General features: G+C 34.5%; 4 protein-coding genes, 1 long non-coding RNA gene and 1 pseudogene across 10 annotated transcripts; 3 read left to right on the top strand and 3 right to left on the bottom strand.

Annotated features, from left to right (window-relative positions):
* Nucleotides 1-637: 637 nt before the first annotated feature.
* LOC138332331 (A-kinase anchor protein 1, mitochondrial-like) lies at nucleotides 638-25,545 on the bottom strand. Of its 2 annotated transcripts, none has more exons than XM_069280386.1 (9): nucleotides 25,401-25,545; nucleotides 20,529-21,603; nucleotides 20,022-20,247; nucleotides 17,349-17,494; nucleotides 10,163-10,361; nucleotides 9,400-9,547; nucleotides 8,859-8,926; nucleotides 8,402-8,538; nucleotides 638-7,846 (listed from the first exon to the last, which is right to left on the bottom strand). In XM_069280386.1, exons 2-9 carry the CDS (start codon nucleotides 21,573-21,575, stop codon nucleotides 7,781-7,783), a joined length of 2,037 nt encoding a protein of 678 aa, XP_069136487.1. In that variant the 5' UTR covers nucleotides 21,576-21,603; nucleotides 25,401-25,545; the 3' UTR covers nucleotides 638-7,780. The 2 variants fall into 2 exon arrangements, with proteins under 2 accessions (XP_069136487.1, XP_069136488.1); XM_069280387.1 differs by having other exon boundaries at nucleotides 10,163-10,343.
* A 282-nt stretch (nucleotides 25,546-25,827) lies between these two features.
* Nucleotides 25,828-59,995, top strand: LOC138332328 (serine/threonine-protein kinase unc-51-like). Of its 4 annotated transcripts, none has more exons than XM_069280381.1 (27): nucleotides 25,828-26,240; nucleotides 29,741-29,833; nucleotides 30,385-30,435; nucleotides 40,031-40,063; nucleotides 40,383-40,419; nucleotides 40,738-40,788; nucleotides 41,188-41,313; nucleotides 41,607-41,680; nucleotides 42,286-42,446; nucleotides 42,849-42,931; nucleotides 43,644-43,694; nucleotides 44,096-44,424; nucleotides 44,887-44,932; nucleotides 45,372-45,429; nucleotides 46,846-47,122; nucleotides 47,604-47,697; nucleotides 48,290-48,412; nucleotides 49,968-50,168; nucleotides 50,375-50,512; nucleotides 50,827-51,080; nucleotides 51,493-51,618; nucleotides 51,923-51,972; nucleotides 52,243-52,361; nucleotides 52,966-53,117; nucleotides 53,523-53,567; nucleotides 53,850-53,940; nucleotides 54,198-59,995. In XM_069280381.1, exons 1-27 carry the CDS (start codon nucleotides 26,151-26,153, stop codon nucleotides 54,278-54,280), a joined length of 3,036 nt encoding a protein of 1,011 aa, XP_069136482.1. In that variant the 5' UTR covers nucleotides 25,828-26,150; the 3' UTR covers nucleotides 54,281-59,995. The 4 variants fall into 4 exon arrangements, with proteins under 4 accessions (XP_069136482.1, XP_069136483.1, XP_069136481.1 ...); XM_069280380.1 differs by having other exon boundaries at nucleotides 25,829-26,240; nucleotides 50,369-50,512; XM_069280382.1 differs by lacking the exons at nucleotides 52,243-52,361; nucleotides 53,523-53,567; nucleotides 53,850-53,940; nucleotides 54,198-59,995 and having other exon boundaries at nucleotides 50,369-50,512; nucleotides 52,966-53,111.
* Nucleotides 59,996-62,205: 2,210 nt separating this feature from the next.
* LOC138332330 (beta-1,3-glucosyltransferase-like) lies at nucleotides 62,206-90,138 on the bottom strand. Its single transcript, XM_069280384.1, has 14 exons — nucleotides 90,041-90,138; nucleotides 89,033-89,095; nucleotides 86,349-86,464; nucleotides 85,597-85,679; nucleotides 83,269-83,377; nucleotides 82,177-82,313; nucleotides 80,742-80,805; nucleotides 79,770-79,889; nucleotides 73,033-73,102; nucleotides 72,265-72,378; nucleotides 67,573-67,675; nucleotides 67,031-67,156; nucleotides 65,778-65,925; nucleotides 62,206-63,317 (listed from the first exon to the last, which is right to left on the bottom strand). Exons 1-14 carry the CDS (start codon nucleotides 90,090-90,092, stop codon nucleotides 63,078-63,080), a joined length of 1,545 nt encoding a protein of 514 aa, XP_069136485.1. The 5' UTR covers nucleotides 90,093-90,138; the 3' UTR covers nucleotides 62,206-63,077.
* Nucleotides 90,139-90,181: 43 nt separating this feature from the next.
* On the top strand, nucleotides 90,182-113,689 carry LOC138332326 (uncharacterized). 2 transcript variants are annotated; one of them, XM_069280378.1, is made up of 20 exons: nucleotides 90,182-90,276; nucleotides 92,157-92,295; nucleotides 92,768-93,028; nucleotides 93,347-93,481; nucleotides 94,072-94,201; nucleotides 94,476-94,575; nucleotides 101,089-101,197; nucleotides 101,478-101,570; nucleotides 101,893-102,038; nucleotides 102,446-102,514; nucleotides 102,865-102,949; nucleotides 103,391-103,496; nucleotides 104,062-104,124; nucleotides 105,154-105,189; nucleotides 105,903-105,993; nucleotides 107,366-107,458; nucleotides 107,838-107,878; nucleotides 110,010-110,173; nucleotides 110,455-110,546; nucleotides 111,161-113,689. In XM_069280378.1, exons 1-20 carry the CDS (start codon nucleotides 90,211-90,213, stop codon nucleotides 111,329-111,331), a joined length of 2,190 nt encoding a protein of 729 aa, XP_069136479.1. In that variant the 5' UTR covers nucleotides 90,182-90,210; the 3' UTR covers nucleotides 111,332-113,689. The 2 variants fall into 2 exon arrangements, with proteins under 2 accessions (XP_069136479.1, XP_069136480.1); XM_069280379.1 differs by lacking the exon at nucleotides 105,154-105,189.
* LOC138332327 (uncharacterized) lies at nucleotides 106,000-106,684 on the top strand. Its single transcript, XR_011209808.1, has 3 exons — nucleotides 106,000-106,107; nucleotides 106,323-106,392; nucleotides 106,471-106,684. It is a non-coding gene; the product is annotated as an uncharacterized lncRNA (long non-coding RNA).
* LOC138331064 (uncharacterized) lies at nucleotides 108,348-109,983 on the bottom strand (annotated as a pseudogene).
* Nucleotides 113,690-121,896: the final 8,207 nt, after the last annotated feature.

The raw sequence follows: 121,896 nt of genomic DNA, 5'->3' as shown, positions 1-121,896 counted from the left end.
AGGTAACTTCCCAGAGATTTCATTGGCTGTCGTAACAAAATGTTACTACATTTGAGGGAGTAGTCTAACCAGGACGCTTGAACGCAGTTCACTGTATCAACTGTTGACTGTACGACTTTGAAGTTGGGCGGCGCTTTGTGTAATCTTCAAAGGTATTCTCTCTGCTTGCCTATGATTGGTCAGTTTTCTCTCTCTCCTGAACTGCCTTCAGTTTTGCTGCGACATATTCCAGGGGTGGGTATAACGATAATGATTATGGTGATTGTAACCCCATTGTCGTTTATCCAGTTATCAGTCTACACTACATTGTGTTCTGAGGAGCATAAATGGAGTTTAGACAACTGTGGTTTCCAGGAAACCAACATTTTGCAAAAGATAAATGTGATATCAAACACATCTAACCCTGTAACTTTGCTAACAAAAAGACAAATATTACATTCATCCTTAACCATGTTGATGAATAAATGGACAGACCTAAAATATTTCGGAAGTTTCTATCTTCCAAAATGAGTTAAAGTACATGTTAATAGCACTACTGGTACCTCACACCTCATTGTTGTCCCCCACTTAGTAAATGTACAGATGTATGTAAAGTCATCTGCAACTTCAGTTAACACAAACAAGAAAACCAAGTTGGTAAGAGACATTCAAACAAAATTTATTTAAACTGAGATTTTAAAATCTCTAATCTATGAACTTGACATGTGATATAAAGAACCCAAAGACATATACAATGTATGTGATTCCGTTATATATATGTACCTCTGAAAAAATATATATTAAAAAGGTTTTCTCTGGTTTTGTACAGCACTACCGATTCTACTGGTATGGCCCGATATAAATGTTTATCACAGGGACTTGACACAAATGTTACACCTATGCACTTTTACATTGTTGGTTGATTATATTGATATCCAATTAACAGCCAAGGTCATTTAAGAACAGCCTCCTGTGTAAGCTAGAGGTCATCATTAAATGAACTTATCCGTTAATATATACATGAACATACATGTATGAATATGGATTAAGGGTTTGAAATTTGTGCCAAGGACCTGTGATTTAACAGCACTGGTTTTCCTGAGACACAACACAATAGCTATATACTTTAAATAATTCTGTAAATGTTGCATTAAAATATAGTCAAACCATGATAACTGACAAACTCAACTTGAAGACCCTGTATAAAATAAAATGTTTTGTTTGACTAGGACAAACTTTAATATTTTGATACTGTATAGTGCTTTAAATATTTTTAAATTTCAACAGAACATTTACATTGTTTTTTTTTTTAATTCACCAACATACAGAACCCTCTATAAGCATTATAGTTGTGAAATTCAAAATATTTTGCTGGTGTTTTGAATTTGCCAATTTAGGAAAACAGTGAATCCCCTACAAAATTTACCCCCCACTATACAGTACAGTACCTCAAAGTGTTAACAAACTTTGACTATATTTCCTATAATTATGAATCCCGTAAAATCTCTGTTTAAGAACTGGGGACTTGCATGAAAATGTATCTAATTCACAATTCTTTCCATATAAATGTGGACTTACCAGGGGTATTAATATTTACCATATCTGTTCACACATACAGATTAATCATGTGTAACTAATTCAAATAGGAGCACAACCATAGAAGCATCAAATCAGAATATTAAGTCAGCATATATAATAGAGAAATACAGTATGGCAACATCAATTATAAAGTAAGGCTGATTTTTTTTTTACTGATCAAGAAGAACGTTTTGACAAATAGATGTCCTATCCATCAAATTGTTTAACACTTGATGTGAGGATCGGTGAATGTTAGATAGACCATATCAAAGACATGTTTCTCCCGTTGTTTCAATATCATTGTATATTTTCCTAGCAACATTTAAAGTTTCCAATATCTATTTGACCCTGTAATGTACAAATTCCCACAATCATTAAAATCAATATATTTCAGTGTTTTGGCAAATGCTATGCTGCCCAAACATACACCATTTATTTATTCACAGATTTAAATTCTATGGCGACATAAAAACATCCCCTCTTTATAGAAGACAAATACAAATGAACGAACGACAGATAAAAATGACCATCTCGTGTACTGGTATTCTGTTTCCATATACTAGAGTTATCTACTCTTGAGCTTCCTATCAATTGATACCAGTAGGCCATCAGTGAGGGCCAATTTTGTCATTTTTGCTGAAAAAAATATGATGTTCTACTCACAAATGCAAAACACCATGATCAATATCTACTCAACGAACAGATAATTCTGCAATATGGATATGGAGTTGTTCTCAAATCAGGGATGCAAAGGGAGGAAATTTAGTGTTTAAAAAAGGTCATCTTATGATGTTTCAGATCGCATAGGGACATGAGTTGCTGTCCATTAATATTGTTCAATCAGAAGAAATCCCATGAACAAAGGAAGAAATTTTGGTCTAGTACACAAATTTTGTTTTTAAATTTAAAGCTTTGTTCAATACAACAGATCCTAGCAAAGTATTGGAAGTATTAACATATATTTTATTTTTTAAACCAACATAATTCGTAAATGATTGTTCTTAAAGAAAAATACTATGTAATTATCATGATTACTTTCAAAACAAACAAATAACATTACATAAAACCAAAACTTTATGTATCTCAATGCCTCTAACGTAAATTCATTTATGGAAAAATAGATACAATATCTACCAACACTCAACCGCAAACATTCAGAAAATCTACTCCTACATTCAGAAAACTCATTCATAACATAAATGCACCACCACTTGACCAACTTCAGTAAAATCTCTTGATAACACAAAATCAATCGGTTATATTCTCCGACAGCAATAAAACATATTTTTCAGATATAACTTGAAACACTGTTATTTATGCTCCAGACTTAGAGGATACCTTCAAAAACAATATTAATAATCTATGAGATCTTTATTTTCTATTTTTGTTAATATAAAGTAACACTGCAATTCTTGATAAAATTATCCCAAAACATCATCAGTTCAAAACATACTAATCCTAGTCGTACTGAAATACACCTCTACTATTGGACAACACTGAAACTGCTTTATTCTTTCATTTAAATTTCATTTATGAACTACAAGTACATACATTGTAGGGTAATTTAAGGATATTTCAAGTTTCAGAAATCTAAGCTTGAGTACCCTTGAAATACAGTGAACTACAGTGTACTAGGCTACTGTGGTAACCTTATATACATGACAGAATATCATAAACCCTCAAGTTCATAACTAGTGTCATTTTTTACACCGAGTATATAACGTGAACTACCATTGTAGTTAATAATGTTTGTTCTCAGAAGACACTTTACTTTATTAAATCAACACACTCTAAAGTGACTAAGAAAAGCGCAGATAATCATAATAGAAATTGGTGAGCTTAAGTCTTTAATGTTCTGCATATAACAGACAGTAAAATAAATTGTTAATTTGATAAATTTTTCCCTCCACTATAGTGAAAGTTACACATCAAAGTTTCAAAACCAATAAATATGATTAACTCATTCATCCCTGAATAGACACATGTGAACTCTTCAAGACTGGATCAGTTCATAATCAACTTTCAGAGATTGTACAACAATCATGATTTTGTAAACCACATAAACTCCCTCATACATTTGGAAAATACTTTCGACCAATTGAATGAAAATAGACAGCAAACAAAGATGGATAACTCTGCAAACAAAATGAAAGATGGTGCATTCTATGTACTACAGCAAAAATCAATGTAATACAAATCAAATTCTAAGATTTTGGTCTCTAGCTATCAATATAAACATTGATTGAAATAACTGCTGGACATTTATCAATAAACATAATCTTTCACTAATAATAATTTTTGTTATACTGTAATACACAGTCCTGGAAATATATGGATTTTATGAGTTTATTCTATGACATTTATTTTGCTCACATTCAATACCCAAGGTAACTACCAGCAAGGGAAGTAACTCTGTAACAGGCAAGACAGAATAATGGTGGTCTGCAATATTATAGCAGTGAAATATATACGTGTACAGGTTTTCTTTAACGGAACGACTGCAAATTTCTGGCATATGTACCAAAATGCCAAACATAAATCATGAATTAAAAATATTATCTACTAAGGTATCTACTTAGAAGATTTAAAATACTGTAATGCTTTTTTCGGAATATTAATTTTTTTTTACACAAAATTAATCATCTTCTTAAAGGGGCAAATCAAACAAGCATGGCCTCGTGTGTCAATTAAATTGAGATCAGCAATAAAAACATCTCACTAATACTGAATTTTCAATAAACTTTGGATGTGATATAAGGTTGCGTGAAACAATCTATAGCGTGAAAACATACATTTAGACGTTAATCTACGTGTTATGTAAGCATATAATATGAATGGCAGATATTAACTAATTTTAAAAATTGAAGGAATTCTGTACAGCTGATTGAGTTGATTAGGCAGGTAGAGATATATGTTGTACATTGGAAGTTATTATATGGCAGTCAGGATATATATGTACCATTGTGGGCAGACTAAACTAATAATATCTGAAACAATAAGCATTTCCCTGGTGTTAATGTATGGAATTATTTTATGTACACACCAACCATGAAAAAACTTGATGGGTGATTTTTAGCACCAAAGTTATCTATGGTATGTGGACAAAAATTTTCCAATTAAATTTTCTGGATTTAAAGTTGCTGATTTGTTATTAAGCCTTGGAGAATGTTGACGAAAAGATGCCAAAAACATTGCAAAGGGACATAATCTATGGAAGGTCTAAGTAATCGTCTCCATTCATTGGGGATTTTGTATAGCAAATATACTAATAGTAAAATATCAAACACATAGAAATACTTGTTTTCTCCATTCGGTAACTTTTCATAAAAACAACTCTGCACCTACTCATCACAAGTATGCCTTAACAGATTAGAATTCTTCAATTTTTCCATTGATCTTGTCCCATAGGTTTTCTTAAAGTACAGTGTATTCGTAAATATCTTAGTTCAAAACGGGTATTGCGATGTTATAACCTCTAAACGTTGAAAATGATATCTCTCAAGATCTAAGTTAGATTCTATAATATCAATTAAATATTATCATTAGTTGATTTTGAGAGCAAATCATGATATAATAAATATTGATTTATATGGAATGAGAGTGTTATATTTGAGATCAGAAATATGGGCAATTTTATTGACTAGTTCTTTCACTGATGGCAGGCTATATTCTACATGGTAGATGATTCCCGTTTGGATATACCAGCATAGAGAATATCATAAAAGATACTTCTGTTATTTATTTCTAATCAACATCTAGGACGGCTTGTCCTACACAGAGATGTCTTGATGCATGTTGGTAAATGTATTGATAAAGATACAGTGGCAGTTTATAGAGAACTATATTGGCTTTTTTCTTCTTCAAATTCCCTAAAGGAAGCTTCCACAAGTTTAAAAATTGAGAAAATGGTGAAATTTATTATTTAAAACACTGGCAAAATGTTGTCATATCAATTAATTTTTTTCCAAAGAAACTGACCTGAAATTTAATTACCTGACCATATTTTGCCTAGGAATATGAAATAAATATGAAAGTTTTCAAATTAATGATTTGCCATGCACAATAAGACCTCAAATTGTTCTTTTTTCTTTCAATATAATTTATTTTAAACTTATAATATGTATTAAAGTTGATTGTTCAAAAGTGAAATGTTAAATAAGCTAGATTTTAATACTTTACTGTAAAAAGCTGATCACATGAGAACATAAATGTGGCAGATACAGAAGGCAGTTTTTTGGGATAAAATGTCAAGTTGAAGTTCATAATATATTTAGTGTACAACTTTTACAACTTAAATACATGAGTAAAACTATTATACACTTGTCTTTGAGATAATAAATAACTATACAAATTTAGAAGTCACAACTAAAAAGAGGAAATATAAGTATCAAAACCATACAACACTAACTTGCCTATGAAAGTATTATGCACTTAAAGATTCATGTATTCGAGATTTCATAGCTTGATCACTATCTTTTGTTCAGAATTTGTCCACAGCTTTTTTCAATGTTACATTTTTTAATGAAAACAAAATTACATAGTATATTATTTTCAATCAAACACAAAGAGAATGTTGGTTATTCAAATAAAACTTAAAATTAAGAAATAACTGTCCAGAAAAGGCTTAATACAGTATGATAATTATTAATTACGTGTCCCCAACAATACCAGTATTGTTATACCTTTATATCGAACTGATAAACATGTAACTCGTTATCAACAAATTAATATTGCATGACGAATAATACATAAACAAGCCACATAAAAATCACCAAGGTAACTTCTAATGATCATTATTACCACCATTTGTAATACAGGATCCTTCAAATTCAATAATCATGAATATATTAAAATCACAACAGCTCAAGGAGACAAGTATCTGTTGAGACAGTAATCTTCATCAGATATCATAGCAGAAGTATTGTACGTATATAAACCGGTACTGAAATCTCAGATTCAAATTTCTGATATAATATCTAGAGCAACAAGCAAAGTTTCATATGCGCCTAATATCCTCATACTTTTACACCCCAGGACCCTACTATGTTATAGTTCTATTAACAGTCAGTAATGGACATGCCCTGGACATCGAGACATCTTAACAACTTGACTACCATGATCCCATCATTAGAGCTAAATGGTGATCGACAAATCAAGTAATAACCAAATAAGTCAATACTGAAGTAGAGAACTGAAAGGATATGTTTTTATCCAGTTATAACATTATACACATAAACCAGTCTAAATCAAACGACCATCCATGGGACACAATCAGGTCAAGTTGTAGTAAACTTGCATTATATTATAATTGGCTATTTGTGAAGACGTCTCAAAACCAGGTGGTCTTCATGCAGAGGTGGTCGCTAAGGCTGGTTTTCCCGTGTACTATAACACAAATAAGAAATATCGATAACTTCTTATTCCTAATTTATCAAAAACAGCACTTATTCAATATCTAAGCATATCATCATAAAATTAAAAGATTAAATGTGTTTTTTTGTAATTCCTTCTTGCTTCAACATTGAAAACTATGCTGAAGCATACTGATTTGGCATTCGGGCAGAATGAGGATTTATTGAGGTTATTTTAAAGGCAGAATGTGTAGCACTTGGGTTATACAAACTTTAGACCTTCAAGTTACAAAATCAACAGACATTTGTCAGGGTATCAAGCCTGCTGATACCTGTATTCCCATATACACCAGCCTACATAGGCAGACAAAAACGGCATATTAAATACATTGACTTAGATGTGGAGACAGGGTATTTTACATTAAGCTGGATACAATGAACCAACATTTGGTGTTACGATGAGAAAGTCTACATCATTAATACTTAAATATGAAGCATGGCAGACTCCCACAACAGTAAAATGGTGTGTATAATCATCCAGCAGTGCCGCTTTTCATTGGTTATTCTATGGTACATCAAGGAAAACTCCACATTATCATTCTGTATCCATGGATCTCTACACCAAACAGTACATAAAATCCGCAAAAACTTGCACAAAGTCCAGTTTGTAATTCCGTCCAAGGGCTTAAAAGCGCATGTCCACAACATCAGCAGACATTTTGAAGAACAGCCACGAAGAATTCACGCAACATCGGTCTGGAATAACCGTCAGTAGGGAGCGGTAAGCGCAATTAACTTGCCTTTCAGTGACTTGAGATGTTAGCAAGGTTCATTTGAGGAGAAGCAAAAGTGTTTTACAGTCACTTTGATCTTCACGACATCAATTCTACCCAGCGAGTAACACCTCTGTTCACTAGCTCTCTGTTCACAAATAATACCTGAAACAATAATCATTGGTGTAAAACGGTATACAATTTCTAAATTCTGTTGTGTTTCCAAATAAAATCAAGCTTAGATTGGACATAGTTCAACAGATACTTCAATCACAGGCGTTTGGCTCTAAAGACATTTTTCTCCCTCTAAGTAATACTGTATCAAGGTCTATAACTCGGCCTGCCATATAACAATACCCAATTTCAGAAAAGGTATGATTTTTAACAAACTGTATCAGATGTGACAATGGGAATATTCTCTATCGACAGCCAGATAATTTATCTTTAATTTGGTATAAGATACAATATTCATCATATCTTATAAATGTCACTAGGTAATCAGAAAACAGACAGGTTTCAACTGGTCGGACACTATGGTGTCGACCTTGACACAGTATTACATATACATAGAGAGAAAAATGTCTTTAAAGCCAAGTGCCTATGCTTCAATTTTCTATACCCAAGTGATTATTTAAGAATTACCGGTTTTTCATGAAAAGTTGGCCTGGAAAATAACTTGCAAGCTAACATAGTCATACAATTATTCCAGCTACAACAAACCTTTTCTCCTGCGATTTGATAAATATGGATATAAGGAGTTCCATCTTCACTACGACCAACAATCTGTGCCTGGAGTAGCTTCCCTTGTGTGAGCTCTTCAAGTGTGGCTGCGGCCTCTGAACTGAAGTATTCCTCATCTACACCAACAAAACACATTATCACACACAACTTGGAGTGAATTGGCCATCTCTACATCAAACATTTGTCTAATGTGTCACCTCTGGTCACCCAACCCTTTTTCTTGACCTTCAGGACACCCTGAATCTACATATTGTAATGTCAAAGGGTAAAAGAGAAGCAAATATGAGCAAAATTCATGGTAAATGATGATGTCACTCACTGGTGATAAAATCGTAATATATTCATTCTAAAGGCAGTTATTTTTCATTCTTAAGGCATTTATTTTCTTTATCTCTCATGATGTAATAGAATTTGGAAGAATTGGTTGACAACATACCTTGGATAGGGGTAATGTTTGCCATGTAACATTCAACAGCTTGGAAGGGCAAGGTCATAAAGTCACTCCTACAACATAACATGTTTGTTCAATTAACATAGAATCACTGTGGTCTTACAGTTAAAACATAAGAGTGATGAAGTCATGAGTCTTTGAGACTAAGTATGCTTTTTCACATCTGTCAATGTTTTCATTTCAACAACAATTGTGGCATATAAAAATTATCCAAATAACAGTTTTACTTAACATATTCATGTATTCACACAAAATTTCATTTCCTCGCAACAAAGATCTTAAAATTATGCCCATCTTGCTTTGTTTTTACCTGCTGTAGAGACTCTAAATACTGAAGAAGATTGCTAAAGACAAGCAATTCCTTCAAAAGACAGTTATCTGCCCTGCTGGTAGGTATTGATCATTTCCTATTTTTCACAGAAAGTGTTGTAAAAGGCCACTGATGCATCAATCAACACCTGTACACAAGAGCAGATAACTATGCAAAGTTGGAATATATCTAATGTAAATATATCCTGACGTTCACCTGATCTGTCTGAGAGTACAGCCTGGAACACGAGAGAATCCTCCGTAATCGACATATTTTATATCACATTCATCTGTATCATCATACACAGCCGTGATCTGGGCTCTGTACCAGCCATTTAACATCGGGGCAGAACATATCACTCCAACTGGAACAGACAGACAGGCAATTTTTGTTTGGTGATTCAATGAAATAAATACATATAAAAGTGTTTTCATGGTCATTGTGAACTTTGGAATGTTTTGGTAGTATGTGTATTTCAAGAGCAAAACAAATAACTGTTGAAAATGTAAAATCATAACAGTTAAACTGAAAGGTTCAACTAGTACCCTGAACATATCAAATGTTCAATTCCAATGGAATGAATAAATGAGCTCTATTGCACTGTCTTTACTCTTTGATGAGTTGACAATCATGTATGAAATTTGATAGAAGGACGATTCTCTGGAACTACTGTAATACGGGGGTTTCAAGAGCCCAAAATGACGCAAGTTAAGTACAATTTACCGTCCATTAGTCTCACCTTCCGGTGATTAACCTTCCGGTGATCATTATGTCGTGATGATGTCATTATCACCGGACAGTGGGACCAATCGACAGTAAAATGTACTTTTATCGAATCGTTTTGGGATCTCGAAACCCCGTATTTGCTTAAGTCACACACACAAGAGTTGCTTTTTACCTATCAAATTGTTAACAGTGATCAGACTGATTGTTTTGAAAATGTGAGAAAAGAGGTGGCTCTGTATGTGTTAGTACTCACCCTCAAGTGGCCGTGGGAGTTGAGGTACGATGCCATCCTGCGTATAACATGCTATCATAAACTGGTTTAGTCGCTCCAAGGAGGGGAAAGATGGATGTGTGTGTTGTTGAACAAACACATGGCCTGCGTCGACAATACTGGACACCACCACGTCGATGGAAACACCCTCGGGCAGGTTGAGCTGAAAGGAGACGCACACCTGTTTTCTTTTCAGTATAAAATGTCAAAAATGCAATAAAATCCCTGTAAGTCCACAGCACATCTCCTTCAGACCTTCACCGCCCCTCGTAGCTCAGTGATACAGATTTCATAACTAACTTCAAGTGGATATGAAAACTGTTGTACTCGATGATGGTATAAGTAAAGTTAGAAACTATTTTTTTCTTCTTCTTGCATATATTCACTTATTGGCAGTCGTTTGCTAATGGATATATTTTACATGTGACATTCCAGACAAACCCAAGAGACAAGTTCGAAGAATTTTTTGAAATAAGCTCTGCTATGCAATATGACTGAAAATTTGTTTTATATCAACATATGTGTAACAGGTATATTTATTTACATATTTATTTATACATTTACAAAGTTTTTCATCATTGTTTTCAAACCAAGATTAAAATAGATAGATTATATTAACCATCATCTCGTATCATTATCATATCCACAATAGAATCAGTTTTGAAGGCTGTAACCATTAAGTTGCTTTTGGTGCAAGTGAAGATTTGATTGAAGTTAGTAAAGAAAGAAGGTAATTATGTGAAGTGAGAGTGGTTTGACCTCATGCTAAATAAGTTTTAAAAGGCCAAAGGGTAAAAATATCTGTTTCCAGTCAGAGTTCCAAAATCACATGATGGATTGTTGTAAGAATATAAAAAATGATTTAAATTTTTTAATTTTGGGAACAAATATTTTCGTATTAGCACTTTGATTTTTCTTAAATTTGTTTTGATTTGCCAAATTCTTGTAATTTTTGTTTTGTTTTTATTTTAAAAAATCATTACATCTGAATTAAATTTTATTTTCTTTCTTTTTTTTTCGTTGAGCATATATACTTAAAATTTAATAATTATTATACATATAATTAAGATATTGGCAAAAAAAATAAATTTTGAGAAAAACTTCATTCAGACATGAAATATTTTTTATTTTATTGAAAATTTAAAGAAAGAGTGAAACTGAAAGCAAGAAATATGTGAGTATTTCATGAGCATGACATGCAAAGTGAAAAGTTGGTGTAAAATTTAAACTTTAACGTAGACCGTCCCTTCTGTGACGTCATACGTTTGTTACGTCGCTATCCGAATCCCGGCAAACGTATTTTATTTCTCCGTACCCATCTATTACAACTCGCTTCTGAAAACGGCATTCGAGCAAGTATTTCGTCTAGAACCTTTTCGAGTGTTTACTTGAAGTGTATCAATCTAAAGGTGTGCCAATCGGTAAAAACTAACAAGGGTAAATGAATAACATAAAACGTTGAAAAGTGCTACGGATTCTCCTATTTTTTAACATTTTCAGGCCAAAATTGAAGGGGTATTAGGAAGCAAATCGGTCATAATTTGAAAAATAATGCGGTGAGGTATACTTTTTATTGGCTTTTCGTATTTCAAATAAGCCAATCTTCATGGAAATTCTAAAAAATCGATTTTTCTTGAGATCATTTTTTCAGAACAAGAGATCCCAGAGGGATCTTGGCGCCCACCAAAGATTGATCTATGTCTGACAAATGAAAGAGGGATCTTTTCTCTGCTTTTCAAACTTACACTTCTTTTTTCTGCTTTTCAAACTTTAAACTATCAAAATCCAAGATGGTGGTCACAAAATGCTATAGGCACAACTAGGGTCCTAGGGGAACCTACATATGAAATTTGAGAACAATCCCTTCAATACTTTCTGAGAAATAGCGGTAACAAACTTTAACTATCAAAATCCAAGATGACTGCTGGTCGGCCATCTTGTTGACCGATCAGTCCCAAAATGTAATATGCAGAACTAGGGTCATAAAGGAACCTACATATGAAATTTGAGAACAATCCCTTCAATACTTCCTGAGAAATAGCGGTAACAAACTTTATCTATCAAAATCCAAGATGGCCACTGGTCAACCATCTTGTTGACCGATCAGTCCAAAAATGCAATATGCACAACTGGGGTCCTAGGGGAACCTACATATGAAATTTGAGAAAGATCCCTTCAGTGCTTTCTGAGAAATAGCGGTAACAAACTTTAACTATCAAAATCCAAGATGGCTACCTGGCGGCCATCTTGTTGACCGATCAGTCCCAAAATGCAATATGCACAACTGGGGTCCTAGGGGAACCTACATATGAAATTTGAGAAAGATCCCTTCAGTGCTTTCTGAGAAATAGCGGTAACAAACTTTAACTATCAAAATCCAAGATGGCTACCTGGAGGCCATCTTGTTGACCGATCAGTCCCAAAATGCAATATGCACTACTAAGGGTCCTAGGGGAACCTACATATGAAATTTGAGAACAATCCCTTCAGTACTTTCTGAGAAATAGCGGTAACAAACTTTAACTATCAAAATCCAAGATGGCGGCTGGTCGGCCATCTTGTTGACCGATCAGTTCCAAAATGCAATATGCACAACTAGGGTCCTAGGGGAACCTACATATGAAATTTGAGAAAGATCCCTTCGGTACTTTCTGAGAAATAGCGGTAACAAACTTTAACTATCAAAATCCAAGATGGCTGCCTGGCGGCCATCTTGTTGACCGATCAGTCCCAAAATACAATATGCACAACTAGGGTCCTAGGGGAACCTACATATGAAATTTGAGAAAGATCCCTTCAGTGCTTTCTGAGAAATAGCGGTAACAAACTTTAACTATCAAAATCCAAGATGGCGGCTGGTCGGCCATCTTGTTGACCGATCAGTCCCAAAATGCAATATGCACAACTAGGGTCCTAGGGGAACCTACATATGAAATTTGAGAAAGATCCCTTCAGTACTTTCTGAGAAATAGCGGTAACAAACTTTAACTATCAAAATCCAAGATGGCTGCCTGGCGGCCATCTTGTTGACCGATCAGTCCCAAAATACAATATGCACAACTAGGGTCCTAGGGGAATCTACATATGAAATTTGAGAAAGATCCCTTCAGTACTTTTAGAGAAATAGCGGTAACAAGAATTGTTAACGGACGGACGGACGGACGGACGGACGGAAGGACGGACGGACGGACGACGGACCACGGACGAAAGGCGATTTGAATAGCCCACCATCTGATGATGGTGGGCTAAAAAAAGAAAACATGGCTATTTTGATGCAATTTTTCACTAAAATTGGGTCCGGACTTAATTTTAAAATAACGATATTTCGTTTTATTGTGGAAGACCCAGCTTATTTGATATAGTTATGAATTCTATAACACCTACTGAAGGTATGAACATGTTACAGGCATATTATTTATATGTTAAGGGATGCTACAGGGAGGAAATATTACTTATTTAAAAATCCTTAAAATCCGGATTGTTAAGTCATTTGTACATATCTTTAAGCAACCCTGGAAGAAAAATTAACCCGGTGACATATGATTTTTATGCGGTTTTTGTGATCAGGGTATACTTAAAATCAAAATATCAAAAAATGAACGAAATTCATGAGAGGAAACCAGAAGGGACGGTCTACCTTAATCATACCATCATATTTCCTGCATGCAGTTTCAGCAATAAGGATATTGAACACTAGGTTCAGATTTCTCGACAATGCAATAAGGAATTAATCCTGCTATGTTATATCAAACTAAACTATTACTACGGTTATATGATGTTAATTACTGAACATATGATCATGTCTCTGTCTTAATGATTAACAAAATAAACCTAGATTTGGCAAACGTCCCAGTCTCCAATAAAGAATTTGGTAGGGATTCAAGAGCAACATAAATATACATTCTTATTCTATAACACGACTTTATATCAATATGCCGTTCCAGTGAACAAGTTCATGTTAGTGCTTAAGAATGCATTTTACTGGGATTCATAGAGATCCTGACCAATATATTTCGACTTTGTATATTACAGACTTAGCTCCCTTTCGCGTAGGTATCTATTGTAACATCATTATTTTGCGAGCGCAGTTCAAGTCGTTTTCTCCGAAAAGTATGATGTTACGCTCACAAACACATGACGACACAATCAATACCTACCTGCCAGGACAGATAACTCTATAATATGCAAATACAGAATAGACAACAGGAAGAATTCTATGTTAAAGATGCTCCACCGCCGACAGAGCATAAATGATACTCATCATTTGAACAATAATTGGTATGTAATTGTGTATTTGTATGTCTAATTAGCACAAAAAAACTATATAAAATAATATGTTTTGCTTTTGGTGCATACACAATCAGTACTTCATTCAATATAGGATATAGTGCCAGGGAATTTTTTCAGGATGCAATTAATGATTTTTTTATATTTTAAACTTGATGTAAAATTGGAAGCTCAAACTTTTCAATGGTGGTAATAGTGTAGAGTAAGTAACTTTTGTAACTGAAGAAAAATACTAAATCGTCTGCTGCTGTTTTTAATAGTGAAAAAATACCATTTGTCAGCGGTGGAGCATCTTTAAGGAACTTATCATTAAGTTGTTATTATTTTTACTGGAAATCCCTTAGATTAAGTCTATAATGCATACAGACTACATGTTACATGTAAATTACAGTATAATACAAGCAAATAATATACATAAACTACAGGTGCTTTACTGTGCCTGATAATCTACCTAATTTTCTACTGGTTATTGACCCAGTTATAACACAGGGACTATCACATAATATTTAAATGTAAGTTGGAGATTCTACTCTATACATTCACATGGTGTCTACTACTAGTAAGTTTCTATAAAGCTAAGCATGCATTTCTAGTTCTACAAATCCAGACTTAAACAGAAATATTGCATTGATAACATAGATGCTGATAAAATAAATTTCTGTTTATACCCAATATTTGTCACTAATAGAAGAAACTACTTTATTACAATAAGTCTTCATGGAGGATAACAAGAAAATAGAAGAAAGGGTGAACAATATATATTAAAGATAAACATTATATATTATATATGTATATTTCTGGATGATATATATTCTCGACAGGTACTTTTAGCTAACACTATTGCAAGCGAATAGCTAAAGCTAGTAAAACTAACAACTTTATCAAAGTTAGATCAAAGTACGATCAACAGCCTATATTTCGATCTACAAAATGCACATGCTTAGGTGTCTGGATTTTCAAAGTAACAGTGCCATGCAGAACAGGAAAGGCAGTGCAGTAGAAGTCTAAGCCAGGAAAGTGTAGAGAACATTCTATGGACTAACAAGGAAACAAAGCCTTGCCTTGATTGACATTTTATCAACTGATAAAAGAGGGACAACAAATTAAATCAAATTCAGGATTTTTTATTAAATGACAAAAAGGGGACAACAAATTAAATCAAACTCAGGAATTTTAATTATGACAAAAGGGGCAATAAATTAAATCAAATTCAGGAATGTAAGAATATTTTATGTTTGTGTCTTTCCTTGTAAATCTAATTTTTGATATTAAAAGTAAACATCATTTAATATGAGATTTGTATTTTGATAAAATATAGTTTAACATTCTCTTTACTTCTATCACTATTAATACAAAAGCCTCAAAGGGATATATAATAGAAAAACTTTTTTTTTGTCAAATACTAATTGAATAATAACAAAGAATTTTGTTTTGATGCTAAATCTATGAAAGCTAACAAAACATTATTGTAGTTATTGGAAGGTGTAATAATTTTATTTTTTATCTGTCCTTTCACAATTTGTTTTTAACCAAATGGAAATAACTAAGGCCAAACAAAATTAATTTCTTGTTTCTCAGGCACATTTTTCCAAAAAAGGATGAGGGAGGGAGGCTATTTTTTTTTTTTACTACCTAAAAAAATGTGATGTTCGAGGTTTTTTTTTTTTTTTCTCAGTCACATAATAATATACATGAATCATGTGATTTGAAATTGTGTCAATTGTTAAATGCATAAAATGAATAAAGAAATCTTAATTTTAAACTATTGTCTTTATTTTCTGGTATTAAACTTACAATTTAAATTGAAAAACAATTGAAATACAACTTTATGTTCAATGTTAGCCAGATGTACATAAGCAAGTGATCAGGACTCCCTATGTTTTAAGATTTGGTCTTTTTGCTCCCCTTTCGTTCCTCCCACACATTTCTTTTTCTTTTAAGAGATAGTTTGTCTATTTCAAAATTCACATAGGGCAATATATAAAGTTTACTGATAAGAAACCCCAGCTGGGCTTTCTGAAGTGTTGACACAAACTTGTTGAATTGGAGATGTTTACTATTTCGGATTTTGTTGTCTGTGTTGTACATATTCGGCAATGTGAGCTTTCTACCAGCATCTATGAGAACTTGGAAAGCATTCCTTTTTTTCTCACCTGTTTTATTCCGACATTCATTTTCATGATCAGTTTTGACATTGTTTTCAGATGTAGATGCCGATGACCGTTGCACCTCGTGCAACGTTATTCTGACATAATGTCCAAACAGTTTCGTTGCTTCATTTACCTTTGAAGACATCATAACTTTGTCAAAAACGTCAGTTTTCCGTTTGCCGATAGCAGCCGACACATGATGATCCGCGAATTTTGGCGGAAATGACCAGTCGTCGGGACCAAGCGATCCATCGCACAGACCTTTGTAGAGTTCGCCAAACGAACAAGTATCACTATAATTCGAAATGATTGTCCAGGGTAAAAGAACACTCCCAGAAAAAAGATATTTGAAGCGAAATCATTATTGCTGCCGTGTACCATGTGCAATCACAAGCTTCTAAAGGATAAACAAACGTTTCAATGATCTGATTTGGGAGATTCTAAAACACGGATAGGTCAAGTTCCGGATAATGCGGGAACCAACGTCGGATTTTTTTCCGGAATTTATTTTTCGGCGCGGACGTTTTTATTTTTTTGATTTCAATAAAAAGTGAGTGGTGCGGGGGGTTCATATTGGATGCGGGCGGGCCTGAGAAACAAGAAATTAATTTTGTTTGGCCTAATGATCTGGTATTTTAGGAACACCTGCCACTTTCTTTCTGAACTATGGTCAACATCTGGATGGAAACTAAACTTAACAGGCTTGCAGTAAAAAAAGCATTGATAGGTACCTGCATTATGTCCGGCATCAGCATGGGTTTGCCGTTTGTGCTGGGCTCCGATTCATTCTCTACTTCTGATCCAATAGCTGTCATATCTACCTCTGGAAACTTTCTGCCAATGATTTTCAGTGCTTCATCTATCTGCTTTTGTGTACCTGAAATAAACCGCTTCTTTGTCTAAATCATTAATTACAAAATATGGTAAGTAACTTCGTTAAATTTCATTCTAGTATTTGACACCTTTTCACAAATGTACATCATACACAAGTTTAAACATAAAGAGGTGTTCATTCTAACCATTCACACGGTTCAAATGCTATCATGTAGAAAACTTACTGTGATAAATTGAGTCTGGAATGTGATCAGAAACAAATGTTCTTGATTAAGATAAAGTAAAACAAATTTTCTTCCATGTTTTGGGAGGCATACAGGGCAAGAAACTTATTTTGAAAACCACTTGCCCGAATTTAAGATTTCAGTCAAATTTTACCCAAAACAGGGTAATTTACATTGAAATTGGACAAGTTTACACCAATTTTCACTTGTCCGGGACCATATTTTACTGGTCTTGGGCAATCGGACCTGGGATATTTCTTGCCCTGGCATATTGTCAAGCCTGCTATAAAGGACACCTGTGTGTAAAGGACAGATTCATCAACCTCATTTTGTGTAATTTGCTATATAATTGATGTGTGTATAAATTTAAAGGACACCTGCCTTTATTGAGGTGTAATTTGTTATATAATTAACCTCTGTATAAAGGACACCTGCCTTTATAAGACATTTTTGCTTGGTCCCTTTAGTGTCCTTTATAGACAGGTTTGTCTGTACCTAGAGTAAAAATGTCTGCAAGACATACAAAATAATGTATATATACCCTCACCTTTCTGATCAAAACAAGACGACATGAGACAAAAGCAGAGCAAGGAGATGAGGATAATGCCCCCTCCCTTCATGAAAGTACAACTAAATATACAGAGGATTCCGCTTATTTGAATAAGTCATTTACCAGAAGAAAATATGCAAATAACTGTAGTATTCGAATAGACGGAGATGACATTTTGGACCTTCGTTTGACCTCACACATATGTACAGAGGATTCTGCTTATTTGAATAAGTCATTTTCCAGAAGAAAATATGCAAATAACCGTAGTATTTGAATAGACGGAGATGACATTTTGTACCTTCGTTTGACCTCACACATATGTACAGAGGATTCTGCTTATTTGAATAAGTCATTTTCCAGAAGAAAATATGCAAATAACCGTAGTATTTGAATAGACGGAGATGACATTATGTACCTTCGTTTGACCTCACACATATGTATGTGAACAGGCAAATAGATATCGTTTCGTTTACTTGATAAATACGTAAATTATTTACACTTAAAACGAACAACAAGTAATTATTTTCGAAGTTGTAAATCGATTTTAATTGTTTAATAACAAAAAATATTCCAATATTAGATTCTTGTTAACGTTAGATCGACACGTGAATATTTGAGAAACAGCTAAACGATCGATATCAAATGCAATAACTAAACAGGATTGAATTTGTGTCTACAATTCTGAACCTAAATAATAAACAAATATACATACATTTGCCTGGCAAAATGAACTTACGATCGTGAATAAACTTCAAAGTGCCGATCAACTAGTAGTGTTGTTTTTTACACATGTGTATGAATTCGAAAATGGCGGCAGGTGAAGCCATGCGTTCACTGGACCTAAATGTGTTTTGAGAATTCTCCCTGTATTGTTGATCTATAGGGCGAATAGCTTGTTAACATTTCAGAAATTAATGCATATTCAAGTAGCAATAAAACAACGTAGCAAGTATCTTTTGTATCCTACATACTGTACGAAACTTGCGGTAGTCATTGCACGCCGACTTTGCATGCTTTTATGTCTCGTTCAACGAGACGCTTGATACGCACATGTCTGTCGTAGTCAACAAGACTCTGGTTGAACGAGACTACTCATGAGTGGCGATTGTTGTAAGGAAGCATGGTTTCTCCAACCGATCGCGAACTAAGGTACGTTAATAAATAACATATTTGAAAGTGCAAATGCTTTAATTAGATGTTTGAGTCAGTGATTATACTAAAGCTATGATCAACCGCTGCTGATGTAAATCGTAACAGCGTCGAATACCTTTGCAGATTCGTGCATAAAACAACAAGCCATATGATAACTTTAATCTGTCACCATGATGATTTCTAGTAAAAGCGAAGTATCTTGAAACATATATCGGCGAATTTTGCTAAAAATATTTTGCAAAATTGAAAACTATTCAATTTTATTTTTAGAATTTCCCAAATATTTTATTCAAATAACCGGAGGTCATGTAGAAGTCTATGCAAATACACGGAGTTGAAAAACAAAGATAAAGAAGGAAAAAATCGGGACTGCAGAATTTTATGCAAATAACCGAAATATTCAAATAACCGTTATTCGATTATGTGAAGTCCTCTGTACTCTCATGAGCCTATCATTCTGACCTATCAGTTACTTCCCAGTGTGTGGAGTCATGTAAGGGAAGAAAGTACCCTGATAGATCCAAATTTAGTCTACTGGATGACTTTAATATTCAGTAGAACCAATCTACAATAATTTTAATAAAGGATTTTACAACCAAATTATGTTTTCACTAAGTAATTTCAAGACAGTGAATTTGACAAACCTTCAACGAGACAGACTTGGAAATCTGGTGTATATGGATGGTTACTGAGAGAGATGTTTGCTCCAGATCTTTCCTTTAGGTGCTGGATGTTTTTTCCATGTTTACCAATCAAGCGTCCACAAAACACTGTAGGAAATTTAAACTCATACGACTCTTTTTTGGAAATGTTTGACTTGTTGGGGCCGTCTACAATACTGGAGGCTCGACTGCTGCTGTTGCTTGAAATCTACAAAATAATTCTTAATCTGAAGTAACAAATATACAAAACACAAATGGATGACAAAAGAGTATCGGCATAACACTCCTATAATCACCAATGAATTTCAATCAATTAAGAAAATTAAAATCAAGGTTTGCATTTAAAAGTTCAACTACTACTCAAAAATAGTAAAACAAATATTTCTTTACATCAGAGTCGGGAGTGAAATTAAAGGACTTTTGTCAAAAGCCACCCCTTCCCAAACTTTTGAGATCCTAATACTTTACCTGCTTTGACAATCTACTTACACTATCACAGTTTGATGTGTTGGAGTCTGACCCATGCACACTAGTTTCACTTTCACTTTTAGATGGTGTTTGGCCCACAGAGTCTGGCGAGTTGATAGAAATTGAGTTATCTCCCTTACACAGTTCAATGTCTATCTGTTTGTCCATATTATCACAACTCTCCACCTCAGAAGACCAACTATTTGTCATCTGGTTATCATGGTTACTGTTTGTATGATTCTCAAAGCAGTCTGATTCTGATACTTTACTGTTTTTTAATGAATCCTTTAGGTTTTTTCCAATGTCATTGATTTTTTTACCATTTAGATGGTGTTTTTTGTCAAGTGAAACACTCTTTTCTGTAGACAAAGGCACAGAACATTCAATCTTCACGCTTTGTTCATTTTCACAGGATGTCATGTCTAGTTTTGTTGATTCTAGCAGTGGTTCAGCTAAAGTTGAGGTAGACAGAGACACATCATGTGTGGAATCACTTGCTTTATCACAGGTCTTGTCCATGATACTGTCTCCTAAATCTGATGTAATGAAAGCCTCATTCATGGCAGTAGTTTCATGTGGGTTGTCACTTCCAGCTATCCGAGTAGAGCTATACTCTGATGTTAGATTTCCGGTGCTGTCTCCCATGCAGTTTATGTCGTACTCTGAAGTATCTGAAGTCTTGATATCTGAATGTGTCTCTGGAGCAGTAGAAGATGACATGACCTCCTCTTGTATTATCTGATCCTCCAAGCAGACTTGTTGAAAGTCTGAATTCCTGGAGTCAGTACAACTATTGTCTAACTTACAACTCTCTGTTTGTAACACTGTCTCCATCGACATGCTCTCTTCCACAGCTTCCTGTCCAGCAGCTGGAGACTCTGTGCTTTGGTGAACAACATCAGGCAGGTTGTTTTTAGAACCAACATTATTTTGAGGTCTCACTGTTTCTTCACTTTTCTTTTTTGATTCAGAAGGAGGTTTCTCCTTTGGTGATCTCTTCCACAGGAACAGCCATAGTAAGCCGAAGAATGAAACTGAGCATCCAACAATCACCTTTAAATTTGCCATATTTCATCTATTTTCACCACTCACTCTTCTGTAACAGAACATTTGACCAAATTTAATTTAATAAGATATACCTATATTACCAAATGATAATTTTTTTGTTGCAATAAAATTTACATCATCCCGTTGTTACACACTACTGAAAAGCCAGTTGTTTCCATAAGGAATGATTTTTTTTTGTAATTCAAACCTTAGTCACAAAATGTTGACCTGTAATATATTAAGAATCAGTTGAATTATATATACACTTCAAGCCAAATCGCAAAATTTTGCTACATGTAAGTTTCTTATTTTTCATCCAAATTGTGAAAAAATAATGACTTTTGGTTTCATATAATTATTACCATTGCTCCATCGACTTACCATGAATATTTAATAAATTTAATATACCTCCGAAATGATATCAAAACTTCAAACCACGAAAGAAAGAACACAAACATGTTTTGAAAGACTCAGTAAGTTTGGTATTTTAAAATTCTTCAATATCTATAAACATTTTTGCTCTAAATTAGGATTAATTTTAAATCACATTTTACATTCTTTTGTTGTGAGTCTTGATTAAATGACCCTGTGCAAAAGATGTTTTCAATATATTTTGTAAAACTTTATTGCAATAGTGGTTGTACTCATTTCACTGTTCCTGCTGCTATCATGCCAATTGAGCAGTTTTCCAAAGGCTCGTTTGACCATTTCAATGATACACCCATGCCAAATCATCACAGAAAATAATTGAGTGATATAATAAATAATTATTTTATGACAGCTTAAAAAGAAATGTGCATGGCCTATGGCTCATCAACAACCAAATTATCTGGGTTTGTTTATAAAGGTATGCTTTTTACTTTTTGTTGTTTACTGGTGAGTAAACTGCATTTGTTGGACAGATATTTTAAATGACATACGTTAGTGCGTCAAAATATCTGTCCTAACATACACCAGTAAACAACAAATATTTAATTTTCTGAAATGTAATTTAAGACATTAATTACATTCAAATTGTTTAATTTAAGAATTAAAAAATACAGAAACAATATAGGCAAAATCTGATGTGCATTAACACTACTTGCCGAAATCAGCATTCTGGTGTTTGTATGTATATGTGCGATAACCGACTGCGTTTAAACAAGTGTAAACGATTTCTCAGTTGGTAAGGTTACATAGCCAAGAAAAAATTGGAAATGTAGATATATGATCAGACAACATGGCTGATTGGAATAAGATCAGACGAAATTAGTACAAATAGTAGAATTGTAACGGTATCATCAGTGCATGACTAGCTAGGTAGCTCAGTGATAGAGCATTCGGCTAGCTAGTGTTTGGAGGTCCCGGGTTCAAATTCTGGTCTGGCCCCTACATTTTCTCCTCTCCTGTTACAAAATTGGTGGTATAAGGGTCTTGTATGTCTTCGAGGGCAAAGACTTTGAAAAAGGAGTGTTGAGTGCAATAGAATTGGACTGGGTTGATCAATAGTGACCAGGTACGTCAGCGGTAGAACATCATACTTGCCAACTTTCCCAATTCTGTCGGGAAATTCCCGATTTCAGACTCCCTATCCCGTTTCCCGATCGTATTGTTCAAAAAGACAGTAATCTCCCGATTTTGAAAGCCCATCTATCAAAACCCCGTATGGGGCCCCTTTCACCCCGGTAGAGCCAGAGATAACACTTGTCCGGTAAGCTCATGTACAGTTAGTTGTCCGCTAATGACCTGTTCACTGGACCCTAACGATACCTGACACTTCATTGACTGTAGGTATGACACTACCCCGGCTAATAAACACATTAATTTTAATCCAATTAGGCTCTGTTATCGGTAAAGCAAAGCAGTCAGCTGTCGAGGGGAAGGTCAGTCGTGGTTACGTAAACGTTTTTGGCTTCCCATTCAAGTTCATTGAAGTTAACCACACAAACGACAGTGATTTAGACGGGGGAATTTTGGACAGAGAAAACATAAACAATGCCGATTAGAACGGGCTGATTTGACACAGACCTGCTGATCATCTAATGGGGACAGTGGATTGTTTGTAAATTAGATAAAAGTGAACAGTATCTGTTTAATTTATGAAATTTATGTATGGCCTGTGTAACATTTAAACTAACGATCGCAGTCCCAGTGCAATCAAGACAAGCTGTTAGCAGTAAACGTGCCATGCCAATCGTCATACAATCGTGATGGTGGACTGGTTTAAGCATTTTAAATGCATTATTTAAAAGAAACAACTTCAATTTTAAATTGATCAAAGAGATTACGGATATTTTCCAGTTTTTACTCGGAGTTGTTCCATCATTTTCTGTGATGTGAATCGGTTAATTTTGTGTTCAGAAAGTCAGGATTAAACACTAAACATACATTAATTGGTTAATAATAATAGTTACATTGTATAAGCTTACTTTGGAATTTGATCTAAAATTCATGCAATATTTAATTAAATATAATTTTCAAAAAAGATGCACTATCAGCCAGATTAACTCTTCACATGTATATGTATTTTACATTTAATAAAGAAAAAAATATTTTAAAATAAATTGGACCATGGACCATCAATACAACTGTTTCTTTACCGATAATAAAATGATACAATTTTAATCAAGTTATGATATTTTTTATTCTTTTTAAGTTTCTGCCTGCTAAATTTCTAACTTATATTTAGCAGACTACTATTTTTAAAGAAAAAGACAGTACAGAACAACATTCATATTTGCATACACTGCATTAGATAGAAAAAAAAAATTCTTTAATAATTAATATTATCTCCCCTTGATTTATGCTAAATTTGTACCGCGCGCGACACATGTTTTGGTTGGAAAATGTCGTTCACGCACTTTCTCCCCCATGAGAATTTTGACAAGTTGGCAAGTATGGAACATTAGGCTAGTGTTTGGAGGTTTCGGGTTCGAATCTTGGTCTGGCTGTTAAATTTTCTCCTCTCAAGTTATAAAATTGGCACAACTAAAATACCCACGGTGGTTGTATAAGGTTCTTGTATGTTTTCCTGGGCAAAGACTTTTAAAAAGAAAGGAGGAGACTGAGTGTAGCAGGATTGGACTGGGTCTATTAATGTTGACGAGGAAGCTCAGTGGTGGAGCATTTGGCTAGTGTTCGGAAGTCCTAAGTTCAAGTCCTGGTCTGGCCGCTACATAATCTCCCTCCTGTTACAGAATAATATATATATTCAATTATCTATGAAAACTATTGATAGTTGGTAATAATTATCAAGTTATAAACAATTGTTTCCATTTAATTGGCCGAATTTGTCAGGTATTGGTGTAATCCAGAAGCATATAAAGTTATAAACACAATCTTACGATAATGTATTTTTTCAATCCTTCTTTAGAATACATGTATCTCATTTAATATCTAATCTAAATTTATATTAGGCTAATAGGCTTACATAACAATATGCTTTCTATTATCTAAACACACAATATTTTACATCAATAAAAGAGAATATTTTACTAAGATGTTAGATTTTGACAACAGTAGGCTTTTAGATATGCGTAAGGTCCAAAATTATCCTAGACCAGTTCTTTTTCAAGAGCAAATTTTGCACCATGACTAAACATGCCTGCATACGAAAATGCGTCATATGGTATTACCAAGCTTGCGAAGCAATGAGGGATACGTGTCTTTCTAAAAACATTTGAAATGATTGCGCAGTAACGGGATTTCAGTATCAAGAAAAATAAAATCAGTCTGTTTTTCGCCCACGCGTTCCTGCGACCTCGACAAAACGGCATGTTTACCGTTCTGTAGCGCGCAACCACAATAATGTGAACAATATTATACAACATGCATCAACTAGGCTTGTTAAACCCTTTCAAACAATACCTTTATAATTTTCGGTCGATTGTTGCATTAATATTTGTATGATGTTATGAATGTCATATCAATAAATCGCAATGTTTTCGGGATATCTTCTTTACACACGTGCTTCTTGATGTCTCAGTACCGTATCTTCAGTGATTTCAAGGTCACGCATACAACGAGATATGACGAGATTTGGTTATGCACTACTTTCATGGGCACTTCGAGAAAATATCAATACGCATTATAAAAATCGACCCACTTTCGATATAAAATTTTTTTTCTTGGTAAATAATATATATTTTCTTTAAATAAATCATTGTTCTGAAAATATATCAGCATCCGTTACTTATATACTTGAATTCAAAAATAAATTTCCTTCATGTTGATGGTTTCGTATAAACTCTGGATTATTTATGTTAATATGATCGGCGGTAGGAGACGGGTGCTCATTGGCCAAAACCAAAACATAATCAGGTGGTGTTCCCATCGTTGACCTGTCAAAACGTAATAGCTAGTGGATATAGCGGAATATCACAGAAAAGGACTAAGTTTGTTCCAAAAAAATGATGTGAGGTGATTAACGAAAATGACGTTGAACAAAGACTTTCTATTGAAACGTTGAAATTAATTCATGATGATACCAAAACTGCATTCTAATGTGCAGGCTGCCATCGGCCATCAAAATGGCCTCTGAATCTCTCGTGGTTACAGCAGGAGCTGGCCGACCTCGAGATCAAGATTGCTTCACGAAACAATTATCATAGGCCAAGGATGGAGATCATTGGAGAATTCGAGTACAACAAGAAGGATCTGATCGGTCATGGGGCTTTTGCCGTGGTCTTTAAAGGCCGCAGTCGGAAGGTAAACAAAGGCATACAAAGAAACAATGCAAAATATAACTGTTCTTTCCCTGATCTGACTTGGCCCAAATTATAGCGTTATGTTGTCTTTTCTTTCACGATTATGATTTGGTTTTAATTTACTTCGATACTTGATACTGTTAAAATGGAGAAGTACTCGTGTTTCTCTGATTGTCATGACTATTTTTGAATTCACCAAGGGTTAAAAAGTTCTGAAATGTATTGCATCACCAAGGGACAGGATGACAAGTCCAATGTGCTTTTATCATACACGATATATTAACGGATACAGTGTATGTATAGGCCCACAAGTCAAAGAAGATTATTCGATCCAATCCATTTAACGTTTATCGTCTAGATTATTAAGATATTTTATTAAAAGCCAATATAGGCCATGCATATTTTGAATATGTCTTCAACAAGATTTCTTTAGTAATTTACCAATTCATATGTTTTCTTTAAGGTAAATTTTATTTTAGCCGAAGTTCAATATTAGAATAATGTGTCAGCTGAAAATAGAGAATATTAAAAGCAACCAAATGAAATCCTAGGTACATGTATATAAACGTTGCCAGGTCTACATATATTTTTCTTTTAATTTGTCATTCTATGAGGGCCATGTTTCTGCAATATTTCAATTATTAAAGACCTAGATATGGCTTTGGTTTTATATGGCATAGTTGTCAAATTTTGTAACATAATATTTATTTCAAAGAAAGTATGTGGCACAAAACATGTGAAAAAATATATAGAAATGCCTATATAGCTGGACAAAGACCTACAGATCTAACAAAGAAACTAACAAAGTGTGAAAATGACAGATGTCTTTTGCCAGCTGCTTTCATGTGACATTGTTTGTAAAACGTGTGACATTGAATGAAACATACATAAATATATCTATTATGGTTGGGAAATGCATTTACTTGTTATTATTTGCTTTCCTTTTGATTACTGGAGGGTTTTCGCTTTTTATTTTGTTTACGATGGTGCCACTATATATCTAACATGTAAGATAATTTTCTTAAGCTTTTGTAGCTATATATATAGGTCTATAAATGATTGATCGTATATGTGATCATCAACCATGTTTATATACCGATCCGAGATGATCACTTTGACTCCTGAGGATATTGCTGTTTATATGCATATAGTATATGTATTGCCTTTGGGTAATATAAGCAACACATGGTTTGGCCTATGCATCAGTGTCCATATATCAATATGTAAAGTAAGCAGTGACCACTAGCTACAGCATTATAGCTTATGGGCTATATTTAGTAAACATAAAAGTTTTGTTTTCAAAGGGTTGCACTTATGCTGTCCCCTTATGTTTATATCTAGTATATCAGTTTTGAGCACAGAAAATAAAAAGGATCATTCCATACCTTAACTATGTTGCTGAAAGCCGAATATTAAAAGTATGGACTTGTTTAAATTGAATAACTATTTTTTGTAAATTTGATTGATACATACATAAACACTGAGAATATCAAAGATCATACAGTGTATAATCATGCAGATGCCTATCCAAGCCCCCACATATGAGTTCTGTATATTAATTAATTCAATTTTATGACAAAAAAAAAATTAAATAGTGTTAACAATATGTGTAGTTCTATAAAGTCTGGGATAATGTTCCTTATTGCATTTTGAAGGCATTCTTGATCATGAAGTTACCCACATGTAGATGTCGTGATTAACTAGTAAGCCATGGCCAGCTAGGCCATTTTGACCTAAGAGGCGGGAAGCGTTTAGTCGAATTCTTTGTGTTTCTTTTATATGTAAAATAATGTTAGTAGGTCATGTTTATATAACTTTATAAAGTATGTCGGACTGACATATGAAAGAATTTCCCCTGATTTAGTTGTATATTATTTTGCCTAATTGTTGTTCAAAGTATGATGTAATGTTTAAATAACTCTGACATGATCATGATGTAATGAAATATTTTTCATTCATTGTTTGTAAACAAATTTGCACTCTTTGCTCTGGTATGGAGTGGTTGCTAACCACAGCTGGTTCTGGGTCTTTTATACCACATAGGTGTATATAGATATATGACACACTAGTAGACAATCCTACTGCAGGCTATTTATAGACTTATCAACAAGAAATGTGACCTCATTTCTCAACAACATTGATTTTGTATACAGCAGGTCTTATTCCTACATATAGTTGATCATGACCATAACATCAACAAACTTCACTGTTTCATGCAGACGTCACGCTATAGACATAAACAAAATTCTTGTGGATGATGTCAAAATATTTACATTCAATCATGATTTAAGTCTCAGTGCCCACATATTTAACTAAATTCATACTCTTAGTTTTAAGTCCCATCAGAAATTTATATTTCATGATTAGTGTGATTATATAATAGAATATGCATAAAAATGTATAAATATTTTGTATTAAAGGGACAATTCACTCTGGCTAATTCTTTTACATAACAAGAAGCAAAATAAGGCATAAATGTATTGTTCTACGTTTCTTATGAAACATATAATATAAAATATTGACAAATTCCACGTCATTGTTTAGTATTTTAATTAATATCGTTGAAATATCAAATCGTTGATCAATACGATTAAGCAGGTACAATATGGACGCCTCACCCATACCTGAGCCAAAATCACGCACGTTAAACAAATAAACTACATAACCACTGAGAAGGTGATAAAATGACTTTTAGGCAAGACAATTCAACTAATGAGGTAAACACACTACTGTCAGAGCGATTTGAGCAGTTCTAGACAAAAGTTGCATTACTCTACGAGCAAGGGACAGGGTGCGGCATACAAGAAGTTCGACCACAATGTGTAATGGCGGACAGCGAGCGAGTTTGAACATCTACACACATGTCACAACCATGGGCTTTTTAGGCATATCACAGTAAAACCGACTGATCTAATTTCCATTAGAACTGGGTTTTTCCGATATATATACACATTTTAATGTTCTCTTAGACTGAATTGTCCCTTTAATTTCAATCATGATCTATGAAATAGAAAAATTAAAAATAGCTTAAAAATTTTAAGTTTAGTTTCAAAGCTTGGTTTAGATGAATTGCAAATTAAGATAAAACTGATTCTGACAAAGAACAAAATATAGTAGTTCTTTGAATTTATATACCAGAATGGAAAAGCTAAATTACGTATACATATTATATAGAAAAATATCAAATACAGACCGACTGTTTGACATTCATCTGCATCATTTCTCCTCTGATAATATTTCACATTGGATTTTAATCATAATTATAAGTGAATTAAAAACCAACCTAACCTTGATCAAGTTCTTGTTATATTAGATACAAGATATATATTGTTAGTTATAAAGCTGCTGAGAGGGGGGAAATAAACAAAACAAACTGTCTTCTATATAATTGTATACAAATATATATGACTTATGTATTTCTCAGCATATTGATTGCCATAGTTTTTAGAAATATAATATTGCATCAAATTAGAAGATAAACACAATGAAATTACCTTACAGAAACCACCAACGACTGTAGCCATTAAAAGCATCACCAAGAAGAACCTGGCCAAATCTCAGAACCTTCTCAGCAAAGAAATCAAGATACTCAAGGTAGGCTATTTTCCATATTTCACTGTCAAGATGTTAATCTTATATCATATATACTACCGTACATGTGTGTCGTATGATTAAGATTGATTTTGATAAAAAATTATGTAAATCAATTGTAATATCTTATCTCGAGTTTAATTTGACAAAAGTGATAAAATGGGTAGTATACTCAATCTTCTTCAAAGATTTTGATTCAATTTGTACCCATGCCAGACCAAGACATGGTGAACAGAAGTGAAATATTATTTGCTGTACTACATTGTTCAATGTAAAATCAATATAATTTTTAGGATGAGAAATCTGATTCAAGATTTAAGAATTGGCCCCAGCTCAGCAACATCGGTGACCTGATCAGATCAAGTCAGCTTCAGTCCTTCAGAAGTCCATCAACCTACAATTCATATTAGCATCTTAATTACACATTGAAAAAAATACCTGGAAACTTACCTTTAAGTTGATTAATCTCTTAAGCTTGTATGCTTTCTTAAAGAGCGTAATGTACAATACAAATGAAACCATCTTTTAATATTGATGAATATTTATATTTACAGGAGCTATCAGACCTTCACCATGACAATGTTGTGGCTCTTTTGGATTGTAAGGTGAGTCATGTTGATCATTATACTAATTTGCACTAAACGCATCAACTCTAATAAAATTTAATGATCCATTATGTAAGTTATGAAAAGATTATTCATCACAGATCTCCCAATATGTATACATATATATGCAATTGGTTCACAACCCAAAAAGTTTTCTTTTCCCCTGAATATTATCCAGTCTTTCTGCTAATAAAATAATAATTTCGTATCCATATGATACATGTTGTGTGCATAATATCATATGACTGGTGGTCACTTGTACATATGGACAGATCATGGTGATGATTTGTAAATGAATTAGAATTTCGAATTGACTATAATGATCTACATCCACATGTTTGTAACGAGTTGGCTGTTGGCCTCCTAATTACATAATCATCATAGTTTGTTTCATAATGACACACTCAATACATGATGATGACTAATTATGTACTGGTATAACATTGGAATTGTTTGCAACTGAAGTAGCTATATAGCTACGTATACATATACAATGTACCTGTAGGCTGTACAACACAATTATAACTTAAAAATCTGATGTTAGAATGTTCAGATTATAACTTGCTGTTGTTAAAATTAATAGTTTTAAACCTATTTTGTCCAATGATATATTTAAATTAAGAAAACTTTGTCAAGTTAAAGCCCACACGTCTATCAATGAACATTTCTTTACTGCATGACATGTGTTATTGTGGTATTTTAGGTGGTGTGACTTGTACATACTTGTACCTGCATACTTGCTGTTTTCTGTTCTATCATGCTATTATGTTAAATGTTGATCACGAGATAAGGCTGTAGCTGGAATGTGGACTAGTTACACATGCATTGAAAAGATTTAGATAAAGTAGTTCAGAAGATAGATCATTTATCAATTCTTTCTATTTCATTCCTGTTTTCTCAAGTAATTAATACATCATTATGACTATATAGACTAGTACTGCACCTGATATTTATGTATTATACTTTGGACTGCCACCCAGAGAGTGCTAACATTTTAATTGAAGCAATATATATATATGTATATATACCTGAATGAGACATATGCATAAATACTAAATTTACTGAAAGAATTTAAGAATTATAATTGATAGTATACATGTACCAACCATGGTATATGAAAATATAAAATTACCATGAATAACAGGTAATCAAATATAAGATTATCATGTCCCCATCCCTTTATTCTTTCTAACTATATTAAACAAATGATTACATGGCTATGAACATCTGATATAGAATTGTAATTCTTATGACCAGTTGTGAAAAACCACCATTATTGTATGAATTGTACAACTATTTGATGTTATTCGTTGAGAATATTTAATGATCCTGATTACCTTATATTTGCTGTCATTTTCCTGTTGAATTAAGACTTGTACTATAATAACATGTATAAATAATATCAAAGTTTTTATAATTTTATTTAACACTCCTTTTCTGACAAATGATACTTCACTCTATTGATTGAACAAGACATTGTCTAATTTAGGGTCCATATTTTCCACGTTGCTCTCCGGGTTGTATGGCCTAAAAATGGAAATCTTTGTTAATTTTTCATGATGCTTTTCCAGTCATGTCACTAATTGCGTTGATACTGCAGTAGAGTTTTAAGACTATCCTTCCCAAGGGACGACTCACTGCAAACAGAGTTGTCAGAATTTCTCATATCTCTGGTCCCACTGCAGTACAAATGTCTGGCAGAGCGTTATCAAAGAGGAGTTTTATTGTATTAACTTACAAAATTAAAAAGGCTTTTTACAATAAATGTCAAATGGCAAGGCCTATTAAGCCATGACCTTAGCACAGAAACTTTAAAAAAAATCATAGAATGAAATTGAATGGTTTACAAAAATCATCTTGTGCCATATTAGAAACATTAACCCAAAGTAAGAATGGACTTATTATAATAAATTATTGACTAATAAACGATTTTATGTGTGAAGATCAGTTCCACAATACTATTACTAAAATATAGCATGAGTCATGAGATAAAGTGCTTTTGTCTTGATGCAAATTAAATGACTTAATTGACTTTAAATTGATGTTGACTTTTAGTCTGAACTTAATGAGCAACTGCCAAAATATCTGAGTCTGTGTGAGAATTCAACTCTCATAATAAACATATAGTGACTTAATTACAGGTAATGCTATTATTTATACTGAAAATATTTCATACAATTTTGGTGTTGAGTTTTAAGTTGTATTATTAATTAATGACAGATATATATTATAATGGTACTTTAGCCAGGTCATCTCTCAATGCAGGACTAGTATGTTCTTTGGACTAAATAGGAAATTCATGTACATAAACAAAATTACAAACTAGACTCCTTGATCGTTTGCTGGGTTAACATTTACATGCATATTTGTCCTTAGTGCATATATCAAGCTACCAATTTGACCGACCATTATGTGGTTACAGTGTCTGACTTTTTGTGTCCAACTCCAATTAATGCAATGTGTACATTCTAGTATACATACATAAGAACTTATACTTATAGCCCCATTATGATTGGGTTAGGTCGTAGTTTTACAGATTGATATAAAAATAAAAGTTTTTGTATAAAGCTATACTCCAAAACCCAGTCATTAGCCATTAAGTAGGACACATTTATGTGTGTGTATTGATCTACAGCTGTAATTACAGTCTCCATCTCTGTCCATATAGGCATGTTAATTTCAACTGTTTATTACAGTATAATGTTAAAAGCTTTACAATGGCACAGCAGCAGCTATTTTGAGAACAGCATTAACAATTTAAAGACCCATTGTCTAATTTTTCAAACTTTTTTTTCTGGTCTGTACAATTTGGACACTCAAAGATTTATGTTAAGTGGAACTGTTAATGAGGCACTTAAAAGTATCTTTTTACCGTTAATAATATCATCAATTACTTTCAAATTGATTACCAGCTTTTTCAGTTGCTGTCGCAAGTTAAGGATAAAATAGAAGGACTGTAGTGTTCGAATATGCCTTACCCTTGAGCCCTGTTCTCGGTCATTGTCAGTTATTGGTTGGGATATTTTTTCCCTGATGCTTCAATTTTCTTCTACTATTCCACTATTGAAGCATAAAACACTTCATCGAAGGGTCGACGTCATCATATGAGCTTAGCAACGTACATATGATGGAGCAATATAATCTTGGCAGCTGATGGAACAGTTTATATATCAATGATATATATATATCTATTTATTCTGTAATCTATATATATGGAATGGTTAAATACAATTATCCATATATTCAATATGAATGTGGGCTAACTGTTAGTGTATAGAAATCAGACTTTTGCATTCATGTGGATGGTATTAGTGAAAGCCGTATTGATCATGTATTAGTGAAGGTTTTGTTTACCCAGTTGCTGACGAAAGTAAGCTGTGAGTGGTTAGGTTTGCTGTAATTGATATAATTATCACTAATACCATCAATACACGTACACTTCTACATCCCCTGTATAAAGTAACAGCCGGGCAGCTAGTCCATATTGTCGATGTTTGGTAGCATAGTCAATTACAGTTTGTATGTCAAATGTATTTACCACAATCAAAATAGTTGTGTTGAATGTAATTTTTAGGGGGCAGCATATTTGAGATGGGAGAACCTTAAAGTACCTTATTTTCAGAGTATAAGATTATGTCGCATAAGAGTGAAAGTCAGGAGTCCAATTTCCAGCTAGGAAAGTTGCGACTTTACACTGGAAATCACTTGGTGGGTCTATCTGTCCTTTACTCTGGTTTCCAGAGGTTATTCTAATAATCAATGGGCGAATATTAATATATAAAAAAAACCTTGGTATTTGAAATTTTAATGGTGATTATAACTGCAAATGGTATGTAGATGTGTATGTGAAAAAGGCGTTGGAATTTTCTTAAGACAGCCATCGATTGTTTGTTGAGGTGTGGCTGTAGAAAAGGGTTAACATTCCAAAAATCATCCAATTTCAATTGGTACTGTACTTGGTACTGGGTTCAAGGAGATATTAAATGTTCTAAATCAGGATAAATTTTCTAGTCATTTTAAAGTTCTTCCATAATGAGTCACTTTCATTTGAAGCCATATATCAATGAATACATTTATTTAACTGTATATCATACCTGTAAACATGCAGCAGACTGAACAGGTGTGGTTCTTGGTACATGCAGGTCATCCTGATCATGTCATGCAGTAGAAATAAATCTGGTCATGATCACATACATTTATTTATCAGCCTTTCTCTACATGCCAATATAATAACACAATGTACACTGTACCTGGGGCCATAGAAACATTACTTGGCTTTAAAAGCTAGTTGTCTAGAGCTAGCATATCCAGTTAAGTTTAACGAGTGAATTCATAAAGACTTTCAGGAACAAATGTAGACATAAATACATGAAGATTGGCGATCTATCATGTCTTCTAGATCTTTTTTGGGAATCTGTACATTTCTTCCTGAAAGTCTTTTTCAGTTGTTGCAGGATCTAACAATATATTGAATAATAACTATTCTAAATTTCATATACGATAAGTATAGTTGATACATTATCTATGTTTGGGTCATTTTAATCCATAATTTAACTGGAATCAAATATTGTTCTTGTCAACGAATTAGGCTATAACAGAAACATATCAGTGAACATAGTGGGATTAGAAACTAGAATGGGTCATTCATCGTAGTGTCGGTGACCTGCAGGTAGCTCAGCAATGGGGCATTTGGCTAGTGTTTTGAGGTCCCGGGTTGGAATCCCTGCTACATTTTCTCCTCTCCTGTTACACCAGTATACATATTGTTACAGGTTTATCTGCATCAGCTGGGAATACAGTAATATTATGGGTAGTTATAACCAACACAGATAAAGCAGGGTTATCCTTATCACTACCCCTAGGTACATTTTGACACGACAGTGTTTACGACCTACACCATCTATACAAAGCCTCATACTGATTACTGCAGCTGTCCAGGGTTCCACTGATAAACAACACATATACTATCTGTATCCCTGGAGGTTACACTGACTAGATCCCCAATCACATATATAACATTTCATAGGTGAATCCTTCTATAGTGGAGAAGATCAAACTGGGTTTTATTGTGTTAATGCTGTTCCCTATGTAATTAAAGCATTGTTAATCAACGGTACCTTTAAAAAGCTACTTTTTTCAGGAAGATCCATTCTAATTTGTATAAGGAAGATCCCATTTTATCTGAGAAGAGGCCTATTAATGATGTTTATAATCAGATTTTGCACTGGGTGTTCAAAACTAAAACATAATAAGTATTATATTTACCATATATATCAGTACCAATTGCAACCATTAAAACATGTTATGTCAATTAAATTTAATGTAAGTTCTCTAAATTAAAGACATCCTTTCTGTCTTTTATCATGGGGGGGCCGCGGTGGCCGCGGTGGCCGAGTGGCTAAGACATCCCAACATTACCACCAGCCCTCAACCTCTGGGTCGCAAGTTCGAATCCCATGTCGGGCAGTAGCCAGGTACTGACCACTGGTAGATGTTTTTTCTCTGGGTACTCCGTCTTTCCTCCACCAACAAACCTGGCACGTTGTTAAATGACCCTGGATGTTAATAGGACTATAAACTAATGAAAAAAAACCCTCTCTATTACTCTATCTAGATATAGAAAAAATGCTATCAGACCATGTGGTGTAATTATATAATTTCATTTACAGTCTTATGGTATTAATAGAGACAAGTTCATTAGAACTATTTTAAAGATAAATGCACCATAGTTCATCTGTATGCTCACCTATATGTGATTATATGATACTAAAAAGTGAAAAGATTTGTGATAATTGAAATAGGTCTAACTTCACTTTGTATGGAATCATCCAAACAAGTTTTGTAAGGCAATAATTCGTTTCTACCTTGTATGTTTTGTAGGCCAATCATTACACAATAATTTGGGGTGTATTTATCTATAGACTAAAAATTTAAGCTGATTTGTCCTAAGAGGGCTGTCTTATGATGTAACATATCCTGTGCCATTCAACTTGAACCTGTCCATTAAAATGTCAGAGGTGACATTTCATGTCATTGTCCACCTGGAGCATTAACAGGTACAAATGCCTCAGGTGTATTGACTGATAAACTGTGAAACAACTGATAAAGTATGGCCGGGAAAACAGTACAAAGTTCATTTTAACATCTTTATTATACACCTGGTGTGTTAAAGTCACCGTCCCGAATAGCACAGATTGTCAAGGAACTTATACCATGTAATATAGATTGATACATTTTTGTTTACTGGACAAGAAAATTTAATAATGTTTCATTATTGAATAAGGTGACAGCCTGTCTTGATATGGCAGCTGACATTATATTTCAGAGAAAAATAAAGATCAATAGTGTTTATATAAACATAATGTAAAATATGGCATTAGGTGACATGTGGATGAGTTTATCTTAAAATTTTACCCATATCAATGCCATGTCAATATATGTTTGATAAAGTGGCATTATAAAATTATTGTTTGCATGCTATATGGTACCTGGTGCATGAACATAGAGAGGAATTTGGCCGATCACTTGTTGTCTATACATGTAATTGTATACAAATGAAATAAAAAAAATATCATAAGTTATCAAACTTATTTGGTATACTCTAGGGAACTATTTAATATTACAATCAATTTCATGCATTGCTCAATCATAAACGTTATCAAACTTATTGGATATAATATAATTTAACAAATAATTTCACTCATTACTCAATTATAAGCATTCCAAAAGACACATTACAACATTTAAATAATAATTGTTTTGTTGATTCCTAACCTGTGTATGGTGACTACTTTTATTCTTATTCTTAATAGCCAGGTTTGTGATGGTCACTTGAGTCTTAGTCCTGGGCCCCATGGCCAGTAATAATAAATAATCAGATCATGAGTGAAGTCTGTGGTGCCGAGCTGATCTCCTACAGGTCTAACAGGTTTTATTAAGTGTTAGGTCATCTGTTACATCATTGGTTACAATTGGTGTGTGCTGTTAGGCTTTTGGTTATATGTATATATAAATCCACTAAGGTTTGACTAAAAAGACCACTGCTGAAGTTATGAAAGCAAATCTACTTAGTTAAAAGACAGTCCTGAAAAAAAATTGATGATAAGTTAAAAAGCAGTTGTGAATAAAATTGATAATAAAAACTGTCTAAAAATGCAAAAAAACTTGCAAAATACAGAAATTGCCAAACAACTTTTGAATACCATAGTTACAGTAATTCTGGGAAACAAACTTTTAATTTTTGACTTATTTCAGTAAGACCAAGAAGCTAAGCTAAAGATAGAAACAAACTTTTAATTTTTGACTTATTTCAGTAAGACCAAGAAGCTAAGCTAAAGATAGAAATAAACTTTGTATTTATAATTCATTAAGGTTTGAATTAAGGTTTATTATTTGTTTGTCATGTCTTTCATGCATTGATGACTTTGCTTATTAATCATAGATCTTCTATGGTGGACTCTGATCTTCATTGTGTATACAATGTATATATATGTATAATATGAACAAGTCACGACAGATGACAACTACTGTATTCAACCCAACAAGCGCCCAGTGTGCTTAAAAAATTGATAAAAATAAAAAGGTGCTAATAAGTCAAAATTATTGCAAATTTATACCGTTTTATGTAGTTTTGGTCCTTATTTATGATGGGCAATTGAAATTGAAGCCTCAAAAAGGGTGAGGGGCACTTATAGGGACATGGGCGCTTATTTGGTCGAATGTAAACGGTATATATATTTGTATATGTTGACATTTATTAATATCTTATTGAAACACACATATGTACACACCTTATATGCAGTCAGACTTGGTTAATGTTCAGATAAAAGTTGTATTGTTAGCTTCTGTGTTCTGGAGAATAGATTTCTAGTAACTTTCTGATCATTAATTTGCATTCCCCCTGTTACAAAATTTGTATTTAACTAGTACAGAGATTTCATTGTGGCTACATATAATAGGAAGTTTTACATATCTATAAGCTTTGGTTAAAGTTACATGATCGATGAGTTAATAAGGGACAAATGCACATGTGATATGGATTTATTGTGTTTGTAGATCCTTACTGCTTTTAGTTGTTTTTATTGTCAGTTGTTACTATTTTTCCTCAGATACATGCACATATAGATTAGTCGTGCTTTTCCATATCATCTGACATTTATAATTATGAGATATGTAATTGAATCATGTATGCCACATCCTACAACCCAGGGTTTAGATCTGTTAACTGTGGGTCCCCATGTGCATGCCAGTGATAGAAGGGATATCTGATCAACCCTGTATGATTTTGGCTTCTCAACACAAGGCTTGCCGAGTGCTGAATAGCACCAAATCCTATGTAATGATCCAGATATCCCTGTCCACTTGCATTGACAGGTCCAAGTTTGATTTTTTTTCATCAACAATAATAAGCATTATCATTTATTATATGTGTCAAAAATTGATTATGTCATCAGCACGGTATGTCTCGGCTTTGCTACATGCATTGATGATGTCATTTTATTTTATTGTCAAGCACTTGTGAGCTGTTTCATAATCCTGTGTAAGATATAGGGTTATAAACATTATCTCCAGTAATCACAGGAAGGTTCATATGCAGTCTGACCTGGAGAAAAGATGTTTACCTTTCTGTGGCCTTAGCTAAGGTTACATTGATCATGAGGACATCACCATGTAAACAAACTTACAAGCTTGATCAGCCATGTGTGATGTTATAAACTGTTTGTTAGATGAAGTAGTTAATCAGGTTCTTATGTCCGATATATTGTCACTGTAGTGTTAGCTAGGACAACTTTAGTACTGACTCAGGTGTCTATTGTCCAGCTAAGCCTTAAGTAACGTGGTATATATACCTATACAGCTGATATAGATGGTAGAATCAGCTGATTGTTACAAACAAATCAGGTGTGTTGATTGACCTGTCCACTCAGGCATGGAAATGTAAACCAGGTAAATGATTTACCTGTGTATACTATATACTTAAGTTGGCCAGGTGAACTCATCAGTGACATTCACGGCATGTTCTGCCTAGTAACAGGACAAGACAATGTCATGTAGATGTAAAAGATCTGATTTACATATTAAACAATGCAATACACAGCTGACACACTAACCTAGCAACGGCTTATGCAATATAAAAGTTATATATAGAACTTACTACATGTCTCTTACCATATTAACATCCGTGACCTTGATACACTTGAAAGTGAAGTCATAAATGTTCTGAGCATGATATGATGAAGTCATTTGTTTGTAGAATCCATGAATAAATTATATTTGCCCAAATAGAAAGTACTGTTAAGAGGTCTTATTGGTCCAGTGTCAATATTTACAATAAACTTCTCAACAAAAGTATCAATTCTGATTTAGAAACTCCTAAAGAAAAAATCCCCTTTTCTCATTTGTGTTTTTTTATGTAGGTGAAAAAATGAATTAAAAAAAAAAAAACATTAAAAAAAAGTGGGAAAAAAACCCCATGGTGCCTGCATGTTTACTTGTGATTTTGCAAATATTTATTATAAAAATGTCATTTACATTTTATAAAGATGAAGTAGGATGTTTGAATAAAAAGTAATAACTTGTGTTTTATTTTTTACAGGAAACCACTAATCATGTTTACCTGGTTATGGAGGTAAGTTTATCAAATATATAGAAAAAGTAATGTTTAAAAATAGACAGAAATGGAAATCATAGCTATATATAGAAATTATATAAACACGAAAGAAATGATAAACTTTGGATTAGTTTTGAAGTAAAATAATGGAAATGTTTTTAATGACAAGTATGCATATATTCAATGAATTAGATCAATATGAATATTGATTTCAATACAATACAGAAACACACAATTTGAACATTAGATCAATTTTGTGTAGTCATGATCATTTAGCTATAAAACTTAATACAAACTGATCTAGTTGTGCCTTTTAATTATAAAATTTGTTTTCTAGTACTGCAATGGAGGGGATCTTGCTGATTTTTTGCAAGGTGAATATTGAATTTCAAATAAAAATTCAGGAAAAATACATAATAAGACTAATTTTGACAGTAGTATTTTACCACTTAAGAACTTATTCATGATTCATAATTGAAGGTTGAATTAACACAGCCAATTGATAAAGTTCTATTTGTCTGTACGGGATATATATTAACTGATGGATTAGATTATTACAGATGCAAAATAAAGGTTTATATAATGATAAAAAAAAAATTTACCAACAAGTATAACATCTTTTATCTTGAAACTCTCCTTTTTTTTCTTGAAAATTTACATATTTAAATATGCATTCTTTTTCATCATTTCAGCAAAGGGGACATTGAGTGAAAACACAATATCCCAATTCCTGAGGCAAATAGGTAGGTCATCCAAAGGTCATCCAAAGGTCAAGCAATGTGTAATTAGGTCAATTATGTAAATCCAATAAAGGTCAATAATGCATTTATATCTGTTTTTTAACATATGACATAACATATGAACCATATAAATTACATCAGCGTTGTTAAATGTCAATACAAAATATCTATAATAGAATAAATACAATTACTTAACAAATGAAAATACTTACATGGAATCTCTTGTATCATAATTCTTGTTTTATGATCTTAAAATCAAATTTTCTACTCGCAAAGTTCTTAAACCTGACCAAATTAAAAAGGTATGCATATGAGAATAATTCATATCATAATATATGGTAGTTGTAGGTCAAGGTGAAGTACGTGCATGTGTTATTAATTTCCGATTTCTTTTGTCCACAGCTGCTGCTATGAGAGCCTTGCATGGCAAAGGAATTGTACATCGAGATTTGAAACCACAGAACATCTTACTCCAAAATCCTCCAGGCAAAACAAACCCCTCACCTTGTGAGATGATACTTAAGATTGGTGAGTATAATAGAAATTCTTTTGAAGGTTAATCTCATTTATTTACTGGAAAACTGGAAGAATCTGAACTAATCTCATTTTCGTCACTATAAATGTTTCTGTCCAAAAACACATATCAAATATTTGAGGTAGCAAACTTGTTTTTCATATTTTATATGCAATGATCATGATTGAGAGGTCATTTCAAGACTTGATTATTTAATTGAATAACTCCAGTTTATGACATTTTAGATATAATTAATTGTGTTTAGTTAATGTTATTGCAATTCAATGCCGGTTTTCATCACTTTCAGCTGACTTTGGATTCGCAAGATTCCTGCATGATGGTGTTATGGCAGCAACGCTTTGTGGTTCCCCAATGTATATGGTAGGTTCCCCAATGTATATGGTAGGTTCCCAAATGTATATGGTAGGTTCCCCAATGTATATGGTAGGTTCCTAAATGTATATGGTAGGTTCCCCAATGTATATGGTAGGTTCCCCAATGTATATGGTAGGTTTCCCAATGTATATGGTAGGTTCCCCAATGTATATAGTAGGTTCCCCAATGTATATGGTAGGTTACCCAAAGTATATGGTAGGTTCCCCAATGTATATGGTAGGTTTCCCAATGTATATGGTAGGTTTCCCAATGAATATGGTAGGTTCTTCAAAGAATATGGTACAGAGAAGAAAATTCTGAGAATCAGTTTGTTCAATTACATATGCACTTTCTTTCATAATTCATAGTCCTCATATGTGTTAGGTTGTATCATCTTTCTAATGGCCCCTGCTGAAGATAATTCAGCTTATAAAATTTAAATCTTCTTACTTTGTTGTATTTTGCATTAAGTTTCCGATATGACATATTTTTGAATGATATGTTTAATTTTTAATGCAGTTATTGTACATGAATCGTGTGGTTGGTGCACAATAAATTTCGCGACCAAGTAGTCATCAAATAATAACATTGTTTCTGTATTTACCCACCAGGCTCCTGAGGTGATAATGTCGATGCAGTATGATGCTAAGGCAGACCTGTGGAGTATCGGTACCATTGTGTTCCAGTGTCTGACGGGTAAGGCACCCTTCCAGGCACAAACTCCACAGCAACTCAAACACTTTTACGAAAAACACGCCGAACTCAAACCCAAGTAAGTACTCAAGAAAGATCATCAATTTATATTGTTAGTTTCCGTAAATTATTTTCCAAAAGGGGTGATAATGCTCATTCAAAGAAATTATGCTCTCACAAGATGTTTTACTGGATTTTTATGATAAATGAAAAATATTAAATGGATGGAGGCAATGAAACTATTAAGTCCTTATCTTAAGGCATTTTCAAACAGAAGCACATATTGTGACCGTCAAAAAGTCAATATTATACAAATCTACTATAATTCATAATATTGTATAGTTATGGTGATTCAAATCCCTGGTTGAGATATGTTTGACCTTTATTAAAATCAGCTATCTTTAAATCTGGCTTGATGTTAAGTGATTCGTAAATGAAGATTTTTGATCATTATATATAATGTTGTATTGTCTCTGTGCAGTGTCCCTAAAGATACATCATCTGGGTTGAGAGATCTCTTACTACGAATGCTCAAAAGGAATGCTCGAGACAGGATTGCTTTTGGTGGGTACTGGTGTGGGATTTTGTTGTGAAAGTAGCACAGACATTGTGCTATTTATCAGGGATACTGTAAATTAACTTGATTTCGGGCTCCGCTACTAGATTTTGTGATTTCATTTTTTTCAAGAATAATGGGGATTCCTATCAACAGAAAAATGATGAAGATGTTAATTTGTGGAGATCATCTTTAACAAATTTACATGGATCATGAAATTAGTAAAAGTAAATAGCACACAAAAGAAAGTTGGTTTACGGTATATAGCCTCAAGGGAAGAGGGAAATATATGATGGTGTAGGACATGTTTACAAATAAATTTATAAAAAGTTTGATTTCCCATGCATGTTGAGTGTTGAAAGTAATTAAATCTCAAAACACACTTTTTGTGTAGATACACTGTACTTGATATACCTTGTGAGACAGTAGTGGAAAGATCAAGGAAATTGATAACTTCCTGTCCGTTATATATGGTAGTGATCTGGTACAAATAAATGGAATTGGCTGAATGTGTATAAACTAGTTTAGTACCTTATATAGAGCAAATACCAGCAGTAGTTATATGTATATATGGATTGTTCTCCCGACATACCATTGATGTTTTCATTTGTGTATAATTCACAATTATGAATGGATGAATCATCCTTGAGTCGTTCAGAATGACTTTCCCTGTTTGTGTGTACTTCCTGTTTTAATGTGTATTGTTTCTTTACATTGTAGAGGATTTCTTCATTCATCCTTTCCTGAACCCACCACCTGCAATAAAAGCCTGTAAGTATATTATCAGTGGTGGACAAAGGTGGAACTTATTCAGCTTTACTTTGTGATGTTAATAAATAAATCATTAAAACACTCTTAATCAGCATATACATAATTCAGCAAACGATAATGCTACTGATAACATTGTGTCAAAGAGAATGTAAAAATAAAGAAAAAAGTAATACCAATATTGTCAATTAGTTATAAAAAAATTGAAAAACTGAAAATATCTGATTTATTAAATAATGTTATGAATACTCCTCAAAATATTTCATGATTATGCCAAAAATGTATTTATTACTGAAAATTTGCTACTTATCTTTAAAGATGTGTCTTTACTAGTTAGATTGAATTATAAGAGTGAATGAAATTAATAGAAGATCAATGATGACTTAAAACTATTGTTGTTACAGCTTCCCCAGTCCCGGTACCCAGTCGATCTAGTCATGGATTCTCATCAGCAAGCTCCACACCTCCTAGTCATGTGTCTGCCTCTCCCTTGTCAGGACGGGCAGAGTTTTCCCCACCCCCTCGCCGACCTCCACCCCCTCCTCCCCCACAATCGGCACCACTGCCTGCACCCCCTCCGGTCCCTTCACCTGTCAAGATCACGCCCCCAAAACCTCTCCAAGTCATCAAGCGTGAAGAGGCGGAGGCTATCCATGGCTCTACACAAGAAGTCGGTGGATTTCTCAAGGTGGAGAAAGGTGGACAAACGCCCAGAAGTAATAGCCCCACTGAGGTTGGTCAATTTACAATAGCTAGATTTCTTATTGTAATGCCAAGTTGGTATTTGAATAGTTATAAATAAGTGTGAGAGAAGCATTGATCCTTTCTGTTAAACAGATTATTTTACAGATTATCATTAAACATCAAGTTTTAAAAGGATCAATCATTGATGTATTCCTAATGCTCCTGATGATGTTTCTTAGTTGAAATTCACTTGCTAATTTTGCTAGTGTTGTAACTATTGTATCATACTACCTTTTGGCATATTTGAAATAGGGAAATGATACCAGAGGTCTCACTTCAAAAATTTCTAAATGCATCATAATTGTTTTCTAAATTGATCTAAACATATCTAAAATGATCATTGAAACTAATTTATTTGAGGGCTTTCTTAAAGAATTTGCTGTGATATAGATTAATTTGGTTTGATAGTAAAAATCTGATACAGCATATTAAAAGGCTGCTTTCTTTCCAGGACTTCGTGATGGTACCAGTGAGTTTACCATGTGAAAACTTACAAGGTATGATTTTCATCACGGTGTAAACAGCACTGAAACCTTGTTCATTCTAGACACTCTTTGGTGCTTCGGCGATCAATTGAAGATCCTATTAATTTCAGAAGATTTGTCTCCCTATGTTATTCCTTGTGCTTCCTCAAACTGCCAATTAATGACTTTATTGAACTTGAAGAATAAAATCCCTCTACTCCATGTTTTTTATGACAAGTATATTTACTAATAGTTAGTATATCCATGTTGCTCTGATCAGTTTTGGACTCTGTTCCTTTCCTATTCCACTTAGAGTAAGCTATGGTAACCAAAGTGTCTGGGGTATAAACAAGGTTCCACTGTTAGTTGTTGTAACGTTGGTGTATAATTTCATACGTGTCTATTATATGTTGATGTACATGGTATGATTGTGGAATTATCATATTCTGATATTAGCATTATCTTGTTATAGGTAGTGGAGAAAAAACAGCGAAGGCTCCAACACCAGAGGAAATGTCCGTAAAAGCTGCGTAAGTATAGGTTTCAATTACAATTATCTAGCAAAAACATTCTGGATGTCAGTCATTCATGATATTAAATCATCTAATGGCGCCACGATAAACCAGACCCCATTAGTTTTGAAAGCCTACAATCCAGATAGAATTATCAGGGAATGGATTTGATCATTGAATAAGTTAATGGAACCGTCATTCTGGAAAATTGATAATTTGGATGGTTTAGGCTTGGGAAACAAATGTTTAGATTATCAAGGGCCCACTCTATACAATGCCTGCATCAGAAGTATTGAACAGAAATTAGCTATTTGTATAATGTTGTCTTCTCACCAGAATTTTCTATATATTCAGTATTTTTCACCTTTGACCCATTCAGCACCTGTTCTTCTTCAAGAAAACTTGATCATGAGATGTTTTAAATAAATGTCACTTTGGTTTGTTGTAGAGAGAGCCATAACTTTAACATTGATTTCTTTTGTTGTCCCTGTATATTAAACGTTGATCTATTGTGCTGTCCCAGTCATTTTAACATGGATATAATGTGTTGTTACCCCTGCTGGTCGTCCACTTGATCTATTAACCTTCCCTCTGTCTTACAAAACATAATACATATTAATTATTAGTTAGCCAGCCTAGATGACTGGTAGGTAAAACTATATTGTTTAAAGGTTAAAGTCAAACATTTTTCTGCAGATAATTCACCCATAAATTGTCAGAGCACATTTTTGAGGAAAGAATAAACCAAATGGATAGTTGGATTCTACAGATAGAAGTGAAATCAATTGTTCTGTCGATAGACGTATATGGGATGTTGTTTAGAATGATATTTTCAGTCACATTTAGATACTTATAATACCCAGTGTAAACTGTTGCTTAACTGTTCACATCACCTTACTGTAAAATCAGTTGAACATTTCATATAAACAATTGATAATACCCAGTGTAAACTGTTGCTTAACTGTTCACATCACCGTACTGTAAAGTCAGTTGAACATTTTATATAAACAATTGATAATACCCAGTGTAAACTGTTGCTTAACTGTTCACATCACCGTACTGTAAAGTCAGTTGAACATTTTATATAAACAATTGATAATACCCAGTGTAAACTGTTGCTTAACTGTTCACATCACCTTACTGTAAAGTCAGTATAAACAATTGATACATACTTATAAACCTTAATATGTCATGAAATGACATTGATAATGTAACAAACATGGGTGTTGTTGAGAGGTCTTTCTTTTGTATCTTAACTTTGTATTTTGAAGGATTTTAATTAATTATTGATTTATTGATACCAGATAACCCTAAAATAGAATACCACTCAAAAATAAGTATATTACAGTATCTTATTGTTCTTTAGTGTTTTAATTAATATATACTAAGATTACTGAGGTTCCCTTGCCCTAATGTTTGTTTTCTGTTTTACAGAGAACCCCCATCCCTACCCCTGGGGGCAGTGAAGGTGAGCCCCACCTCTGGGGCAGCAGCCTTTAGTAAGAAGTCCCCCGAGGAGGCTACCAGTCCTAGTCGCCCGTCCACCCTCCCTATGCAGACTGACCCTCCTACCAAACCCCACTCCTCGGAACCTATCCCTGTACCGGGCCAGGTACAAGCCTACCACAGAATGTCCGCTGGCTCGCCATCAAGTCCTCATAAAAACAGCATGGACATTTCTCCTACTGGCTCAAGTTCAGGATCAAATAAGGTAGGTATTAGACTATCTGAATTGTGTTAAAAATTCATTTGATAACATGCTGATAGATATAGACTTCCTGAATTGTGTTAGAAGTTAATTTGATAAGATGCTAGTGAAATTACATGTGATAAATGATATCTATATTACCATAAATTATAGCATAATAGTGGCAATTTTATTCATGTGTAATTATGGAAAATTTATGTGTTTATAATAAATTTCAATAGACATATTTTGTAAATGGTATTCAGTCAGTAGTGTGGTCGTTCATGCAATTTGTTTTAAGTGTTTGTGTTATTATTGTGCTCAATAAGCAAAATGATGTATAGAACTCAACTGAAATTTTCTTATAAGACATTAATATCCTAAAAATATTTTAAAAAAATATAACTGTTAAAACTGCTTATTTAAGGTTTGTTAGGATATGAATATTTGTATTAGCATAGTTATAATTTGATTGAGTTTCACTCTTTAATTTATTGTATTGTAGGACTCAACTGAGAAGAAAGACATAAAGACATCTCCCGCGGCAGTAGATGCCAAGCTCTGTGGACCTGATATCGGGTCTCTCTCTCCTCCAGCTGGTATATATCCTCTCTATACATTCAAATCTGATTTACTGTATGGCGTTAAAGTTTCATTGTGTAGAAATTTTAATCGTTTTCATGGTTGCTTTAGATCAGAACCACAAGGATAAAAACAATAAATGTTGATACATTAATGAATTCATGTTCCAAAGACTGAACTACAAATATTTTTTACAATGCACACGTCATGATATACAGTATTTGTTGAAGAGCATGTAAAAATCATTCATTGGTGTTAGGAATTCTACTACAATGACTTAATAAAGTATCATTTTGAGAAAATTTACAGTTTTAATTGCATTTCATGAAGAACATTTCTGTAGGTACTTGATATGTTGGAATTTGAGATACCAAAATGATATTGGTAAAGTATGATTTATCATTGATATGTCCTACCTTCAGATGAATGTAATATCACAAAAATCACATAAAAATACGATGTCACAATCACCGGAAGGTGGGACATTGCATCTAATTTATGGTAAATCGTACATTACCCATGGCTCTGGTATTTTGCGAAATGATGATTTTTTAATAAGGGAAAAGTGTTTGGTAGGCCCTGTTTGAATTGTAATGCTTTGTTTTGTAGTGAAATTTTCCATTGGTACTCCTCCCAGCACTGGGCAGTGGAAGAGAGGTAGCATTGGTCCTACTCCCGCACGTTATAGTACTACCCCACCTAGTCTGGCCAACTCACCTCATCGAAGATCAGGTAGGGTAAACAAACATGTCCCTCTTGGGACTTCAACTCTGTGTTTGCATATTACAGAGGTATCTGCCCTTGTGTGTAGGTAATAATGTGTCATGTCATGTGTTGCAAGCATAACATCATATTTTTGGGAGAAAAAGATGTGAATTGCACCCACAAAATAGTGACGTCGTAATGGATATCTACCTGTAAGGGAGCTAACTCTGTAATATGCAAAGAGGAAATTGACAGCTTGATGGTAGAAAGCAGTAATATTAATCATTATTTCCGATTATTATCCCCCGCCCAGCAACAAATGGGTTCCGTCCGTCCGTCTGTACAAATGGTTTCCGGAGCATAACTCTAAAACCAGTAGAGATATTTCCACGAAACTTCATACACACATTGTTCTTATGGTCTAGTAGTGCCTTTTGCTATTTTTAGGTTTTCATTTTTTCTGTAACCATGGAAACATTGCTAAAAATATCATATTTTTGTACCAGGTTCGTTTCCGGAGCATAACTCTAAAACCAGAAGAGATATTTCCACGAAACTTCATAGACACATTGGTCTTATGGTCTAGTAGTGCCTTTTGCTATTTTAAGGTTTTCACTTTTTGTACTTTTTTCTGTAACTATGGAAACATTGCTGAAAATGGCAGATTTTTGTGTAAGAATCGTTTCCGGAGCACAACTCTAAAACCAGCAGAGATATTTCCATGAAACTTCATAGACATTGTTCATGGTCTAGTAGTGCCTTTTGCTATTTTTAGGTTTTCATTTTTGCACTTTTTCCGTAACCATGGAAACATTGCTGAAAATATCATTTTTTTGTACCAGGTTTTTTCCGCAGCATAACTGGAAAACCGGTTGAGATTAGTCTTATGGTCTAGTAGTACCTTTTGCTATTTTTAGGTTTTCATTTTTTGCACTTTTTCCGTTACAATGGAAACATTGCTGAAAATATCATGGTAAATGGTAAATGTTACTTTGCAAAACTCCACCCATCTTTGTGTATATAGTCTAATATAAATGTCAAGGCTGTATACCTGATTCAACAATTGCAGCCCCGCTCTACTTGAATTATACTCCATGTTTCTTCAGCTCAACTTCCTTTTTCCTGTTTTTTTTTCATACACAGAAGTCTCCACAATCAAACTTACTTCAGCTTTGATATCTCCATTGGCGGGGGATCTGAATGACTATGTCCTTGTAATTTATTCAAAATAGACAGCTTTAAGCGTATTTTAATAGTTTGACTACGTAAATTGGGTGAGAATGCACCGAGTCAAGAAACATTTGTTACAAGATCGGTCAAATATGAATGTCAAAGAAACTAAAAATCATTTCAACATTGAAAATAATGAAGAGTTCTGAAAACAAAGCTGTTCTGATAAAAGTAACAAAGCTGCTCTTACAAATTCTGCTTGTGCTTTAATTTGATCTTTATAAAGAATTTCCATCAGTACTATATAATATTTTTGTTTTTATTGAGTTTTACAATTCATGATAAACATATTAAGTCTAAAGAAATCTCTGATAGCTATTTTAAGGGGTTTCAATGTGTTTTATAATGACAGGAAGCAGTTCCCCTCAGTTTCCTGTAGTGGCCCCCACTTCACTTCCTGCTATCATTGGGTCACCACCAAAGTTAGGGAAGGTGGATTTGAGAAGTCCAGAGGGACTTGACTCTCAGCCGGTCAATGCACCCTTCGGAACACCCCGACCTAAAACTGTACCTGATGATATGGCCACCATGCCATACAAGGGACCAGCTCAAGGTAAAACGATTTACATAAAGTTTTAGCTATGTCGATTATAATTTTACATAAATTTTTATCTATGTCAACATAATTTTACGAAAACTTAGTGTTGAAAAAATGTCTTGTTTTTCTGCTGTAAAAACTTTCTAGTTATGTAATTGGTCTGGAAAAATATTTTAATGTATTAGATTATATGATATATTTTTTATTAACATCAGTTACAGCGGGGAACCCTACAGTCCGACGTAACCTGCTGGAACAGGGACGTTCTGCCACAGAGCCTACTGTCTTCAATAACTTGGAGGGAGGTAGCCTGTTATCAGAACAGCTTGTCAGAGCCGCTTTTGGGACACCTCCTCAACGTATGTCATACATGACAGTTTTATGATATATTATGATATATTACAAAACGTTGACATAACATTTTTGATTTTGCTAAAATTTATAAGGAAATTAATATTTTGAGACATTTGAAGAATTATTTTTTTAGGTGTAGTCATTTTCGTCAGCTGTACCCGCTTCAAAAAAATTACGAAAGTATTTTGTAGTTCAAAACTCATTTATACATGCTTGTGTATATTGAATTTTCAATCTTCTTTTAAGGCTGTTTGACAAAATATGAACTAAAGTAAGTTTATAAATTCTGGACTTTCTAAATAGATGTTTTTGTTTTCAGCCTTTAATAACCAGGGTTCAGTGGTGCCCTTCAGTAGTGCTGGCTGGCGGGGTAGTAAGGAGAAAGTTGGCTCCCTAGGGTCTCCTGGTAGTGATAAATCTCTCCCCTCGGACACGGACAAATCGACAACATACGTCAGACGCAGCACCGAACCCTCCCCTCCCCCCTCGGCTATATTTGCACAGTCTCCTTCCAACATGGAGGGACCTGTGACATTTGTGGCACCAGGCTTAGCAGAGGAGACACTTATGGATGTAAGAATACTGCTATAGTCACAGTCAGAAACACATGAATTATAACTAAAATATAATAAGTAATTCCGTGATGTTTAGTCGTCCAAAGTATAAGTAATCGTAATAGATATTGAAAATTCTGTGAGGTGGTGAAATAAAAAATTCTGTGAAGTGTTGAATTTTTGTACTCTAATGGAAAGCTTCTAGAGAGAAAATTATTGTACACACACTATGAAGTATTTCAGACATGGGTACCATAAGATTGGTCTTTTAAGATTATGATAGTTTTAAGACTGCAACTATTAAACTGAAAGAGAATGTCTGACCATAGATTTATATTATCTTGGCTCTGACAAACGTTTTAATCTGATTGTAAAATTCAATGCAATATAGGGCTTGGTTCTACAGATGATAGACATACATGATTTTACAGGACAACCACAACGAGACGATGGCCAAGCTGAGCTTTGTACTAGACCTTGTAGACTGTATCATAGAACTGGCACAGACTAGAGGCGCACCACTTCAGGGTTTCACCGAGTCAGTCAACCTTAAACAGGTAAGAAACACAAACATTTCTAATCTATAATGTAAAACTTGAAACTTTTAAGTACTGGCTGAACGCTTCATCCATTAGGAGGTAGGAATTTAAAAAAAAAAAAATTTGCAATCAATTTTGGGTATAGCCAAAAGAGAGTGGTGCCATTTTGGATAGGGTACACATTAAACAAATTAACAAAGCCCAGAAAATGGTATGATAATGTAGCAATTATTTCGCTAATGTTTTGAATTTACTGGCAAAGTTTACCCATTATACAGTATGTTGAATGCTTTTAAAAACAAAATATATTTTTGTTCTGCAGGGAGAAGCGCTGCCATCAGAACAGTTACCAAAGTTTACAGATACACAAAGGTAAGCATAAACTGATATACTAATTTGGATATTACAGAGTTAATGCCCTTGTGGATAGGTACTGTTTGTTATGTCATGTGTTTTTTTTAGAGGAAACGACACATTTTTTCCACTGTTAGTACCTGCTTTCATGTGAGATAACTGTGATATAAAAAGATAGAATGCTAACTCTATATGTATGGATGATAAACTAATATTTCAAATTGGATTATGATTCCAATACTGGCCGTTTTGTCAGCTAAGATTATACAAAGTCTCTGATTTCTCCAGACGACTGGAACAGTTGGTGCTGTATGTACGGTCACTACATCTCCTCTCATCCTCGCTTCAATTAGCACGAAAAGAAATCAAGGAGGAGCGACTTCAGATCTCCACCTCTCTCAGAAACGGTAAGGCTGAGGTCACTACAGCTTACTCTTTCAGGTATCTTTTACAAATGTATGTTTACTCAATATACATATGTATGACCTTGATGAAAAAAGGACTATGCTCTGAAGGAGGAGATATCTGCCGTGGCAGTATGTTGCAGCTATATTACCATTATCAAGTTATAATGGTGTGGTATGTCATTTCTTATGTGAGATGATAGAGAAGTTATTAGGGAAGAGAAAAAGTACTCTTTCACTGGGGTATCTAATAGTTAAAAGTTTTGAGAATACATTATTGCAGATAAATGCTTCATCATGGTTAGATTTACATTATGTTTATAATCAGAATATTTAAATCACTTTCTTTTTAATAAAAGAGTGTTGTCACAGAAAGAAAATGGCACCAAATTGCTTTTTCTGCTTGCATGATAAATTTATATAAAACTGAATCAGCATTGCTTGAATGCTCAATTTTCACAAGTTCGTTAATTTGGTAGCTTGGATTATTATATTTGTATTCAATTTTCCATTTAAATTTGTTACAGCAATTTTGTATTAGATTTTCCAATGAAATTTTCATTATTACAACAATTTTTGTATGAAATTTATTGCAATCAATTTCCAGTGTTGCGACAGATGAATGAATCGTACCATCGGTGTGTGAACATGTGTAAACAGATCCAGCATCGACTGGGGACAGGGATCCAGAATACTCTCACACCTCAATTAGCTGTAGCTACTGCTGATAAACTCATCTACAACTATGCTATAGAAATGGTAGGTAGCACTATATCTCTGTGTTTCATAAATAGTAATGAAAAAATCTGTATCAAATAACTTGGCATGTTGTGCGAAATATCATCAGGAAGAATGAGTGGTCACCAATTACACTCCTTCATTGTTCAGCTTTTGTCTGTAACCAATGATTGATTTGATATTGACCATTTCAGTTTCTGTAAATGTTTAGTTATATTCATAGAAGTTTAGAGATATTATCAGGAGTTTTTTTTGATGACAATAATTATCATCATCATATAATTATTTCATTTTTACAATACATAAAAAGTGTTTTACATAGTGTATGTTGATGCACTATGAGATGATGAGTTATGCTGTCTCTATTATGATACAGCATCACATATGGTACTAACAAGCCTAAAAATGTTTTATTCTTTGTTCCAGTGTCAGAATGCTGCATTAGACGAGCTTTTTGGCAATCCACACGAGGTATGTTGATATTCAGTTTTGGCCAGGCAATTTTGCACTGTTACTATATAAATTTTTAATTAAATTGAATAACTGTTTTCAAATTGCAATCTTAAAATGTCTGAAATTGCTAGTTGTACTCATTGCTTTGTCTATTATCCATTCCATGATCACATTTTAGAAAGCTGATATATGAATTTTCTAGCCGTGTCGTTTGAACTTTGTATGAGTGACTTAATAATGCCGTGACATTATATATAACTCATCAGTCTATATAATCCAGGTGATACTTTTGTGTTGCAGTGTTTCAGGCGATACCAGACAGCCCATCTCCTACTTCATAGTCTGTCACAGCAGGCTCGTAATGCTCGTGACAAACAACTTCTCAACAAATGTAAGTTTTACCCATCCAACACTCTACTCCAATTTGTTATGTCCCGGAAAAGAAATATATTATCAAGAAGAATCACTTAATTCATAGATAAATTTTAGTAAGTTTGAATTCTTTTGTCAAAATAATTTTAAAATCTTGATTTATCTAGATGAATAAGTGTTTGAATGAAACCATATTCTCAAATTTTGTTTCTTATTTACTTTGAAATTAATTAATTTTTATCTTTAAGTTGGTAAATGGATAAAATATCATTTCAGACAAAGAAGCTGTGGAAAGGAGACTAGCTAACGTGCACACCGCGCCCCAAGCGTTTATACCACCCTTCGAGGCTGTCAGCTGATAAATGGTGTCTGCACATTTTACAGCTGTACCCAGCAAAGTCTTGTGCTTCACGCGACTGACATGTTCTGCAGAGGTCTTCTAGGATTTGTGTTCAGTTTATTTATTTATTTGAGTTGCTGTTTCTGACCCCAGTTGATAATGTGAAGATGGTTGTAGAATCGACGGAGAAACAGAATTTGCATCATTCTCAAAGAAGTACATGGAATATTTTCAAAACATTGGTATTTATATTGGAAAGAAGATGACTGACGGATGTATAGTTTTAATTTTATGTTGGACAATATCTATGCACCCCTTTCAACAAACTGACACAATAAACAAATCCTCCAGCTGCCTATAGTTTTATGAATGATATAGGCTCAAACTTTAATCTACAAGGAACAAATTGTCTGAAAGTTTCTTTATGAAGTTAAGTGCTAAAATGCAAAGCATAATTTGCTTTTTGTGTTCAGATAGTTATCTTGAACAAAGGACAATTAAGAAACTTTCATTTTTATACAACCTCAAAAACTACCAAAGACATTACAGATTGACTGTAATATCATATAAAGAAAATAAGAGGAACTTTCTTGGTGAAAAAATCCATTTTTTTTTTCAGCAGTGAGTTACTGAGTTTTTGTCTAAAGAATTTCACAGCTTCCTTTTATATATCATGTTGTAGGACCTTTCTGTGGCAGGTTTTCCTTCAATGTGGACTTGAATTTATGGAACAAAAATTTCTTCTGTATTTTCATTGACATATTTTTTAATAGTGAAGTGCCAACTGAAGATTATGAATATCACTGGCTTACACAAGTGATTTGGAAGCTTGAAATTTTGGATTCTGTTTATGTTATGCAGCTTGTATCATTTGATTCAGAGCCCTGATATAGCATTATTCATTTCCCACATGTAAACAGAATCATAAAAAAGCTATGTAAATATCTGTAAATAATAATATTCTAATATTTATTAGATACTTATTTGTTTTAGCTCATAATTATCGAAGAAGCTATGAGAATTTATTATCTCTGTCTCGATTCATCTCCATCAACAGTATTAAGAGTCGATGGAGACATTTTGTGATATATCCATGTTACACAACACATTGATAAGGGAGATAACTGGCATGTGATATCAACATATGTGTAGCTTGGCTTTTAAGATATATGTAAATAATCTATGTATAGTATTCTTATTTTACTATTTTATTCATCTTGAAATATTTTATTTTTTCCCTCTATTATTAGCTATTCCAGTTGAAGTTCCAGGTATAGAATATGTTTTTACCTCAGAATTTCACATTTTGTCTTACAAATAATCTGCACAATCTTTAAATGTGTTGACTAGTACAAATTTTATGTGAAAGAGAATGACGAATCTCTAGAATGGTATTTTATTTAATTTTTCTTGCAATGTGAAAGGCTTGCATCGGTTATTACTGATGGGGTATTTTTTGAAAGACAAGAAATATGACTTGTTTTTGTCAATGATATTAAGATTTCTACATATTAATGACGAAGAGAGATTTGTGTGTCCTACTGTATGTTGTATATTTAGTAAAGTGTATTGTATTTCAGGTTGTGGTACATGGTAGAAGAATGTGTTCAGTTAATTATACACACTTACTAGTGCACAACATAGAACGTCACTACCTAAACATTGAACATGTAGCGTGCAAAAGCTTATAAAGGAAAATTGGGTTCAGATAAGTAAATGATCTTGACCTTTTAACCCCTTCAGAAATTATTGGAATAGACTATTTATTTTGGATATGAATTAAAAGAGGAAGTGCCCACAATTGTCAGAGGATATGGCAGGGTACAGATTAGCAAATAATTTTGACCCTCTGGCCCCTGCAGAACAATATTGGACTAGACTAATGCTTTGGACATGAGGTCAGTAAGGAGGTGCCCATATACTAGTCGAGGGATGACAGGGTACAGACTAGTACAGACCAAGTGATTAGTGTGTGTTATATACATACCGTAGTCTTTCAGTTTGATTTTGGTATGTGATGTACAGTTTTTCCTGTTTGTTTATTAATGTTGTTTTGACTTTTGTGTGATCTGTTCTGAGAAGAAGCCTGCTTTCACATTGCATGTGAGCTTGTTCTTTTAAGTTATTGCAATATATATAATTATATGATTGTTGTTGAATTGTCTTGCCGAATGAAAATGCATTTCATATCCTTTTAGTTTAGAATGTCAATGCTTCTATATTTTATTGTTGCTTAAGTCATACTGATATTTGTTCTAATTTATTGAGAAATTTCGAGATCATGTTTGTATGTACAGATCAATAGGCAAATCGTAGGATTAACGGAGCCTTACTTTTGATAAACGTTCAACACAATAGCTGAAGTGGGTGCCAAGTAGAAATACAAAATATTAAACAATACTACAACATTAATGATACAGATATGTTCTTTAGAAATGGATTTATAATTCATAGAGAAAATGTCATTGAAATGCCAAAGTCCCCATGATTGCAGAGAAAGTGCTAAAAAGTTAAAAAGTGATTTAAGATATATGATAAAAGATGTAGATTTTGAAAGAGAATAGGAAATATATTTAGAATTAAGGTGATTCTCATTTAAATGCATGGATGATAAATTTGTGTATAAAAATGAATATATATATGAGAATAACAACACAAATACTCTCGAGCTTAAACACTAGAGTTTACTGTCCAGATATATCTCTGATGGACAACATTTAGATATTACTTGTGTAGATCAGTAGATACTGGAGTTACTGTAAGACTTTGTTATTCCATAGAGATACCCCAGAACTATATGTACATTTTAAGACATCTATATCAGATTGTAGCCTTCAGCATATATAATAGTGCAATTGAGATCTGCATTTGTTGTTTCTTACTTATTTCTTTTCTCACAGTATGGACATAGGAGTAGTTCTTGGTCAGTCAAATTCCTATTTTTCTGGAATATCTAAGTATTGATGAAAATCAGTTGGATTGCAAGTACAGAAATAGAATGAAATAGACTGGATGAGTTAACATATTTCTACCATTGCTTCTATGTGTCTCATTTTCTTCCTGTGTTCTGTTTGCTTGTCTTGTATCTGTGTAGTTGAGGTTATACATTGTTCTTCCATACTTACCATATTATCTGGTGATAAGCAATGCCTGGTATTAAGCCCCTGGAACCTTTCTTCAAACAAGTTTATGTAACAAGCGTTTTAAGATTAATCTATATAGACAGGTGGTTGCTTTATGGAGTTTAATATGAGGATGAAACGGTTCCTAGAAGTGTTTATACACGGGCTGAAATAAATAGGCTATACACATGTACATGGTAACTGTATTTATATATGGTAAAAAGTATAGGGTAAAAAGCCACTTTATTTTGGCCTAGTTGTGTAATTACAAGATGGATATGGTAAATTCATTTCAATGTTTAAGACTTGACAGCTCCAGCTTGTACATAACTAATTTATCATGTTGATTAGCCAGTGTGGCTAGTGCCCATTGTGATTATAAAAAAAACAAGTGGTTATTTTTGGTGGTAAAAACATGTTGTTATTCGTGGTGGTATGACATTGAACTCATTTTGACTTTTCAAGAAATGACGTACATTTTCCAAATTAATCACTGTAAAAATAATTTAACTTAAATTAGCTCAAATTATCCCAACCAATTATCTCTGAAAGGCTCTTGGCATATTAAATTATTGAAAATAAATTCAGTATCCAATAGTTGCCTGTGACAGATTATAAAGAAAATGGTACTTTTAAATTCATTCTTCAAAGTGAGTTCACTGTGATTTTCCTACAATTTGCATGTGGATTTGTCATTTGTAGTAAAATTGTTGTATTTATGATAAAGAGGCAAGCAATATAGTTGTTAGAGAGAGCCTCGGCATTTACGTTGTGGAGAGAGAGATCATTTGTAAATCATTTACTGTGTGAGAGTGAGAATATGTGATAAAAAAAAATCTCCAGAAAATGATGTGAAAGAAGAATGGTAGAGTTGATTTTTTTTCCTGATCATTTTTTATTAGTGTTTTTCTATTCCAAACAATGGCACAATTTAATTAGGAATTCAAGAAGGATTTGAATTTCTTTTTAATATCCGAGAAAAGTTACTATCAGTTCTTATATTTCAATCATGAGTTTGCAGAGAAGTCCATACCTTGTAATGGGATGTTATGAAAATGATATACCTTCATGGATACTATTTTAATAGGTCTAATGGTTTGTAAACCATTTAAATTAAACAGAACTTACATAACTTTTTTTTTAAAGATTTGTTCTACAGAAAGGTAGAAAACTATTTTGATTTCACAGTGCTCTAAGTTTTGCTATGAATTAAATCTTGATCTTCTTTCAGAATGAAATATTTATCTGAAGAAATCAACCAGTTAAATATCATTTTATATCACATCTATGACAAGATGTCACCCATCACTGATATTTTTCATTATTTATTATCTTGAGAGAGAAATATAGTCAATTGTATCACGTTGACAGTGTTCCCATTACCTTTCAACTCTTGTATTGACTTGTCTGAAAACTATTGTGATGGTTGGCCAGTAGCAAGATTTATCATGTCCACCTGCAAATTCATTTACTTCATAAAAATTAAGTCAAGAATTCATTCTGATATTTAATAAACCATTTAAGCATCTTCAAAAAGTAGTATTAACTTATTGGGCATTTCTGTATTTTATCTGGAATTTGAATTAATATTTGATGAGTTTTCATACACATTTTTCAAATACAGAATATGTCATTAATTCATGTTATTAGAACAAAGTTAAACATACTACTTTTTGTTTAAAACAGACATATAACATCTGACCTATTGCTGTAATAAACCATTAGTTTGGATTGAATTTGCAGTGGCATTGAAGGTTCTATACCTGATTTTGTTTGATAAATCATATACCGTATATTTTATTTCTTAATTACAAATGCTGATAATTTATGTTTCTATAGAATATTTGTTTAACTTGGAACCCAAACTGCCTACTGGAACTAGCCATGTGTGCTGCTCAGTACATACTTCACCCATGTGTTCCAGTAGTAAATTCACAGGAATCAGGACACAGGGACGAGTCACTGATCTCCTTATTGACACACAAGTTAATTACTAGACTTGTTCCCATGACAACATGTGGCTCACTGGTTTCCTGTGTTGCTAGACAATGATTTCATCATCTGACTTGTTTCTATGGTAACAAGTTGTTTATTGAACTGAACTATGTAGCTGTTAGTAGAGTACTGTTTACTGCAGTGCCAGGTTCTATCTTGTTACCATGGAAAAAATTATTTTCTAATTCAAGCCAGTCAGTTATTATAGATAGACTGGTTCATTATTATCATTAGTACCTTGAAAGTAAAGAATTATTTGATCTAATTAAGCCAGTAAGGTCGGATGGTGGTTGAATCGCTTCCTAACCCAGTAAAGTTAGAATGAAATGATTGGTTCTATACTATGTCACTAATTGGGTTCTGAAAATGTTCTCGACTTTCATAAGAAAGATTTTTTTGGTGTGAGAATTATATGTTATACAAGTGAACAGAATCACACCCAATGTGTAATAGTATGTAAATGGCGTACTTAGATAAGTACAGTGATACTAGGTATAAGAACACTTTTTGTATTAAGACTTTGTCAATACATAGCATGTATGTATACTGACAGTTTTGTTTAATCTTAGACTGTAATATGAACCCTCATCAGTCAATAAATGGATGTGTCAAATGTTTCTCTGTCTTATTACAATTCATGTAGTTTGGTTACACATGTCCTGTCATAAGGTGGGGCCAGTTTGGGAGGTGAAGGAGAGCCATCGACAAACAGTCAATAGCTGGCAACTGCTCCATGTGGCTTTCAAATTCGCTACCTAAAGTTGGGGATTAGTGGTACATACCAGTGTACATGAGTCAAAGGCACTTTATACATTTGGCCACTGCATCCCCGACCTTCACTGGGCATTGGGAGATGTATAAAAAATAAATGACTCTCATCAACTCATACTTCATATCATTTTAATAATGATAAACAAATATTGCATAACAAAACAGATGACACAGATATGATTAAATATTTTAAATGAAATGGACATGGAAATAGAAGGCATTCATAATAAGAAACATACACACACAAAAACAATGGTTTCTTAAGTAGTACACAGAACAATGTGGTAGTTTAACAATAAGTAAATATAAAATATTAATGTATTACTATATAGTTGTAAACTTTTGTGATTTACTGTTCAGAACATATTCGATGGGTTTTAAAATTATTTAATTCGCAAATTATCTCGGAGTCAGTAGCCTTTTAAGGCGTCATTCTTACGACAAACAGTAATATGTAAACCATGATTTTGATATTAAATTTCGTGAATTTGGATGGATCTGTGAATTTAGTGAAATTACACCTCACATATATTAGCAACTATTTATTCACAATGTTCATATACAGAAACTTACAAACGGAAGACGTGATTAGTTTGAAATGAAATACAATTCACAAATGATATTTGTTAAACCAGTAAAAGTTCATACACATACAACCATTCTATAACAATGTTATCAAGTTCATGAACTATAAAACATGATTAAAGGTAAAAACAAGTGGTAATGCACAAACACTAGTTATAGATGTTTGTAAGGTGTCGAATGTAGCTGTTTGTAAGGTGTCACATTAGAGAAGTGGTACATTATATTGACTAAATGTATTTTTTTTTGTTTATGGTGTTTTCACTTCCATCAACATGTATACATTTACATGTACAAATGAATGTCATTTATATATGTTATTACATCTTCAAAACATAATTATATAAAACTGAAATAATTGAACAAAAATATGATTTATAGATAAATACTTTGGATTTATAATACATAATACATTATAGTGATTTTGTATTGTACAAAAAGTATCTGATAGAATATTTAGACTTTTTTGTGGGGCAAGCATCAGTACCCTATATACCCTGGTAGTCATGTAAAATTTATCTAAAAGATCTGAATGGATGGATATTGTAAAAAGAAATGTGGATCAACTTACATTAACTGACAGTATATCAAAATACAAATGTACTTGAAAGAAATGAATCAACAAAAGTATGGTTTTCAGATGTAAAGCTGTTCAAATATTGTTAACTGTGGATAGATACCTCAATATGTAAATAGGATAAAAGTGATGGAAACAATCAGTCAAAACAGACAGATTTCCTGACACCATACATAAAACGTTTTATTTCTTCAAAGATTAAAATGCAGAACTCTATACCATGTACTCACTAAATCTTCCCATTTTATATCAAAAGCTGTTACAGAAAGGTAGTTTTTGCCACCAATTTTCCTGGTATTTTTGATAGATTTAGTTTTAGTTTGATAACTCTACTTCATCGATCATCACATTTAGGTAAACTTTTATATATGACTTTGAATAAATGGAATAACCAACTGTATCATTATTTGAAACAAGAAAAGGACAATAAAATAGAATTAGTTATGATTTAATATCATAGTTATCTCCCCTTACACAGTGACGGTGACATCATATCACACTCTATAAACTAAAATAAATCTGCTCTACAAACTGTTTAAAACAAACCAAAATATCAACAATGTCATTATAACACTTCAGATAGTATTAAAGGTAAGAACAAATTTAATATATTTGATTTTGATTTATTTTGAAAATAAATCTTGAAAAACTATATTGTACAATGGGTTTAGATTGGCAGAACTTCATAATTAAGAGAAAAGGAGCTCAACTAACATATGTAAAAATCCGAGACAGATACTTCAAGATGTATATGGAATCTCCCCAACCTGAAATCTTTTTAAAAGCTTCCAGACTTAACAAGATGGAAATTGAATTTACGAAAATATAATAATCATTATTAAGAACATATTTTAGCAGGATATGTATTCCTTTTGCTTTTTGTTTTTTGCCAAAGAGTTTGTTAATCTTAGAATTATTGATAATTTGTAAACTGTGCTATACATTTCTAAATCAATTTACTACTTAATTTGAATTACATCTAAATATTTGATTTGTTAACAATGTAAACTGCATTTTACATTCAATAAAACTCCCTTTTCAGGGCCATTCATTTTACTCTTAATCACTCCCTTTTCAGGGCCATTCATTTTACTCTTAATTTCTCTCAAACAAAATGGCAAAAACCTAATTCTTCCATACCAAAAATAAATAATATGATAGTGAGTTTATGAATAGATTTTTTTTTAAATGTTCAATATATATATACATCTTGTAGAAAGTGCATCTGCTACATATTGCTCATTATATGATACATAGATGGCTGCATGGATAATACAATGATAATTATACCGGGTAGTTAGCTATCATACTTCATTGATACTATATTTGCTGGAGATATACTTTGTCCATAAAATTGGATTTGATTGCTGCATAAATAGATAAATCTGAAAAAATAATTTACAAAACAATTCTGACTCATGTAGAAAAAGTTAACTTCCAAACAAATTATTAAAAATTGAAACAGTACCCTTACCAAATCCATGAAAAACCATATATAAGTTGGTAACCAAATGTCAGAAAAGGGACTTCTTATACTCTAAACCAGCTGTCTTTCGTGACTACTAGATTTCACAACTTCCATTCCAAAAGAAGTTTGTGAAGATCAACATTTGTAGAAATGTAAATTTTCATTGACATAAATGGTGTAGATATCAACTCGTAGAGATAAAATTTTGACCAAATTACTTTGATCGCACAATTTGAAACAGTAAATTTCATGTGAAAGAAAGTTGGTTTACAGTTCTCTAACACAACTAAATGTACCGATATCATAACTCTTCCTTCACATCACTTTCCTTCAGGTTTGCGTGAGACAGATCTATATTTTTTAGATTTTCGGAGTCCTGAGCTCCAGATGTTTCTCCCTCCTCTGTGTCTGCTGTGTCCATAGACTCATCAGAAGCAATAAGATCTTGGTAAGTCTGTATCGGATCGTTCATCCAGTGTTTGTGAAATGATATTGCTGTTCTGGCTGATAGGAACTCGGGACTGTAGTCCACGGGTCGAGCCTTCAAGGAAAATTTAAGGATAATTGATTATAAAACATTATAAATCAATACTCGGTTTTTTATAACCCAGGTACGGTTTTGACAATTTTAACAGATTTTATTGAATTGATAAATTCAAATGGTCATATGATATAGAAGACAAGAGGCCCATGGGCCTTAATGGTCATCTGACTCATGGCACAAAACAACAAAGTCACAGTATAAAGTACATGTAGTGGTTAACAATTAATATAAACAATACAAGGAACTCTTAGTTGAATGTGTAAGTTTCTGAAATAGGTAAATGTCATTTGTTGAACAAACTTGGTAGCCCTTCACCATATATGGTTGTAACCCATTCAAGGATTAATATAAGGAGTCAGATTTTAAAGCCAAATTTCAGCAAAGCTCCCATTTTTGACCTCTGCCGTACTATCCCCATGGGTCTTAGCTCGGTCCTTTATAAAATATGATTGTCCTCACCTAAAGTTCACCCTTCTGAATCAATCATATAGACCAATTTTCATTGAGATATCGGAGACTGAACCCGAACACAGGAAGTGGGCCAGCGACCATCTTGGAATACCAAAATATTTACGAAAATGTTTGCATGTTATTCGGCATCAATTAAAACCCCTATAGACCAATTTTCATTGAGATCGGAGACTAAAACCCCTATAGACCAATTTTCATTGAGATCGGAGACTGAACCCGAACACAGGAAGTGGGCCAGCAGCCATCTTGGAATACCAAAATCTTTACGAAAATGTTTAAATGTTGTTCGGCATCATTTAAAACCCCTATAGACCAATTTTCATTGAGATCGGAGACCGAAACCTGAAAACAGGAAGTGGGCCAGCTAAAATTAAGAAAATTTGCCCTTTTGGGGCCCACCCCTCAGCCCCTAGGTGTCGGACCAGACTCAGTTATATAAAATATGATTGTCCTTCCCCAATGATGTTTCACACCAAATATGGATGAAATTCATCCAAGGATGAAGGAGGAGTAGGATTTTAAAGCTAAATTTAAGAAAATTTCCCCATTTGGGGCCCCACCCCTCAGCCCCTAGGGGTCAGACCAAGCCCATTTATATAAAATATGATTGTCCTTCCCCAATGATGTTTCACACCAAATATGGATGAAAGTCATCCAAGGATGAAGGAGGAGTAGGATTTTAAAGCTAAATTTAAGAAAATTTCCCCATTTGGGACACCACCCCTTAGCCCCTAGGGGTCAAACCAGGCTCATTTATATAAAAAATGATTGTCCTTCCCGAATGATGTTTCACACCGAATATGGATGAAATCAATCCAAGGATGAAGGAGGAGTAGGATTTTAAAGCTTAAATTAAGAAAATTTGACCTTTTGGGGCCCCACCCCTCAGCCCCTAGGGGTTGGACCTATCTCATTTATATAAAATATAATTGTCCTTCCACAATGATGTTTCACACTAAATATGGATAAAATCCATCCAAAGATGAAGGAGGAGTAGGATTTAAAGCTAAAATCAGAAAATTTGCCCTTTTGGGGCCCCACTCCTCAGCCCCTAGGGGTCGGACCAGGCTCATTTATATAAAATATGATTGTCCTTCCCAAATGATATTTTACACCAAATATGGATGAAATCCATCAAAGGATGAAGGAGGAGTAGGATTTTAAAGCGTAAAATAAGAAAATTTGCCCTGTTGGGGCCCCACCTCTCAGCCCCTAGGGGTCGGACCAGGTTCATTTTTATAAAATATGATTGTCCTTCCCAAATGATGTTTCAAACCAAACATGGATGAAATCCATCAAAGGATGAAGGAGGAGTAGGCTTTTGTATAAATAGTCTTACGCACGACGCACGGCGCACGATGACGGACAAAACACGATGACAATAGGTCATCCTGACCTTCGGTCAGATGACCTAAAAAGCCAAAAAGTAGCATATAAAGAATGATATATCTCTGATTGTAATACATGTATTGAACAAAAAGTTCATTTGGTGCTTTGTAGGGGTCAAAATATGCTTTTCTCAACTTTTCTTCAAACTTATATACCTTATTTGAAAATTACAGAGTTATCAGCCCCAGTGAGTATATATTGATTGTGATATCATGTGTTTGCGAGGTAACATAATATTTTTCAGAGAAATTGATGCAAGTTGCGCTCACAAAATAATGCCATCGCAATGTATGCCTACCCTCAAGGGAGGCGACTCTGTAACATGGACAGACGGAATAAGGTGATGGATATACAGTATAACTTATCAAAACCTGCCCTTATATTATTGGAAAAGGAAAAATTTGATATATATTATTATAATCCAGCGTAATTTTATGGCATTTTCGTTCTTAACTGATAATAATTAAAACCTGTATAATCCAGAAACCTTGTTTTACTAACCAAATATGCTGGCTCCGTGATATCCAGTTTAGGTAAGTTACTTTACATTATAAAGTGTAAAATGCTTTTAATAAGTAGTTACATGTAGATTTTTACCTGATGGAAATATGGACTGTGTACTAAAGGCAGGCCTACAGCCTTGAAGGTTCGTCCGAGGATCATATCATCGGGTGCGTCATTAGAAGGACAATCGGCGCGATGAGTCAGCACCAATACATCTATAGCCTCTTTACTGAACACCATCCTACAAACAGATTTAAAATGGAGGTAAAGGAAAACTTCATGGATCATAAACAGTGGACCCTCGATAATCGGTGTCTTCAGCCCAAACTGTCCGGATTGAGCATTTCCAGACTGCTAAACTCTGTCTATTATCGTCAAACATAGTTATAACCATGAATTTGTTATAAACATAATTTACTGTATTAGTAGCCAATATTCAAATCTGTTCCGACATTTCAGTTTGAATTGTGAGTTTTCCAGGCTATCAGTGCCCGATTTATCGCAGGTGACTGTCAATCACTTCAGACAGAACAGTGTTTGTGTTTGTGATATCCTACTTTCTCTTAATGGTTCATACCATAAAGGTGATATTTCTTTATAGGGATCATACGGCTGAGATAGGCGTGCATTTCATAACCTCCTCCCTCATTTAACATCACACAACAGGAAAGGAAGTAATGCTTGGATGGATGATTCTAAGTCAGGAAAGAAAAGGGTAGATCATTTGTTATTACTGACCCTCTTCATCTTGTATGCATGATAAGAGAAGATGAAGGGACAAGACAAAGCCTTCTTGTACTCCTATATGGACAAAGAAGCAAAAGTTAACACTTCTTCCTATTGAATACCCATAGTACCATATCATTAGAGAAATGAGGGGGAGTTCTATAATGTTTACTTACCCTCCTCTCCCTGTGATGTAAGTGTAACCGTGGTCATTCTTGGTTACCCTATAGCCATACTCCCCCTCCCATTGGATTATACCACCTCAGTAGAGAAATGAGGGGGAGTTATATAAAAGAGTTTACTTACTACCTCCACCCCCTGTGGATTTACTTACCCTCCCTTACTCCCCCTCCAACTGGATGATGTAAGAGTGTAATACGTGGTAATTAACCGATGGTCATTTCTTGGTTCTACCATATAGCCACTACTTCTCCCCCAATTGGATTATACCACCTCAGCAGATAATAAAGGGGAGTTATATAACGTTTACTTACCCTCCTCCCCTGTGATGTAAGTGTAAGTAGTCGCTCTTAGTTACCATATAGCCATACTTCTTCCCCCCCATTGGATTATACCACCTCAGTAGAGAAATGAGGGGGAGTTATATAACATTTACTTACCCTCCTCCCCCTGTGATGTAAGTGTAACCATGGTCATTCTTGGTTACCATATAGCCATATTTCTCCCCCATGTGGATTGGGAAGTTTGGATTATAACAGGCCAACAACTTCCTCAGTCTCCTTAAACTGAAACGAAATAATTAATTTTGGATGGAAATTGCATGAAACAAGAGGCCCAAGAGCTTTAACAGTCAACTGACTAGCTTGGCAACAGTTCAAAAAGTGAAAAGTTAGCGCACATCTACGGACAAAGCATGACGGCTATAGGTCATCCTGACCTAAAAATCTCTCTTTTATTTCCCTTTAGATACTGGCAATAGTTTGTCATACACAAATAACTGCAAACCAACTCATTTTTCTGCGTCATCAAATCTGACCAGTTTTTACGATTTTATTTGTGGTTGACTGTTAAAAAGCTCTTTTGTTTTTCTAGTTGAAACTATTTTGCTGTGATAAAATTTAGCAAATTAAGAAATATGTGAATTTTATTTGAACATGAAACTTATAAATTGATTTTCTGTATAACCCAGATTACAACTCACTTGATGATGGTGTCGTCGTCAACAATAATATACCAGGGGATATGTGATATCTTTGGGTGGGACTGTATCCTCTTTATGATGGCCATAGTCTTCCCACAATGCCCTGAAATATCAGCAACAAGACAAATGTAGCACATAATGTGATATTGTAAACAACTTTCTTTGTTGAGATACAAATTTTACATAATTTCGCAACAGAGTTCAAATGCGAATTCAAATATTTCGTTAATAATAGTGTAAAATGCAATTACAGATAAGTGAACATACTCAACAGCCCTTGATTGTAAATTTATGTATTGACAAATAAATGTATGTCAAAATTAACGATGTGAAATAAAATATACATAGAAATAAAGTGGCTTACAGTAATTAAGTTGTTTGGGTTTTTACAGGTATTCATACTTCTATCATGCTTAGTTGGATTCCTATGATATGGAAGACGTGATCAAATATGACATACTTCTGCCATTTACTTAACATAACTTAACCTATACATGCCACTTTCAATTTCAGAGGCCTAAAGTTCACTATCTTGAAGAAAAATCTTCATTAATAGCAGACTGCAGTTTACTTCTTTTTCTCTAAGCCTAACAATCGTTTGTAATTGTTGAATACAACTTCCGATCACTTAATTTATAGATCTTGTGCTTCTAAATGCTCTTCCAGCTATATTGGAAGATCATCGGAGAAAACTTCATATTTGAAGAGCACAAATCGAGTTGGCCCCTGGTTATGCCAGATTTCCTCTACTGTTGCGTGACCATGGTTGAAAATAAAACATCAAGACAAACATAACCTATCCACGGTAACCATTCCTATCCAAGGTAACCATTCCTATCCAAGTTAACCATTCCTATCCATGGTAACCATTCCTATCCAAGGTAACCATTCCTATCCATGGTAACCATTCCTATCCAAGGTAACCATTCCTATCCATGGTAACCATTCCTATCCATTGTAACCATTCCTATCCATGGTAACCATTCCTATCCATTGTAACCATTCCTATATTTGGTAACCATTCCTATCCATGGTAACCATTCCTATCCATGGTAACCATTCCTATCCAAGGTAACCATATCTATCCATGGTAACCATTCCTATCCAAGGTAATCATTCCTACCCATTGTAACCATTCCTATCCATGGTAACTATTCCTATCCATGATAACCATTCCTATCCATGGTAAGCATTCCTATCAATGGTAACAATTCCTATCTAATGTAACCATTCCTATCCATTGTAACCATTCCTATCCATGGTTACCATTCCTATCCACAGTAACCATTCCTATCCATGGTAACCATTCCTACCCAAGGTAACCATTCCTATCCATGGTAACCATTCCTATCCAAGGAAACCATTCCTATCGAAGGTAACCATTCCTACCCAAGGAAACCATCCCTATCCATGGTAACCATTCCTATCCATGGTAACAATTCCTATCCACATTAACCGTCCCTATCCACAGTAACCATACCTATCCATGGTAACCATTCCTATCCACAGTAACCATCCCTATCCATCATAACCATTCCTATCCATGGTAACCATTCCTAATCAAGGTAACCATTCCTATCCATGGTAACCATTCCTATCCACAGTAACCATTCCTATCCTATCATGGTAACCATTCCTATCCAAGGAAACCATTCCTATCCATGGTAACCATTCCTATCCAAGGTAACCATTCCTACCCAAGGTAACCATTCCTATCCATGGTAACCATTCCTATCCAAGGAAACCATTCCTATCCACAGTAACCATTCCTATCCATGGTAACCATTCCTATCCACAGTAACCATCCCATATCCATCATAACCATTCCTATCCATGGTAACCATTCCTATCCACAGTAACCATCCATATCCATGGTAACCATTCCTATCCACAGTAACCATCCCTATCCATCATAACCATACCTATCCATGGTAACCATTCCTATCCACAGTAACCATCCCTATCCATCATAACCATACCTATCCATGGTAACCATTCCTATCCACAGTAATCCATCCCTAACCTCCCACACGGTAACCATTCCTATCCACAGTAACCATCCCTATCCATCATAACCATTCCTATCCACAGTTACCATCCATATCCACATTAACCATTCCTATCCACGGTAACCATTCCTATCCACAGTAACCATCCCTATCCACAGTAACCATTCCTATCCACAGTAACCATTCCTATCCATGGTAACCATTCCTATCCACAGTAACCATTCCTATCCATGGTAACCATTCCTAACCACAGTAACCATTCCTATCCATGGTAACCATTTCTATCCACAGTAACCATCCCTATCCACAGTAACCATACCAATCCATGGTAACCATTCCTTTCCATGGTAACCATTCCTATCCACAGTAACCATCCCTATCCATCATAACCATTCCTATCCATGGTTACCATGCCAATCCATTGTAACCCTTCCTATCCATGGTAACCATTCCTATCCACAGTAACCATTCCTATCCACAGTAACCATCCCTATCCACAGTAACCATACCTTTCCATGGTAACCATTCCTATCCACAGTAACCATTCCAATCCATGGTAACCATGCCAATCCATGGTAACCATTCCTATCCACAGTAACCATTCCTATCCACAGTAACCATTCCTATCCACAGTAACCATCCCTATCCACAGTAACCATACCTATCCATGGTAACCATTCCTATCCACAGTAACCATCCCTATCCATCATAACCATTCCTATCCACAGTAACCATTCCTATCCACGGTAACCATTCCTATCCACAGTAACCATACCTATCCATGGTAACCATTCCTATCCACAGTAACCATCCCTATCCACAGTAACCATCCCTATCCATCATAACCATTCCTATCCATGGTAACCATTCCTATCCACAGTAACCATTCCTATCCACAGTAACCATTCCTATCCACAGTAACCATCCCTATCCATCATAACCATTCCTATCCATGGTAACCATTCCTAACCACAGTAACCATTCCTATCCATGGTAACCATTCCTATCCACAGTAACCATCCCTATCCACAGTAACCATACCTATCCATGGTAACCATTCCTATCCACAGTAACCATCCCTATCCATCATAACCATTCCTATCCATGGTAACCATGCCAATCCATTGTAACCCTTCCTATCCATGGTAACCATTCCTATCCACAGTAACCATTCCTATCCATGGTAAACCTTCTTATCCACAGTTATCTGCAATATTGTAGCTCAAAAGACTTTTAGCCAGAAAATGTTGTCATCTTTGGAGCTACAATTGGTGCCTATTACTTCTTATGGAGCAAAGTAATGATTATGCAAACCATTATTAAACATTTGTTTCCATTTTTATCGTATTTGTTTGATATCGCTTACCTACTAGGCAATAAAACTGAAGCATATGAAATATTGATTTCTCATTGAGGCATTATTTTTTTACATAATACATATGAAGGTCTTTCTGAAGAGAAGTTATACAGCATGTTCACAAATTGTGAATTTGACGTCTTGTGAGCAGTATGGTGGGTATAAAGAATGGTAGTTATGTTTGTTTTGGACAAAAATAATATGTAATTGCATGTATACGCATAAAATAATTGGAAACCTACAAAAAAGTACAGAAAACTATGCCTGAGTGATTTTTGGAGGCAGTGCTCAACTACACCACATAAGGACCAATTCCTTTCAGGCCGAAAGGTATAGTAGCCAGAGAGTATGTATATTCGTTCTAATCCATGGTAACCATTCCTATACATGATAACCATTCCTATCCATGATAACCATTCCTATCCATGATAACCATTCCTATCCATTGTAACCATTCTCATCTATGGTAACCATTCCTATCCAAGGTAAGCATTCTTATCCAAGGTAACCATTCATATCCATTGTTACCATTCCTATCCATGGTAACCATTCCTATCCACAGTAACCATTCCTATCCACAGTAAACATCCCTATCCATCATAACCATTCCTATCCATGGTAACCATGCTAATCCATGGTAAACATTCCTATCCATGGTAACCCTTCCTATCCATGGTAACCATTCCTACCCAAGGAAACCATCCCTATCCACAGTAACCATTCCTATCCATGGTAACCATTCCTATCCACAGTAACCATTCCTATCCAAGGTAACCATTCCTATCCACAGTAACCATTCCTATCCACAGTAACCATTCCTATCCATGGTAACCATTCCTATCCATGGTAACCATTCCTATCCATGGTAACCATTCCTATCCAAGGTAACCATTCCTATCCATGGTAACCATTCCTATCCACAGTAACCATTCCTATCCATGGTAACCATTCCTATCCATGGTAACCATTCCTATCCACAGTAACCATTCCTATCCACAGTAACCATTCCTATCCATTGTAACCATTCCTATCCACAGTAACCATTCCTATCCATGGTAACCATTCCTACCCAAGGTAACCATTCCTACCCAAGGAAACCATCCCTATCCACAGTAACCATTCCTATCCATGGTAACCATTCCTATCCAAGGTAACCATTCCTATCCAAGGTAACCATTCCTATCCACAGTAACCATTCCTATCCACAGTAACCATTCCTATCCATGGTAACCATTCCTATCCATGGTAACCATTCCTACCCATTGTAACCATTCCTATCCATGGTAACCATGCCTATCCAAGGTTACCACTCCTATCACTTCTCACCCCTTTCTGTGTTAGGAATCCCCAGGTTAATGGTTGGGATCATACTATCCTCTGTGTCGCTGTAGTACTCCACATTTTTGGCATCATTTCCCCAGGTCTTCTTTACAACAGAAACTGAAATAGATTGAAGGTGTTACTTCAACAAGTTTTACTATGGAAATTAATATAATGTTGATTTCCTTCTGTAAGACCTCAAAGTCTAAATAAAGGTAAGATACTGAAATACTAATCCTACAATATAGCTTTGTACCAGGTAGGTTTATCATAGCACTCTTAGCAGCTATCCTTATCTTCAGAATGTAATTGTCATAATAGCTGAGTGATAAGAAAGCAGATAGCTCAGTTGATGTTTGTTTTGACAGCTCTACTTCAAATTTAGTTTAGTCTTTTTCATATGTACACATCTTTTCTTATGAATGTGTACTGTTTTTGTTATTTCAATTTTAAAAATAATGCAAATATTTTTTTACAAATAATATTTTTTATGAAGTGTCAACCAATATTGACTCCTAGGGGTAGATAACTCTCTTAAATAGAAATATTTGAAACTTTCACAGTAAAATGCTAAACTTGTTTGAAATTAAAAGTAACAGAGTAAGTATTCTTTAAACAAGCTGATATAATTGTTGCTTTGATAACTGTACCACACTGTACCAGAACACTCTTAGTTTGGTTAAATTTAAGTAGTTGAATATCCTATTAACAGCCAGAACTCTTATTTAAAATCTAAATTCATATTTGTATGGAATATAGATGTACACAACTCACTTCTTTCTTTGTGATACTTGGCACATGTTTTCACCGCTATATACAGGTCATCAACTGGTATCTCTGGGCCCTGTAATAGACACCAACCATATCAACTCACCCACAAACACAGAATCATCTTACCCCTGTAATATACACCAACGATATCAACTCATCCACAAACACAGAATCATCTTACCCCTGTAATAGACACCAACCATATCAACTCATCCACAAACACAGAATCATCTTACCCCTGTAATAGACACCAACCATATCAACTCACCCACAAACACAGAATCATCTTACCCCTGTAATAGACACCAACCATATCAACTCATCCACAAACACAGAATCATCTTACCCCTGTAATAGACACCAACCATATCAACTCATCCACAAACACAGAATCATCTTACCCCTGTAATAGACACCAACCATATCAACTCAACCACAAACACAGAATCATCTTACCCTGTGTAATAGACACCAACCATATCAACACATCTACAAATATAGAATCATCTTACCCCTGTAATAGACACAACCATATCAACTCACCCAAAACTTATCAACCCCACAATACAGAATCATCTTACCCTGTAATAGACACAACCATATCAACTCATCCACAAATACAGAATCATCTTACCCCTGTAATAGACACCAACCATATCAACTCACCCACAAATACAGAATCATCTTACCCCTGTAATAGACACCAACCATATCAACACATCCACAAATACAGAATCATCTTACCCCTGTAATAGACACCAACCATATCAACTCACACACAAACACAGAATCATCTTACCCCTGTAATAGACACCAACCATATCAACTCACCCACAAATACAGAATCATCTTACCCCTGTAATAGACACCAACCATATCAACTCACCCACAAATACAGAATCACCTTACCCCTGTAATAGACACCAACCATATCAACTCACCCACAAATACAGAATCATCTTACCCCTGTAATAGACACCAACCATATCAACTCACCCACAAACACAGAATCATCTTACCCCTGTAATAGACACCAACCATATCAACTCATCCACAAATACAGAATCATCTTACCCCTGTAATAGACACCAACCATATCAACTCATCCACAAATACAGAATCATCTTACCCCTGTAATAGACACCAACCATATCAACTCACCCACAAATACAGAATCATCTTACCCCTGTAATAGACACCAACCATATCAACACATCCACAAATACAGAATCATCTTACCCCTGTAATAGACACCAACCATATCAACTCATCCACAAATACAGAATCATCTTACCCCTGTAATAGACACCAACCATATCAACTCACCCACAAATACAGAATCATCTTACCCCTGTAATAGACACCAACCATATCAACTCATCCACAAATACAGAATCATCTTACCCCTGTAATAGACACCAACCATATCAACTCATCCACAAATACAGAATCATCTTACCCCTGTAATAGACACCAACCATATCAACTCACCCACAAATACAGAATCATCTTACCCCTGTAATAGACACCAACCATATCAACTCACCCACAAATACAGAATCATCTTACCCCTGTAATAGACACCAACCATATCAACTCATCCACAAATACAGAATCATCTTACCCCTGTAATAGACACCAACCATATCAACTCATCCACAAATACAGAATCATCTTACCCCTGTAATAGACACCAACCATATCAACTCACCCACAAACACAGAATCATCTTACCCCTGTAATAGACACCAACCATATCAACTCACCCACAAATACAGAATCATCTTACCCCTGTAATAGACACCAACCATATCAACTCACCCACAAACACAGAATCACCTTACCCCTGTAATAGACACCAACCATATCAACTCACCCACAAATACAGATCATCTTACCCCTGTAATAGACACCAACCATATCAACTCACCACAAACACAGAATCATCTTACCCCTGTAATAGACACCAACCATATCAACTCACCCACAAATACAGAATCATCTTACCCCTGTAATAGACACCAACCATATCAACTCACCCACAAATACAGAATCATCTTACCCCTGTAATAGACACCAACCATATCAACTCACCCACAAATACAGAATCATCTTACCCCTGTAATAGACACCAACCATATCAACTCACCCACAAATACAGAATCATCTTACCCCTGTAATAGACACCAACCATATCAACTCACCCACAAATACAGAATCATCTTACCCCTGTAATAGACACCAACCATATCAACTCATCCACAAATACAGAATCATCTTACCCCTGTAATAGACACCAACCATATCAACTCACCACAAATACAGAATCATCTTACCCCTGTAATAGACACCAACCATATCAACTCACCCACAAATACAGAATCATCTTACCCCTGTAATAGACACCAACCATATCAACTCATCCACAAATACAGAATCATCTTACCCTGAATAGACAAACCAACAACACAAACAGAATCATCTACCCTGAATAGACACTTCAACACACCACAAATACAGAATCATCTTACCCCTGTAATAGACACCAACCATATCAACTCACACCACAAATACAGAATCATCTTACCCCTGTAATAGACACCAACCATATCAACTCATCCACAAATACAGAATCATCTTACCTCTGTAATAGACACCAACCATATCAACTCATCCACAAATACAGAATCATCTTACCCCTGTAATAGACACCAACCATATCAACTCATCCACAAATACAGAATCATCTTACCCTGTAATAGACACCAACCATATCAACTCATCCACAAATACAGAATCATCTTACCCCTGTAATAGACACCAACCATATCAACTCACCACAAATACAGAATCATCTTACCCCTGTAATAGACACCAACCATATCAACTCATCCACAAATACAGAATCATCTTACCCCTGTAATAGACACCAACCATATCAACTCATCCACAAATACAGAATCATCTTACCCCTGTAATAGACACCAACCATATCAACTCATCCACAAATACAGAATCATCTTACCCCTGTAATAAGACACCAACCATATCAACTCATCCACAAATACAGAATCATCTTACCCCTGTAATAGACACCAACCATATCAACTCATCCACAAATACAGAATCATCTTACCCCTGTAATAGACACCAACCATATCAACTCATCCACAAATACAGAATCATCTTACCCCTGTAATAGACACCAACCATATCAACTCATCCACAAATACAGAATCATCTTACCCCTGTAATAGACACCAACCATATCAACTCATCCACAAAACAGAATCATCTTACCCCTGTAATAGACACCAACCATATCAACTCATCCACAAATACAGAATCATCTTACCCCTGTAATAGACACCAACCATATCAACTCACCCACAAATACAGAATCATCTTACCCCTGTAATAGACACCAACCATATCAACTCATCACAAATACAGAATCATCTTACCCCTGTAATAGACACCAACCATATCAACTCATCCACAAACACAGAATCATCTTACCCCTGTAATAGACACCAACCATATCAACTCACCCACAAACACAGAATCACCTTACCCCTGTAATAGACACCAACCATATCAACTCACCCACAAATACAGAATCATCTTACCCCTGTAATAGACACCAACCATATCAACTCACCCACAAATACAGAATCATCTTACCCCTGTAATAGACACCAACCATATCAACTCACCCACAAATACAGAATCATCTTACCCTGTAATAGACACCAACCATATCAACTCACACAAATACAGAATCATCTTACCATATAAATAACATCACCATATCAACTCACACAAATACAGAATCATCTTACCCTGTAATAGACACCAACCATATCAACTCATCCACAAATACAGAATCATCTTACCCCTGTAATAGACACCAACCATATCAACTCACCACAAATACAGAATCATCTTACCCTGAATAGACACCAACCATATCAACTCACCCACAAATACAGAATCATCTTACCCTGTAATAGACACCAACCATATCAACTCATCCACAAATACAGAATCATCTTACCCCTGTAATAGACACCAACCATATCAACTCACCCACAAATACAGAATCATCTTACCCCTGTAATAGACACCAACCATATCAACTCATCCACAAATACAGAATCATCTTACCCCTGTAATAGACACCAACCATATCAACTCATCCACAAATACAGAATCATCTTACCCCTGTAATAGACACCAACCATATCAACTCATCCACAAATACAGAATCATCTTACCCCTGTAATAGACACCAACCATATCAACTCATCCACAAATACAGAATCATCTTACCCCTGTAATAGACACCAACCATATCAACTCATCCACAAATACAGAATCATCTTACCCCTGTAATAGACACCAACCATATCAACTCATCCACAAATACAGAATCATCTTACCCCTGTAATAGACACCAACCATATCAACTCACCCACAAATACAGAATCATCTTACCCCTGTAATAGACACCAACCATATCAACTCATCCACAAATACAGAATCATCTTACCCCTGTAATAGACACCAACCATATCAACTCACCCACAAAATACAGAATCATCTTACCCCTGTAATAGACACCAACCATATCAACTCACCCACAAATACAGAATCATCTTACCCCTGTAATAGACACCAACCATATCAACTCATCCACAAATACAGAATCATCTTACCCTGTAATAGACACCAACCATATCAACTCACCACAAATACAGAATCATCTTACCCCTGTAATAGACACCAACCATATCAACTCACACAAATACAGAATCATCTTACCCCTGTAATAGACACCAACCATATCAACTCATCCACAAATACAGAATCATCTTACCCCTGTAATAGACACCAACCATATCAACTCATCCACAAATACAGAATCATCTTACCCCTGTAATAGACACCAACCATATCAACTCATCCACAAATACAGAATCATCTTACCCCTGTAATAGACACCAACCATATCAACTCATCCACAAATACAGAATCATCTTACCCCTGTAATAGACACCAACCATATCAACTCATCCACAAATACAGAATCATCTTACCCCTGTAATAGACACCAACCATATCAATACATCCACAAATATAGAATCATCTTACCCCTGTAATAGACACCAACCATATCAACTCATCCACAAATACAGAATCATCTTACCCCTGTAATAGACACCAACCATATCAACTCATCCACAAATACAGAATCATCTTACCCCTGTAATAGACACCAACCATATCAACTCATCCACAAATACAGAATCATTTTACCCCTGTAATAGACACCAACCATATCAACTCATCCACAAATACAGAATCATCTTACCCCTGTAATAGACACCAACCATATCAACTCATCCACAAATACAGAATCATCTTACCCCTGTAATAGACACCAACCATATCAACTCATCCACAAATACAGAATCATCTTACCCCTGTAATAGACACCAACCATATCAACTCATCCACAAATACAGAATCATCTTACCCCTGTAATAGACACCAACCATATCAACTCATCCACAAATACAGAATCACCTTACCCCTGTAATAGACACCAACCATATCAACTCATCCACAAATACAGAATCATCTTACCCCTGTAATAGACACCAACCATATCAACTCACCCACAAATACAGAATCATCTTACCCCTGTAATAGACACCAACCATATCAACTCATCCACAAATACAGAATCACAGGAATCCACAAATACAGAATCACCTTACCATATCAACTCATCCACAAATACAGAATCATCTTACCCCTGTAATAGACACCAACCATATCAACTCACCCACAAATACAGAATCATCTTACCCCTGTAATAGACACCAACCATATCAACTCACCCACAAATACAGAATCATCTTACCCCTGTAATAGACACCAACCATATCAACTCATCCACAAATACAGAATCATCTTACCATATCAACTCACCCACAAATACAGAATCATCTTACCCCTGTAATAGACACCAACCATATCAACTCACCCACAAATACAGAATCATCTTACCCCTGTAATAGACACCAACCATATCAACTCATCCACAAATACAGAATCATCTTACCATATCAACTCACCCACAAATACAGAATCATCTTACCATATCAACTCACCCACAAATACAGAATCATCTTACCATATCAACTCACCCACAAATACAGAATCATCTTACCATATCAACTCACCCACAAATACAGAATCATCTTACCCTTGTAATAGACACCAACCATATCAACTCACCCACAAATACAGAATCATCTTACCATATCAACTCACCCACAAATACAGAATCATCTTACCCCTGTAATAGACACCAACCATATCAACACATCTACAAATATAGAATCATCTTACCCCTGTAATAGACACTAACCATATCAACTCACCCACAAATACAGAATCATCTGATAAATAAAGTATCACATTAAAAAACCTCTTTTCTTTTGTTTAGATGAATTGTAGATATATTGCAGTTTATAATGTAAATAGTTTTACACATGCATCATAGCATGTACTACAACCATATATGAATATAAACAGATGTACTGATGTTCGTCATAGGATAAATAGTAAACTGTGTCAGATGACGAGTTGATTAAAAATAAAGTATGTTTTTATTATTATTGACAATGATCTGGCTTATGGCCCACAAAAATACACTATTCAGCACTTACACAGTCTGGGAACTTCATTGGATACCAGGAAGCACATTTGGTGGACTTTTTAACCAAACACAATTCTGTGACTGGGGTCAAGGTCACGTTGATGGCATCACTATACATGTACTTGGCAAGCTATAATAGACAAAAGGATTTCCTTTGTTACAGATTAGTAGTATTATTTTTCAGTAGAATGACAATTTGTTATGATTTGTACAATGTATACGAGTACAAAATCATATACTTGTTGTTTTTTTTTGTGAGTAATTATCACAAAGACTCTTACAATTAGTTTTGGCCCCGCGTCTATTGCTGTCTAAGTCCCCGGGGGAATCAGCCCTATCATTTGTACAATTTCAAATCCCAACCCTATAAGGATGCTACCATTGCATTATGGGTGCTATCCCATCTTGGTTTCAGAGAAGTCGTTTATATGGAAATAGCCAAATTGACCCCTTTTGACCCCGCCCCTCAGGCCCCTGAGGGGTTAGCCCCATTGTTTGTACAATTTTCAGTTAGTAGCCCATAAGGATGCTACCAGTCAAATTTTGTTGAAATCCGACCAGCAGTTATGGAGAAGAAGTCGATTGTCGACGGACGCCGGACGCTGGACGCTGGACGCTGGACGCTGCAGTATCCCATAAGCTCACCTCGGTCCTTCGGACCATGTGAGCTAATAATGATTTAATGATCTAACAGAAATAACATATAACAAAGTAAATGACAATACAGATAAACAAAATCAAATACCATTGGTACTGCTGCAATAAACAACGAAGAATTTATTGAGGTTATCTCCCCTTGATTGCTTGATTAGTCGTTTTGATATAACGTCTCTCTGTACTATGAACAACATATAGGCCTGTTACAGGCAATTTAAGTAGCACATGTTGTCAAGGGGAACAATTATGACAGCATTGACCATACTGTATCTCAGTACTGCAGAGATACAAAATACTGAAACATTGATAAAGAGTTAATTTTTACCTCATGCTTGGGATCTATCGTGAAATCTATTTTGTAGTCCTTATCAGGCCAACGTTTCCCCGTCCTAAAAATAACGAACAAAAGCTAAACAGGATATACACAAAAGAGATTGAGAATTAATACAGTGTAGAAAGAAAAAACAGTCCTGTCACTAAGGGTTGTCAACAAAAAATCATCTTTCTAAAATTGAAAATATTCATGCTACTAATACAGTCTCAAAACTGATCACCTCTAGAAACCGAACATGGGTGTTATGTACGGAATTAATTCCTCTTTATTAATAGTAAATAAAACTTCCCAACACTGATCCTTCCCAATTCCGAATACCGGACCGATTTTGAGATCGGAATAGTCGAATGTAAATAAAATACACTTCTGAAAACCGGCCTTACCTGAGCGACACCGATAGCTTGCATTAAGGTCTGATCAACAGACCGTGAAATACATACGTACCTGTATCCATAGTTGTCGCATGCCATGTCCTGGGGCATGTATACAGGTGTGGAAGCTATAGGTATATGTACACGGTAATTATACCAGTGATGGTGGAGTAATTATTTAATTATATCAATTGTATAGAATTTAACGAAGGTCTACCACGTGCACTGGCGGTTTGTTTACTGTAGGAAAACAAGCAGAGCTAGTAATAAAGAGAAAGTTCCGTATTCAATCTTGATAGTTTCATGTGTTATTTATTTACATATGAAGTTGTCAGATAACGTAAATAATCTGTATGAAGAAGTCGAAGCCATGCATTGTTTTAGACGATGACCATGTCATATAATGACCGGCATCGACTGGTCATCGTGTAATTAGACCATATTTACATAATTTGATTCTTGACGTAACCGGAAGCGATCGGCTGTATGTAGGTTAGTGCAGACGAGAACATCCCCAAGAACAATCACGCAACTAACAACGTTTATAAGCGGTAAAAAAGTTGAGATTGCTGTAATCCATTCCTTTTGAACGTATGATTCTCTCTTTTGTGATAACATTCACATTAACAATTAATATCGGACGGTTATAACGGAAACAAGGCATACAGGCAGTACAGTATAGTGTAGAAAACGACTTCCGATCAATTAAATTCGGATCGTAATGATCGATATTCGGTTAACTTCTCCAAACCAAACTCTCTATGAACCGGCCAAAATTCTATGCACCGACCATGATCGGTTTCGGGAGGTTCCACTGTAACAGTAATTACGGATTATATGTAATTTGATATGACGGTGCATATCCTAAACTTCTAATTCCAAGGAAATTATCGTAATATTTCATAAGAATGATTTACAATGTATTAGCTTATAATACTGTACTTTGTACTGGTATTTCTTTTCCCTTTCAATCTTGATTATATATTTATAAATGTTTAAAGTTTTACTATCAAATTAAATTTTGTTTTATAACATAAAAAGCAAAATGTTCTTACTTGGCTAGAAGAGATTGACTAAGAACAAAGCCAGCTCCCCAATCTGCATATGCAAATTTACTTGGATTTTCATGGAAGGCGTAATGGTGTATGATGGTCGGGGATTGGTCCCTAAGAGGGTGCCCTAAATACAGTTCCTGTCAATCAAAAAAGCATTTCAAATTTAGAGATCAAATTTTATTTTGCATTACACACAGAGTAAATTTTTCATTCAATGTTTTTGGCCCTGCAGGTAGGGCGTTATAATTGTACCTGCTGCCCCTATTGCATGATCGTAAAAGGCGACTAAATTTAGGATCTTATTTTTTCTCTTCTTCCTAACTGACTTTATCTTTCCTAATGCCTCCCTTGGCACCGCCTCACATTTGGCCTTGAGTTGAGCGTTCGCCCCTAAAAAGGGCAACAGTTCCACTATACAAGAAGACACAATATGAATATACCGCAGTCTCCCAAAACATGCACCTTGCACAACATTCACGCAACACATCGCATACATGGGAGGTCGTCCTTACATGACCATAGCTGTTAATAGGACGTTAATTAATCAAACAAACAAACAAAAATCATTTAATGTTTTCTAGTTAAAGTTTGGCTTGCTTTGTTAACATCCTATTAACATTGAGTGATAAGGATGTGCCAGATTTAGGAGGCGAAGGAAAGCTGGAGTTCCCAAAGAAAACCAGCAGTCAGTACCTGGCTTCAAACTTGCGGTGCTGCAACATCTTAAACACTTGGCCACTTCAGCCTTTTCTAGCTAAGTACTTTACCATGTCATGGAAATGAAATCTACTTTTTTTTTAGATTAAAAACATTTTGATAAATCTAAAAGTCAATCACATCATTAAGCACCCATTTTTTACTCTCTTGACTAATTGACCCCAGAAAATTCATAATGAACTCCTATAGCCTTTGAATTAGAAGAATTCAACTGTGTCTTCATAAGGGAATGTGTTCAGATAAGGAGCAGTCTGGTATTAACCTATCCAATAGACAATTTCCACAAACAATGTGAAAGTCAAGTATTTTTAGACAAAATTATCATGTATTTTAAAGAATAAAGGAAACAAACGGTCTTTTTTTCTCTGTACAGACCTTCGTGTGATCAAACCTCTGGAGGACCTTGACCAGTTTGTGTACGTCTACACGGGTCTCCTCCTCGCACACAAACAGCCATGAGGCGTCCGCATATTCTTCAGCAAAACTGAAAATCAGCAAAACAGTCATAGTAAACACTCCTGTTGGTGAAGAAAATACATCATTGGCAACAAATGTATAAAAATAATTATAATATGTTAGCATGAATGTTAGCATGAAAGGTGGTTTTGCTATAAGCTATAGCATTTTGTATTTATTTGTGGTATGTTTTCTCTCAAAATCTGAGATGGCTGTTTTCACAGTGATTTTTTCATGACCCCAAAAAGATTCAAAGAAGAAAAAAAACTTAGTGGAATTTTTATCCCCTGCTTTCTAACTCCACCAAATAGGGTCCAATGAAAGAGCTGATTAAACTTGGCCAAGGCCCTGAGATATTTAACAATGTTAGTAACTTACCAAGTTTTGAGAGAATCCGGTAATATTCGCAAGAATAATTAAACTGAAACTGCCGAAAATGGCATTTTTCATTATTTGAAGGGCCATAACTCTGTCAAATAGGGTCCTTTGAAAGTGCCAATCAAACTTGGCCAAGGCCCCAAGACATTTAACCATGTCACGAAGTTTCAAGAAAATCTGGTAATATTTGCAAGAGTTATAAAATGGAAACAGATGAAAATGGTGTTTTTAGTTAAATAATGGGCCATTACTCTGCCAAAGAGGGTCCGATGAAGGTGCCGAGCGAACTCATGTGGGCCATCTGCACATTTAACCATGTGACCAAGATACAAGAAAAATCGCTTAAAGGTAGGTTTCGCCCAACCAAATAAATATTTTTTTGTAAAATCCGATAAACGGAAGAAAATGTGAAAAAAAACATATTAAAATGCCTCAATTTAATTTCTTTATGCGTTTGAGATTGAACAAATGTGTCTTGAATACAAAATTGAAGGAAATCCTTGATTTATTACGATATCGTCAGGCTGACAGGATTGTATGCAAATGAAGCTGCGATGGATTGTGTTGTCGAAATTTCGCGCATGCGTATTGTTACGCACTAAAAGTAAACAAAATGGCTGAACGAAAGCATGTGAGAAAAAAATGTATCAGAATCGGCATCAAAGAGTATGAAATTAGAATGGAATCAGTAGCACCCTAGGATATATATCTAGGGAATGAAACTCATAGATGGCATGTAGCAATAGAAGAAATAGAAGCCACATCTCAAGCGGAACTCGCCTGGATTCTGTTTGGACTGTGTTGCTCGTGGTGAGTTAAATTTCAACTCATGTGCCAGCGCACATACAGTGGCAGACTAACTACATATATGTTTGATGTACTAAGCTAGTGAACGTATGTAAGTAATTTGAAGTGTTATAGATTATATGACATGTATAAACAATCCATCGTACTTCGATTTGTTGTTGTTGTTTTTACTAAACATGCCGTGGCAAGACTGTCACTTCTATCTGACATTTTATTGCATGCTTCCTTTTGTTGATGCGGCCTCGTTTTGGAAAAAATATGTCATGTTCTATGTAAAGCTTGACTTCGTTCTATTTTTAGAGGAGTATTTTCCTGGTCAAGCTAGTACTGACCACCCATATTAATCGCTGTTTGCATCAAAAATGATCTGAAGATTATATCTATGAACAGGATAAATTTCAATTTCGTAGACTTTATATTTCATTGGGCGAAACCTACCTTTAAGATTTGTGGCAGTTATTGCATGGAAACCAAGCGTTAGAAACAGACAGATGGACCAACGGAAGGACAGACGCACAGACTCAAATTAATATCCCTCGTTTCGGTGAAAGCAGTGGATAAAAAAAAGAATATTATTTGTATCTTATTGCAATACACTGATACCAATACAGATCATATTTACAGTAAAGCCTGTCTTAGCAACTACCTCTGTATGTAAAGTCCATAGTCCCATTTTCCTAAATGGCTTATATTTTCAGCACAAATGAACCTATGTATAAAGACCACATGGCTATAAAGACTAATAGAATCTTATATGGGTCTGTCCAGTGGACAGCGATATCTCAACCCGAGTGAAAGAGTTTAGCTGTTCAATCCCAGGCTTGACGGCCAGAAGTAATGTGTCTAGCTTGTGTGTGCTGTCATTTCCCTACCCCGGTAAAAGAAAGAGTTATCTTTCCCTAGCAACCTCGGGATAGCCCTGTCAAGTATGGGTTAAAATTTGCCTCTTATGTGGTCTTTCTTTGCAGGTTTGATGGAAAATGAATTCACCACAAAGAATTAAAAACCTGTCACATACACATTTGACTACATATGTACTGGTATATATACAATCTTACTTACGTTTGAAGAAGAGGAAACACAGTCCATGCCCCTAATACACTTCTATGTTTCTTATGTATAAATATTAACTTGGGTTTAGCTCTCTGCAAAGTTAAACACATTACATCTTGTTATTGGTATTTTTATCTCTATAGTCAAGTGAATAGTTAAGCAAATTAAGGAAGGCTATAGTCGGTAAAATGTGAAGAAATTAATTTATATATCAGGAATCCTAAAACGGCCTCCCGACTGGTTATGTCTGTGTTGATATTTGTATGCAGCCTCGCTTTCAGATTTTTTTTTCCCGCTTAATTTACATGGGACTTTTTCACAATTTTCAATGGTCAAAACTGGATAACATAGCAGAACTTGACCATCGTTTTGATATGTAAGGACTTTTGGAAGGCCTATGAATGTATTTAAACCGGTTTTCTTTGCCCAACTATTCACTTTAATTACATCTTTTACATGTATGTTCACATAGAAGTCTTCTTGCATTTTCCATTGGTAATTTTGACCAGGTTAGTTTTCTGTGTGCCTTGATAAAAGAGTAGACTGCCTTGTAAAATTTGACAATCTATTTTATCTACACCGTTAGGATTACTCACTAGCCCTATAAAGGAGAACATACAAGTAGGCGTATTCCAATTCATTTGAATATAATTTTCACCTCATTAATTGTTTGATTCAATTAAATGAATGGTAAATAATGGCTCACATGCTGGTTATCCCCTAATAAGCTGTCCTTACAAAGATAAACACATATTACTAACCTCAGACAGTTCCTGAACCTGTGCATCAAAATCTTCCTTAAAAACTTCTGCCCTTTTTTCATGGTATGGATTTTTCTGACTTAAAACTATAAATACTATGTCTTTAGGCTGTAACTCTGCAATAAACATGACATGACAAAATAAGACTGAAAAGATACAAAAAATATTATCAATCATTGAAAAAAAAAAAGAAGAATTAGACTGACTACATATTAATACAATTCAAATTCAACTAATTCAAATTATCTTAAGTGTCACATGTAACAGCATAATATACCCAGGTAATATATAGATATAAAAGATATTCCTTGTTTCTTGATGAATACCAGTTATGTTTCATTGAGTGAGGTGGAAACTTTGATATTTTTCACGAGTGCACAGCACTTTACAAGATGAAATATTACTGGTATTCATCAAGAAACAAGGAATATTCTATTTATTACATTTGTTTTCTCACTTCTATTTACAGAAGAACTTCACTACTAGTTCCACCAAAGGTTATTCCACCGTTGTATTTTACAGTAATTTGCCCTTGTGATTATTACATTGTATTTTTGTGAGCATAACGTCATATTTCTACACAAAAATATGACGTCATTTTTTTGTACATAAACTACTGATGTACATGTAACAATCAAAATTATATGTTCACTGTCAATGCTGCACTCTGATTGGTCAAAAGTGAGTGAAATATCAAAATTGATATTTTCACTGGACATTGGAGTGAAGTATATTGGTTTTATGCTCACCGTAAAACCTTAAATTTCACTATTAAAAATGTCATAAAAAATCATAAATAATTCTTTCACTCTTATGCCCAGCCTATGTGACACCGATTCTGATCAGTCAGAGTTATAGAATGGGCAAGAGTGGTTTGGGTGATACCTACTAACACATCAACTACTGGTAAGCTAATTCAGAGTTATAGAATGGGTAAGAGTGGTTTGGGTGATACCTACTAACACATCAACTACTGGTAAGCTAATTCAGAGTTATAGAATGGGTAAGAGTGGTTTGGGTGATACCTACTAACACATCAACTACTGGTAAGCTAATTCAGAGTTATAGAATGGGTAAGAGTGGTTTGGGTGATACCTACTAACACATCAACTACTGGTAAGCTAATTCAGAGTTTAGAATGGGTAAGAGTGGTTTGGGTGATACCTACTAACACATCAACTACTGGTAAGCTAATTCAGAGTTATAGAATGGGTAAGAGTGGTTTGGGTGATACCTACTAACACATCAACTACTGGTAAGCTAATTCAGAGTTATAGAATGGGTAAGAGTGGTTTGGGTGATACCTACTAACACATCAACTACTGGTAAGCTAATTCAGAGTTATAGAATGGGTAAGAGTGGTTTGGGTGATACCTACTAACACATCAACTACTGGTAAGCTAATTCAGAGTTATAGAATGGGTAAGAGTGGTTTGGGTGATACCTACTAACACTCACTACTGGTAAGCTAATTCAGAGTTATTGGGTAAGAGTGTTGGTATACTACTAACAATCAACTACGGTAAGTAATCAGTTAGATGGTAAGAGTGGTTTGGGTGATATACCTACTAACACATAATCACAACAATCATACTGGTAGCTAATTCAGAGTTATAGAATGGGAAGAGTGGTTTGGGTGATACCTACTACACATCAACTACTGGTAAGCTAATTCAGAGTTATAGAATGGGTAAGAGTGGTTTGGGTGATACCTACTAACACATCAACTACTGGTAAGCTAATTCAGAGTTTTAGAATGGGTAAGAGTGGTTTGGGTGATACCTACTAACACATCAACTACTGGTACTAAGTTGCTGCCTTCACTGAAGACTTTTAATTACTACATACTGTGCGTGACATCATATAGCAAAATAATCAGATTTATTGCCCTTTAATTATAGTGATAAGGTCTAATGTTTCTTAGTTACAAGAAGTTAAATGTTCATTAAACTCAAATGCTTTCTGTAGCAATAAACCAAATTTGAAACGAAAACCAAACAAGTTCTTGAGTTCTGCATGTACATAATGTAAAGTGTACACCATCACATTTCAATGAATATGATTTATCTCTTTTGAGCAAAAAAAAATTTTTTTTTTTCCTAATTTACTGTTAAATGTGAACAACAACTTATCCAAATCAAATCAGAATTAAAGACAAATATTGACTTATCTGCTTTTATATAATAAGACATAGACATTTAACTGGATAGTTGTTACCCGATATATATTACAATTATTCATGTCCAGTTACACATGCTATAATGTAATTTTTTCTCCCCATATTTACTATTTGAAGTAATTTGTTACCTAACTTCTGTGACACAAAACACTCTTCAGTAAACTTTTAAATAATTTGAAAGCATGTGGCAGACGTGTCACATGAATTCCTAAAAGACATTTCATGGTTTTAACAAGAATGATGTAGTTTTTATGATAAAACTTATAAGTCACACGAAATAATAATTATCTTGTGCGATTGATTGGAATCGAACGTTGTCATATAAAGATACGTAAATTATGCAAGTTTTTTATCAATCAACCTGGGTGGCACTTTTAAATTGAATTTACAATTATGTGTAGTAATCATATGAAAACAAATAGAAGTTAAAAATAGGAGCTTTCTGCACTGTCTAACTATAATCAATATCAGAAAATACTGTAATTTACTGTTTAAAATACTATACCTGAATTATTTTCTGCTTTCCTGTCAATGTTCTGTTTTTCTGATCCAGACACAAATGAAATACCTGGACAAACAAAATAAGAATCTTTATTACCATAACCAACGGAACATGTGGGCCTTCATATTCAACATGGCATCTGAAATCCAATAATGTTAGATTACTGATAGTGCGATACTTATAAGGGCGCAGTGCGGAGCACTTCTAAGGTAACAGACACATGAAAATATAAGAAAAAACACAATCTTCAAATTTCAATCCAACACACTGACAACTTCAGTTTGCTGCCGCCAATTTTTTCATACAAATGGGGAGGTTGTGCATTGCTCCGGTACTGCTTGCCCAAGTAAATATATTTAACTAATGCAAATGCATAACAGCTAGGAGTAATTAAACATTTTTTTTATTAATTTATAAATAATAATAATAACACTTTGAAAATTAAAAGCTATAGAATGCAGTCAAAATATCCACCAAGGCGAAGATGAGCACAAGGAATCATGACGTCCCATAACGTAAACAAATGGCGCGAAATCATAGGATTCGCATATGCGGCACTCCAGTGAAAACAGAGAAATCCGAATCTTTGAGTTCATTTCTTTAAGTTTATGATAGACAATTATTACATCATATACTTCTATAGTTTAAAGTGTGTCCTTTTATTTCTAAATTATGTCTTCTACTAAAAATAGAAAATAAAATACACAAGTACAGCTTCGCTCTTCCTATGCCGTTTATGATTCATATCAAAACATCTGGTTGCTCTTTAAGGCCTTGCCTTCAGTCATATTAACATTTACTATTTATCACGGGCACCTGTTGCTGCTGCTGTTGTATTGATCAATGACTTAACTTATAAATGGGAGATAACTCAGTTTTTGGAGAAACATCCAGTACTCGTGTATGCATTATAAGGAGTGAAGACAACATCCAAATGTTCGTTTTGATCATGAAATAAACACAATAATGGAGCAAACATTGACACATTAGCGATATTTATATAATTCTTACCAGAAATAACAACAAGCATCAGTGCAACCCGGTGTATTCCATGCACGTCCATGTTTACAAACGTCAAAATGTGTCTGATTCAAAGCCGTGATTTGATTGGACGACGTCAGAATACATCCAATCAGAAACGTCCTTACAAAAATCTCCTTCACTCCAAGAATGTTTACATCATGGCGGCTCAGCAAACGTATCCCCGATGGTTAATAAATTGTAAACAAGGGATTAGCGATTCAAAGGTAAAAAAAAGTGATTGTTTTATTTCCGGATGAAAACAGATTTTGGAAATATACCGATAAGAGCATTCGCAACTCAAATAAATGAGAACAAAGATGGAAAACACATTTATCTCAGCTTGGTGTCTATTACAGGGGAAAGATAATTTTGTATTTGTGGATGAGTTGATATGGTTGCATTTGGTGTCTATTACAGTGGTAAGATGATTCTGTGTTTGTGGGTGAGTTGATATGGTTGGTGTCTATTACAGGGGAAAGATGATTCTGTATTTGTGGGTGAGTTGATATGGTTGGTGTCTATTACAGGGGTAAGATGTTCCCATTTTCATAAATTTCATTTTGCTAAACAACTACCGGGAATGGATAACCTTTCTTATCCTGAGAGGCTAACGAAGTTAAAGCTTCCAACACTGAATTACAGACGTGTACGAGGCGACATGATAGAAACATACAAGGCAGTTACAGGGAGATATGACAAAGGAGCAACTCAGTTCATAAGGATGTGGCCCGACACATCAGAGAGATCTAGCACTAGGACTAACTCGCTGAAAATATTCCCACAGCATACTAGAACATCGATCAGTAAGATTAAGAACTCATTCTCTGTTAGGATTGCTTCAATATGGAATAACCTACCAGACCATGTCGTTACATCGTATTAGACATTGGATACTTTCAAAATCAGATTGGACAACCACTGGAACGAGCAGAAAATTAGACACAATAACTATAAAGAGAATATCAGCTAGGAAGTGACCAAAATCATAATTTGTAACTAATAACATTGTGAGTCCAGCAAAAAGGATCTCTAAAGAGCCTGTGCTGGAAAACATCATTAAGAATCATTAAGAAGAAAAAAAAAGAATAAAACAAGCAGGGGCGTAGGAAGCGGTGGGGAGGGGGGGGATTGCCCCCCGTTCCCCAGGAGACCCCCGAACCCCACAAAAACCTAAATCTCGCGCCTACGGCGCTCCCATATTCATTTCAGCCATTCTAAATAGTAAAATCTTTTCTTGGGGGAGAACCCAAGACCTCCCAAAACACCAAAATCTTGAGCCTTCGGCGCTCTCAAATTCAACAAAATGAATCGTAAAACTCATCTTTGCCATTCTAAATCGTACATTTTTCCCCGGGGGAGACCCCAGAAGACCCAAACACCAAAACCTCCATTGGCGCTCGAAAAATCATCAAAATACATTGTAAAATTCATCTCAGTCATTCTAAGTCGTAATATTTTCCAGGGGATACCCCCGTACCCCCCAAGCCCGTGCGCTATTTTGCGTTTTCATTTATTTTCAGTTAGCGACGCCACTGTCTATAGATGTGTACAAGGATTATATGTAATGATATATGAAAAATATGTATACCAAGTATCTCTAGTGGGTGCGGGGAGCGTGAGGGGGTGTGTGTGTTACGAAATATTGAGGACCTTTGCCCCCCCATTATGTTTCATCTTCCTACGTCATTGACAAGCCCTGCACTGTATGCTATCTATCACATTTTCACTATTAAAATTTGGGCCTGACAGTATGTAAGGTGCCTTTTGACAGCATGTAAGTAAATTGAGCTGTTGACTAGATCTAGATCTAGAGGGGCCCTATCACAAGGCAGCAACACTAGCCTATATTTTTGTGTGTGTTGAGGTTGAACCCATGGAAGGATAAATCTTGTTCACAAAGGGGTTAGTGTGACTGCATCGTGTTTATGTAGTATATGGGCTGTTCTGGGACGGGTGACCGCAGGCAAGTGTCATATACCCTAGCTTCAATCAGCACATTATACAATTAATGTACATGTACAGCTCGACCAGCATCCGTCTAGTGTTAGGAGGTCCCAGTTTCAATGTTCTATGTAATTGATATGATAATAATCTCTACTTGAAGGAGTGGAACACATTTTTAGGGGAACTACATGAGGCCATCCAGCAACAGTTGACAGAAAGCCATGTCCAATATTTCACAGACTTGTCCGAGGCTGAAAAGGAGCTCTTTATGGAAAGAGCCACAGCTGCTATTGAAGGAGGTAAATTACAACAATCAATGTGTTATTAAGTTTAAACCATTCCTTAGGCTATCTGAATTTGTTTGAAAATCCTATGCATCAGGATTACCAGGTATAATTTATCTTTTACTGAACCAAAATGAATTAATGATCAACCGTGGATTTGTTTAAGTTCCATATAAAACACAAATCTAACAGAAAAAAATGTGTAATCTTCCTTCTCTCTTTGCAGCATTATTTGCATTTCACTAATTTGACAATTTAGTTGTGTATTTCAGTGGAAATAAGTATTGTATGGTTTTATCTGGGATAAACTGTGGTTCTATTACAGGTTTGCCATCAATTACACGTAATTATAATGAAATATTAACAACTCTGATTTCATGACCTGAAATTAAACATTACTTATCCTACTTTGCCTTCTTTTGTCAAGGATTTTTTTTTTATTATACTTGTATTTGTATTTCTAGTGAAGTGAATAATCTATTTGTAGGTGGTATATACACAAATCTATCAAAGAAAGTCTCCGTTCTCCTCGACCAACACCTCAATGAGGAGGTGTCTCGACAGCTACTTGAAGATGCTCCAGTTGGAACCAAGTCTGACCTTATTATAGAGAATGCAGAAGAGGGTTCATTGAGCATGCTGAAGAAATGGCCTGACATGAAAAATAAACTCAATATTTGTCTGAACCAAGCACTTCCTCCACCTTTGAGACAAGTTGCCTGGAGACTATATCTCACAAACAATAAAGGTAATTAGATGCTTTGAATTTTGGTTTTAGATAAATTCTGTGTGATATGTCATGTTGATTTCAACCAATAAATCAGAAAAATGGTTTTATAACAGTGAACACAAAGTCATGAATGCCTGTCTATCCTCTTTCCCCACTGACAAAAGTGGCAAATGATTGTCCACATTTATGTTAAAAAAATCAAAATCCCTCTTCTGATTTAATCCTCCATCTTATAAAACTAGTATCTATAAAACAGCAACATAGTTCAGGATGAATATAGATATCATAATTGAATGGACATGAATATATGAATGTGACTATTTTTACAATCAACAGTAAGAAAGCAGTATGTAGACCAGCTGAACACCAACCCAAGGGCAGCCATCTCACCCTACGACCTTGAGATCTCACAGAAATGTGAGGCACTTATTAATACAGAGGCGACCTTCGCCGAACTTAAAGGATCAGTGGGTAGGTTTTAAAGAATTATCACTAATTCTTACTGGTTTGATATGATTAATGGTCATTTAAGGACGTGCTAGTTTATGAGGCATAGGAAAACCGGACTACACAGAGAAAAACCATCAAGTGCAGTACCTGACTGCTGCTCCACATGAGATTCAAACTTACAACCCAGGAATGGAGGCTTGTGGTAATATGTCATGACATCTTAACCACTGGGCCAATGTGCCACTGAGAATAGGTTATTGAATTTTGTACAAAGTGTTCCAAAAATAGAGTGTCTGTGATTCAGCTGACAAGCTCAGGAGGCCGGCCATGCTGGAGGTTCTGAGTTGTTTCTGACCCTCTACCTAGAAAGTGTGTGTTTATCTGATTCATTTTACAGAACAAAATGATTTCAACTTTTCTTCAACAACACTGGTTCTCACAATGCAACATTTTGAATATGTAGAGGATGTTGTCATAATTTTGGTATGTTCCCAATAGATGTGCCAGGATAGTATATTAAGTGTCCCTAAGTACATACTGTGAAGAGCAAACATTGTGATTTTACCAGTGCAACATGTATTGTTATTTATCTATGTAAACATTTCTACCAGGCTCCTTCTATGCCATGAAAGCTGTGCTATCTTACTACCATGCCTCCCTAAAGACCAAGAACAGATTACGAGATGTTGACCATCTCCTCGTTGTGCCATTTGTCAAAGTGAATGATTCCAATATGCCAAAGTAAGCAATTCTGAAGTTGAATATAAGTAAATCATATGGCATGTCATATTGTCCAAATTTCTCTGAATTGAAATCTTCAAAAAAGAAACTATTAAAATCTTTTATACTGAAAAGTTAAACCATGCCTCAGACTATAGATATATTTTATATACATGTAGTATATAACTTTTTACAGTACATTTTATTTGTCTATATATATGAATATATTTAATGTTAATTGTTTATAACTTTTGACGATACAGTTTATGTGTCTATTTTTTTTTTTTTTTTACAGACGTGAGCCACCCGCCGGCCGAGTGATCGCAGCACTAGTTGAACAGTATATATCCTATATGGAATCGAGACCTGGATTTGTCTCGGACTCTGGTTCAGATGTAGGTCCTTGCCATGTACTACTTTATTAACATAGAATTTACTTAAGGACTTTGTCCTATCCCCACAACGAATGAGAAAGAAGACAATTGCCAAATGAAATTTTACCTAGAACAAAAATGTCAAGTTATTTTCTTTAGTTTTACAACTTGTGGATAGCTCCAGAAATAAGGGAGATAAAGCAATTTTTTCAACACTTATATCAAAATGTGTAATGAAAAATCTGTCAGATCATTAACTCATTGACATGAAAATTACAAGGATAATTATTGACCAGGGCAAATAACAAACTGAATTTTTTCATTTTCTCCTTCTAAGGTATGATTTCATACTACAATGTACTTAGGTAGTTGGTACATTTTTTGAAAATGACATGTACTGTGAAACAAATTTTCCAAAATATGACTTTGAATGTCTGTTAAATAGGAATTACTTTAAATAATTGAATTGAAGAAATTTTATCGCTACAGTATGTAAGTTTAATTGACCTATACAATATATGGTTAAGGATTTCCCCTGATTGACCTATACACTGTATGGTTTCCCCTGATTGACCTTTACAATATATGGTTTATGATTTGCCCTGATTGACCTATACAATGTATGGTTTATGATTCCCCCTGATTGACCTATACACTGTATGGTTATGATTTCCCCTGATTGACCTATACAATATATGGTTTATAATTTGCCCTGATTGACCTATACAATATATTGTTTATGATTTCCCCCTGATTGACCTATACAATGTATGGTTTATAATTCCCCCCTGATTGACCTATACAATATATGGTTTATGATTTCCCCTGATTGACCTATACAATGTATGGTTTATGATTTCCCCTGATTGACCTATACAATGTATTGTTTCCCCTGATTGACCTATACAATATATGATTTCCCCTGATTGACCTATACATGATATGGATTATGATTTTCACCTGATTGACCTATACAATGTATGGTTTATGATTTCCCCCTGATTGACCTATACAATATATGGATTATGATTTTCACCTGATTGACCTATACAATGTATGGTTTATGATTTTCCCCTGATTGACCTTTACAATATATGTTTTCCCCTGATTGACCTTTACAATATATGTTTTCCCCTGATTGACCTATACACTATATTATTTCCCCTGATTGACCCATACAATATATGATTTCCCCTGATAGACCTATACAATATATGGTTTATGATTTCCCCCTGATAGACCTATACAATATATGGTTTATGATTTCCCCCTGATTGACCTATACAATATATGGTTTATGATTTCCCCCTGATTGACCTATACAATATATGGTTTATGATTTCTCCCTGATAGACCTAGACAATATATGGTTTATGATTTCTCCCTGATTGACCTATACACTATATGGTTAATGATTTCACCTGATTGACCTATACACTATATGGTTAATGATTTCCCCTGACAATATATGGTTTATGATTTTCCCCTGATTGACCTTTACACTATATGATTTCCCCGGATTGACCTATACACTAAATGGTTTCCCCTGATTGACCTATACACTATATGATTTCTCCGGAATGATCTATACACTATATGATTTCCCCTGATTGACCTATATACTATATGGTTTATGATTTCACCTGATTGACCTATACAATGTATGGTTTATGATTTCCCCCTGATTGACCTATACAATATATGGATTATGATTTTCCCCTCATTGATCTACACAATATATGTTTTCCCCAGATTGACCTTTACAAATATGGATTATGATTTTCCCTGATTGACCTATACAATATATGATTTCCCCTGATTGACCTATACAATATATGATTTCCCCTGATTGACCTATACAATATATGATTTCCCCTGTTTGACCTATACACTATATGATTTCTCAGGATTGACCTATACACTATATGATTTCCCCAGATTGACCTACCTATTCAATATATGATTACCCCTGATTGACCTATACAATATATGGTTTATCCCCTCATAGACCTATGCAATATATGGATTATGATTTCCCCCGATAGACCTATACACTATATGGTATAATATGATTTCCCCTGATTGACCTATACACTATATGATTTCTCTGGAATGATCTATACACTATATGATTTCCCCTGATTGACCTATACACTATATGGTTTATGATTTCACCTGATTGACCTATACAATGTATGGTTTATGATTTCCCCCTGATTGACCTATACAATATATGGATTATGATTTTCCCCTCATTGACCTACACAATATATGTTTTCCCCCCTGATTGACCTATACAATATATGGATCATGATTTCCCCTGATTGACCTATACAATGTATGGTTTATGATTTCCCCTGATTGACCTATACAATATATGGATCATGATTTCCCCTGATTGACCTATACAATATGGTTTCCCTGATTGACCTATACACTACCACAGGTATATGATTTCCCCTGATTGATCTATACACTATATGGTTTCCCCTGATTGACCTATACATTACCACAGGTATATGATTTCCCCTGATTGATCTATGCACTATATGGTTTCCCTGATTGACCTATATACTACCACAGGTATATGATTTCCCCTGATTGATCTATACACTATATGGTTTCCCCTGATTGACCTATACATTACCACAGGTATATGATTTCCCCTGATTGATCTATACACTATATGATTTCCCCTGATTGACCTATACAATGTATGGTTAATGATTTCGCCTGATTGACCTATACACTATAATGGTTTCCCCTGATTGACCTATTACAATATAGTATATGGATTATTTCCCCTATACAATATATGATTTCCCTGATAGACCTAGACAATATATGGTTTATTTCCCCTACCACCTGATTGAACTTTACACTATATGATTTCACCGGATTGATCAACATATATATATCTATATTGGTTTATTGATTTCACCTGGATTGACCTAGTATTAAACAATGCTATTTCAGTATGGATAAATGATTTCCCCCTGATTGACATACCTTACGTACATATATTATGGATTATGAACCACAATATTGTCCATTTCCTAGATTGACCTAGACTACAGTATATAAAGTGTTGTCCCTTGTTGACCTATAAGGGAAATATATGGTTTATGATATGACCTAATACAACTATATAGTTATACCTTGATTCTCTAGACTTTGACCTATTATATTTAAATATATGGTTTACCCCCTGATTGGACCTATTTACATATATGATTTGCATGGGTATTGATCACCTTGCATATGGACCAATATATGATATTTTATGATTGCCCTTTCAAACAGTATATTTTCCCCTTGGATTGTACCTATGCGATATATGAACATGCCATTTTTTTAATTTAACTTTGAATTATATTCATATTTGACAGTGACACCCCTGATTGGAATAGGGGACGAATCCAATGGTTTTATTTCCCTGATTGAGCCTTGGCATGGATAATGTTTTTCCCTGAAATTTGGATTTCCCTTAATACCCTGATTGTATATGTATACAATGTTATACTATGTTAATGAATGATCCCCCAATAGTAAATTAACATTTAAATTCCCTTAAACAGATATATATTTTCCCCTTCCTATTGTAGCCTTTTGAGCCTAATAATCTAATTGGGGGAAGAACATGAATATGATGAATTTTCCCTGATTGACCTATACCTTTTGTATATGTCCCCTTTGGCCTAAATGATTTCCCCTTTTGGGTATTGGATACAGAATCCTAAACAATATGGATATGATTTCCCCAAATTTCAGTCCTTGATTGAATATAATTATATGGTTTTCCCAATTGACCTTAAATTATGATTTAAGCCTTTTTAGATAAATTAATTTTTTTTTAATTTCAATACTAAATTTTATAATGACATTGAGTGGATCCTTACACTAAATGATTTCCCTTTATTGACCTATAATTTATATTGTCCAATTTCCCCTATTAACAATACATTCATGTTTTAAAAGTAAAATTATTTTTCCCCTCCCCAATGAATACCATAAATCGCAAGTCCTATATTATGGATTGTAACAAAATCATGTTTAATGAAAGGGAATAAACTGATATTTTGATGATTTCCCCCAGACATTGGTTTGTTATAACATGAGGTATATTTAAATGAATTTTTCCCTATTTTTGACATGGGCCTTTAACCAAAAACAAATATTTTAAGGGGTTTAATTGGATTTCCCCAGGGGGGACAGGAAATATATAACCATAGGTATTTTAATTAAATGATTCTCCTGATTGATGTTATGGCCACAAATATGGCATCCTTAATTTAAATATTGCTCTGATTTACCTGACAGAGGTTTCTAATGGTGGATATAGGTATAAATATATGATTTTTACCTTGGGGGATTGGACCTTTCAGAAAGTCTTGATATAAATAATATATAAAATGATTTCCCCTGATACATGGGCAGGAGGATATAGAATAGGGGTTTAAATGGTTGAGAATTATGATCCCCTGAGTTCTTGATAAATATAAATTTGTTCCACAAACATTTTTAGTGGATTCCTTTTCCTTAATACATAAATAATGGGGTCTCCCCTTGGGGACTTATAATACAGGTAATTTTTCATCGTACTTGAACAGAAATAAATTCAGCCACAATATTGTATAAATTTTGTTGATGGAAGGGGCCTGTTCCCAAAATGTAAAAACTTCAAATCCTTTATATGCCTTGTTCATAAGTTTCCCCTGATGTGGAACCTTTTGTCAGTTGGGGGAATGGGAAACTTATATTTTTATTTTATAGAAGGGGCGGGGACCTAATATTTTTTCATAAGAATAACAATTCCCTGCATAGATTTTTTGAAATTCCCACTTTGAGCAACATACAACAGCTTAGATTTCCACCTGTGTTTTGAACTTCCCCTATATTTTGGAACATTATCCTTTAAATCCTATGATAGAGTTAAATGGATTATGATTTCCCCGTAACTTTTGGCCACAAACATCTAATAAAAATGTATAAATTTTGGCTCTGGCCCCCCGGGGGGGAGAATATTGGGTAAGTAAATCCTTAAATCGATTGTAAAATCATGATTGGGTCATGTGTAAAATTTCCCCTGATTTGGGGGAAGTTGTTCAGAAAAAATTTTTGGCTCTGATCCTATACTTAGGTTTATTTTTTCCCCCCAATTGGGGAAATAGATTGTAAACAAAATATTGTATGCTGATACACAAATTTGGACAAACATCCTTCCTTAAGAACAAACTTTATATATTTGGTTTGAACTCAACTTGGGGGCATGGAGGGGCTTTACCCCTTAAATGAGGTATTCCTTTACAAATGCTAAATCCCCTGTAAGTGACTTTAACAAACATAAGAATGGGATCCTTGAACTTGGGTAAACTTGTATGAATGGGTATCTCATATGGTTGCCCATTGGAATTTTTCAAATATGGTAATATTTTCGGTAAGAATTTTAAAAACTGTTTTAAGATTTTCATATGATTTAAATGATTGGAGATTATGGGGATATTAACTGGATTAAATTTTGGCTCTGATCCCCCCCCATTCAAAAAAGTGGTTCAGTTCCCTTAAATACTTCAGTTCATATGTGATATTTTGCAAAACCCTCCTAATGGGGTCTTGTAATTTTTTTCTGAATCAGTAAGAATTTTCTCTAAAATGTTCATAATAATGGAATGAATAATGGGTAGGGGTCTCTAATTTGGGTAAATTCAGTAAGAATGGGGTCTCTAGAGTAAATGTTAGTAGTTCATGGGAAATGAGGTAAATCTCCTACAATCTAGTTAGTAGTTGTGAATGGAATCTCTTACAATGGGTAAAACTAGTTCAGAAAAATATCTCTAAATATGGGTAAGTTTCAGTAAGAATGGGGACCTATCTAGAATGGTAAATGTATATAAATGACTAAGAATAGGATTTCTTAATGGGCTAAGGGGATGGTAATGTTTAGTAAGAATGGAGATCCTAAGAGGGTAAATGTTCAGTAAGAATGGGTTTCTGATATATGGGTAAGTTTCCCCTCCTTTGGGGCCTAAATATGCTTGTAAATTACAATGGTTCTAAATATGGGTAAATGGCCACACCCTAAGAATGGGGTCTTATGGTAAAAGTTGAAGATGGGGTCTCTCTTGGGGGCAGGAGTCCCCTTAGGGGTGAGAATTGCTATAATAATATGTTTCCCCTGCTATGGGTCACTTTGTTGGACTTGAGATGGATGTCTATAGTTTCATTATAAATGTCATAATTGGGGGACCTTTTAAAACAAGATGATATTCAGATTTCCCCAATAGGATTGGACCTTACCGTGAACATTCAAAATTCTAATAATTCTTATGGTAAACAAATTCATAAAATGGGTTATGTGCACATATAGTCTTGTAACTGTCGATTCTTTTCCATTTGGTAATAGAAATGTATATATATGAATTTCCCTATGGGGTTGGAATGATATATGATTTCCCCTGATTGACCTATACAATATATGGTTTAGGATTTCCCTGATTGACCTACACAATATATATGGTTTATGACTTTATACAGAAACATGAGGATGAGTTGCTAGCCTTTGTGGATAAAGTCGCTAAAGAACTTCAGGAGAAGTTTCCTAGTGTGGCTAGAGCTATAGTAAATAATGTCGTCAGCTCCAAAGGTAAAATCACATATAATTTGTATAAACCTTGTTGATATCTAACTTGATTCATTCAAAGAGATACTGTGATAATTGTACAAATTGTTGTTATTATTTTATATTTATAATTTTATCCTTAGTGTGACACAAATTACGATCAATATTATAATTTTGGTATTCTCAGGTTTTTTCACAGTATCTAAACATGTTACTATCTTGTACCTAATAAATTTCAGGTTCATTATAACCATGTTTTAGTGTATTCCAATCACAATACAGTGTCTTGTACTTATAATTACAGAAAAGATCGTAGAGACAGAAACTGGTAAATATGCCCTGTTGATGGAAGGTCTGACTTCACTCATCCGACCCGTCATCCGTGGAATGTTTGTCAGTAAGTAAACTTTATCTTTTTATATTATATTATTTTTCATCCAAACTGTTGGACAGAAAGACACCAGAGTTGTCATTGTTTAATGTTATGTTGTTGTTTGAGCATTCATTTTTCCTGATGGACTTAGAGCTTCATCACAAATAAAAATGAAGTAAATTTTCTAAAAGATCAATTGAACAAACATTCAGAAACATCATGCATTTATTGTGTTGCATTTCCAGCAGAAAAAGTAGCTTTTAAGTTACAAAATATGTATGCTGGTGTGAAATTTATACAAGGTTTTATGGTAATTTGAAACTTGAATTTGGTTCTTCTTTGACAGCATATCTGAACTTTGACACACTGCTGTATGTATGGGACCAGTACATGATAGGCTCCAACACACCAGGATTTCACACAGAATGGCTGGCCAACGTGACACTAGTGTTTCTCGGACTTCTCAGGGAAAAGCTTAAAGATTCATCATCAGTAATATTTTATTATCATTTTTTTCTTTATTCAACTGGATTATTTATAATGTCAAAAAACAGTCCAGATTGTAAATAGCAGTAGATGTTATATATGCACAAAAATCTGAATCATCTGGTTTTCTCAATAATGATAATAAGAATGAAGCTATCATAGAGTGAATGTTACAGTTATGATGACAATCTGAGAAAGGTGTGTGACTTAAATTTGGAATAACAGAAAAATATTTCAAATGATTTCCCAGTAGCTATATAACACATAGATGATGGACTTTTTGGAAATAGTTAGAGGGTCTGATATCATATAAAATGCATGGATTGGATGACATGCACAACATATAAAAAGTTAAAATTTAGTTTCAGTGATTCAGTATTTTGCTATAAGGTTGTCTCCCCTTGCTCTCACAGTCAGCCGAGATGGAGAAAACATTGAAAATAGAGGGACCAAGACTCATGATACCACAGTTCCAATATGAGGTCAGTGTTATGTAAGAATGTATGTGGTCTTTTATTTGGTAAGTATTTAGTAAGAATGGGGTCTGTAATTTGGTAAGTGTTCAGTAAGAATGGGATCTGTAATTTGGTAAGTGTTCAGTAAGAATGGGGTCTCTAATTTGGTAAGTGTTCAGTAAAAATGGGGTCTCTAATTGGGTAAATGGTTAGTAAGAAAGTTTTAGTCCATCAATCAATCAATCAATGACTATATTATGGATTTTTGTTATAATAAGAAAAATCAATATATTGCTAAAGATATTTAAGGTCATAATTGATATGTTTAACTAAAAACTGATTTAATGAATAATAGATATGTCAATCAATGGTTACAGGTAAAAACTGACCATTACAAGGGACTGTACTCTATGCTACAACACGACCAGAAGGCAGCCATGCCAGTCCTGGATCCAACGCAGTGTAAGTCACCATAGCAACCTCCAACATCTTTTACCAATACATCCTGTTAGTAACCTGTGTAATGTATAGAGAAAAATTTGCTTTAACTCATCCATTGCATGATAATCATACACATGTGACATCATTTCTCAACCTAAAATAGTTTTAAACTGAAGACTTTTAAATTTTGTTAGAATACTATTGATTTTTCTTCTATGTGTATTTTATATAAAATGGGTAGACTTGGCTAATGTTAGAATCATGAATAGCTGTAGCAGCAAATCTAAAGTGCTTAGTGTAGACTAGCTTCACATGAATACCATTGGAAACAATACATTGGAGATGAGAATGAAATCACATGCTGTGGATGAATACAGGGACGTCTTCATTGACAAATCCTTTCAGCTTTAAATCTTAGAAAGTTTACCAAAGCTGTTATTTATATGGGATCACGTTTTACAGCTCAACATCCACCATGGCGTCATTGGTACAACGACGTCATTCCACCATACACCAAACCCCAGGAACGGCGACGTGCTCGGGAGGAGAGGGAAGCAGAAAGAGAAAGGTAACATATTACCTAACACACTAAAAACCTAGTGCTCTTCATAGGTTAGATTCAATGTCCTAGACATGAGAAGATAAAATGTTGGTTATGTTGGTCATTGACCTTGGAGCATGTCTCTGTTTTGGTGGATCTAATATAGAACGATGTTACAAAATGCTGTTAGTGAGCGTTCAATAAAGTCATGTTTTGTTCCTTATTTTAAGATCTATTTTATCACTTATATAACAGAAATAATAAATAGCCATTTATTTTTGTGGCAGAAGGTATATTGTCGTGATTTTGCAGGACATTGCTATAGTTGTGAAAATTTGATCTGTGAAATATTGAAAATGTATGAAATATAACTTTGTAGCCAAAGCATGAAATTTTAATACTGCTCAAATATCATTTTCTCATTTTTCAGTCAAAATCACAAAATAACCAGCTTTACATTATACATTATGTTTAGCCTTAGGTTTACTGACTCTAGAAAGCATTATGGGTATGCTTTCCTTTTATACTACCAGTAATATCACCAAAGGAATCCAATACTAGAAAAACTATACATAATGTAATTATTTTCCAGGCTGGCACGAATGCAGAAGGACAACGAGATCAGTAAACGTGAAATGGCACTCAAGGAGAGAAGGTATGTGTTCTGTTATGTACAAGTTGTGAAACCATTTCTATTTTACTCTGTGACATAGCTACAAGTTACTTTATGGGTATACACAAAGTCTCCATTTTGTGTCCTTGTTGATGTTTTCACTTCTTTGTGTTTAGTTTGAACTTCTCCTATCTTATTTTTCACATATCTTTACAATATATTGTGAACCCATTGCTGTTTAAATTGATATCTATAGAATTGATTTGCCAAAACAATTAGTATTTTATTTCTTAAACAACATTACCGATATTTACAAATTCTTTAAATTCATTCATAGAACTAACATTTGAACCATTAATTGTTGTATCTGACTTGAGCATACATAATACATTTGAATTGTCATTTCAGTTGTCACCCTAACCTTATTACAATCTATGTCTCTCAATATCTACTGGTCATACTATGGCATTTAGAATTTTTCTGCCATGTGCCCAATAAATCTAATTATGCACCTCCTAGTGACCTCAGATAATGAGTTATGATATTGCTGTAATTATGCTACAAACTATATATACTAGAGAAAATCGGTGTAACCAAGCTTGCCTGGCGATTCTAAAAATGAATTTTTGTTTATCTCAATTTTACAGCCTTATAATATCTACATCTTGGAAAATACATTTATGAAAATAGATGATTTAATTTTACCTATATATAATTTGTTCTTATTTGTAATCAAGTGATAGGGACTCGGCTAGTAAGCCATCAGTACCTTTTGCACAAATCCTTTATAGTGAACACAAACCAACATATTTTTGCAGCAACTTAATTTTGTGTTTTATGACAAACAATTTTTTCAATGCTATTTAATTTGCGATCTAGATGTATAAAGTTCCATTTCACCTGTGGTTGAAACATTTTTGCAGCGATTTATTATTTTTGCGATTTCTTGTGAAATACACAAAATTTAGTCGCTTGCAATAAGTAAGTTGGTTTGCAGTACATGTTACACATGATGTTTGTCAACCTTTCACACTCCCCGTGTTGAGCACCATGACATGTGTTTTATTTCAGCCAATCATCTCTGTCCCGTTCTGAACCTCCCGTTATGTAAGCGTGTATAAATAGTAACATCTGTTGATTGTGTGTGAAGTTTAACTCTGTATATGTGTGTGAAGTTGAGTTTTTTATTTAAAAGATGATAACATTTAGCAAATGAAAGTGTTTCTTGTGGTATCTAATTTATAATGAGAATTTTAACTGGAGTCTCATAGATTATAACGGCTTTGGAGGTTTTTACAGTACAACTATATACTTATTTAGTTTGTGCTGTAAGGTTGGACTTATTTGGGGTAATATATGCCAAAATAATATTTGTTTTGTATTGTTTAATGTCTAACTTTAGCCTATTGTTAACATATGGCTTTGTTGTTTGTTTGGCTGTTATTATATGATTTTATGATTAAAACAATAATTATGAAGGAAAAATTGATTTCACTATTGCTTAAAAGATATGAATTTATATACATCAGGTATTTTAACCTTCATAAACACGCAAATGTTTAGTATGCCTACATAAAATGAATAAGTTCTTAGACTATTAGTTAACTCATAAATATACAATTAAATACAAATACTTCAAACATAGAGATGGATTTATGGACAAAACTTGATCATTGATATATTTTTAATAAAATATTGATTTTTGAAAACCAAGTTAAATGATTGATATATTACACACCTGTATAAACCTTCTGAGTTGTCATTATGATTGAGATCATGTGTCTCTCAGTAACGTTTCACTACTTAGGTTTGTGTTTCAGGGAAGAAGATGAGGATTACGCCAGAATGGCAGCTGGTGAGAGACAGAGGCTGGAAATGGAGAGGATAAAACTAGAGGAGATGGTACAGGAGGTAAGATATGGTTCTATATTAGGTCACTAGCTATGATACAGAGACAGAGGTTAGAAATGGAGAGGCTGAAACTGGAGGAGATGGTGCAGGAGGTAAGATATGGTTCTATATTAGGTCAGTAGCTATGGTAGAGACAGAGGCTAGAAATGGACAGAGGTACAGAGTAAGATTGTTCAATAGGTAGTGAGACGAGCAGAGTGGAAGGAGCTGAGGAAATGGAGGGGAGGAGATGGGTATAGCTGGAGGAGATGGTAAGATGGTTCAGGAGGTAAGATAATGGAGAGCTGAAACTGGAGGAGATGGTAGGGGTAGATATGGTTCTATATTAGGTCAGTAGCTATGATACAGAGACAGAGGCTGGAAATGGAGAGGCTGAAACTGGAGGAGATGGTACAGGAGGTAGGATATGATATGGGCAGAGCTATGATACAGGAGGAGGGCTGGAGTGAAACTGAAACTGAGGAGATGGTACAGGAGGTAAGATATGGTTCTATATTAGGTCAGTAGCTATGATACAGAGACAGAGGCTGGAAATGGAGAGGCTGAAACTGGAGGAGATGGTACAGGAGGTAAGATATGGTTCTATATTAGGTCAGTAGCTATGATACAGAGACAGAGGCTGGAAATGGAAAGGCTGAAACTAGAGGAGATGGTGCAGGAGGTAAGATATGGTTCTATAGTAGGTCAGTAGCTATGAACAGAGACAGAAGCTGGTAAATGGAGAGGTGAAACTGGAGGAGATGGTACAGGAGGTAAGATATGGTTCTATAGTAGGTCAGTAGCTATGATACAAGAGACAGAGGCTGGAAATGGAGAGGCTGAAACTGGAGGAGATGGTACAGGAGGTAAGATATGGTTCTATATTAGGTCACTAGCTATGGTATTGAGACAGAGGCTGGAATTGGAGAGGCTGAAACTGGAGGAGATGGTACAGGAGGTAAGATATGGTTCTATTTTAGGTCACTAGCTATGGTACATAATACGGACCGAGAAATATTCAAAGAAGTTTATTTTATGGATAACAGTACTAAAGATCCTATGTAACGGGTGATAAGTTTGGTGTAGTAAGTGCAATCTCTTCAATGGTAGCTATGGCACAGTGTATGGAAAGTTTGGTGTTCAACATGTCTTAAAAAATGTATTTTATGAAAATTGATAATTTAAGATTCTATATTAAAATCTGTACAGGTAATCATTATTGATGCATCTGCGTGAGTATTGAAACATCTACTGGTGCAGGACAGGTACTTGTAGATTGGGTTGAAATCGGAACCCTATGATAAAATATTGAGTATTTGTATGCTAGAAGCCCATGTTTGGAATCAGTTTTCCATCCTTAATCTTTGTTTTATTATTTACATTACTGTTTTAGGAACGAAGGAAGAGACTGCAGGCAGAGCAAAGAGCACAGGCAGAGATTGAACGCTTAAAAATGGAGGTGTCTGCTCTTGGCTATACCAAACCAGTGAGTGTGATGTGAAAAATCCTGAATCACATGACAGGTCCTGTTTTAATTGCTAGGTCACGTGACATGTCCTTAGTCATGTGACACGGTCTGGGTCACATGTTGGTTCTGAGTTCCATGATAGTTTTTGAATAATTTTTCGATGTTGATATGTAATGTTAGATTAAATATTAATATCATGTATCTAGACAGGTTGGTTTAATATAATGTCAATCATTTAATGTAAAACAAGAGGGAAATTATCATATAGTTTCTACTCCTCTATGAATAATCAACAGCTTTGTAACAATACAGTTTCATAGTCTGATTTTAAAATACACATCCAAGAATTGATTTCAATTATTTACTTTAAACTCTAAGCAATGTACTCTTTAAACAGAGATCCAGAGCTTCCACAGGCAGGTCCTCTGTTGTTCTCAGGTGAGTTAATGACAATTTTAGTTACCATAGGAACACGTTTTGTGATAGGATCAAGTACAGCATATTGTTTAAAGAGATTTCCTTGCAAATAAAACATTTTTTATCCTGAAAGAAGTCAGGTTTTAGATCAAACTTTACCTTATACATGTAAGTTACGGTTACGTATGTAGTAATGTATGCCCATTACAGAGTTATCTGCCCTTGCTGATAGGTATCAATAGTTTACCTTGTTATTTTATGAGCAAACCATCAAATTTTTAAGTGAAAATGACATATCTATTAAGCTTGCTCACGAAATCATCACAACCAAGACCTACCCAATACTCACAAGGGCAGTAACTCTGTAATATCTAATTATGTAAAAACAGGATATTTCCTCTGGCATTTGATTTTGTAATAGTAAAACACAAATAGTCTATACATATGTCGCAATCATTACAAAATAATCCTAGCCCTAGAACTGATTCCATTATCTTCCAGTTGAATCTGTATATTGATGATACCATTATCTTACAGTTGATTCTGTATATTGATGATTCCATTATCTTACAGTCGATTCTGTATATTGATGATTCCATTATCTTACAGTCGATTCTGTATATTGATGATTCCATTATCTTACAGTCGATTCCTTATCTGTATATTGATGATACCATTATCTTACAGTCGATTCTGTATATTGATGATTCCATTATCTTACAGTCGATTCTGTATATTGATGATACCATTATCTTACAGTTGATTCTGTATATTGATGATACCATTATCTTACAGTTGATTCTGTATATTGATGATACCATTATCTTACAGTCGATTCTGTATATTGATGATACCATTATCTTACAGTCGATTCTGTATATTGATGATACCATTATCTTACAGTCGATTCTGTATATTGATGATACCATTATCTTACAGTCGATTCTGTATATTGATGATTCCATTATCTTACAGTCGATTCTGTATATTGATGATACCATTATCTTACAGTCGATTCTGTATATTGATGATACCATTATCTTACAGTCGATTCTGTATATTGATGATACCATTATCTTCCAGTTGATTCTGTATATTGATGATACCATTATCTTACAGTCGATTCTGTATATTGATGATTCCATTATCTTACAGTTGATTCTGTATATTGATGATACCATTATCTTACAGTCGATTCTGTATATTGATGATACCATATCTTACAGTGATTCTGTATATTGATGATCCATACTTACAGTCGATTCTGTATATTGATGATACCATTATCTTACAGTCGATTCTGTATATTGATGATACCATTATCTTACAGTCGATTCTGTATATTGATGATACCATTATCTTACAGTCGATTCTGTATATTGATGATACCATTATCTTACAGTCGATTCTGTATATTGATTATACATCATCTTCTTACAGTCGATTCTGTATATTGATGATACCATTATCTTAATTGAGTGATTCTGTATATTGATGATACCATTATCTTACAGTTGATTCTGTATATTGATGATACCATTATCTTACAGTCGATTCTGTATATTGATGATACCATTATCTTACAGTCGATTCTGTATATTGATGATACCATTATCTTACAGTGATTCTGTATATGATGATATTCTCAGTGATTCTGTATATTGATGATACCATTATCTTACAGTCGATTCTGTATATTGATGATACCATTATCTTACAGTCGATTCTGTATATTGATGATACCATTATCTTACAGTTGATTCTGTATATTGATGATACCATTATCTTACAGTTGATTCTGTATATTGATGATACCATTATCTTACAGTCGATTCTGTATATTGATGATACCATTATCTTACAGTCGATTCTGTATATTGATGATACCATTATCTTACAGTTGATTCTGTATATTGATGATACCATTATCTTACAGTCGATTCTGTATATTGATGATACCATTATCTTACAGTCGATTCTGTATATTGATGATACCATTATCTTACAGTCGATTCTGTATATTGATGATACCATTATCTTACAGTCGATTCTGTATATTGATGATACCATTATCTTACAGTTGATTCTGTATATTGATGATACCATTATCTTACAGTCGATTCTGTATATTGATGATTCCATTACCTTTCAGTCGATTCTGTGTAGCTCCTCCTCCTACACGTATAAACACACCTGAACCTCTCCCCGTAATCACGGAAGAAAAGCGAGCTCCAACCCCCGCCAAATCTCCTGATAACCAGACTAAAGAGGTCCTCATTGACTTCTTACAGAGAGTGAAGCTAGGAGCAGACAAAAGTAAGGTTTACATAATAATCTTCCTCTATCTCCAGTGTGTGGAGTGGTAATATCCAATCTAAAAAGCCTTGTTTTATAATGTGACTGTCTGCTGGTATCATGGAGATGCTATTTTCATGACTTTTCAGGACACTTTTTGGTCATGAAAATTGAAGCTGTGAAATAGCAAGTTAATTTGATTTGACCCAACAGTTTGTACAGGTGCATCAAACAACAGGCACTATAATCTGAAATGTTCTTATCTCAGCCTTATTTCCATTTGATCTCTGTTTGACCTCTAGTTGCCCATGGCCAGGGAGAGGACAAGGCTGAACTGGACAAGGAAACAGATGGATACCTACAACAAAATGTCAAGGACATCAAGCGGGCGCAGGTATGTAACCCAAGGTCATTTGGTAACAAGATTACTATTCTCAAAGTTTTTCGTAACAAGGTTACTATCCCAGGTCAATGATAGCTGATATAATAACCACTAATAAAGAGCTGTATCCAGTCATTTGTAAGGTTATTATTGCCAAGGTTACTTTTGGCAATGCTAAAAAAGAAAGAAAAGTCAATAATGCCAAGGTAATTTTTATCAATGTTACTAATGACAGGGACATTTGGAGTAAATTTACTTGAACTAAACAAATTGTTAGCAAGATAACTGTATTAAGGTCATTGGTAGTTAGGTTACCAATGTCAAGGTCATTGGTTGTATGGTTACCAAATCCAAGGTCAATGGTAGTAAGGTTACCAATACCAAGGTCAATGGTAGTAAGGTTACCAATGTCAAGGTCATTGGTAGTAAGGTTACCAATGTCAAGGTCATTGGTAGTAAGGATACCAATGTTAAGGTCATTGATAGTAAGGTAACCAATGTCAAGGTCATAGGTAGTAAGGTTACCAATGTCAAGGTCATTGGTAGTAAGGTTACCAATGCCAAGGTCATTGGTAGTAAGGTTACCAATGCCTTTGATCACTTTATTTTTGATTCCTTGTTTACAGAGAGACATACTTGGCCACACATTGAAACCAGGAGAGTTTGACAGAATGTCACCCACATCTCAACAGAACATCAGTGAACAGATGATGAAGATGATGCAGAAGTGGCGAGAAGATCGACGAGCAAGAGAACTACAACAAACACCGGGAAGTCGGAAATCGAGAAATAAATAATACTAAGTACTCAGCAATGGCAAGAAGATAAAATCTTATTTATGGAAAATAGGGCTAAGGAGATTCAGCGAACACCAGGAAGTCATAAATCTTGTAATAGAGCCCAGAAGCTTCAGTAGATTCTTTGAAATCGAAAATCTCAAAATGAATAGGGCTTAGGAACTCAACAATTGCAAGGGAAGCAAATACTAGAAAGTGGTAATGCTTAGAAACTTAGCCAGTACCATGGTATAAAAAAACTAAGAAAAACTAGAATCAAGATTTCAGTAATGCGGTATCTTAAAGTAAACTACTAGAGAGAAGTAGTGCAATACATAAGTTACTGGAGGATGTATTTCTACCAGATTTTCACATAATCTTTTTCGAGAGCTTGAGCACGAATTCAAATGGTATGTGAAAATATGTATAAACATACATATGAAAACACTGTTGTCACTTAGAGCCCTTAATCACAAATTTATGCATTTACAAATCTGTTGAAAATAACCAGAAATATTGCATTTGCAAAAACAAAGAGTCCAAAATAAAGTGTTTCAATCACAATACCCTAATTCACAGTCAAATAAATCAATGTTTCTTCCACCTTCCTCACATAAGTGCTGATAATATATTTATATATACACAGAGTTTATATATATTAGATATATTTATATAACAAAACAAAGAAATTTTATCACTATTTATTTATAGAGTTATCTGACCTTACATCATGCTTTCATTTCTTGTCAAAATTTTTATAATAAGTATGGACGGTTACGGGGTTAAATTCCCATTAGGTGCTTGATGAACAAAGTTTTAGTCTAATAGGAGAAGTAAGTATAATTCATGTTACAATTTATCTAACCTTTATATTCCTGGTAATATTACTGGTAGTGATGTTTTTGATAAATCAGGAGAGTTTGGTTTTCTTTTGTGGAAAGTTTAATAGAAAATGTTATAGATACTACACTGTTGACAAATTGTATTTTTCTCTAATCAAAACAGAAAACAGCGGGTAAATTAGTATTTTTCTTCTGTTACAAAAGTAACGTACTTTACACCATTACCACCATTGAAAAGTTTGAGCTTTTTACTTTACCTCAAGATTCAAAATAATTAATTGCATTCCGAAAAAATCCATGGCGCTATGTCTATGTGAAAGGAAGAACTGATTGTACATCCACCACAAACAAAACAAGTTATTTTATATTATTTTTGTGTTAATTAGACATATATTTACATTAGTAAACACCAATTATTGTTCTATTGATGAGTATCATTTATGCTATGTCAGTGGTGGAGCATCTGTAAATATAATAATGTAGATTAAAGACAGTTAACATAAGCTTCTGGCTGGTTACTGTGCTCTGCTAATTTATTTGTTCTGCATTGTACAATGGCCAACTATACTTAAGATGTACAATATTATTTCTTTTATTTATTGAACTTGAAATATTTGTGTGAAGATCTATACAATATGTAATTTGTCTTTTGTTTTGTCCACAAATATTGATTGCTACATATCAGTATTTATCAAATTACTTCATTTACATACCCTAAATGTTTATCTTTTCCAAAATTATACACGCGACTATTTTGGTATTAAACACTCCGTCCAGTAAGGCATGCTTACATTCTACAAGTAAGTACACAAATTGATAACATGTTATATAATTTATGTCAGCTAGTCATATGATACATTTGTTTGAAAGATTTTTTTTTATTTTACTAGCGAAACCAAGCAAAAAACTATCCTTCTCTTTTTATGTTTTTATTTATCAAGCACTAAAAGTTATGTCCCTTTCATGTTTTTGTCTTTAATTTTGAAAACTCTCTATTATAGCTCAGACATCTTATTAGATGTACAAAATATATATCAAAGCAAGAAGTCACCTCATTGTTTTTCACTACTTGTTTTTTCAGCACATCTGATTTTGTGAACAGATGGTTGGATTGTAAATCGCATATCATGTTATAATTCACTGAAAATATTTTGGATTTTGTTACAGTGATTGAGTTGAATTAGTGAAATGTTTTATTCTGTCCCTTAATGATCTTTATAAACATGGATCTGTATATTATACATTCCGAGATATGTACAATATTTGTGAAGCATTAACATGCAGAAAGATATGAAATCAAAATGCAGTACTTTTAATCAGATGTACATCAGAAGTTATCGTTTTTATCTTGAATGTAACTCTGTACTATGTTCATTGATTTCATATGAAGTGTTCTCCATAAATATGAAACCTATTCCTGAATGGAGTATTCCTGTATTTTAAGGTGATATTGTATATGCTCTTCCGTCCAAAACATTCCATGTCAAAATAATTATACTATGCAACACTTTAGCAATAAATGTTTTATTGAAGTGATTTTTTAATCTTTCATTTTTATATTTAATTTTCCAGTATGCCAAATTCAGCATGCCTGGCCTGTGGATATTTAATCATATAAAATATATACTGAATCACAGTGATTTCTTTTGAAATGTTGAATAGGGACAGATAGAGACTAGTAACACTGGGAAAAGGCTCATTGCCAGTAGAGATCACTGACAGACACTGAAAGACAGCTTCTTGAGGGCCAGTGCCTACAAGAGACACCAAAGATGGAGATTGCCAAGGAGAACAAAACCCCTGTAAGGGAATACATGTATAATATAGGAGAATGTGAGAATGTCAATCACAAACGGACACATTTTATTGATCATAACTATTATTAGGTGATCATTCATTTAATCAAGCAACACAAAATGGAGACCAAATGGAAAAGTAGAGATTTGCACGGTCATAAAGCTAATAAGAATACCATAAATGTGGTTAAAGGACCACTTAATGGCAACGCTCTGTTCAAGGAGAAGAAAACCCAAGTTAAAAAGCAAATTATACCACGATGACTGCTTTCATGACAATTGCTGGACCAAAGGCAGAAAAAGAAAACCTGGAATAGTTTTTGGAATAGTCAAGTCGTTATTCTAGATACAGCATACAGAGGAGTTAGGGTCATTGACGACTTTCATGTATAGCAGAGAAAGGGAATGACTTAGGAGTTGTACACAAGCCCAAGTAAAAGCAGACATAAGTGTATGCTTAATATACGAGAAAAGATTATGTGACAGTCAGAAGGTGACATTATCTTATAAGCAATAAAAAGCGACATATAATGAGAAGAATATCATTGCTGATATATACTCGCTTTACTATTACAGCATATTGCAAAATTCAGGAGAGTTGAGACGGCAAAGCAAGACTAGAACAGGAATGGACATATGGAGGATCCGTTCAGATTCACAAAAAAGTTCCTAAGTCAGAAGCTTTGCTGTTCAAAAGCAGAAGTGGAGAGACACATCTGGACTAGGAGACTCTATTCTACGTTATCAGAAACCGCATAGTCTGTCAAAGAGAAGTAAATGTGGACCTGTACGAGGTCTAATGAATTAAAGAGGAAGGGTCAAAATTGTTCCAATCAGATACCACTTAAGGCATAAACGTTAAATTAAACGATCCAGCGTCTGATACAGCGTCTGATACAGCGTCTGATTGCACATCAGCGTAGTGACTAAGACTGCAGAAATCGACAACAAGATTATATCTCGCCAAAAGGCAAGCTGTTTGTTAGCTGCAATGGACGGGTGCCTCTTGGGATGTCAATGAGTTATAATCTTGTGAAGTATAGAGGCTGGTAATTTTAGACACGAGATGAAGCAATTCTAGCACTAGTAACAAGTCCCTACTGAGAGAATCAAGTGATTTCTTGACTATTTATCGGTTTACTATCTGTAAACCTGTAAAAACCACACTGCCTCAAGCAAGATCTTGGATAAAGAAAGTGGATGGAAGCTCAGACTTGACGGGAAGTGCAAAACCTGGGAAAAACTGGTGTAAATTATGTTGATTCACGAAAGTCTGCAATATCTAGCAACTACCCGAGACAATGGCTGAAAGGGGAGTCCCACGATGACTGTTTTACAAAGTAAATCTAGTTGTCGATTGTTCCGCTCTTGTCACGGTATTTAAAGAGATTCCTTAGAGTACAATGTTTAGGGTCGGTCTCAAGTGATCAGCATCTACATATTTTAGTCTAAATCTAATGTACGACTGGGAGCTGGCTTTGGAAAAATTAGAAGAGGAAGGAACGTACAAGTAGATTAAAGCACCGGCAACAAAGAAGTAATACATAGTGAAGCAAGTGAGAAAGTATCAATACAATTTGGCTTTGGAGAACAATGAATGATGCATTATAGTCAAATTTTTTATCATTTTTAGCTATCCGAAACCCCTAGTTGTTATCTGTGTGGAAATTGAAAGATAATGGTCAATTATACGCGTCGTGTTTAGGATATTTGAAGGAATTGGCGAAAAGAGGTGGATTGTTTGACAAATTCATATGCGAGCTGGCTATGAAATAGGAGGATGACAGAGAAAAGAAGCGCATGTGGTCAACAGCAGTGGAAGAAAAGATTGATGAGAGAAAAAAAGAGAAAACTAGTTACAAAATATTATTATTGAGGACTAGAATCGGATGGTGATGGTACCTTTGTGTTTCTAGGCATTAAGTTGTATTTAGGACTCCATTATTGTCGAGGAGGCACATGAACGAAAGAACCGAGGAATGTGACCTGGGTTCGCTTGTATAAAACTACTTAATTGAGATTTACTGATCTCCAACTATATATAGAGTGCATTCTTTTAGAGTTCCCTCCTCTTTAAGATGTATTCTACAAATGGGTAAAAATGTCAGCCTACATGCACAAGGACTTGAAGGTCGAGGTCAGCTACACAGGCAATATATCTTCAGGTCATTTTGACCTGAAAAAATCTTGACCTTAAATTGACCTGAATTTACCTGAAGACATATTGCTGTATACAGCAGGTCCTCGGTTCAGTTATTGGAAATGTTTATGATACATATGATTGCTGGGTATGACCAAGTCACCGGCATTGCGTGGAGGGGTTTAATAAAGAATCAAAAGACATCAAACAGCAGATGACAAGGTCTAAGCTATAAAGACTGGAAGCCCAAATCCAGTGAGCAGCTACATAGTGTAACTTGACATGACCGATTAAGGATCATACATCCGAACAAATAATACATGTATGATAATGTCTATTTTGTGAGATTGGTTCTTGATTCCCATCAGTGGATGGCTGATTGTGTTATACACGTGTGGACTTTATAGCCTGTATCTGTTGTGGAGAATAGGACCAATATCACAAAATAAACAACTACTATACCATGATGGAAACTGTCAATTGAACACCGAAAAGGAGATAGGATCATGTATCTGCAGAGGGTGACAGAAGAATGGTAGTGGACTGGAGGTAAGTGACCATTTAAAGAGAATATATATTTTATAGTATCCCATATTTCATTCTTCATTATTTGTTAGGAAAAAGAATATTATAACCCTTTCTTGCTGTGGGGGTGTGACAACAAACTCTAAACCTGAGGAAATTTTATGAACGTCTAACAGGAGGCTTGCTGAGGGTTTTCCATTGACTGTTGAGATTTCGTTGTCAAACAGCTTGGCTGTTCCAAGAGTAGCTATGAATAATTGATTTGTTATCTCTATATGCTATAATACAGGAACTGTATATGCTATAATACAGGAACTCTATATACTATAATACAAGAACTGTATATGCTATAATACGGGAACTGTATATACTATAATACAGGAACTGTATATACTATGATACAAGAACTGTATATACTATAATACAGGAACTGTATATGCTATAATACAAGAACTGTATATGCTATGGTACAAGAACTGTATATACTATAATACAAGAACTGTATATACTATAATACAGGAACTGTATATGCTATGGTACAAGAACTGTATATACTATAATACAGGAACTGTATATGCTATGGTACAAGAACTGTATATACTATAATACAGGAACTGTATATACTATAATACAGGAACTGTATATGCTATGGTACAAGAACTGTATATGCTATGGTACAAGAACTGTATATACTATAATACAAGAACTGTATATACTATAATAAAGGAACTGTATATGCTATGATACAAGAACTGTATATACTATAATAAAGGAACTGTATATACTATAATAAAGGAACTGTATATGCTATGATACAAGAACTGTATATACTATAATAAAGGAACTGTATATACTATAATAAAGGAACTGTATATGCTATGGTACAAGAACTGTATATACTATAATACAGGAACTGTATATGCTATGGTACAAGAACTGTATATACTATAATACAGGAACTGTATATGCTATAATACGGGAACTGTATATGCTATAATACAGGAACTGTATATACTATAATACGGGAACTGTATATACTATAATACAAGAACTGTATATACTATAATAAAGGAAAGGGACTGTATATGTATATGATATAATACAGGAACTTTATATACTATAATACAAGAACTGTATATGCTATAATACGGGAACTGTATATACTATAATACAAGAACTGTATATACAATACAAGAACTGTATGTACTATAATAAAGGAACTGTATACTATGATACAGGAACTATATATGCTATATTATTATTTTTCTGGATTTTTTGTCACTTCTCATTGGTCAAAAACACGCCACGTGATCACCGATAAAAACTTTCTTTCATACCTACACGTGTAATACTGGCTGGTCTAGGGCAATACACTCATGTCGCCTGAGGCTGTATTGCATGTCTACCCATGCAATAAAGCCTCGTGACGTCACGGCGTCAACAAAATCTCTATTTCCTCGGTAAAATTGTAACATTTTTTTCACAAAATTGACTGGTTTTACTATAAAAGATGCAAGCAACGGAATTTGTGTTGAAAATATCACGTAATTTTTCATGTATGGAAATTGACTTCCAGTCGTGGATTTCTTCGAATTTATTTCAAAATGGCGGGATATTATAGTTGTAAAATTGCAGTAAAACGTCGTGGTATGAAAGAAAAATACTCTTTCATAAGTGGATATGAAGGATAGGGATATTCTACCCCCGGGATCAAAAAATGTTGCAAAACCCTCGCCAAGCCTCGGGTTTTACTACATTTTGTGACCCTCGGGTAGAATATCCCTATCCTTCATAATTGCACTATTTTTCCGGAAGTAGTTTATAGAAAAAGTATATTGCACGGTTATTTTAAGCTTTGTGTTCCTGGCGCTTTTAAACAAACGCTTTGATGACCTGAATTTGAAGCGTAACCACAAAATGTGACAGAAGACGTTGATTGTTTCGGTTTCTATCAAAGATGATGATGACTTCCAGCTGCAACTTCGCTAGCCAAGGGTATTAGTCCGCATCTCTTTCTAGTAGGGAGAGAATCGGACTTAATACCCTTGGCTAGCGAAGTTGTTCCAGCTGATGACTGCAGTATAATATAAACACGGTAGGAGAGTACGAAATAATCGAATAACATTCATTAAGCGTCTGGAGCCATTGAATAGTGAATACGTTTGATATTTATTTTAAAATTCCACCTAGGCTACTTACAACATTCGGCCTAGGCACAGGGCCTCGTTACTAATGATGATATATATAAGATAGGTCACGTCTATTTACATACATTACACGTGACCTATCTTATATATATCATCATAAGTAACGAGGCCCTATGGCCTAGGCTAATCCTACTGTATGTATACGATTTTTACTTTACGGAATGGAGTACTAAGCATAAGAGAATGTATCTTAATGTCTATCTGAATCTGTTAATATATGTTTGACGTCGAAGTTTATTATTTCAACAGAGAACAGCTATACATTTAATTGACTGTGTCCTAAAGCCATGGAGCTACATGTCTAATAGAGTACATGTATGCAATTTACAAACACGCATGCACCGAGTGCATGTAATAAAAGCTTGAAGTGCATCAATTGATACTGCTTTCATATGTTGTTTTTAAATGAAACGTGTTACAAAATCTTAAGATTGTAACTGTCATCACGAAGCAGAATTTACAATACGATGCTTATTTACTTTAACACCCATTTCAAAATGAAAAAAATCCAGAAAAATAATAAAACAATTATAGCATTTTGATTTAGGTCAATACATGGTTATATCGACCACAGAAAAAAAACCATAGACCTCAGGCTACGTCCTCGGTCAATATTTTTTCTTTGGTCGATATAACCATGTATCGACCTCACCAAAATGCTATATTTGTATAATACATTAACTGTATATGCTATAATACAGGAATTGTTTATACTATAATACAGGAACTGTATATGCTATAATACAGGAACTGTATATGCTTTGATACAGAACCTGTATATGCTATGATACAGTAACTGTATATGCTATGATACAGGAACTGTATATGTTATAATTTAAGAACTTTATATGCTATAATACGGGAACTGTATATTTACAGAACCATTGGTAATACTCCATGTTGGTATATCCAGGTCTTGTATTTTCCTGGTTAACCACTCCTGTCGATAGTGTCCATCCATTTCTCAAGGTGCCTCTGTGTGTTGTTAACGTTTCCAGTATCGCTGAGTGAGTCGTCCAAGCATTTCCCCAGGCACTTAACTGGCATCTCTAAAACTGTTGGAATGGTTTCCTCTGCAGTCTTGAATGCTTCGCTCTTGATATTCCCCTTCTTCAGAACTAGACTTCTGGACTTGGATGGTTCTTTAATTTTCTGAAGAGTCCATCTTGCCTCTATGACTGTCTTTGTGTTGATGGTCATGTCATCCATAAATGCCCTTACTGGGGGTTGTCTAACTCCAGCTCTCATCCATGGTCCCTTACTCATATTCTCCATTAGGTTCATGACTGCAGCAAAAACAATCACTGATACCGTACAGCCAGTGACTATCCCGACATCTAAACTTTGCCACGATGTTGTGTTGTCCTGGACTGTGAATCTAAGCTCTAGCTTGTCAAAGTAGCTTTCTAGCAGATGTCGTGTCTTTTATGGCACATGATACGTGTAAGTTGGACCAGCTTGTGTGGCATGGGACCCTATGTATTTGCTAGGTCTAGCCAAATGACAGCAAGCTCGCCTTTCATCTCCTTTGCTTCTCTGATAATGTGCGTCAAGACGCTGGTATGTTCCACACCTCCTGACACACATGGAACCCTTCCTTTCTCTGTAACGACATGTCGATAAACTTGCTATGCAGCATGCAATTAGTCATTCTCTTTGCTAGTATTGCAAGTACTATCCTTCGATGTTCAATATAAATTATATGGTCTGGCATTGCTTGAGTGTCTCAGATTGTTCCTCTTTTGGTATGAAGCATCCCTCTGCCTGGTGCCAACAGTTATCCAGCTTTCCTCTTCTCCATACTATCCTCATGAGCTGCCACAGTCGCTTTGTCATTCTCGGGCAATTCTTATATACTCTATATGGCATGCCGTTGGGACCTGGTGATGATGTTGTTCTTGCTTTCCTGATGATCTTTTTCTGCCTTCAACTCTGGTTTAGACTGATCAAACAAATGTTCTGTTTCATCTGGTCGAATGAGTTTTTCGTTGTTCTCAAGCTCCGCATCCCTCTTAGAATCGCTGTGCATGTCGTTCAGATGCTTATCGACCTCTTCCCTCTCTGCTTTCAAGGTTCCAGACCCTTTGCTGCCAAGAAGTTGTGATGTAAAATTGGAAAGGGTTAGATATATTTGATCGAGAACTTTGTAGTTGTTGTACGGTTTTACTCCTGTCATTGATAACTATTCTTAGCATTCTTTGTAACCTGAACAGTTCACTATTCCTTTGATGATTTCTACTCTTTTAAATGTTCTGGATAATTCGCGTTTGCTGTCGCTTTTGATATCTTTTTCTAGGTGCTCTTGAAAACAGTCAGATTTATCCACAAAATATTTTTGTTCTATTACATTTAGGGACTGTCTGTTTCTGTTCGATCCTTTAGCACTTTTCATGAGTCCCCAACCAGTTATCTAACATGGGTGTTATGTTATTTTTGTGTAAATAGACTATGACCTTCAACATAGTGTGTGTTGCTTCAAGAAACCCTGTTCTTATCTGAGGAGTTCATCACAAAGAATAAATTTCAATATCTTTACCGGTCGTTTGCTGACTTATTAAATCTGAAATAATTTTAGAGTTGAGATTATGATACCTATAGTCATGTATCATATCATTTTAAAGTTTGATATACAAGAAGCATTGCGCCATCGTCCGTGTTCTTAAGATATAATTTAAATCTAAACTTTGGTATAAAGATATCTAGAAATTAAAGCGCGCTAACTTCATTAAAATTTGTTTTATATACTGATTTAAATAGCTTCAATCGGCTGGTTAGTGTTCCCTGAAGCTCTGTCTGGGATAGCCAGCTGGTGAAAGGTCAGTGGAGACTGGGATATGTTGGTCACAGGGATGCAAGCAGGGAGAAAGCGTGCATACAATTCACCCGAATGTACTCTGGTCTTGATATCACACTTGTATGATATTTCGACATTTAGATATCAAGTGTAGACATCTACAGACATCTATCTACTAGACACATTCCTGTCTCGGATCAAAGCCTTTTATTTCTTAAATTTTCTGTCTTCGGGCTGGGAAGTATGGTTTATGTGATGATGTAATGAACCAGTGAATATTTC

The sequence above is a fragment of the Argopecten irradians genome, chromosome 9 (genome assembly GCF_041381155.1).
Source record: "Argopecten irradians isolate NY chromosome 9, Ai_NY, whole genome shotgun sequence".
Classification (NCBI taxonomy): domain Eukaryota; kingdom Metazoa; phylum Mollusca; class Bivalvia; order Pectinida; family Pectinidae; genus Argopecten; species Argopecten irradians.
Note: the sequence above shows the minus strand (reverse complement) of the source record. Positions and strands in the feature narration are given on the sequence as shown.

Coding starts and splice junctions, on each gene's coding strand:
- LOC138332331 (XM_069280386.1), bottom strand. CDS start 21,575: ATGGCAAATTTAAAGGTGATTGTTGGATGCTCAGTTTCATTCTTCGGC. Junction 20,248..20,528: donor ACACATCAAACTGTGATAGT/GTAAGTAGATTG, acceptor ATTATTTTGTAG/ATTTCAAGCAACAGCAGCAG. Junction 8,927..9,399: donor TGTACTCTCAGACAGATCAG/GTGAACGTCAGG, acceptor GTTATGTTGTAG/GAGTGACTTTATGACCTTGC.
- LOC138332328 (XM_069280380.1), top strand. CDS start 26,151: ATGGAGATCATTGGAGAATTCGAGTACAACAAGAAGGATCTGATCGGT. Junction 30,436..40,030: donor TGGCTCTTTTGGATTGTAAG/GTGAGTCATGTT, acceptor TATTTTTTACAG/GAAACCACTAATCATGTTTA. Junction 51,973..52,242: donor AAGTTTACAGATACACAAAG/GTAAGCATAAAC, acceptor TGATTTCTCCAG/ACGACTGGAACAGTTGGTGC.
- LOC138332330 (XM_069280384.1), bottom strand. CDS start 90,092: ATGGACGTGCATGGAATACACCGGGTTGCACTGATGCTTGTTGTTATT. Junction 73,103..79,769: donor CAATGAAGTTCCCAGACTGT/GTAAGTGCTGAA, acceptor TGTCTATTACAG/GGCCCAGAGATACCAGTTGA. Junction 67,157..67,572: donor GACGACGACACCATCATCAA/GTGAGTTGTAAT, acceptor ATTTCGTTTCAG/TTTAAGGAGACTGAGGAAGT.
- LOC138332326 (XM_069280378.1), top strand. CDS start 90,211: ATGGCGGCTCAGCAAACGTATCCCCGATGGTTAATAAATTGTAAACAA. Junction 92,296..92,767: donor CACAGCTGCTATTGAAGGAG/GTAAATTACAAC, acceptor ATCTATTTGTAG/GTGGTATATACACAAATCTA. Junction 93,029..93,346: donor ATATCTCACAAACAATAAAG/GTAATTAGATGC, acceptor TACAATCAACAG/TAAGAAAGCAGTATGTAGAC.